Source organism: Chrysemys picta, chromosome 4, assembly GCF_011386835.1.
Source record: "Chrysemys picta bellii isolate R12L10 chromosome 4, ASM1138683v2, whole genome shotgun sequence".
In the NCBI taxonomy this organism is placed as follows: domain Eukaryota; kingdom Metazoa; phylum Chordata; order Testudines; family Emydidae; genus Chrysemys; species Chrysemys picta.
In genome coordinates this window covers 36,784,090-36,906,279 of record NC_088794.1, presented here as the reverse complement: position 1 = coordinate 36,906,279, position 122,190 = coordinate 36,784,090, and the positions used below count along the sequence as shown (strand labels likewise).

Genomic DNA, 122,190 nt, shown 5'->3' with positions numbered 1-122,190 from the left:
TTATGAAGAACAAGTTTAAGCTTTGCTGTAATGTGCGTTGTTTGCCTGGACTGCTCAAGACCTGAATGCTTGTGTAGGAGGAACTCTTTGAGTTGACTTCTTAAATACCTTCCTGCTGTTTCTCATCTGATACTCCTTGATGAAACATAGGAGCCTTGTCTTATAACAGGCTTATTCAAAGTGATACAAGCTACGAAAGTGAGATCTTGGAAGAGTGTTGCTTTTTTCATAATGTAATAAAAATACTGTAATGATAAATAATAATTAATAATAAATAGTGTGTAATAAGCATGTCATAAAAACAAATTGTGTATTTCCAAGATCACTGCTTTTATAATTTATACTCAGATAAAGGAGAAAATCCCTGGAAATATTCATTTTTAGGAGGGGGTTCACGAGACTTGACATTTTCGTGAAAGGTGTTCACAGGTTGTTAAAGTTTGGGAACCACTGCCCTATACCTATTGAACTTCCTCCTTGATAAGATCCATACATCCACAAGGCGGGATTTACACCTTACGCTCCCCTAGGCACAGCATCTTCAGCACCCCGCTGCCTACAGCTGACCATCGTGTTGCACGCAGTTTTAGAGAGGTAAGGCGCCCCTAGAACGCCGTGCCCCTAGGCACGTGCCTACTGTGCCTAATTAGAAATCCGGCCCTGTACATCCACCACACTATCCTCCATCAGCTCCTCCTTGGGACTCACTGCTATGTGCTATGGAATGTTACCAGATGAAAATGATTGGACAGGTAGGGAGGGGAGACCATTCCCCCTGATCTGCTCACAGCTAGTCTAGAAAAAAGCACCCTTGTTCTGCTGTTAACTCATTCTCCCTTCCCTCCCTACCCCCTATGTTTGTCTCTCGCACCTTACACTTTGGCCTCAGCTAACGCTGTCAGCTCTTTGGGAATGACCTTTGCTGCAAATCTGCACCCAGCTTCACGAGGCCCTGATCTCAGCTGGAGCCTCTTAGAACTACAGAGGGATACATAAAATTAGCTATAATAACAATGAGCAATTAACTTTATCTTGGGTGACACGCCCCTGATGTTTGCTGATGCTGCTAGAACAGGATAAGTTACTGTGGCTAGGAACCAGGACTGAACAACATTCCCACACTTATTCAGCAAAGTCCTGCTTCTCCTCAGATCATGTCTATGCTACCTTCCAGGAAAAAGGAGGGGAGCCCACAGCATAAGCTCTTCCTCCTGCTTTGCATGCCTCCCACAGTGGAGAACAGTTCTTGAAGCTTCCATGCATTGCCCCAAAAGGGGTTGAACGCATATTTAAAATATCCTGGGTCATGTCAGGTGTTTTCAGTGTCTAGAGCGTGGATTTGGTAACCTGTTTGCTTAAATCTGATAGCGCTAACGTGTGTGTACGTGAGCTATTGGCTATGTTCCTTCACCCCTTACGCTGCACCTATGGGAGCCAATGGGAATTTTGTCAATGACTTCCATTGGTGCAGTATCAGTTCCTAGGGTCAGATTCAGTGCCCAGTGAAATCAGTAGAAAGACTTTGGATCAGATGCCCTGGATATATCTAGGAGTGTGATGGGGTGTTCACCTCACACTTGCCCTGAGAGGGTTAAGGCAGACTGAGAAGGGGTCTGATTAACCCAACAGGCCACAGCTGAGGGGAATTGGGTGACTAAGCAATCCCCTGATTGAATGAGAAAGCCCAGCTGAGGAGGAATGAGTTGGGCTGGGACTATAAAGGCAAGAAATTGGCAGCAGAAGGGAGCTGCTGGGAAAGTCTGCAGTCGCTCCCTGGGAGAAGGAAGGTGTGTTTGGGTTGGAAAACCCAAAGTAGGGGAAGCCAGGAGGGTAGAACAAGGCTCAGGGAAAGACAGTGAGGTCTAGACGGGAACAGGCCTGAACTGCTGGCTAGAGGGTCCCTGAGTCAGAACCAGGAGTAGAGAGCGGGCCTGGGCTCCCCTGCCAGCCACTGAAGGAGTGCCACAACAAGGCTGTGAATGAGGATACTGCCTAGGAGGACTGCTGAAGGAAGACTTTAGTACCCTGGAAGGGGAAAAGGGAAGTAGTGACCTGGCTGGAGGTCTGAGTCACAAGGAGGAGCAAGAGAGGTAATGCAGACCCAGAGAGAGAGGCAGAGAATGAGGATGGCGTGCAACTGCGGGAAGGGGCATTTAACTCATGGGCTATTCCCCATAGTGACCAGGAGGAGATGCCATCCTACTAGTGAGTTGAGCACCTGTCACAAGGAATCAAAGCACTTGGCTATGGCAGCCACTCCCCAACACTCCTGACCTCTTGGCATAGGAGAAAGTGTATTGATCCCGCATGAAGCTTTAAGCAGTAATCACCCGGATTTAAATGGAAATGTAGTCACTAAAGGGACTCTTCTTTTCCTGGCTATTATAGCAGGTGGCCACATAATAATGCAAGGCCATTACTACAGAGAGATTCTTGTGAGCACTGAGATTTTTGCTGACCATCCTGACCACAATGCACAGGTGACCCTTAGTTTCTACTTGCCAAACGTGATGCTTCCTAAGGTACAGATCACTGCTTTCCTAGAGTTGACAAGATTCAGCATCAGGCTGGAGGGAGAATTGGTCAGTGTCAGAGGGATGTTGTACAGGGCTAAAGGGAGACTTGGACTTTGTCTCCTGCTTATGTCCCCTTTCCTTCAACTCCGGCCTGGCTCTCCTTTCCCTGCTCATGATGTGGAAGAACATTTACGACCCATACCCTCGTCTGCCGCCAGGACTTCACTCCTTAGGCTGATGAATATGGCCCAGTGGCATTAACGAATGGATCTTTAGCAGGCCTCGTGCCATATAGAACTGACGTAAAGCGCTAGTTGCAGGGCTGCGATCACCTCCATCAATGGCCAGGCATTACTCCCTGCCGGCTAGGTTGAGACTGAACTTGAAGGCTGCTCTGATTTGTGCCGGTTGCCACAAGGGGTTGTCCCAGCAGCTGGTGACTGGATACCCCGGCCACTGCCCCTTTTCCATGGCTACACCCCCGGCACAGACTGCAGGGACAGGGGGTGGCATATGAGCTAATACCGTGGCCCTAGGCCACCCAAAGATTCCCCTATACCAAAGGAATCTTCCAACAGTGAGGTCTTCCAGCTTTACACAACCAGGGCAACACAAAGCAGCCCCAATGTACTGGAGGAATGGGGCCTTAATATCTAGCCAATGGTATGGTTTTGGGCATCACCTGTACAGCAGTGTAAGTGATTTACTCCTCAGCAGCATTTCTGTTTATACCTGTTTGTATATATGTTTATATAATTGTGTTGACTTAGTTTCTAGTGGTGGATGGGGTGACACGCTAACAGCAGGGCTTTTGGTACCTGTCCTGTAAATTATGGTGACCTCATACAGCTGGAGGTGAGATGTCCATCTCTCAATTTTAGCTGGTGGTTTGGATGTTGGATTTTCAGATACGAAAAACAGTGACTTGTGAGCTGAATAAGCTATAAATGGCCTCTGACATCCATTGAGAGAGAACTGCCCACTTGTCCAAACTGCTGCTAGAACTTCTGTTTCCGTTGGAGGATGTCATTTGCTGCATGGTGAAGGAGCTCTATGAAGCTTAATTTGAAAATGTTTGAATTTGCCATATTGTATTCCCCACCCTAAGTCATCACAGCCCACTAATAGCTGGTCTATGAAAGAGGCTGAAGTTTCAGTTCTGACGGTCTAGGCAAACCCATTACCTTTAAGAGGCAGCATGGTCCATGAGCAGGGCATGAGATGGGGACTCAGGGACCCTGGATTCTATTTCTGGCTCTGCCACCGGCCTGCTGGGTGACTTGGGCAAGTCACTTCCCTTCCCTGTGCTTCTCTTTCCTGTCCTGCTCTCTGTCTCTGTCCTATTTAGACTGTAAGCTCTTCAGATCACAGCTCTCACTGTGTCTGAGTACAGGGTCTAGCAAGATGGGACTTCTAGGCACTACTTTAATGCAAATAACAATAACACAAAGGACAAGATCCTCTGCTGATATAAAACAGCTGGTCACTTTATAGCCGCTGGCTCAAAATGTTCCTCCCCGTCATTGATCCGGAGTGTGACTGGAGCAGTTCCTGGGAGTGGGTGTGGTTCTTGAGACCCATCTGGAGAGATCACTACAACTTTACTCTGACTTCTGAGCTGGGGAACCAGGTTCAGGCTATGTCTATGCTGTGCACCACTGCAGCTGTGCAGCTGTAAGGTCTCCTGCATAGCCACTCTGTGCCAAGTGGGGAGAGCTCGCCCACCGCATTCTTAAACCACCCGCAATGAGCGGCTGTAGTTATGTCGGTGGGAGATGCTGTCCACACCGGCACTTTTGTCGGTGAAATTTTTGTTGGTCCGGGGGAGGGTGTTTCCACGCCCCTGACTGACAAAAGTTTGGCCGACAAAAGTGCTAGTGTAGACATAGCCTCCGATTATCCTGTGTCTATTGCCTGTGTACCAGCACCCAATCTGCCATAGGATTCATGTCCCTTTTTAGCCAATTTCTCCTTTCAGTGTGGGTAGTTTGGTGCTCTTCTGGTTGGTGTGTGAATGTTCCCAGCATTCCCACACCCATGTAGCACCAGGGCTTGTTTCATCTTGTCCTCCGCATAATTTACTAATGTGTAGGCGATGCTTTGCCCTACCAAGTGGTATTTTATTTTTTCCTTTAGATCTCTATAAAAGGCTGCAAAATCACATGGGCCAGATCCTCAGCTGGTGTAAATCAGCAGTGAAGTGCAGGGAGCCGTGAAATCAATGCAGTTGCACCCCATTCACACTGGCTGACACTCTGACCTAGAGGAATTTTGTTTTGCTGGTTTGATAGAACATTCTGGCCCAAACTCATCCCTGGCTGAAGTAGGTATATTTTCATTGTCGACCCTGGAGTTGTGCCCACTTGTTCCAGCAGGGATCTGGCCCCCTGTCTTGCCCCCTGCATGTGGGTACCCTCTCATAGGTCAGAGCAACTGCACCTGTGTTCCCCCTCCATGGTCCAATAAGGGCACCTGCTCTTAGGCTTCCAGCTCCCAAGCCATCAGCTCTCTTGGGCGAAGAACCATGTCTGTCTCCCTCCTGACCACGATATTTACAGGCTGCACAGTCCCCTGCCTATACTGTGAACTCCCCAGCAAAACAGACTGCTCCAGCAGCCCTAAGTCTCTGCCTTGCTTTCTCTTCAGAGGCTATAAACAGCATAATTGCCCACATGTATAAGTTATCACACAGCTCTTTCTAAGCAAGCACATTTATTCTTTAGGTAAAAGCTTTAAATAAATAAATAAATGGAGATATCCCATCTCCTAGAACTGGAAGGGACCTTGAAAGGTCATCAAGTCCAGCCCCCTGCCTTCACTAGCAGGACCAAGTACTGTTTTTGCCCCAGATCCTTAAGTGGCCCCCTCAAGGATTGAACTCACAACCCTGGGTTTAGCAGGCCAATGCTCAAACCACTGAGCTATCCCTCCCCCCCACATTTACAGAGAACATATTTTAAAAACTCTAACCAAACCTACACACATGCTAATAAGCTGCCCAGAGAGCACCCCCTGACTCCACCAAGGGCTCTGGTCACTGAACAGTCCTTCAAACCCCACCAAGAGATGTTTGTGTGGTTACAATTTCATAATTCCTTTTGCTGCAAACAAGAACACTCATGAATTTGTGAGTCACTCATTTATATCCTTTGGGCCTTTGATCTGGGAATACATAATTTGTAGACAAAGGTCCCCTCCTCAGGGCAAAGCTTCAAAAGGCTGGTGGTTTGCATAACCTGCACCACTAAGTATTTCCTAGGAATCCCACTTTTCTTTGTTTGTCTAGCACAGTGTTTCAAAGAGTCCTTTGAAGCTCATGGCATTTCCCAAGGTTTACATTAGTCATGTCTCCTAGAGAAGTTACATACAATCCCATAATAGCACACAAACATTTGCATTTTAATACAATCTGCTCCTAAAATACTTAAACTTAATTCAATTAGGATTAACTTAATTCAGTAAGGTTTGTGTAGGATATTGCAGAGAATTGCCGTAACAGTCACACACACACATCTCCCTGATTGCTGCACTGTGTGTTGTCTACGTGACTCCTCCACTGAAGGGAGCATTTGTGGTTCCACTCCTTGACAGCTCCTCTGTAATTTATTGAGTGAGCTCATGCTCAGTCCCTGGTGTGGGTGTGGGTGTCCTTTGCCCAAGTCTAGCAGTTTGGCCAGCCAGTTCTGAATCCCCAGTGCTCTGCGCCGTAGCTTGGTGCAAGCACCCACCGTTTGGTGCTATCACTTTTGTTCTCTCTCTGTCCTTATCCCCCATGCTGACACCGGTGAAGTTGCAAGTAACAGCTCACTGTCCTAAACATATGTGATAGGTAGGTACACTCCCCTGGACTTGCTTTGCCTAGCAGAATACGTAAAGGACCAAATCATGCTCCACTGCTCATGGGAATAAGCCCATTGGGATATTCATATGAGTAAGGGGAAGCAACACTTGGCCCAAATTCTGGGTTCAGTAGTTTGCTCACCAGAGAAATAGATAGTCAAGGCATATTGAGTCAGATCCACCTCCTGATTCCAGCTGCTTTGCACCATTCCGGTCGTACAGCACGGCAGGATAGCCAGGCTAACTGGCTCTTTGAGGATCGCCATTGCCCCAGCATGGGAAGAAGTGGTCATGGCTGGAATGTCACTACACCCTGTGATCCTTGGCAGCTAATGTGAGAGCAGCATTGATGCTGCTCCAATTTATGCTGGGAACTGGACTGGGGTCTCAGAGCTATCTTATAGCCTCCTTTATACACACACAGCCTCGCTCAGAGACCCTGGGATATCAGTGGCCATGATCTTTTCATCACTCAGTTGGAATCATGTTTAGTAAAACCCCATTGACCTCTAGTGGCATGGCGCAGTTGGAGAGCTCTTCGATTCCCGGTGCTTAGAGCCAACACTCAGTTCACAGTCTAGCTACCAATTTTTTTTTTTCTGTGTCAGCCCCATCTACTTGGTTGTACTTGTTGTCACAGGCCCTAGCAAGCACCCGTCCCTGGCCACCCTCTAGGATTGCTGTAAAGGGAATCCCAGCCTCTGTGATCTGGATTCCCAGGGGTGTATTCAACTCCTGGAACCTGAATGAAGTCCAGCCACTGCCCCAATCTCAGGGTCCCTAGATGCGCACTCAGGTGCAGACCTTCTATCTGGCACCTCCTTTGAGTATTGGAACCTGCTGTCCAGCCTCCTAGGCCCTCTGGGTGCAGCAGAGATGATGATCCTTCAGACTGCCCACTCCAAAACACCCCTCTCCCAGAACTCCATCTCCAAAGCTGTGAAACTTCTGTGTTACAATGTAACTCCTCGGGGCACGTGGTAGTTGTGAAGCAGTTAGCACACTCACCCTTTATTCAGTCTATCAAATTGATGCTCTTTATATTTAATCAGGTAAAGCACAGAAGAGCACAGATCATACAAAAAAACCTAGCTGCAATGTCCATCAGTAACTCACCCATCCCTTGGCAGACCTTGGAGGGACTCACATGACCAAAAGAAGCAGGTGACCCCAACAGGAGTCTGTAAAGGAACTCACAAAGGGAAGCTGGGGGAAACACCCATCTTGTATCAGATTAAGTTGAGGGACGGGAGGCTGCTGCAGGGGCAGAATAGGTAATGGGGGGGCAGGGGTGTGAATAATCCTGAGCAACATAAAAATTGCACCGACCTAAACGCTGGAGTGGACAGCGCTATGCCAACAGGGAGAGCTTCTCCCACCAACACAGCTACCGCCTCTTCCAGAGGTGGATTTATTATGCCGATGGGAGCGCTCTCTAGTGTAGACTAGCCTCAAGGCTCTGTCTATACTACAGGCACTAGAGACTTAGGGTACGTCTACACTACCCACCAGATCGGCGGGTAGTGATCAAACTATCAGGGATCGATGATGCGATAAATCGATCCCCGATCGCTCTGCCGTCGACCGCGGCGAGAGGCGGAAGCGGAGTTGATGGGGGAGTGGCGGCAGTTGACCCCGCACCGTGAGGACGCGAGGTAAGTCGATCTAAGATACGTAGACTTCAGCTACGCTATTCTCGTAGCTGAAGTTGCGTATGTTAGGTCAATCTTACACCCCCCGCCCCGACCCCCAGTGTAGACTAGGCCATAGCTACGGCACCATAGCTAAACCTCTGCAACCTCATAATGTGGACACAGACTACAGTGATGGAAGGGGTTTTTCCCATTACTGTAGTAACCCCAAGCGATGGTAGCCGGGTCGACAGACACATTCTTCCATTGACCTAGCTGCGTCTATCCCAGCGGGGTAACTTGGCATAGCTCCAGCACTCAGTACAAAGTACAGTAGTTATGTCAACTTAATTTTTAAGTGTAGGCCAGCCTTACTATGTGTTTGTACAGGGCCTCTAGCTGCTAGTGCAATATAAGTAATAATTCCTGTCTTCCAGTTAAAGAGTTAAACTAGATTCAAGACCAGAAGTCATCAAATTTACCAGCTGCTATGAATTATCTATGCTGCAGCATCCAGCATCAGATGTCTATGAAAATTACACCAGAAACACTTCAATGCTCCATAACACGTATAGATTGCTGTAACATGACCATATTATAGCTACCAGCTATTCACTAGAGCGTTGTACTCTAAAATCCCGCCTGGGAATGTGATAAAGTCAATATTTGTGTAGCACTCCCATTTGCACTTATGAAATAAGTCTTTCTGACACTACAGGACACACAGAGAAAGCAGCTCATTTTATAAATCACCGCTCTGGTACAATGGCATTAATTTAGCAATTTTCCATGCAGATGGGCCTATACTTGTGCTTAATGGCAAAAAAAATAAAAGTCCGGGGAATATGAAAGCAATGTACAGCCAGAAGTAGGAATAAAGGTTCGGTATTAGTGTTCCTGGTAGACAGATGCTGATCTATAAACAGGAGAGTTGTTTTAGAACTATAGAAGGCTTCATTTGCTTGAAGTGAAACATTTTCAGGTCATTGGCTTGTCCATGGGTAGCAGTAAAACATTCCAATTACAACTAGAGCTGGGCAACAATTTTTGACCAAAATTTCTTCAGGGAAAAATGCAGATACTGTGACGCTGAGACATTTTGTGAATCCCTGTTGATTTCCCCAAATCGTTTTGCTGGGGGGCGGGGGAATTGAGAAAATCTGACACTTTCAAAATGAAACATTTTTTATTTTTTTTTATTCCAAATGATTTTTTTGTTTAGAAATTTTCCTTATAAAAGGACATTTTTAAAAGTTTTAAAATGCTTGAAATCAAATCTAAATCTTTAGGTTTTGTGCAGTTTTGTTGTAGCTGTGTTGGTCCCAGGATGCAGGATATTAGACAGACAAGATGGGTGAAGTAATATCTTTGATTGGACCAACTTCTTCTGGTGAGAGAAACAAGCTTTTGAGCTCCACAGAGCTCTTCTTCAGGCCTGGGAAAAGTACTCAGGGCATGGCTACACTTGCAGATGTAGAGCATTTTGAGTTAAACCAGCATTTGGAGAGCGCAGTAGGGAAAGCGCTGCAGTCTGTCCACACTGGCAGCTGCAAGCGCACTGGCGTGACCACATTTGCAGCACTTGCAGCGGCATTGGGAGTGGTGCATTATGGGCAGCTATCCCACAGAGCACCTCTTCCCATTCTGGCGCTGTGGCTTGTGGAAAGGGGGCCGGGGATACGGGGCATTCTGAGTCCTGTCCCAACACCCCAGCAATCCCATCTGCTTCCGTCCACATTTGGCGCCATCTTTCAACGTTTTTTGTGCTGCGCGCTCTGTCTTCCCTTTCGGTCTGCGGGAATGGAGCCCGAACTGCTGAGGAATATGCTGACGAGTCTCGCTAGCACGTCACATTTGGCATTCGAGTTACTCCTTAAGATCCAAACTGACAGTGAGGACTCCGATGATGATATCAACTTGAGTAACGCATATGACACGAGATTGCTTGTGGCATTCATGGATATGCTTACCAACGTGGAATGGCGCTTTTGGGCTCGGGAAACAAGCATGGAGTGGTGGGATCACATTGTCATGCAAGTCTGGGATGATGAGCAGTAGCTGCAGAACTTTCGGATGAGAAAAGCCACTTTCATGGGACTGTGTGATGAGCTCACCCCCACCCTGCGGCGCAAGGACACGAGATTGAGAGCTGCCCTGCCGGTTGCAATCTGGAAGCTGGCAACTCCAGACAGCTACCAATTGGTCGCTAACCAGTTTGGAGTGGGAAAGTCGACCGTTGGAATCGTGTTGATGCAAGTTTGAAGGGCCATTAATGGCATCCTGCTCAGAAGAACCGTGACTCTGGGCAACATGCATGACATTGTGGCTGGCTTTGCACAAATGGGTTTCCCTAACTGCAGAGGGGCGATAGATGGGACGCATATTCCAATTCTGGCACCAGCCCACCTAGCATCCGAGTACGTTAATCGGAAGGGGTATTTCTCTATGGTTCTCCAGGCGCTTGTGGATCACCATGGGTGTTTCATTTACATTAATGCAGGCTGGCCCGGAAAGGTGCATGATGCACGCATCTTTCGGAACACAGGCCTGATGAGGAAGCTGCAAGTCGGGACTTTTTCCCCAGACCAGAAGATCACCGTAGGTGAAGTCAAAATGCCTATTGTGATCCTTGGAGACCCCACTTACTCTTTAATGCCGTGGCTCATGAAACCCTACACAGGGAACCTTGACAGCATCAAGGAGTGGTTCAACAACATGCTGAGCCAGTGCAGAATTACTGTGGAGTGTGCTTTTGGCCATTTAAAGGGCTGCTGGCGCTCTCTGTATGGGAAGCTGGACGTGGCCAATGACAGCTTCCCCGCAGTTATATCCGTGTGCTGTACCCTCCATAATATTTGTGAAGGGAAGGGTGAAAGATTCACTCAGGCATGGAACTCAGAGGTTCAACACCTGGAGGCTGAATTTGAACAGCCAGAGAGCAGGGCTATTAGAGGGGCACAGCGCAGGGCTGCAAGGATTAGGGATGCCTTGAGGGAGCAATTTGAGGCTGAAAGCCACCAGTAATGTCTGGTGCCCTGCACAGGAGTGAAGTGCAGTGGTTCCAATGTTAGTAGGAATCTGTGTTGGCTACACTGACTTGCAGTGTCTGTTGCTTTCCTGGGCTAAGGTATCTTTTATTTTATGCAATAATAAATAATGTTTTCAAAGCCAAAAAATCCATTTATTGAAAAGAAAATTCATTTATTGAAAAGAAACACAACTGCTTGGGAAACAGAAAGGGCAAGGTGTGGGGTGGGGAACGGTACAATCACAGATTTGCGTATGTCCTGTTATCATACTTAGTCTTCCTGTCTGGAGTGCTGTGCAATGAGTGCTGCACTTCAGGATGGCTATACTGCATGGTGATGGGGGCTAAGTGCAGGGGGTAAGGTTCGTAGTTTCCAGGGCTGGGTAGTGAAGCTACAGGTGTTGGAGGCAGCTGGTGGCGATAAGAACCCGGATGTTGGGGAAAGTGGGTTGGAGATGACATGGGGGAACAAGGGAAAGAGTTTTGGGACAAGGGCTGGGGGGCGGGGGGGAACGACACAGTAGTGCTCTGCCTGCTTACAAGCGCCTGGATCGAATCCGCTTGGTGCTCCATGATGCTTATCAGCCGATCCGTGCTTTGTTGCCGGAACTCCACGCTTTTGTGCCGGCGCTCCTCATTCTGCTGGTGGATCCTCCTTTCACTTTCCCTCCACGCCTGCGCTTTTAGATTCTCGTTAAGGGACTGCTGCATTACTTCATGCAGCATGTCTTCTTTGCTTCTGTGTGGCCTCTTCCTGAGTCTTTGCAGTGTCTCGGCCGGTGATAACACAGACGGCTGAGATCTCAAGGTTGCATCTGTAAAGGCAAAATGAAACACTTAACAGTGGCAGCATTGTTTGCACCAGACAGTGCAATGATTCTCCCGTACTTAAGGTGGGCAAGCACAATCTACACAATAGCATAATTTGCCCCTCCCAAAGCGAGCGCACATAACCCACGGGAGCCCCAAAATGGTGAGTAAGCACAGGGTCAAGGGGGACTGATGGTTTCATGGTTGTACTGTCCTCTGGGTTTCTGTGCCTTGGGGAGAGCTAACAGCTGCAGGGGCCCCCTATACTGAACACTGTCCCCACATTTTCCACAGGAGTTCGTCCTGGAAGATATCTAGCTGCTGAGGGTGACCTGGGAAGCAAGGGAGGGTCTTCTACTACAATGCGGCTTCCGCCCTGGCCCATATGCAACTTGCCTGTGTGCAGCAATGGTCCCCCAGCCCCTCACAGCACAGTGGCGTGGACATGTTAGCCTTACTGGGACAAGGACCACAATGGCTCTCCCAAGAAACCTGCGCAAGCGCATTGCCCAAGTTCTGGATAAGACCTTTGAAGAGATCACTGAGGCTGATTACTGCGATGTGAGAGAGCACATCAGCGCCCTATTTCGCATCTAGGCATGCATGTCTAACCCTCCTCGCCCCAAGAGCCCACACCGAATAACTTCCTTCCCAAAATAAAAGCCGCTTACCGGGAACATCCTCTGGTGTTTGTCCTTCCCCAAGCACCAGCCGCTGCGACTGGCTACCTTCCTCCTGGCTTGAGAACAGCTCCTGGCTGCATGCATCTAGGGATGCCGGGGTGTCTTCCTCCACCTCAGCACCCTCGCTCCCGCTTTCGTCCTCTCCTCCTCCTGCCTTGTTGAACTGGGCTCTGAAGTGTCCATGGTGGTACTTGTAGTGGAGGTGGGGTCGCCTCCAAGTATCACGTCCAACTCTTTGTAGAAACTGCAGGTCGCGGGGGCAGCACCGGAGCGGCCGTTTGCCTCGTGGGCTTTGAGGTAGGCATTCTGCAGCTCCTTCACTTTAACCCTGCACTGCAGTGTGTCCCGGTCATGGCCCCTTTCCATCATGTCCCTTGATATCTGCCTGAAGGTATCGTAATTCCTACGGCTGGAGCGCAGCTGGGACTGGACAGCTTCCTCCCCCAAAACACTGATGAGGTCCAGCATCTTGTCATTGCTCCATACTGGGGATTGCCTGGCGCGTGGAGGCATGGTCACCTGGAAAGGTTCGCTGAGAGCACTCCACGCCTTGCTGAGGGGAAGGGGATTTTCAAAATTCCCAGAGAATTTAAAGGGCAGGTCTGACGGTTGGTCACCTGAGGGCAGGACAGTAGAGTTCAAACTGATGACCAGAGTGGCTAGAACAGGCATTGTGGGACACTTATGGAGGCCAATCAGAGCACATTAATAGACTAGGGCGTCCACACTGGCGCCCCGGCGCTCCAGCGGGAGCGCATCAAACGTTATTCCACTCGCCAAGGTGGAGTACCAGGAGCGCTCTAGCCGCGGAATCAGAGCGCTCTACGTGCCTTGCCAGTGTGGACACATCGTGAGTTAGAGCACACTGGGCTGCTTTAATGCGCTCTAACTCGCAAGTGTAGCCATGCCCTTAGTGTCACAGCTAAATACAAGGTGGAGCAGATTGCTTAGCATAAGTAGTTAACACATTTCAAGAGACCATTCAAGGTGAAATCACCTGTTGACACCCCTCCAATCATAGGGTGGAAATGGGGAGGAGTGGGAAAGAAGCAACAAGTGGGGACTTAATCAGTCCTCATCCTCAAAGGAAACCTGCACAACACTTTCAAAAGACAAGCCTCTGAGCTTAAATCCAAAACATTGCTAGACACTAAAAATCATGGGCTGAACAGAGACACTGGATTTATGGCTTATTACAACAATCTGTAACCCACTAACAACGCCCGCCCCAGTTCCTCCCCCTCCCCCCAAACAGTAGTCAAGTTTGCCTTTAATGGATGAAAGCACCATTTAGGATTAAACTCTTGTGATGGAGAGTTTTGCAAAACCATTGGCCAGAGTCCAGAGCACAGACAGATTACATCAGTATTGCACCTACAGCTGTGGATAAACAGGGAGGAAGCTTTGGAATTACTCATGACCACCTTATAATAATTGCAGAAACCAGAGCATAAATATAGGAGGGTTTTTTTCTATTATCTCTCTCTGAGGCCTTGGCTACACTTGCAAGTTACAGCGCTGTAAAGCCTCCCCCAGCGCTGTAACTCACTCCCCGTCCACACTGGCAGGGCACTTGCAGCGCTGTATCTCCCAGGGTACACCGCTGCAGGTACTCCACATCTCCGAGAGGAATAACAGCTGCAGCGGAGTGGCTACGACTCATAGGTGTGAGTGTAAACGCTTGCAACGCTGTACTAATCACCTTGTCAAGTGGCCAATCCTCTCCGGCTGCAGGAATGCGGAAGTGCCGGTTTCAAAGCTCGTACCACAGAGAAAAGCAAACAATTTGCAGCTTGCTTTGAGCGAGTAAATGAATGAGCAGGGGTAGGGTTACCATATTTAAAAAATAAAAAAAAGAGGACACTCCATGGGGCCCTGTCCCCGCCCCTTTCCCACCCCGCTCCAACTCCGCCCCTTCCCTGCCCCAACTCCGCCCCTTCCCTAAAGTCCCCGCCCCAACTCCCCCTCCTCCCTCTCAGCCATGCGAAAAGGGCTGCCCGAGCGCTACCGGCTTCACGGTTTGCCAGGCAGCCTCCAGACCCTGTGCCCCGGGCCGGCGCTTCCCCAGCGCAGCTGGAGCCCGGGAGGGGAAGCGCCCAGCCGGGGGTGCAGGGTCTGGAGGCTGCCCGGCAAACCGTGAAGCCGGTAGCGCTCGGGCTTTGGGCAGCCCCCATGCCTCCAGACCCTGTGCCCTCAGCCGGGCACTTCCCCTCCCGGGCTCTGGCTGCTGTGCTCCTCCCGTGACTCTTCGGCTCTGTTTAAGAGCCGAGCTGCCCGAGTGCTTCCGGCTTCGGGCAGCCCCCATGCCTCTGGACCCCGCGCTCCCGGAGCCCTGGAGAGGAAGTGCCCGTCTGGTGGCTCAGGGTCCGGAGGCAAGGGGGCTGCCCGAAGCCGGTAGCGCTTGGGCAGCTTGGCTTTAAACAGAGCCAAAGAGTCAGGGGAGGAGCACAGCAGCCGCGGGAGGGGAAGTGCCCAGCCGGCGGTATTTTTCCCGGACATGTTCGGCTTTTGGCAATTCCCCCCGGACGGGGGTTTGATTACCAAAAAGCCGGACATGTCCAGGAAAAACAGGATGTCTGGTAAGCCTAAGCAGGGGGCCAGGAGTTTTAAACTTGCAAAATAGAGAGCTAACATGCTCCAAAAAGCACTCTCTCTCCCCCCACACTCCCTGTCACAATCCACCCCACCCCACCCCCGTTTTGAAAAGCACGTTGCAGCCACATGAATGCTGGGATAGCTGCCCATAATGCACCGCTCCCAACACAGCTGCAAATGTTACAAGTGTGGCCACGCCACTGCGCTGTCAGCTGTCAGTGTGGACAGACTGCAGCGCTGTTCCCTACTCAGCTGTACGAAGACAGGTTTACCTCGCAGCGCTGTACAGCTGCAAGTGTAGCCAAGGCCTGAGTGAGAGTAATTTGAATCAAATGTAATTAATCAAAGGGTGGTGATAGCTTCTAACTCTTACACAATAAGGCTCTTGAGGGCAGGAATATTCCAGTTTCTAAACCTCTTCTGAAACTTGGCGGGAGGGGGAGGGCAAAAACATGCTAAATGATCAGGTATGATTTAAAACAACCCCAGTTGCAGCTGTCCAAGGCAGAATGAAATTGTGGCAGGGTGCAGGGCTCTGCCTGGGCCATGTGAACAAAGGGTTAACATCGGCTCAGTTCCTTCCTCCACCCCCCCACCCCCCCTTTGCACAGTTGCTCAGGAGAAGGACTATAAACTGAGGAGAGAGGGATAAGATAATACCTATGGAGAAGCTGGGTTCTGCACTGCCTGGTATAAGCCTATGCTGAACCCCAGAGTGGAAGGGAATGTTTTTTGTCCTTTTTCTCTTGGGTTTTGGTTTCTGCTTTTTAGCATCCTTTTAGGAAAATCTTTCCTGACTGCATCTGTGCTTGGGTTCAGCTGATTCCACCTCTCAGAGAAATCTATTAATTTCAGTTATTCGTTGTCCTTGTATTAATATTCATGCCCTGCTAGATGGAACTTTCTGCCACATGCAGATGTGTAATTATCTATGAGTAATGGTATTTGCTAAGGCTTTGGGAAGAAAATCATTTTATGTCTAGGTGTTAATCCAATAATAATATGCCTCTTTCTAGCCCAAGATCTCCAAGCATTTCACCACCATTTATGAATGAAGACACACATCACCCTTTTGGGGCATGTTAGTATTTTTAATCTGAAATTCTCAGAAGGAAAAATTGACACTTCTGAAAATTTTACCCTAAATCTCTTTGTTTCAAAGACCCATTTTCAAAACTTTCCAAGTCACATAGGTGCATTTGGAAAATGGGACCTAGGTACTTCTGAAAATTGTACCCTTAATGACTTACTCAAGGTCACAAAGGAAGCCTATATGGTAGAGTCAGGAGTGAAATGCACATCCTTTGACACCCAGGCATGTGCCAGAATCACAAAACTCTCAATCCTTTCTTATAAGCTCTATATTTGCCTGTGGCCCTGATCCTGCATGCCGCAACATGCATGCAAATCTGTGAAGGATCCCACTGAAGTCAATAGGGCCCTGCATAGATGAGGGGATCTGTCCATGCTGGGCTTTTTGCAGGACTGGAGCCTGTGAAAATGTAACCCACTACTTGGTATGCATTGTGTGTCCCCCTCTGTGCCTAATCAAAAGAGGATGTAAATCTGTTACAGTTCCTACCTACAGCACCTGGTTCCTGAGCTATAGAGATTCATTCCTTCATCCTTCGACAGGGTAACAAGCTTTGTAAATGGGGAGAAGTGATAGATGTGGTAAATCTTGGCCTTAGTAAGGCTTAGTTTTGATACTGTTTCACATGATCTTCTCATAAATAAACTAGGGACATACAACCTAGATGGAGCTACTATAAGGTGGGTGCATAACTGGTTGGAGAACCATTCCAAGAGAGTAGTTATCAGTGGTTCACAGTCAAGCCGGAAGGGCATAGCAAGTGGGGTCCCACAAGGACCAGTTCTGGGCCCGGTTCTGTTCAGTATCTTCATCAGTGATTTAGATCATGATATAGAGAGTACAGTTATAAAGTTTGCAGACAATACCAAGCTGGGAGGGGTTGCAAATGCTTTAGAGAATAGGATGAAAATTCAAAATCATCTGACGTAAATAAGATGAAATTCAATAAGGACAAATGCAAAGTACTCCACTTAGGAAGGAACAATCAGTTGCACACATACAAAATGAGAAATTATTGCCTAGGAAGGAGTACTACGGAAAGGGATCTGGGGGTCATCATTGATCACAAGCTAAATACAAGTCAACAGTGTAACTCTGTTGTAAAAAAGCAAACATCCCAGAATGATGTTTGCTTTTTTGCATCAGCAGGAGTGTTGTAAACAAGACACAAGAAATAATTCTTCCGCTCTACTCCACGCTGATTAGGCCTCAGCTGGACAGGGCCGGCTTTCGCAGGTGCGGGGCCCCACGCCGGGACGCGAATTGTCTGGCACCCCCCCGCCCCAACTCCGCCCCGACTCCGCCCCCTCCCTGCCCCATTGGATCCCTCCCCAAATCCCCGCCCTGGCCCAGCGTCTTCCCCAAGCACGCCGCATTCCTCCTACTCATCCCTCTCTCCCAGGCTTGCACTGATCAGCTGTATGGCAGCGCAAGCACTGGAGGGAGGGGGGAGAAGCAGGACGCGGCTTTTTTTTTTTTTTTCACTCCACCGGCAGCCCCGGATGTTGCGGGGCCCTCTTAGGCGCGGGGCCCCATTCCGGGGAATCGGCTGAATCGGCTTAAAGCCGGCCCTGCAGCTCGAGTATTGTGTCCAGTTCTGGGTCCTACACTTCAGGAAAGATGTGGACAAATTGGAGAAAGTCCAGAGAAGAGCAACAAAAATGGTTAAAGGTCTAGAAAACATGATCTATGAGGGAAGATTGGAAAAATTGAGCTTGTTTAGTCTGGAGAAGAGAAGACTGAGAGGGGACATAACAGTTTTCAAGTACATAAAAGGTTCTCCTTAACCTCTGAGGATAGGAAAAGATACAATTATCTTAAATTGCAGCAAGGGCAGTTTAGGTTGGACATTAGGAAAATCCCCATCATTGGAAATCTTTAAGAGCACGTTAGACAGACACACCTGTCAGGGATGGTCTAGATAATACTTAATCCTCCCATGAGTGCAGGGGACTGGACTAGATGACCTCTTGAGGTGCCTTCCAGTTCTACAACTCTAATTCTCCTTGCTCCAGAGGTTCCCAGTCATGACCAAGATAGTGGTGGTTTCTTATCCCATGCTCATTGCTGTCATAGCTGGGGTCATTGTTACTAGAGATACCACAACTTATTGCAGATCTAATTAATCAAGAATTGTTGCTATTTAAATGGAAAGAGCTGAGTTTCCCCTAATCCGGAATTCACAATGGCTGGTCATGGATTACATTCACTTTGGCCCAGATTCTTAAAGGTATTTAGGTGCCTAACTCCCATTGATTTGTAGGTATAAATACCTTTGAGGATCTGGGCCTTTGTGCCTTCAATAGAAAGAACTTTTAAAAGGCATCTCAGCTAAGACAATGGATCAAAATCAGGGTGAGTGAGTCAAACCTGACTAGAGGGAGTCTAGGGTTGTGTAATTCGCACCTTCTTCCAACCCCCTCAGTGTTCATTTTATATCAAGTTAGACTCTTATCTAAATTCACTTAGGTTTAGGCACACACCCACTTTCCAACCTGTAATTTCCATCCCCACCCCACCCTTACATCGCGCCTGTGGCCAGGAGAGGACATGTAGCAAGGAAAGCAGTGAACTAGAGTGAATAAAAATGTGAGTAGTTAAAGGAGGCCACTCCTTGCAACTCCTTCTGACACCTGTGCATGTATTCCCGTACACTGGGGAGTGGGAGCAAGTAGGTCTGAGAGAATTGGAGTGTCAGGGTGTCTTAGGCTATGGCTACACTTGGAGCTAGAGCTGTGACTCCCTGCTCATATAGTTATACTCCTGCTAGCTCGCATTGTGCTAACACACTAACAGTAGTAGCATAGCCAGGGCAGCAGTGAGCGGCGGCACAGGCTGGCTGTGCCAAGTACATACCCATGCGATCTAGGCAGGTTTGTACTCAGCACAGCTAGCCCGTGCCAGCGCTCTCTGCTGCCCATGCTACCATAGCTACACTACTGTTTTTAGCATGGTAGCTCAATGAGAGCTAGCGCAAATCTATGTGAGTTTCCAAGCGTAACGTACCCTCAGTGGGATAGGGCGTCTTGCTCATACTACCTAGGGTGACTAGATGTCCTATTTTGAAAGGGACAGTCCCGTATTTAAACCCTCCTGCATGTGTCCCGACTTTTTCTTAAAAATGGACAAATTGTCCCATATTTTTTGTCTCTCCCCCCCAACCCCCATCAGTACTGGTGGGTCCTGCTGCTGGTCACGGGCCAGGTCATCCCTTTCCCCGCCATCCACCTCCATGGCTGGAAGCAGCTCCCATCCCTTCCCTCAGGCACAGTGCCGAAAGGCTGCTGCTGGTCACATTCTGGTTTGAACCCTGGCAGAAATCTGGGGAGGGGGGCATGGGATCCTACATGCCCCCCCCCCCCCCCGTTGACTCAGGAAGATGCGGCACCAGGTGCCAGAAGAGGCGGGTCCATCCTGGGGGCCCAGCCAAGCATGGAGGGTGGAGAGTGCCGGACAGGAAGGGAGGGTTGGTCGGTCACTCCCTCCTGTGTGAGAGAGGTGTATGTGAGTGTGCGCATGTGTGTCACCTCTCCCTGTGTGTGTGTGGGGGGGGGGGTAAGAGGTGTGTGTGTCACCCCTCCCCATGTGAACCCTAAAGCCTTAATTATAAGAAGGTAAATAAAGAGAATCCAACTATGCAGTAGTTCTTTTTAACAGGAGCTCAGTCAACCTGATGTTAATTTGAATGTTTGTACTGCATAGTTCTGATTGATAGCTGTTGAACTCACTTGAATATGAATAATTTTACCAGGTGTCCTGTATTCAGCACAGGGCAATATGGTCACCCTAACACTACCTTACACATCACCTCTGAATTTGGCCCAGTGAATATCTTTACAGATCTATAAACCCTGCCTAGTAAACAAGGGGAATATCCAGAAAACTCAAGGCACCAAGAAGTGTTCTGAAAGGAGCCACTTTAACGTTTGAAGATAATATTGTGCAATCTGGAAGGATCTAGTCTGCATAACGACCTGCATCCCACACCCTCCATTTTAAATATACAGCACACATTAAGGTCAGACGTGAGCACTAAGATCGTCTTTGCTGATCTCCCACACATCCCAGAGCCAAACATTTCTGAACTTTGGTGTGTCTGCGTGACCCAAGAACCCCTCAGTGCCACCTGGCAAAGGGGTTACAAGATTATCCTGATACTGGTAGATACATTCTGGGTCAGCAAAGAATATCATGTGAGATCTTAACCAAAAGCCAGGGTCATGCTGGTCATTAATATCATTGCAAAATGTATGTATAGATACTATATGAGGAGGTCTATAAATATACTGAAAATATGTTCTCGATTCTGTGTCATAGCAGAGGTGGAGAAAGAGGTCATCTGTCAGACAAAAGATGTTTATTTGCCTGTCTTTCTGTCAGCATGTAAATTAAATATTGTCTCATTCACAAAGGGTCTCCTATCACCTGTCCAAACTGAATCCAGATGAAGGACTGTAAGAATTTTAGACAGGAGCTAACAGGTATAGAAACACCTAGGGGAAGAGAACCTTATCTTGAGATACACTTCAAAGGCTTCCTGGACTATACTTGGGGAACAAAGAGGATCCCCCTGTCATCCTGCACCTAGGAAGCAAACAAGCAATGCATTTACATTCATGAAAATGGGATCACAACCAGTCGGTTGCAGGATTTGAGTGAGATAAACTTCATTAGACAGAAGATCAACCTAATAGTTAAGCTAGGTCTCTAGAACACGTTATGATTTTGTTTTATATGTAACCTTTTTCTCCTATTATCAAAAAAAAAAATGAGGAGTCCTTGTGGCACCTTAGGGACTAACAAATTTCTTTGGGCATAATGCATAATGCCCAAATAAATTTGTTAGTCTCTAAGGGTACGTCTACACTACACGCTGGATCGGTGGGTAGTGATCGATCTATCGTGGATCGATTTATCGCGTCTAGGTAGACGCGATAAATCGATCCCCAATCGCTCTGCCGTTGACTCCGGAACTCCACCACGGCGAGAGGCGGAAGCGGAGTCGACAGGGGAGCAGCGGCCATCAATCCCGCACCGCGAGGACGCGAAGTAAGTGATTCTAAGTCGATCTAAGATACGTCGACTTCAGCTACACTATTCTAGTAGCTGAAGTTGCATATCTTAGATCGATCCCTTCCCTCCCCGCCTCTCCCCCCCAGTGTAGACCAGGCCTAAGGTGGCACAAGGACTCCTCATTGTTTTTGCTGATACAGACTAACATGGCTACCACTCTGAAACCTGTCTCCTATTATCCTTACTCAATAATCTCTTGAATCTTCGGTAATAAATTTATCCTTGTTTTTAGGATAAATATATGTCAGTGCGGTGATATTAAGCAAGGTGCTGATCCTGAGTTGACTCATACAAGTGTATATGCTGTTCCCCTGGGGACATCAGACCTGTATTTGTGTGTGTTCAGTGGATAAGGGGCTGGGCACTACAGGGGAATTCCTCAAAGTTGGGGATTTGGGTGCAGCTATTATGAACCTGCAAGGCAAAGTAAGGGCTGGTCTAGCCCAGAGGAGAGGACTCAGGTGGTTCACAGGCTGGTGGTGCTAGGGAGCTAACACCCATTTCAGCACAACTATGTCTTCTTCACGCAGGAGATGGGGATAACAAAGTGACGCACAGTCCTGGGTACCCCAAGAACAATCACAGTCTGCATAGCGGAGCTTGGGCTCACTAGCTCAAATAGCTGTCAGCTTTGGGTGTTCATTCAGTCCTTATTCAAGCAAATTCCCATTGATGTCAGTGAGCGTTTATCCTGAGTACATCAGAAATCACAGTGAAGTAAGGACCTAACAGTTTGGCCCACAGAGTCTGCAATTCCTTATTTAACCACCTTCAGTTACAATTCTAGACCTTATTGTTAATGTGTGTTTTTTACAGTGTCTATCCCGGTGCCCAGCCCAGGTGATGGCAGGGGGCCATAATTCAATCCATCCCACATGACAGCTGTCTGACCTTCAGTGACGAGGTTCCTGATATTTGGAAGTGCGTGTCTGATAGTATTAAAATCCCTCTCTCATGTTAATGTTTTAACTGTGTTACACTCTGTAAAGTATTTTGGGATAGTGTTTACATGGAGGACGCTGTACTAGTCACTGCCTTGTCCAGCCACTAGGATCCTCACGTTCTTCATCGGCCTTTGTACTCGTAAATTGAGATGCTGCATTTAGACAAATGATCTGAACTTGAATGCCATTGGGTTGGCTGAGGAGATGAGTTCCAGCAGGCCTGTTCTGTGGTGTGCCATGTTAGTCACGAGATGATGAATTTCTTCACAGGGTCTCTAATATGGTTCTTCAGCTGGCTCCTTTGGCTAGAGGCACCTGCCTTGCGTCTCTGTCATGGGCGCCAAGAGGAAAATTAGCTTAATATGTTCCCATTTTCTCATGAAAGCCCCAAGTAGCTGAGGAGTGCTGAGTATTTCTATGGGGGCAGGGCAAAGGGAATCCTACTTGCTCTCATCACCCCTGCCCTCTACAGAGCAGTAGTAGGTCTGCCTTGTAGCCACCATTTCAGTCTAGGAGATGGAGTAGGCTCTATGGTTGCAGCACGTGGAACCATTCAGAGGTAGGTTCTCTGCCTCACAAACCTGACCCAGACCCTAGTGCACAGTGTCTTGTGAAGATGGGTTCAGCAGAGTGTATGGGGGCATATCTCTTTCAAGTACAGCAGAAGCACATGGACTCAGCTGAGAAAGAGGTAGGTGAGCAGGACTGAATCATCCTGAATTGCATAGTTTTTTCTGGTTACAAGTCCCCTAGCAAATACCAGCTATGGCTAGAGTTATAATGCCACTATTCCCTGAAATATCCCAGCATTTCAACTATAATAACATAAGGCTGACACAACACAAAGTCATTCATGTAGCTTTCCCGATAGAAAACCAAGCAGAGTGCCTCAGGGGTTGGTCCTGGGGTCGGTTTTGTTCAACATCTTTATTAATGATCTGGATGATGGGATGAATTGCACCTTCAGCAAGTTCGCAGAAGACACTAAACTGCAGGGAGAGGTAGATAAGCTGGAGGGTAGGGATAGGGTCCATAGTGACCTAGACAAATGGGAGGATTGGGCCAAAAGAAATCTGATGAGGTTCAACAAGGACAAGTGCAGAGTCCTGCACTTAGGAAGGAAGAATCCCATGCACCGCTATAGGCTGGGGACCGACTGGCTAAGCAGCTGTTCTGCAGAAAAGGACCTGGGGAGTACAGTGGACGAGAAGCTGGATATAAGTCAGCAGTGTGCCCTTGTTGCCAAGAAGGCCAACGGCATATTGGGCTGTATTAATAGGAGAACTGCCAGCAGACTGAGGGTAAGTGATTATTCCCTTCTATTCGGCACTGGTGAGGCCACACCTGGAGTATTGCGTCCAGTTTTGGTCCCCTCACTACAGAAGGGATGTGGACAAATTGGAGACAGTCCAGCAGGAGGGCAACAAAAATTATTAGGGGGCTTGGGCACATGACTTACGAGAGAAGAGGCTGAGGGAACTGGGGTTATTTAGTCTGCAGAAGAGAAGAGTGAGGGGGGGATTTGATAGCAGTCTTCAACTACCTGAAGGGGAGGTTCCAAAGAGGATGGAGCTCAACTGTTCTCAGTGGTGGCAGATGACAGAACAAGGAGCAATGGTCTCAAGTTGCAGTGGGGGAGGTCTAGGTTGGATATTAGGAAACACTATTTCACTAGGAGGTGAAGCACTGGAATGGGTTACCTAGGGACGTGGTGGAATCTCCATCCTTAGAGGTTTTTAAGGCCCCACTTGACAAAGCCCTGGCTGCGATGATTTTGTTGGTGTTGGTCCTGCTTTGAGCAGGGGGTTGGACTAGATGATCTCCTGAGGTGTCTTCCAACCCTAATATTCTATGATTCTTTGATACTGACATTCCTGGGAAATCTAACAAAACTGCCCACAAGCCAGCTCTGAAGCACTGCACTCCTGGATCTTGGGAAAGCCTCCAATTGCTCCTGGGGTCATACAATAGGCATCACACATATTAGTTATTCTTTTTTGACTTAGGCTTTGTCTACACTAGCACTTTTGTCGGTGAAACTTATGTCAGTCTAGGGGGGGCAGTGGCAGGAGACGCTCTCCCGCCAACATAGATACTGCTGTTTGTTGGGAGTGCATCAAGCGGCTACATGGGAGACCTTACAGCGCAGCTGCAGCGGGTCAGTTCTGATGCTGTAAGCTCTGTAGTGTAGGCATAGCCTAAAGCAACTATTTTTTATTGTGCATAAGAGTGACAGCTTTGAGTTCCACAGCTAGCTAGCAGCAGTTGATCCAGGTCCTCCTATACCATCACATTCGCCACCGTCTTTTTCTTTTCCTCTTTCTCCTCCCTTCTTCTTGCTGTGGGTGGTTTGGGTTTTGGGAGGTTATTATTATTTTTGTTTTTCAGAGATTACTCCTTCATCCTGGTATCTTTGTTTTGTATACGAGGGCTACAGCATCACTCCCTTGTCCAAATGTCTCCTGTACTGTGTTTGATTTGTCAGGTTGTTTGCATCTTTATATTTGGTTTGCTTTTCAATACTTTATTTAACAATGCAAAGACCCTATATCAAACAGAGTTCATGGCCCACATTTGGGAAGCCAACTCTATAGTTTCTAGGCACTTTGACAGATTTGCAATAAGCCTGACCTGCAGCACTCTGTTGGTACAGGAACTGCCATGCCAAATCAGAACCATGGTCCCTCTAGTCCAGTATCCTGACTAACAGTGGCCAGTCCCAGATGCTTCCGTAGAAGGTGGGGGGGAAAATAAAACCCCTGTATGATATTTTGGGTACCACCCAGACCAGTAAAGGGTTCTGTCACTGTCTGACCTGTCACCTTGGGGGTCTTTGTGCTGTGCAGCTATGGTTCAGATCCCTGACGCCAGTAGCCAGCCCATAAGCATAAGGTCTCACCCTGGCTCCCACCAGCCCCGTTAATCTTTGCATTGTGATACCAACAGCCCTTCAAGTCCTGAGTCTCCACAAATAGTCCTCCTGAGTTCTTAACCCCAGACACTCGCACCATTCCTCTGCGGTTCGTCACCCCCAAAGGTGACCTCAGCCCCCCCAGTTATCAGCTCCCTCTGGCATACACACTCCACACGGCTTGCACCCCAGAGACCTGCCTGGGATAAAATAATTATTTAATAGAAAAATCAAAGTAATGGAATGCAAATATATGCCAATTACATAGAAAATACAAATGACGACACCACCTCAGGCTTTACACTTTCATATTAGATAACATCCCTTTTCTAATAAGAGTTACTGATTTGCCTATGACAGTTTCCTAGCACACCCCCTAGCTATAGATGGGATCCAGGGTTGACAAACAACCTCCTGACTCGAGACTCTCCTCCATTTAAAAAAAAAACCTCACTTCCAAGCCTGCTTTTAAAAGATTTTTTCCTTTTAGACTCATGGTTAGTCAGAGCAGGATGTTCGAGAGCTGGGATGTTCTTCACAATTTGCAGTTGTCTTAATGTCTTTCGATTAACTCTAAAGGTCCATCATTGTCTTTTCCTAGGCTGGCCAATGGATAGTTACTTGATGCCAGTTTTGTGTTCGGGACGTGCCTTTCCTTTCCCTGCTTGCCTGCTCACCACCCTGCACTCCAGATTGTGAGCACTGTTTTCTATGTACACAAATACATAATTAATAACCAGTGTGTGTACATATTTCATAATGACCAGCCAGTTCAGAACATTACAAGCTTTCATAAAAGACTTTATTCACTATATTTTTATAGTACAATAATACAGTATGCAATCAGTTGGTTTAACTGCTTATTTTTGGCAGTTCTCCCCATGGGGTCTCCCCTTGGGGTGTCTGGAGCCCGACTGTCACGCCCTGTTATGGACCAGTCTGCTGTCACAGTGTGATTGAGCCCGTTAAGGGGAGTCAGGGATCGGTCTACCTGTGACAGACTTCTTTAAAGAGAAGAGGCCCATCTTCACCCACCTGTAAGTAATTAATTGCCTAGGTGGCTGGTTGGCAGCTAATTGGCTAATGAGTACTTGAACCTGATAAAGGACTACCACAGCATAGTTAGAGGGAGGTGCTTCTAGACAGAGGAGTTCCCAAGGAGTAAAGCAAGACAGCTTTCAAGGAGAGGGACCTCCCAGATAGCTGCTGCAGGAGGCCTAGTCTGCAAGGAGCTCCATGCTGCCTGGAGAAGAGCTGCAGTCTGTGGGAAGTCCCTGGCTCCATGGAAGGAATGCCTTGGGGGCCATTTTGGTTAGTGTGTTGTGGGTCAAGGGCCTGGTTGTGAGACTAATTTCAGGTGGAGCCTGCCTAGGTGAAGGTCTATCTTGTATTTCTGTTGAGCTTTCTATTAATAAGTGAGACCCTCTGAAGAGGGGTGCTGTTTAATACATGAAAATCTGGCTGATATTACTGATGACCCAATTGGGGAAGCTAAGACAGGGTGGACCCACAGCAGGTGCGGATAACGTGTGCCTTTTACACTTGCCCACAGAGACGGTTTCCTCCTAACCCCTTAGATGTTGAAGAGTGATGGTTGATATCTGTTCCAATGCTGCCTCCCTGCCCCCACCCCGATCCTGCTGGGTTTTGCTTAGTCAGTAGTGCCCATGGCCTGTTTCCCTGCCTGGATAGAAGGATGCGAAGGTATACCCTTTGGGCAGAGAGTTACGGTGTGAGCTAGATGGGAGGAGGTAAAGTAAGGTACAGTTTAGTACCGTGATGGCTTTGGGTGGGGCCTTGCATAGGTTTACTTTAGAAGTTTTTCTGTTTATAAAGCAGATTCCCGAAAGGATGCCAACTGTTCTTGGAGCAGTCTCTCTAGAGGTTAGGGTGACCAGACAGCAAGTGTGAAAAATCAGGATGGGGGTGGGGGGTAATAGGAGCCTATATAAGAAAAAGACCCAAAAATCGGGACTGTCCCTATAAAATCAGGACATCTGGTCACTCTACTAGAGGTCCTAACTGGTTTCCCTCTATTCATCTCAAATTAGCCCAATCCATTAATTTAATCTAAAATGAGTCAATCAGCCCTTAAACTCCTGGGGTTGCAGTCTTCCTTTGTCTCTGTTTCCTAGGGACAGCCTGGCATGGGGCTCCTCCACTATCCCAGGCCTCCCTGTCTCACTCTGTTACCCTTCCTTTATACCTGGACTTGTTTCCTTAGTGGCCCAGCTGTGAGTGCATGCCTCCCTAATTGGCAGTTCTGGCAGCTGTGCTAGGCTGGGGTCACCCTGGTTGCCTTAAATGGGGAAGACTCTCTGCCCATTACAGAGGGTGACTCTATTTAGACTTAGTGTAGGTTTGTTTGGATGGGGATAAGGATGCTGCCGGCCCGCCTGCTTCTATGCAGCAGACCCATGGGGCTCTGCTGGGACTGTGAGGATGAGTGAGCAGGATTTGCCCTGAATTAGGAGACTTTTTCAGACTGTCTCTGCAAAAGAGAGACAAGGGGGAAATTAAGATGCTAACGGAACAGCAGGGAGGAGAGCAGCAGCAGCAAGCTCAAATGGCAGCTCTTTGGTACCATAGAGACCCTTCTCCAGTCCAGGAAGGAACACCGGAGGCAACAATGTGTGAACGTGGGGCACTGTCCAAGCTGCCTGGAAGTCCCAGCTCACCTGTAGCCAAAATGGGGCAGGAAGATAATCCAGGGGCATATATCTGGTTATGTCTGAATGGGTGGCTACTGCAGCTCAATGGGAGGAGGAGTCCCAACCACTCCAGTTATCTCTGTGCCTAATGAAGAAGAGACAAGCAATGTATAACCTTCTGGGTGAGGAGGTGTGACAAAGTGGGGGATTGTCTTGTTTTTTCCAATGGTTTGCATGCAGAGAGGGTGGGACTCAGTTTCCCTGGGTGGTGTTGGTTTAATGAGATGATGGGAGAGGGAGCTGTTGTTACAGAGGACCAGCAAGGGAACTTGGGACCCCAGCCAATGGCCTGGAGAATGGATACCCCAGTGACTGGTGACCTGGAGGCCCAGCTCAGGAGGCGCAGCCAGTTCTGGCCAGTGGAAGGACAATAATCTAAGTTGCGCAACTTCAGCTACATGAATAACGTAGCTGAAGTCGATGTACTTAGATTGACTTACCGTGGTGTCTTCACCACAGTGAGTCGACTGCTGCCCTGTTGACTCTGCCTGCGCCCCTTGCGGCGCTGGAGTACAGGAGTCGATGGGAGAGCGCTTGGGGATCAATTTATTGCGTCTAGACTAGACACGATAAATTGACACACACACCCCCGCGCTGGATCAATCGCTGCCTGCTGATCCGGTAGTGTAGACATACCCTCAGGGAGGATGGCCGGGGCTTTGCTCAAGCAGGGAGGAATGTAACAGGCTGGCACTGTTTGCCTGAGATGCCCCAAGCTGTTAGCGGGTCTTGAGCCTTCTGGGAATGTGTTAAGTGGGTTTTGCTGACATTGCTACAGCAGACAAGGGAAGTGGGGAATAGAGAGAGCACTAGGGTGTAGGACAGTTACATGCTGAGGGTTTTGCTGAATCACTGGTAGAACAGGCACATAACACACACATTCAGGCATACAAGTGAGGTAGCAGTTGCTCTCTCAGGCAGTGGGTGAGCTGGGGTTTGGCACCCTTCCATCCTGAGGAAAGGAATGCTAAGGGCAGTGAGATGGGGGAGAAGCCTGAGGCTGAGGGACCTCGCCAGCCAGCCAAGATGGGAGTTTCATGTAGGACTAGTTTGGCAGCCACCCTTTGTTAATCAGTCAGACCTCAGAGGGGTGACTCCTGACTATACACCTGTGCAGTTCTGTGCTAGCTGGGCTTAGGAAGCCACTTACTTCCAGGCATCTAAACCAGCAGCAAGACCTTCAGCTCCTGTTAATGTCAGAGAGCAGCAGGAGCTGAATATCTCTTACAATCAGCCAAGCTCTAGTCTGGGGGCTCAGTGTGGGTTGAAGACAGGAGCGCTGCCAGATTTTTTGCCGCCCTAGGCGGCGGAAGGTCCTGCCCCCGAAATACCATCCTCGACAGAGGCGGCGGAAGGTCCCACCCCCAAAATACTGCCAACGACCGGGGTGGCCGAAGATCCGGCCACGGCGATCGCCGCCCCCTAAATGTTAGCACCCTAGGCAACCGCCTAGGTCGCCTAATGGGTTGCGCCGGCCCTGGTTGAAGACCAAGATTTTTTTTTTTCCCCCAAAAGCGACAAATGATTTTTTGGTTGCTCAGCCTGAAACACTTGCCAAGGGCCTACATTTTCAGCCAGTGCTGAGCACTCGTCCAGAGCTGGGCAAAAGTTTTCTGGCAAATAGTTTATTCACTGAAAAATGCAGTTTTAGTTGACCTGAAACTGTTTGCAAATTGGACACAAACTCACTGAATACGTTTGGCCAGAAAGAACTGTGGGGGCTAGATTCACAAAACAGCCAGAGGAAGAGGTGCCTCCCCGATAACTTTTAGCCTAATGGTTCAGGTACTCCCCTGGGATGGGGCAGACTGAGGCTGGAATCCCCACACAAATATTTGAAGCCATGTCTCCCCTAGCCCAGTGTGATGCCCAAACCACTGGGCTGTAGGCTATTCTGGGTTAGGTAGCTTGCAATCTCTCCTGTGCAATCTGTTCCACTTTATATAAAATACTTGAACAGTCGTTGGGGCAGAGAGCAAGAATGACTCCGCACCTAGTGGCTAAGGCACACACCTGCTCCAGGGTGGGGATTCAAACCTGGGTCTCCAGATGCAGGTGGACTTCAACTGTGAATTTGGCTTGATTTTGGCCAATAGTTCTAGTCCAAAAAAAAGGGGAGGGGAAATTAGAAATGCTGAAATTAATGAAAAATTAATTTCTGAAAGTAAATGCTTCCAAAAGATGTTTTATTTTGGAATGTGCTTAAATTTTATTTTTTTAATTAAACTTCTAAAAAACCAACCAAATATTTTATTCAACCCTAATTGCATTTTTATTTATTCATTTTGCTCAGAAATTAAAAAAAAAAAAAATCTTAAATAGCCACTTTCTAATGGGGAAAAAAAATGAATTTGTCCAGTGTTGCAGTTCTGGGCCCCTGCACTTGTATTTCCTCTCAGTGGCCCAGCAAAAGTTTCCAATCTATTCCTTTTCTTAGATGGAGACCAACTTCTCTCTCCCCATCCTGACTGGGTTATTTCCAGGCTGAACAGTTCCCTGTGTTATTCCCAGCAAAAGACCGACTCCCTAAGCAGTCCTGCGTCTCTTCTTTCCTCAGAGACAGTATACCGTGTAATTGCTACAGTTGTAAGTTAGTACACAGCTCTCTCTAAGAAAGCCTGTTTTAGTCTTAAGGCAAAAGCACTACAGAGGAAACATATTAAAAACAATAAAAGAACCTACATGCATGCTAATAAGCTTACCTGAGATCATCCCCTGCTTCCACCAGGGGCTCTGGCAGGAGCAGTCCTTCAAAACTCACCTAGTGATTCTCCTGTGGTTTCAAGTTCATCATACCTTTTGCTCAGCAAGAGAGCAGTCTGATAGGAACTCAGTAGGCCAGAGTCCTTCCAACTCTTCCCTAAGGACCGGGGCCTTCAGTTGACCAGAGGCCCTGTCCATTTGCTGGTTCAGAAAGAAGGCCCTGAGTCTGTTTACCACCAAGTTATTTATCCCAACATCCTTTCTTTGTTTGCTGGTCTCTAAGAGAATCCAGTTCGAATTTTTGATGAGTGTGTGACTAGGTAATGAGCCAGACAATGGGTCCCCTTCCCAGGACAAAGTTTCAAAGGGCTGATAACTGGAGGGATTACAGTAGTATACCCCTACCTCCCAGTGAAGTTGCATATAATCTCAGGGCAGGTCTACCCTTCAACCGCTGCATCAGCACATCAGTGCAGCTACCCCCTTCGTGCTTTAATGAAGACGCTCTACACCGCTAGAAGAGAGCTCTCCCGGTGGCATAATTAATCCACCTCTGTGAGAGGCAGTAACTATGTCGACAGGAGAAGCTCTTCCACCAACTTAGTGCTGTCTACAGCGGAGGTTAGGTGGGTATAACTACCTTGCTCAGGGTGTGGATTTTTCATACCCGAGAGACACAGTTATATCTATGCAAGTGTGTAGAGTAGACCAGATCTCACAATAACACTCAAACAATTGCATTTTTAATACAGTGGTCCCCAACAGTATTAAACCTAATTCAAAAGGGTCTATCCAGAATATTGCATGTCTGTCATGCTTGGCTCTAATCCCAAGGTGAGCGCCCAACATCATTAGTCACTTCTGAAACTCTTGGTTTATTGGTTTTATTAATCTTGATAGAACTGTCCTTCTCCCCCAGCATTTAACAAACATGCAGCAGCCATGTTATCTCCCCTGAAGAGATTACAAGGGACAAGGGGATCCCAGGCAAAAGATGATATAAAAGTTCATACAGGGGAGGGTGTGCTGAGATCATAGAGAGAGCGAGGCAGGACAGATTCTTTGAAGCAGCAGGCCTGAAGGTGGAGGAAGGATGCTTGGCTGACTCTCTGAAACATGGTGGGAGGAGCACAAAGAAGGAAGTGAAGCTGAGAGGGGGAAAAAGGGCAAAGGAAGGAGAGAGAAGTGGGAGGAACACAGGAGTGTAGGAAGAAATGAGAGCAGAGGTGGGGGTGAGATTCTGTAGGGCCTTCCAGGATGAGGTGTTTGAATCTGATGGAGGCTGATAAAGGGTTCAGGGAATGGGGTAACTACAACACCAAGCACACCACCCCAGTTGCTACTAAGGGAGACCCCTGTTGGCAGCCTCAGTAGAGGCCAAAAACTGAATGGGCTTGGAAACTGAGATCCCTTTTCTCCCATAAGTTTGGAGAAGCCCCTGTTCCACCTGTGCTGTAGATAAAAAAGGGCCATGGCCGGCTGTCTGGCACCATTAACCATCCATTAAATTCACAATCTCCTTAGTAGAAGTGTCCTCCCAGCTGTTAGACCCCCCCACCCCTTCCTTACCCTGAAAGCCCTCTTGCGAAGTGGGTGCTGCAAAGCCACATCTCCTGCCAATCCTTTATTCCTTCTGGGAGTCCTGCTTTCCTCACTGACTCCAAAATAACTCTTCAAATGCAAATGCACAGGGGAAAAAAAGAATAATTATAATGGCTTTTCCCCTGCTACTCCAAGAAAGATATAATAATAGCAAGGTGGGGGTATGGGAGAGGAGCCAGGCTTCCAGGGGGTGCTTCAGGCTGTGAAAATCCCAGTCCCTAATTATATTTCATGTTTTTCTTACTCCTCTGTGCTAGTTGTTAAGCAATCAAGAGGATGAAAACGGACCCGAGGATCAGTGTAATGTAGGGGAGCATCCTGGCTACATTCTTTTTCCTCCAGCCCCCCACATTACCTGGCAGAAGTAGGTAAGGGAAGTGGCATAGGAGTTTCTATATGGACAGGGCTGGAGGTCCCCCCCTCCCTGCACTCAGAAGATTCTCTAGTAGTGCTTCGCAGATGGGCTTAGAGCCCAATTCTGTCAGCAGCAGGAGGCCTGCAGCTGGTCATTATAAAGCACATCCCATTCTGATGGATCTCTTTACAATCTATGCAGCTAAGGTTTGTTTTATTGTCTTTAGATTAGAGGGCAGCAGCCACAAACACCCCCACACTAACTTCAGAGTGGGTAAAATTTTGGTCAAAGGCCCCTTGCGTTCTAAAAAGTGCCCCCAGACCTTTAACATCCAGACAAACCAGACTGCACCTGGCTTTTCATGGTATTCTCTAAAAGATCCAGGGAATCTGGTTCATCTGCCTTGAAATGGAGCAGCTGCCCTACAAAAATTCAAACCTACAGGACCAAGGAGTCCAGATACTGCAATTTTGCTAAGGTCCCTAGGTAGGGATCCCAAATTGTGGTCCATACATCACGGGTGGTCCACAAAACCCTTTCTAGTGGTCTGCACTGAGCTGACAGCTCACATGATGCTGTCTCCTCCTTGTTTCTAGCTGCTAAATTGCACTAACAATCTTTAGTTCAAAGTGCAGGGACGCTTAGAACATCAGTCCTTGCCCTCTGCTATTCAGCAGCAGAGTACGTGCTCCTGTCTGGTGTCGCTCGTCTCACGTGAGGCTGCTCGATGTAGAGCTTAACAAAGCTATGCACATTATGGGGACTTTTTGTGCAACTCCATTGCCATGGCTGCCAATACTTAGAAACGTAGCACCACCCCATCTTTGCCGTGAGGGGGCCTCCATCCTGCTCCTGGCCAAGGGCTGTGAGAACAGCAGCTTGCCTCTGTACTCTGACCTCTTCAACTACCCGCCAGTTCGCCAGTCTTCTAGGAGCCCTTTATAGTCACTTGTGCCACCACAAGACATGGTGGAATCTGCTTGGTGTAATGAGAGGTCTGCGATGACAGTCATTAATAATCACTCTCTCGCCATCTGCCCAACAGGTTTTGACCTGCCAAGACACCTGTGGTCATCCCTGAACCGGTTTCGAACAGGACAGGGCCATTATGCAGCCAGTCTCTTCAAATGGGGTTCCTCTAATGACCCACCACCAGGTAGATGCAGTTAACCTCTGGCTATGTGGCATATTCTCTCTGAGTGCCCACTGACTTATTTCCACGGTGGGCTACTGCCTCCTCACCTGGCTGATGACAATGCTATGAAATGGCTGGGCACACTGTGCATACCATGGGAGAGACTAACAGGCAGGTACAAAATATGAAATACTTTCCCGATCTCCTCTTTCCATGCCAGCAGCTGCCCCGATTGCCACAGGGAGGTTATGTGATTGAGTGGGAAGTAGACATGGCACAATCTCTCTACCAGTGTTGCAAATTCTTGCAATCGTAGTGCAAGTCTTGTCACGTTTGGTGTTTTTCGAAAACCGTATGAGTACACCAGCAGCTCACTCGTCCCTTTTTTAAAATTATTATTAGGTTTTGAGCTTTCCTGGCTGCAGAGAAAAGCCTGAAACCTGTGACCAAAGTCCAAATTAAAAGCCAGACAGCAAAGCACTCTAAGGCAGTCTCATGATATTTTGTGGCGGAGGGAGGGGGGCTGACTCATGGTGTTTGCATGCTTGGGTTAGCAATACTGCTGACGGAAAGTCTGGCACCACACGGCCCTAAACTACCTCCTTCCGCCCGAGTGTGGCGTTTACAGGGTTAAATCCCTTCCCCAGCTTCCTCCTCCCCTAGTGGGCGCTGTGATCACGTGACACGGGATTGCAATTTTAGCCCGTCAGCTGATCCCAAAGTCACAGGATTCCATGCTCAGTCATCCCCTGCCCTGGATAACAGAGGGTGTGGGAAGGCAGTGGCGCACGGATAAGGCTTGCAGCAGCCATCACGCCGGGAGCCAGCTCCGCAGCAGCCATGGGGCTCCGCGCCTTTATCCTGCTCCTGGCCCTTGTGGTCCCATGCTCGGCGCTGATCAGGTGAGGGACGTGCTGCAGCTGGGCACGGCTAGACAGCAGGCGCTAGGGGCTCCCGGGGCGAGGTTCTTGTAAACAAAGGTGCTGGCGGGGAGCCCGGTGGCAACAGCAGCTGCTCACCCCTTGCTCCAAAGAGCTGTTGAGGTCTCCTGGGAGACATATTTCTTAAGAATCATCCTGCTTAGGCTTGCCCATTGCCTCACTGCCTCTGGTAACTGCGGAGGGTTCTAGAAAACCAGGCTCTTCGTTGCTTAAGAATAGGTGCGTCTCTCTTGCTCTTGGGAGGTTGCGATTTCTCTCTGCCATCATGAGCTCATGGGGGGAGGGAGGAATTAGTACTTGACGTGAGGAATTAGCTGCAGACTCAGGTAAGCGCCTAACAGACAAAAGAGACAGTCTCCCTGCATCCAGCCCTCGGCAAGGATTGGAAATGGGAGAATTAAGCACAGAAGCAAAAAAAAATCTGACCCATCATGAGCTAATATTTGGTCCTTGGCTAGGCACGGACTTTTTCCATTGACTTCCCTCCCTGGGAGTTGCACCTGCCTCTCCAAGGGCACAGTTTGGCTCATGAAGTTTTTCTCAGAAGAGGCAGTGGGGTGCTTTAAAGTGTCTCGCTACTGCTAAGCAGAAGTTAAAAGTGCGTGTAGTGTGCCACCCTGGATGTGTTGCAGCTGTTTACTAGTCACCTTCCTTCTGGGCCAAATCCAGCAAATGGACTGAGCGCACTCAACTCTCATTGAAACTGGTTAGAGTTGAGGATGACCAGCATCAAGCAGAATGTGGCCCTAAGAAACAAACCTGTCAGGCTCAGGTCACTCACCCAAATTCATTCTTGTATAGTTCCAAGGTAAATGTATATTGGGGGTGGAGCTTGTTTTGAGTTAACTTTCACTTACCTATTGACTGATAGTTTCAAAAACAAGAGGAGAAAATTCCTGACCACTAAGTAAAACCTCAAGTCTTGATGATTTCTCAGAAGTTTCATTGACCTTTACAGGAGCAAAACTTCTCAGGGCCTGATTGTTCAGAAGGGCTGTGCACCTGCAGCTGCTGTTGATTTCAGCTAGAAATGTGGGTGTTCAGCCCTTCTGAAAACCAGGGCTTGGAAAGTTTTACTCCTGTGAAGGCCGATGGAAATTCTGAGAGATCATCAAGACTTGAAGTTTTATTTAGCGGTCAGGAATTTTCTCCTCTTGTTGCTGAAACGGACAGTGAATATGTTAACTTCAAACAAAACCCTCCACAAAATATACATTTACTCTGGAAGTAGGTAGCACTGGATTTGGGGGATTTGACCTGAGGATTTGGGTTGTGGAAACAACATGCCCTCTTGTTAAAGTGTGTTGTCTTTGATCTGTGATACAGAAGTAGGAGTTTCTGGACACATTAGGAGCCTGATCATTGTGGCCCTGCACTTTGCATAGTCCGTTTCAACAGTGCAAAGTGTGTGTAAAATGCTTTGAGATCAGAATACAGCAGACCCTTACTAGAACGCGCGTCTTATAGCGCCAATTCAGTTATAGCGCGGGACCGTGCATGGATCCCAAATTTAATTACCTTCATTGGAATCCATGGTAATGTGGTCCCCACGGTAACGCGGTTCCTGCGTTAACGCGGGACCGCACATGGATCCGAAACCCTACGTTCTAGCGGGGGTCCTGCGTAGTAGTTGTAACACCCACACACACTGGTGAAAATGACTATTTTAGGTGCTGGACAACAGTGAATGAGGCCCTGGGGTCAGAAGTCTGATCTAGGGAGTGCCAAGCTGGGACAGTTGTCCTCTCAAGTGGAACCTCAGTGGAGTGTTTACAAAGATCTAAATCATGATAAGCAAAATAGCTGTAAGTTGTTTTCCTTATTTAATTTTCTGTGAGCTGTGATCAGCTTTCTGTCAATGTTTTAACTTTCTTTATTTGCACTGGACCATAATCGACAAAGGAAGTGGCTTTAGCTAGGTATTGACTTTACCACTCTTCGATCATAGGCAAACAGCCTGATACGGGAGCTCTCATTTGTTGTATAAAGTCCCTCCTGTGCTTCAGTTGTTTCTGGACTCCGAGCAGTTTTCAACAACTGTTTTTAACAAAATTATACTCTTGTTGTGGGCCAGCAGCAACCAGTACAGCCCTGGTACCTGACAGCTTGCAATAACACGGTCAATTTCCCAGCATGGACAAGGCCTGAAACACAGAAATTTCAGGAAGAAGTTGGCCGAGTCCTTACAAACAACAGCGTCCAAATGGATGGCTTCTTGGGGAGACGGGAATGGATGGTTTTGAGCAGGCTGGCTACCACACCTTGAGGAGCAGGCCACTTTCTTGAGCAAAACCATTGGTTCCAGAAGTTGCCAAAGATCATTAGTAGCATAGGGGCCCTGAGCATTAGCGTGCTTTGCCCATTTGCGTGAAATTGCTGAGGGCCATGAGTTCAGTGGTGCTGGGACATCCCTAGCAGTTGGGAACACTGCACTTCTGCAGTTGCTAGTCTGAGTCTAAGGTGTCAAGTATCAGGGGGTAGCCGTATTCGTCTGTATCCACAAAAACAATGAGGAGTCCGGTGCACCTTAAAGACTAACAGATTTATTTGGGCATAAGCTTTTGTGGGTAAAAAACCTCACTTCTTCAGATGCATGGAGTGAAAGTTACAGATGCAGGCATTGTTATACTGACACATGAAGAAAAGGGAGTTGCCTCACAAGTGGAGAGCCAGTGTTGACCGGGCCAATTCGATCAGGGTGGATAGACTCATAGACTTTAAGGCCAGAAGGGACCATTATGATCATCTGGTCTGACCCCCTGCATGCTGCAGGCCATAAAACCGTCCCTACCCCTTCCCTGGACTCCGCTGTTGAAGTCCCCAATCCTGTTTTTAGTGACTTCAATCGGCAGAGACCCTCCTGCTAGAGATCCCTGTAGTCCACTCCCAATAATAGATGAGTCTAAGATGTTGCCTATGGTGGGATCCGGAGGCTGGATCAGTAACTATTGTTAGCAAGGCTTCCCTGTTCATTTGAATTAGGGAACCATTTCCCAAACTAAACCGCGCTATACGCTTCACCTGCTGCCTCACCAAATGTGGTTTTATAAGCCCTTCAGAGCGAGAATGGTCTGTTTTTTCCATGTATCAGAGGGGTAGCCGTGTTAGTCTGAATCTGTAAAAAGCAACAGAGGGTCCTGTGGCACCTTTAAGACCAACAGAATTTTTTTTCCATATTCATCCAGCACCCTGCTAATGGGGGGGCTGGTGCAAAGCCCACTGAAGTCAATGGCAAGATTCCCATTGACATCAATGGGCTTTGGATCAGGCACTTGTTTCAACACACCATTTTCATGACCTAGCAAGAGCTAGCATGGTTCTGCTTCTGGTATGAAGAGGGCCTTAGAACAAGGGAAGTGCCTCAAAGATGGAAGCAGGGGAAGGTAATAATGGCGGTATCCAAACTTCCTGACACTTTTTTTTTTTTTTTCTTTTTTTCTTCTGGTGCTGGTAGCCCCCCTCCCCTCCACACACATATAAACTCATGTGAGTCACTGAAGTTGAGGTGAGCTTCCAACTCTTAGAAGCAGCTCATGCTGGAAATGCTGGATTGTGACATACCCTAAATTTGGCTCATTCAAGGATGTCTACAGTAGGAGCTGGGGGTGCCATTCCGAGCTTGAGGACACACACACTTCCCCAGCTGGAAGTGTAGTAGACATGCCCCAGATGGAAAGCCGTGAGTGCTTGTCTTCATGCACAGGCCTTGGGAATTGAGAGAGACGAACAGCATGGCTCTCTGGAGAGGGCACTGGGCTTCAACTTGGGAGACCTGGGTGCTCTTCCTGCCTTTGCTACCTACCTGCTGTGTGACCAAGTCAGCCTCTGTACCTCAGTTTCCCCATCTGTGGGGATAATCGCAGATACCTCCTTTGTAAAGCACTTTGAGGTCTACACATGAAAAGCACCAAGCGCTAGGTATTCTTATTAAGGCTCCAGAAAGAAGACCCAACAGTAGGCTTCAGAAAAATATAAACTTTGTTGAAGCTTGCCCAGGCTGGGAGCTGCGCTGTAAACCTTGCTGACCTTAGGAGCCAAATTCTATGCTGATGTAAACTGGCCAGTCCGTTAACGTCCATGGAACTATACCATTTTGCACCAGCAGAAGATGTGTTCCTGAGAACCCTACAGGCCCTAGTGTGCATTTATTTGTATGCACAGATCAACAGAAACAGGTGCGGTCTCCCTGGGGAGAAGGAGGAGGAGGGAAATTCTGTCCCTCAGAACATTAAACAGCAGCATGTTCTGGATTTTTTGTAAGACTGCTACTGAACCTCTGAGTACTCCTTGTGTACCAGATGATCACTTGCTTTGCATGAGGTCCAGCCCTGCTTGGAGGGGGGGAGGGATGCTGTCATTTGGCATTGGGGGGTTACTTGCTTTAACTGGCAATGTGCTTTTCTTTGGTTCCCAAACAGAATCCCACTGACTAAGTTCCCCTCAGTGCGCCGCATCCTAAATGAAGCCGGAAGTGAAATCCCTGATCTGAATGCAATGGGCGAATTCCTGAAATACAAGCTGGGCGTGCCTGGCGTAGGGGAGCCCACCCCAGAGACCCTGAAGAACTACATGGATGTAAGTACAGCAGCCAATTCTGCAGGGTCACTACTCTCTTTGGCAGCATGGTATTGCAGGGAGTTCCCTACATCAATGCATAGGGTCTCCCATTAACCTGGAAACTTGTTGTCATCTGCACCCCTTTTGCAACTCGCAAGGACAGGAAAAAGAGGTGGTTGCTTGCCCACAGTGATAGCTGACTCATCCTGCTGCAAATGCTTCTCAAGTGCCTGACTCTTTGCTGTGAATATTGAATTGCACTCAGACCTTGACAGCCCCTGCCCATGGGCAATGTTTGTTTGCAGACACATTATACTCTCATCCAGTGCTGTGGAAATCCACTCCCAAGGAAATCACCCTGCCAAAGTCAGGGCCTCAATTCTGCAGCAAGCACCTTACTCTGCCTCAGTTTACCCATATGTAAAAGGGTGATACCACCTCCTTTACAGAGCTGTTGCAGGGATTAGACCCTTAGGTCCAAATTGCCTAACTCCCTTTGAAGATCTGAGCCTTAAAGTCCAGTCCTGCTTCCACAGACATCAATGGCAATGCCTCATTTGACTTCGGGGGGAGAAGGCCTTTTAAGTGTAGCACTACATAAGTACACAGATGTGGTGTACACTCACCGGGAATGGAGGAGCCATAGTTTGAAGGGTGAGCGCCTCTTATTTACAGCTATTGGCAGTTTTAATAAACCCGCTGCCACACCCAAGAGTGCTTTAAAACAGTCTTCACAGCTTCAGTAGCCTATTTCTTCTCATCTCATTCTTAATTACCCAAACTTTGACTGTCAGTAGAAGCTTTCTCCTTTGTAATCAGACCTCTCAACTTCTCGCCTGATTGGTGGTGCCACAATCCACTGCCTGTGATGCAAGGGCATAACAAATTGTAGTCTTCACTGAATGCATTAAGCAGGAGGGAGAGGTAGCTGTTACTAGTCATTGTGGCCAGGGCACTGAGCTGGAATTTGTAAGAGCCAAGAATAGAACCCAGCTCTATCATTGAGCTGCTGGGGAAATGAGGGTGGGAAGTGATTTGCCCATTCATAAAATGGAGATAACCGTATTGATCTCCTTTGTAAAGTGCCGTGAGATCTATGGATGAAAAGAACTCTTGCTGCTGTTTGTTTGAGGCCCATATCCAGCAAAGCATGTAAGAACGTGCTTTACTTTAAGCTGTTGAGTAGTCCCATTAGAGTTAAGCCCATGCTTAAATGATTTGCTGGATCAGGGCCTAAGCCCATAGGAATCACAATGGGAGCTGCTGAGCTGTTTTGAAAGTCTGGCCCCAGTTGGGGGTGCTGAGCACTTTGGAAAGTCTGGCTTGTCAAGTGCACTTGAGATTGGGCACTCAAGAAAATCACAAGGCAGATGTTACACCCACCTATATATTGGCAGCAGTACTGACGAGGGTCAAGTGAAAAGGGAATCCAGAAACGGAATATATGTGCCATTTTGCTTTTGGTAAAACACTGCATCTATTTTGAGCGTGCAGGATTCCTTTTAATCAAAGCTCACTATCTGGGTTTGCACTGGACACACATGAACTTTGTAGTTCATTAATGGAGCAAATTACATGTTGGATATTCAGGAAGCTGCCTATCTTCCGCCTTGCTAGGGAGTTTATGTAACTTGAATGCTGGAGGGAGGTTCAGAACCCACTTCAAAAGGAAATGTCCCCTCTTGGATTAATGGAGAACCTGCATTAGATCTTAGCAGTATAGGGTCCATGAAACATTGTTATAGTCCTCTTCCATCCAGTAGGGGGCATTGGCACATATACCCATTATAATATTAACCCCTTGATACCAGTGGTGCTGACACTAGCATGAGGAAAACCCCCAAGCATTCAAGGCAGCAATTGTTTACTGAAGTCTCCTTTTGGCACATGACCGGAAACAGATTACAAAAGGTGGATGTGAGCTTGGGCCATCTGATGGGGAATCAGCAACATGATTAGGGCTGGTGTGTGACACTGGTCTAGATCCTGGCTGACAGTGTTTTCCTTTTCCATCTGCAGGGAAATGCCTGGCAAACGTCTGGGAGGCAATGGGTGTCTGGATGGTAGGGGAGGGTAGGAGAGGCCGGGATAGAGGTCATTTCCCACCTCCGCAGCCTGGGTACTGCTGAATCACCCCTGCCAGTATTATCCTGCATAGCATAGACTTCAATGGGCTTTGGATCAGGCCCCCTGACTGGTGTTTTCAAACAGGGCCTCATTGTGAGAGACCCCCATACGAGAGCTTTATCCACCCTCAGTAAATGACTCGGCTCATGCTGCAGGCAAAGGCTTCCAGAAGCAGGTTCTTTCTCCTACCTAGTAGCTGTGCTGCTGTCCTCTGGAAAGTTACCTATTAGTCGCTTCATGTAACTAGAACAGGGCTCAGCACAGCTGCAGTGTTCTGCCCCTCAAGGATCTGCCCAGCTCTGCCCCGCCCAGGTTTCTGCTCTTGATTCATATCACATTGCACCTCTTCCCCCACAGCTGTGCTAGCCTCACCATGGCCTATTTCCTTCTCTCACTCACTCCTTCCTGATCTTCTGTCTGGGGAGCAGTGTATTTAGATTGTTTAGTTATGCCAAACTTTTTCTAACTTGGGTGCTGAAAAATAAACATTGAATATGAGGCCTGATTTATTTTGTTTGTTTTTCTCCCTTCTGAGTTGCTGAGCACCTGCAGCTCCTATTGACTTCGGTTGAATTTGTGGGTGCTCAGCACTTCTGAAAATTAGCCTCAGGTTGGGCACCCAAAAATTGAGGCCTTTAAATTTCAGTGGCCATTTAGCCTTGGTTCCTACGAGACAGGTGGAATTTTAAAGCTCCCAGAACTGAAGGCATCAGACTTAGGAACAACCATACATGCCATGTCCTGCGTATGTGGAGTACTCTCCTGGGAACGGGAATGTCTTGGCAGCTCTTCACTTGCACTCCCAGGCCCCCTGGGCTCTTGTCAGGTTTCCAATTTCTTCCTCCCTCAACTTCCTTGGGATCAGCAAGGAGGGACCGCAATTGGTTAATCAGCAATGTCGAAACAGAGGGAGGTGGGGATTACACAACGGTGGGGCTGCGATTCCGAAACACTTTGGGCTTCTTCTTTTAAAGACCTTTTCCTCATTTTCAGCTCTTGGATGTTGAGAGCTGACACTAAGTCACTTCTCAGGTGCTGTTTTCTCCATCTGCAAATCTTGTTGCTAGAAATGATTTCAACCTCCTTTCGGTTTATTTTCAAGTCACAAGAAAGTCAGAGGAATGTGATTGTGCTCCTCTTGTGACATCAGGCTAGAATACTGGACCCCAGGAGCTGTGGCAGGGCAGATTTATCATTTGTCTTACTATAGCGCCTTGCAGCCCAAGTCATGGACCAGGATCCCAGTGTGCTAGGCGCTGTACAAACGCAGTAAAAACAACAGCGCTTAGAATTGAAGAAAAAGGCCAGAGGCGACAGGTGGAGACAGACTAGCGTGGGGTGGTTAAAGGAAATAATGAGAATACTAGTCAGTGTGATGGGCGGTGATGTAGCTCAGACCTCACTATCCTTTCATGTGAAAGAGTACATAGCATAGGCACAACCACTGGGTGGGAGAGGATTCATAGAAGGGATCACTGTAGTTCTCGTGCATGATACCAGCTGTGTCTTTCTTAGCCCACCCCCACCTCCTACCATTTTTCCTTCCAGGCAATACCCCCTCTCCTTCCCACCCAGCTCTGCATGCCCTATGCCTGAAGAGTTTAAAATAACCAGGTTTCACCCCATCCCCTGAAATACACCCTCCTTCTGCTGCTCATCGCTGCTTGTCTCCCCCCTGCTCCCCCCCCAATCCAGACCAGTGTCTCCTGGTTAGATGGGCAGAAAATCCTGCCCAAGTCTCTCCGAGAGGCCCCTCTCAGAGTCTTGGTCCCCACTGACCAGGATGCCAGTGACTCATTGCGTTTCCGTCCCCCAGAGCTTGTGGCCCACAGGTGGCACAGAATGGTACTTGGTATTGACCCATAGGGGGATACTCTGCATCTGTTCCTGTTAGTGGACACAGCATGGCTTAAAGTTACTTTGTAGTGTTTCCAATGGCTTGTTTTGGTTTTTCCCTTTCTGGTGCAAAAAAGTAGGGAATGAGGGGGGGCAGTTGTGCCTTTGCCTTCAGGTTGGGAGACCCTGACGGCATGCCAGAACCCCACCCAAAGTGCTAGGAGACTGGGGGAGCCTCTAAACCTCCTCAGCAGAAGTAGCCATTTGGGCATGATGCACAATGGAGACTGCACACCCTGCATTGCAATGCCATTGAGATGTAGGTGGTGTCATGAGAATGACATGACAGGTGGCATCTCCATGGCTTTCTTAACTGTATTAACATAGTTCTCCTGCATCCCTACATGCCTATGATGCCCTCCCTGGCCAAGGGAAGCAGTATCTCTCTGCATTCAGGTCTTAAAGCACCTCTTCCGTGAAGCTCATCAGTATTAAAGCATGGTACTTCCTATGGGTTTCTGGTCTATTTGGTTCTGGTCTATCCATTTATCTGTCTAGTTCCTTGAGCAGCGACTGTTGGCCAGATCATGGCTCATATAGAGAATGCCTTGCTTTGCACTGCTAGATTGGTGCAATCTTGTAGCCAGTTTAACCGGCTACCTTAAGAATTTCCCCTTAGGAATCGCCAGATGGCATAGAACTGGCATGGCCAGCTGCGGGCCGCCCATCCCACTTCCAGCATAGGGGTGTGACATACAGAAGGGGTATGTGGCTAGTGGACTGCTGCATTCCTGCAATTCCCAGGTCCCAGAACAGCCCAGTGGGGCTCCATTGGAGCCAGCAGAACTTAAAGTCTAAGTTCTGTGGCCTTGTCATAGGGTGAGCTGGGCCTGTCAAAGAATCAAGCCCCCTATTCTAGCCTGCACTTTGATCAGGTGACAGAGGGTCATGTGACTGAAGGCATAGGTCCATATAGGCCCAGCTCATCCTGTGACGGAGACTGACCCAGCAAAGCATTTAAGTATCTGTTAACTTTTAAGTACTTTGCTGGATTTTCTGCAAATTCAGTACAGAGCCAACCTTGTAGGATTGGCATGTGTTTTTAAAAGTTCAGCTCCGTTCCCAAAATTCAAGCTCCCTTCAGAGGTGAAGGAGTCTGCAAAGCTTTTCTTGTCTGTCTTCTTACTGTTTGCTGTGGTGTTGTAGTCATGTTGGTCCCAGGATATTAGCGAGACAAGGAAGGTGAGGGAATATTTTGTTGGTGAAAGAGACCTGAAGAAGAGCTCTGTGTAGGTCAAAAGCTTCTCTCTCACCAACAGAAGCGGGTCCAATAAAAGATATGACCTCATCCACCTTGTTGACTTGCTAACAGATTACCAGCCAGAGCACTGTAAAAGCCTAATGTGCAAGAGTTTAAATAGCCTGTTACATGGAGGGGATTTGACCGTGACTGTCAGTGACAAGGTGGAAATCTGTCACTCTTAGTGGAGGGATATTTGTAAGTTACAGAAGGATGCTTCAAAAGATCAAATGGAGGAGAAAGAACCAAGAGCTTTTTCTCTCAAGATTGTGACCACTTCTATGTTTTAAACCAGTCAGGTAACCGTTACAACACTTGGATCACCTGACCCAATTATTACATGGTTACGTGTTGGTTACACCAACTAGTATCTGTGTTTGTAATCTGGTCACGGGACAAATGTGTTGTAACTGGGTCCCCTGACTTGGTTCTGATTAAGGTGTAGATGAGGTCTTCGCATCGACCCAGGGTCATTCTCATCTAGTACTAAGGAGGTGCCTTAAAGTACGCTGATCTTTGGCTCGCTGTCTAATGGCTCCTTTTCCCCACGGGAAGAATGCCGAGAAGTGAAAATCTTCAGCACAGCTGTTGGGTGACCTTTGAGGGGTGCTGGGTTTGGACAGACGTTGGTGACAGTGCAAAACAAAACTTTTTTTTTTTTTTTTTTAAACAAACAAAGTGCTGAATCACTGGCCCATCTACACTGCCTTCCCTTGTGACTGCAAGTCAGCGTATTGCTGGCAAGCCTGTGGAAAGCTGGTCCAGGGCTATTCTGATCAGATGAGTTCTTATGTGTGAAACCTCTTCAGTTAAGGCAATTTAAAAAAAAAAGCCAACATAGCTCCATGTGCATTTCATTTTATTCAGCCTGCCCTGCTGTGCTCTGGCTACACTTCCATTCAGCCCCCTGCCATGCTGCTAGTAATTGGCTTTCCTGATCAGTCTCCCAGAACTGCTGTTGAGGGGAAGACTGATCCTGTACTACCTTGCTCCTTGTGTGGCCGTTTACACCCATACCCAGTGCATGTACAAACCCTGCTCCACTGTAAGCTAATGCGGTGTTTATTGGCTAGCACTTGGGGGCGGTATAAATGACCACAGCAGGGGCAAGACAGTAGACAATCATGCTCAGGATTCCATAAACTGATGCCGTCAGGCACGTGTCCTGTGCTAATCCCTCGTTGCCTGCGCACAAAGGGTTAATTTTTTTTGAGTTCTAGCAATAATCAGAGCACCACTGTCTTCCCATTAGTTTATTATAATGGATCACTAACTACTTAGTGATCCGAGCTGCCCTACAAAACTGCTAAATATTTAGAACACTGCCTCACTGCAGCTGGCTATACAATGCAATGTCCTTTTTAATCAGGAGCCTGAAGGGCTTGGCATTTTGTTTTGTTTTTTTAGGGCAGAAATTTACCTCCTTTCCTCATAGCTTTCGCTCTAAGGTCTTGATCCTGCAAACTGCTCTGAGCAGATCGTCAGTGGATCAGGGCCTGAGATTTTTATTTAAGGTTGCCCAGCCTTCCCTTATTACTATTAATCATGTTTATTACAGTAGTGCCTAAGGACCCATCAAGACTGGGGCCCCCACTCTGCTAGGCAGTGTAAAAACAAAGAATAGCAGATGGTCCTTGCCCCAACAAGTTTACAATCTAAATGGACAAGACAGGCGCAGCGTAGGAGAAGGGGCAGAACACACAAGCAAGGTGAACGTAGAATCATAGAAGACTAGGGTTGGAAGAGACCTCAGGAGGTCTAGTCCAATCCCCTGCTCAAATCAGGACCAACCCCAACTAAATCAAAACACTGTGGTGGCAGCAAACATCCTGCTCGTTCCATGACCTTTATGGGCTTAGTTGGGTGAGGATAAATTCAGGGGGGCGGGGGGGAAGTGAGGGGAAGAGGAGAGAGGGGGCAGGACAGGGAAGAAAGGGCTAAGAGGGGCAGGTGTAGTGAACCAGCGTGAAGAGATTGGAAGGTGAGATAGGGTCGGAGCAATCAGCACAGGGCAGAGGAAGTTCTTGGTATGTCTGGTCCCTGCTTTGGCTACATCAGTGCCTCTTCCTACCAGCTGGACTTGAGTCTCTGGCTGATTTCTCACTGCAGTTTTCCCCCAAGACCATAGCAGAAAGGAATGGCCAGGTGACTCACCATCTGCGTCCTATTGCCCCCAGTGTGTGTTGTGGGGGGGGGGAGCTCCTCTGCACAGTTCTGGGTCCAGGAAGGGGCTAAGAGGAAGAGCAGCTCTGGCTGGACCCCATTTTACCCCCTGCCCCCAGTGCAGCAGTCCCCGCTTTGGTGGCTTCCATGGCATGTGGCTTTCCTTTGCCTCCCCAATCCGGATGGTTCCCAACACCAGAAATAAACTTTAGGAAGGTGGGGAGATGTCCTCTGTCATGTGACAGTCAGAGTAAGCAAACCCAGAGCATCTGTGTGCCTCACGCCTAGAAGCTGCCCCAGCTCTCAACTTTCTTCTGCCCTAAACCAACTGGCAGGGGATTGCCCTTCCCTCCCCGCAGTCACTCCCATAATAAGCAAAATTTTGCTGCTGCCAAGGGATGCTATCTACGCTGCCTGAACAGGAGCGCCAGCCCGGCCTAACTGGGTGTACTTTGTACCGTCCTCTCTGTGTTCAGCATTCTGTAGTCCAGGGCGTCCAGCTACCCACACACTTAGCTGGCTGATAAACGAGACTCCAAGGTTGCTTCTAAACTGCTGTTCCAGCTCTTCCCCCACAACACTGACAACACCTCTCCCGCATCCCTCTTAAACAACTCAAGGCACAACTAGTGCAATCTCTTCCTTTCCCCTGGCTCAGCAGGACAGTCTTCTCCTACACCTGCCATTTGAAAAGTTTCTGATCTCTGCTAGCCTGAGGACTAAACCTGCCAGCCAGGGTGCAAAATACTTGTGCTGTCACTCCTTCCCCCTTGCAATTTGTGGGAATAGGACTCTTGTGCACTGTAATTGTCACAATGCCAGTTGGCTTGCTAATTAATAATTGTTCACCTTAATCCCTCTCTCTTCGTTTTGTAATAGCTTTGTTTCCTTCCTGGTTTCACGCCACCTTTTTGTTTGTTTCCTATAGTAGATTGAGGTGCATCTTCAGCATTTGCCTAGAATCTTCCTTTTCTCTCCCTCTGCCACTTCTCTGCCTTCTCCCCGCTATTTTTTGTCTTTGCTTTCTTTCTCCCTCCCCTTCCCCTCTCTGCAATAAACAAATAAATCCTCCTGTCTCTCTCTGAGTTTCCTAACTTATCTTTTCCCTCTCACTCCCTCACAAATCTTTCCAGACTTCTGTGCGCCATTGGAATAAAACCAGTAGCCAACAGAAGTTGGTCCAATAAAAGATATTACCTCACCCGTCTTGTCTAGGGAAGGCATTACCCATGTGAGAAGTCAGCCCCCTGTCTAGCTCCTGGGAGTCCTACTTGGAATCTCTATCTCTGATCCCTGCTCAAGGACTTTTCATACCAATCCCTGGCTTGCAGGTCTAGTAGATGATCATTGTGTATTCCCTACTACACCTATCCCCTCCCTACTGGAAGGGAAACTGAGTATTTCTCTCACTCACACACCTACCTTTTTTTAGCTGCAAGGGTGCTTGGAAAGTTCCCTGCTATTCTACCTCTATCCCAGCCTGTTTGAGCCCTGACTCCTCTCCACTGCCTAGTGAATAGCTCCATATATTCTTCTACTGCTACTTACAGCTCTCCCCAGTATCAGCAGGGCTGAAACTGACCTCATTATTGGAATGGCAACAATGCAAATTGGCAAAACTGTGGTCCAGTTTCACTCTGCTGCAGCTTGGCAGAGTGAAGAGCAGCAGCAGAGGCACCAGAGCTGGCTATCTACGGACTCAGACTGCACTGCATCAGTACACACTTTGGTTCACATCTGCAAGGTTCTCTTCACTGTCATAAGGATTAGAAACTTCTTATTGTAATGAAAACTTCACATGAGCAGAAGCTAATGGCCCTAACCTGGGAAATCTAAAATCTACCTACCCAGCACATAGGAGCAAGCAAGTGTAATCTAGCCCTACTTACTTGCATATTGGGGTTAGAACAAAAGCTCAGGGAGATGGATGCCCAAGGTACTGTCTGCGGGCAGCCAATTTTTTGTGGCTGTTGCTTTGTTTTACATTTTAAATAATTTAAATGTGTTTTTTAAAAAATGAGGGCGTGAGCTGGTAAGAAACTAGAGGGATGTCAGGCTTGTCTGGGCAGGATTAAAACCTCCACAGAGGTGCACATCCGTCTGCCAAAGGAACTGATCTATGCTGTATGGTTTTGCTATGCTTGGGAGTAGCTGGGAGGCGACAGCCCCATCTACATTCTGAGGCACCTGGAAGAGCAGAGAAGGCAGGGGTTTAACATACTGATTTAGAAGGACCTGTTCTGTTTCACACATGACTTTCCTGACATTGTTAGTTACTACCTGCTAAAAACTGACAACAGGTGGGGTACTTGGGAGATGACAGAATCACTTTAATAAAGAAAAAATACAACTGGAAGTAGCCTTCCTTAGTGTCTGTGTGATAACTTCCAGGTATTCTCTGAGGAATTTCCCTCTGTTTGTGTTATGGTAGCACCTAGAGGGTTAAGAGGCCTTGATCTCATAATGCTAGGTGCTGTACAAAGATGTAGTGAGAAATAGACTTTTACATTCTAAATGAACAAGACAGGCAAAGGGAATATTATTACCACCATTTTTTCAGAAGGAGAACCGAGGCACCAAGAGATTAAGTGATTTGGCCAAGGTCACACAGGAAGTCTGTAGCAGAGCTGGGAACAGAGCCTAGACCTTATGACTTGTACTGCAGGGCTTTCATCACAAGCCCATCCCTCCTTTCAGCACTTTGTAACTGTGCGGAGAAGAGAGAGGGAGACTCCTACCCAACCTGTAACCTATTCGGATGCTGCTGTATCTATTGGATTCTCTACTATTCCTTTCAGTGATTCTTGCTGTGTGAGGCTGACTGCCATAGGACTGAAATCAGTGTGGGGTTAGGCTCTTAGTTATCTTTGAGGATCTGGGCTTGTGAACTTACCGCAGCCCGTGTTCCTACACTAATTCCTCCTGGGAGAGGCTGGGATTGGAGCAGCTGTGAGCTCACCACAGCCAACATTACTATGCCCTTCCCTACAAATGATTCCTGCTGGAAGAGGCTGTACTGGAGTGATTATGAGCTTGCTACCGCTAGCACTTGTCTACACCATTCCCTACTCCTGCTGGGGGAAGTAGGGATTGCAATTGCAGACTTACACCACTAAGTTATTTATGCATCAACCCCAGAGGATTATCCGGTTCAATTCAATTTTGAACGAGAGCGCCTAGAAAGTTTGTGGCAACAAGGAGAGTATTCCATCTGTATTAACACTCCTCTCTGTGCTCCTCTTCTCTCTCAGGCTCAGTACTACGGAGAGATTAGCATTGGGACGCCACCGCAAAAGTTCACCGTGGTCTTTGACACTGGATCGTCCAATCTCTGGGTGCCCTCTGTCCATTGCAACCTCCTGGACATCGCCTGCTGTAAGTAGCTCTTGCGCTGTGTAGCTGCCTGGCCTCATGACTTTTAACAGCCTCCTATTCCTTGCGTTTCCTTGCGTATCCAGTACAGGCACCAAAGAGCCGCCCTGTGAACCAGGGACTGAAGGCCAGAGGGAGAAACCCCTGGCCTGCAGAGGACAACCGGCATCCTCCAAACCAGTCTGTCCTGCAGACTTCTTGGCCCATGAGTGGGCCAGCTGGAGCAGTCAGGGAGAATAACCCAAGTGAAGCACTGAATGCTTTAGGGCTCTCTTGTGTTCTCATTTGCATGCCAGTTCCCAGGATGGCTTCCCCAGCTTAGGCAGCTGCAGCATGGCTAAGCTAGACACAGCTCTGGGAATACAGAGACAGCCCTTGTCTTTGGCACCTGCAGCCACTAGGTCTTCAAAATAAGAACCTCCTTTCTCTTTCCCCTTAAGTTTGTCCAGCCCCAGGGGTTTGGAGGATGCAGTGTTTTATATTTTGCACTTTTCAGGCTCACCAGAGTAAGCCCTTTTCTTGCCCTGTGATGACAGTTGCATTAGTGGAGCACGGTGCTGATATCTGGGCATTAACACCCTTGTTCCCCTTGACTGAAGGAGAAAGGGACAAGGAAAGGTCAGGGGGAGGGATAGCTCAATAGTTTGAGCATTGGCCTGCTAAACTCAGGGTTGTGAGTTCAATCCTTGAGGGGACCGCATAGGGATCTGGGGCAAAATCAGTACTTGGTCCTGCTAGTGAAGGCAGGGGGCTGGACTCTATGACCTTTTGGAGTCCCTTTCAGTTCTATGAGATATGTATATCTCCATATATTATTATTTTATTAAAGTCTATGCTGATGTTTTTCAACGACCCACCTAAAATGGGGGAGTGACATTGGCGGTGGGGGGTGAGGGAAATAGAAAACAACAATAATATCCAACTCTTACAGCAGTTTTCCTCTGTAGCGCTCGAACCCTTTACAAAGGAGATGTCAATATTGTTATCCCCATTTTACAGATGGGACACAAAAGGCGAAGCAACTTGCCCAAGGTCACCAGCACAGCCAGGAATAGTACCCATGTGTCCTGAGTCCCAGTCCAGTGTGCTGTCAAGTTAATGGCCCTTCCTTCTCCTGTCTCTTCTCCCTCCCCTTCCTCCCGTCTCCCACACACACTCACATTAATTCTTTTTGGAATGACCTTGATTGGGTAATCAGTCATTCCATGTGTCGCTCTGCTTCTCCCCAAATTATAGCTATGTTGTCCTGTTGCTCAATGCAGTCAAAAAAGCCTATCTTGATAGATCTGATACCAACTGTCCTAGTTTCTAGTTTATTACTGCCCAGAATGTGCATGCACATGTTTATGGATCTATAATAATAACCGTGTTTAAAAAAAATGTTGTGGCTAAAACCAAAGGCTTATAAATTACAAGGTTTTCACCCTGTGATGTTACAGTATAATAAATCTCCAAAGAAGATGATGTCAAACCCAACTGTGGTAAAATGCCTTTTAAAAGCCACCAAATGTGCTACTTAAGCAGAATGGAGAAAGTGGAGCCAACAAATATACAAACATGAAAGGTGACCTGCAAAGCCGAGGGGGGGGGGGGGGGGGGGGGGGAATATTGGACTTGTGCCCTTTATGATTGATAGTGGTTTGTCAGGTGGATGGAGATATATATTTAATGGGTTTGTTTCCCACTTGTTTTTATATATTAGAGATTTTGGGCCCTGTCTAGGTTGGAGACTCTGATTCAGGACTGGTCTATCTTGGAGATTCTGTACCTCTAGAGAACTAGGGAAATGTTGACAACCCAAGAGCCAGGAGTAAGCTAGCTGAGATTTTAGCTGGTCTGTTTACAGCTCTGTGGTCCTGATTCTCTACTTGCACCTTGTATAGCTCATTTGACTCTAGTGCAAAACAAATGTAAAATGCTCCCAAACTGGAATTGAGTTTGCACAGATGTTGTTATATCCAAGGTGCCAGGCAGTGATGTATCGGGTCCCCTCTTTTTAGCTTGTTTGTCTTTTGACCTATTTTAATTCCAGGGATGAATAAACATTTGGGAGCAAGGATGTCGTTGCTAATGACTTGTTGTCTTCAGCCTTATAATTAAAAACAATCCATGTCTGCTGAGACATCCATTTACACCCTTGAGCAAAACTGGGGAAGAAATAAATAAAATTCCTCAACTTTGTAAGGTATAAAACAAATAGGTGTGGGGAAGACATCCTTTTTTCCCCCTCTCCTCCCCCCCCCCTTTTTCTTTTTTTTAACTAAAACCTTCCAGGTCATCTTTATAAATAAGGGCAGAAAATGTATATTTAAAAAAAATCTTTTCCAGATCACCTTTAAGAAAGAAACACTCTGTGATATGAATGAATACAAAAATTAATGTTTGTGTTTAATACCTGTATATACTTAAATTCACCCAAACTCTCCATAGCACAAATCATCTTCCTCTTGGGGCAGTTATGGTGACTTGAGCCTCACTCTTGCAGTTTCTAATGTCCACTGACATAACAGCCATGTGTAGTCTAGTCTCTAAATATGGGAGCCAAATCCTATTCAACTGCTAAATTGGATCTCATAATTGAATTCCTTGCATGTTAGAAATGCTTTATAAGGCATTCCGGAATTGGTATATGTAAGAATCAGGGCTCTGCTTACCCTCTCCTTGAACACACATTTACTTTTAAGAGCAGGGGAAGCAGCATGATCTGGAGTTATGAGTATGGGGTTAGGAGTCTGGAAGTCCTGAGTTTCTTGATCTAGGTTCCACCACTGACTTTAGTGTGACCTTTACATCTCTGCTTCTTCCCCCCCAGGTGTAAAAGGGGGGATAATAATCCCCTATCCCACCTCTCAGGAGGGTTGACATTTGATTTCTAGGACTTTCTGACAGCTTCTTCTTTTTTTAATTTCAATTTATCGTTGAAATTTTGACAGAAAAATTGGGAAAGTTTTCCCAATTTTTTTTATTTATTTATTTTTTTATTTTATTTTTTTTTTTTTGGGACCAGCTCATTTAATTAGCTAATGCCCGACCAGTGCTTCAAACATGCAACGCACTGCATAAATTGCTGAGCAGCATTAATATTGTGTGTATTTCCTGTATTCCTATTCCTCGCTGCAGTGATCCATCACAAATACGACTCCTCCAAATCCAGTACCTACCAGAAGAACGGCACAGCTTTCGCCATCCATTATGGAACCGGGAGCCTGTCTGGATACCTCAGCCAGGATGCTGTGGGGGTTAGTAATGACTGTACTTCACTTCTGCAACCCATTTAGGCCCTCGTTGAGCCAGGAATTCAGGCATGTCGCTTTGATTTCAATGGGACTTAGCAATACCCAGCACTTCTCATCAGATCTCAAAGCATTTTACGCAGGTCAGTATCATAAGGTGGGGAAACTGAGGCACAGAGAGGGGAATTAACTTGCCGACAGTCACCCAGCAGGCCAGTGGTAGTTAGGAATAGAACCTAGGTCTCCCGACTCCCAGACCAGTTCGCTAGTCACTAGGAAAGACGGCATCCCATTATTCCTTAAAGGTAAACACCTGCTTAAGGGCTTTGCTGAGTCAGGGCCTTAGTTGGGGATCTCAGTCCACCTCCCCCAGGGACACATGTCCACGTTGCAATTGGCAGATCTCATTAGCGAGGCTAAACATTGAGTGAGAATGGAGATTAAACTATCCTACCGCCACTAGAGGTAGTTCCATCGTATCAGACTTGAGGCAATCCGGGGTACACCTGCCCTGCTATTGCCTATATTGCACTGATTCTACTTCTGTGTAGAAACTTGGGGCCTACATTTTCAAGGGACCTGTGATTTTGGGGGAGGGTGTGTCCTTTTTTCCAGCACTCAACTTGAGACAACTTAAAGGGACCTGATTACCAGGAAGTGCAGAGCATCCACCCTCTGAAAATCAGCCTACTTCAGTGTGTCTCAAGTTAGGCACTCAGAAAATGAGATGCCCGAAATCACTCTTGAAAATGTGGGCTCAGCTTTCAAAAGCACAGCTGTGACTTAGCGCTCAAGTCCTGTTGAAAGTCACTGGGACTTGGGCTTCCAAATTACGTAGGGCCAGGTCCTCAGAGGTGTTGAAATCACTGCAAGTGAGGAGCCTATATACCTCTGAGGATCTGGGCCTTAGTCTTCAGTGTTGGCTTGAGAGCCCTAAACTTGCTTAGCAAAATAGATACATCTATAAACCTATTTTAGGTAGGCCCAGAAATCCATTGGCGTTTTCTCTGTCTGTCCCAGTTGAAAAGTGTTGGCTAACGAAGTCTGCTGGTGTCAAAAGAAAGGGATCCCCCCCGCCCCCTCTCTCTCTCTCTCCACCTCACTGCGCAGAAGAACAGCCTGAAATGAATTTCCCATCTGGCTTGGATTATACTCTGGCTCCCCTCTGCCAGAATCTTTTCTAGACTAATGCAGAAATACTTGACTTACAGCCAGAACATCCCCTTGTAGGTGTTATCCCCATAAGCGACAGGAGACTCTGGGACCGATGCAAAATGAATCGGTCAATGGGCAGACTCGCACTGAGTTCAGATGATGCCATTAGTGAGTTTCGTCTTGCTAAGATTGACTGTCAGTATTCCCTGGACGGGTGAGAGGATTTGCCACCCCACAATGAGCAAGGATTGACCTCCAAAACCAGTAGATCTTTCCTCCCACCCCCAAGTCCTGCACTGGTCTTGGAGGATCTGCAGAGCCCAATGCTATCCATGTACCTCCATTCTAGCTCTCTGTCCCTGCCTCCCATGCCTAGTTCCCTGGCATCAAAACATTCAGCTCTAGATGTTCTAGACTGGGGTGGCCAGCCTATGGCTCCGGAGCCGCATGCAGCTCTTCCGAGGTTAATATGTGACTCCTTGCATCGGAGCTGGAGCTACAGACACTAACTTTCCAATGCACCAGGGAATGCTCACTGCTCAACCCCCCTGCTCGGCCCCCACTCCACCCCTTCCCCCGAGCCTGCTTGTGGTGGGCGCGGGGAGTGAGGGGGAGGCGCTGATTGGTGGGGTTGCTGGTGGGCAGGAGGCACTGGGGGCTGGAGGGGGAGGGAGCTTATGGGGGGCTGCTGACATATTACTGTGTCTCTTTGGCAATGTACATTGGTAAATTCTGGCTTCGGCTCAGGTTGGCCACCCCCAATCTAGACCCTAGTCATTTCCATTCAGGAAGCTTCTAGGATTCACTAAAACCCCTTCCAAGGATTTTATTGCTGTTGCTGAATGAAGTCATGTTGCATTTAGCAATAAATGTTCCACTTCTGTTAGGTTTAAAAAAAAAAAAAAAGTCTAGCACCAATAGAGCTGTCTGCTTTTGCCCTGTGCTGTCAGTTGCTGCTAGTGGGATTGGAGGATTGCAGGGAGAGAGCAGCGGGGGGGAGCTGGGCGCAGGTGACTGGAGAGATGAAGAGGCCGTTTGAAAGGAGCTGCTCCAATGATGGAGTGGGGCGGCGATCTAAAGCAGCTGGCTTTATGGGATTGTGTTAGTAGGTTTCAGTGCTCTCCAGTTTAATGGAGGGAGCGAAATGAGTCGGAAGGAAAATTGCAGCTTTTTTTAATTATCACTGTAATGCCTTCTTTTTAATTAGTTTGTTCCTGAGCCTGCCTGTGTGGGGGGATAAGGGCTCTCTGCAGCCACTGCAACTGGCAATGTTCAGCTTCCCTGTGTGCGGAAGTGATTGAAGTCTATCCCATGATGAGCCGAGTTTACAATCCAAGGGAGCACTGAGTGGGTTCTTGGCACTCGCAAAAGTGGGGTGCTAAATGCTGGGAACCCAAGTGGCTTCCCGTACTGGGCCGGATCCTGCATTCATTGCACACCCCAAATTCCCACTGCCGTCAGAGAGAGGCTTGGGGTGCACGAGAGATGTCAAATGGGAGCCATTGTCAATGTCTGAGCCCAGACCTAAAATGCAACCATCGGCTTGGGCCAGATGCTCAGCAGGTTGATATCAGCAAAGCTCCATCAAAATCACAATTTGCCAGCTGTGGGTCTGGCTTGGCGGGTGTTTGGCAAGGACAGCTGACTAGCTGAGAGGGAATGAAGGACTGTGTCTTTCCCTTCTCTGCCTTCCCCCTAAACCCCAGCCCCTAAACAGTCATTCTGGGCATCCTGAACCTTTATTGAACATCCCAGGGAAAAACACCCCATGAGAGGTAATAGAAACACAGAAATGTAGGGCTGGAGGGGACTTCAAGAGGTCCTCTAGTCCATCCCCACACACTGAGGCGGGACCTACCAAGATCATCCTTGACAGGTGTTTGGCCAATCTGGTCTTAAAAACCTCCAGTGAGCAGGATTCCACAACCTTCCTTGGAAGCCTATTCCCATGCTTCACTAGCCTCGTAGAAAACTTCCTGATGGAGGTGGGTATCGCACTCCAAGTAACAAACAATGAATGCAGCTGTAGCAGGGGAACCTCTGCCTCCCAGAGTGCTAGTGATCCTGAGTTCTGCCAAGGGGTTCTAGCTTCAGTGAGCTTAGGGGGTGCGTTACAAGTACAGGACAGAAAGCACAGACAGGTGAGTGCTGGGCTGATGGCGCTGCACAGTGAAGTCCTCATTTAGCCACAGAGCGGGAAGGGAGAGTTCAAGGCCAGATTCCTGGCTGGGGTAAATTGCCCCCACTCCACTGAAGTCATTGGAGCCAACCCTGCTCTACACCAGCTGAGGATTTGGCCTTCAGCCTTTATGCCCTTCTCCGTTTTTGGTCTTTCTGCTGAGGCTGCTAACTAGGGTGCCAATTGCAGGATGTGATGCGTGACACCTCTCTGCAAGGAACTGGAGTGAGGCCACCAAACAGCCATCAGCTAGTAATGATTTTTGATCATTATGTACCTGGATGGGAGCCAAACCAGTGACTTAGAGAGGGAAAGTTCTGTAACCCAACGCCTTTGCTCTGTTAAAGACCCTCTCAAGCTTCAAGCCTGAAAAAGCTTGCACGCCTGGCTATCTTTGTGCATGTAAAAATGTTAGCGATTTTTGGTCAGCTCCCTGGTTGGCGTAAATCAGCGTTGCTCCAGCTAGGGATCGGGCCCGTCAAATATTTTATTGCTATTGTTTAAAAACTGAAGTTGTGCTGCGGTGGTGCCTTTATCACTTCTGAAAATGCCTCCCTCTTCTCAGTGCGTTACCGGACGTGTCGCTCAGATCCTTTCTGCCCCACATCCTGCTTCTGTGGCTTTTGTCTCTTGTGAAGCAAATTACACTTTGAAACAAAAAGTGTTCTTAGTCCAGTTAAAATAAGAACTCTCTGTACACATACTAGGCCTGCACACACCCCTTTACACACTGACACAGAGCGAGGCACTATTTAACCCTGGGGGGATTTTAGTCATTTACAAGGGATCGTTTTCTGATGTCAGGTCAGAGAGGCTGAGCTTTTCATTTCAGTACAGTACATCTCACTGTAATGCTGCCAATGGGAGTTTCAGACCCAACCAGGGTGGACTGAGGAAAGATGGTTAGGACTCTGAAAGCAACCTGGTCCAATTGGTAAAATTGCCTGTGATCATTTTAAGCTATGAGATCTTGCGAACTGCTAGAGATAGAAACCAAAGGCCAGATCCCCATCTGGTGTAAATCATCATAGCTCCATTGACTTCTGTGGGGCCACACTGATCTCCTAGTGCTTTACACCATGTCAGTCCTTCTAGCCATGAGTCTGGCAAGAGAGCTGACCTTAAATTCATATCAGTCAGATTACCACTTTGCCCCTCCCACTACCCCAACACAACCCTTCAGTGCTCACCTCAATTTCATGACCTGCTTTCCTGAGAACTGTGGGAGCCAGCATCTATGGTGTCTGCTTTCTGAATGTTTGGGGTCTCCTGATTCAAAGGGCATAAGTAGGGCCATAAATGTAGATGGGGAAACTTCCCCTACACTGAGGGACGTGCAGTCCAAATCCCACTAGACAGACAAACATGTGGCACAGACCAACAGTTCATGAGGGGAGGCTGCAGATTCTAGCTAGGAAAATAAGCTAGATGGGGGTGGGGTTTGAAGGAGGAAAGAGAGCGGTGCAGGAAGGGAGGTTGTTTCGGGAGTAGGGGGGAGCCTGATGGTCGCTGAGAGCGGAAGGAAGGGAAAGGTGAGTAGGCGCGTTGGGAATGAAAGGGGGAGTTGTAGGTGGGGACAGGACTCTGTAGGGCCTTGAGGGTAAGGAACAGGAACTTGAATACAATGCAGTAAGTGACCAGAAACCAGTGGAGGGACTGAGAGAGCAGAAGTGATGTGGTCATAATGGGAGCTCCCATTAGCAGAGGTTGCTTCAGGCATGCCTTTGATGGGGGAGAGCAGTGAGGCAGTCAAGCCAGACAGGAGATGATTGTTGGTGGGGGGTGGGGGGGTTGCAGGGGATGACCTCAATAAGGGGATAGCAGGGAAAGGGCAGGTAGAAGCAACAGGACTCAGCAACTGGCCAGATGTGTGTGGGGACAGAGCGCGGAGGTGGGAAGGATAACTGCGCTGCCGGTGGTGATGGGGGATCTGAGAGACATTTTGAACTGGAGTTGGACACACAACTGCAGAGGTTAGGGAGGAGGGCAGTAGGGGTGGTGGTCGCTGTGGTAGGTGAGGGAATGGGTGGGAGATGGCGTCCCCTAAAGAGAGGGAGTACAAAGTGGGGACAGAATACAGAATCGTGTGGGGCAGAGAGGAGGCCAAGAAGTCACTGAAAAACATGCTGAGGGCATGAGGAGAAATCAGGAAAGCGCAGGGCCAGGAAAGCCATGAGGTGAAAGCCAAGGAACGAATGGGATTTATTACTGTTACGTGTCTTAGCACTAGCAGCCCCAGTTATGGACCAGAACCCCATTGTGCTGGGCACTGTACAAGCACTGAACAAAGACACTCCCTGCCCCAAGGAGCTAAGCTATCGGTGACCTGTAGGAGGGCTGTTTCAGTTCAGTGGAGGGGGCACAGATCGAGCCGAGGGGCTCAAAGAGAGGGAGCCAAGAGAAATAAGAGAGCAGATAGAGGAGTAAGTCTGATCCAAGGAAGGGCGCATAAGCATTTCCTGTCATGCCATTCACAAGGAGCTATGAGGGCCCAATGTCGTCTGCCTGCACTAGGTGGAAGCTGTATCTCCAATGGCCTGTATTTGTAGCAAAGCGTTCTGACCTGAGACCCATCTGTGGTTTCTCTGTGAGGCATGCATTGAGGGGCAGGATCTCTCTAGCCAATGCTAGACCAGAGCACAGCTCTCGCGTGTTGACTCCATCCTGTTTCCAGGAAAGTGCTTTCTCCCACCCCGGTACTCTGAGACTGTCTCTTTTTAACCATCTTGGATTTTTTTTCCCCCCCCTCCCTGCAGATTGGTGACTTAGTTGTCAAGGACCAGATCTTTGGTGAAGCAACCAAGCAACCTGGCATAACCTTCATCGCTGCCAAGTTCGACGGCATTATGGGCATGGCCTTCCCGAAGATCTCTGTGGATAAAGTCACACCCTTCTTCGATAACGTCATTCAGCAGAAGCTGGTGGACAAGAACATCTTTTCCTTCTACCTCAACAGGTGATGTTGCGGGGGCACGGAGCTCATTCTTGAGACATCGCGTCCGGCTGTCTCCAACCTGTGGGCTACCTCCTGTCCTCCCAGCTCATTCTAAGGGCCAGATCCTCAGTTGGTGTAAAGGGGCACAGCTGTATTGAAATCAGTGGAGCTGCATCCCTTTACACCAGAGGAGGGCCTGGCCATCCCATTCCTGCAATAGGGTGTGTTTTCTGACACCCTTACTCCTGCAGGGAGAGTGGGCATTCATCTCTCACTGTAGCTACTTCCCACGGGTTGCTTGGCATCAGGCAACTGACTGAAGAGCTCCGGACAAAGCTGCCTTTTTTTTTTTTTTTTTTTTTTTTTACAACGAACTGATTATTTCAGTTCTCTGGAGCTCTGCGGATTTAAATCAGCTGCAGAACATTCTCTTTCCTGAATGCCTACAGCGTGTTTGTCACTGGGCAAGTCCGTGCACGTCCTGCCCCGAGGAGCTTACAATCGAATGGCCCGAACCTTTGAGGAGATGGAGCGTCCCCAAAAAGACTTGAGGATGCTCAGCTGCTCCCTCTGTCCAACCCTAAGTTTCTTCTCTGTCTGGCCCCTTAGACAGTCACTTCCACCTGCGCAAAGCGGGTGTGTTCATGCCACCTGATCAAAATGGTAGCCTTTCACATCCCCTCTGCACAGGTGGCATTAATAGTGTCATAGCAAAGTAGGGCTGGAAGGGACCTCCAGAGGTCATCTAGTCCACACCCCTGCACTGAGGCAGGATCAAGTATACCCGGATGCCTGCCCAAGGGGTAGAGCAATGGGGAATGGGGTCTCAGTGCAGAACTCTACCCTCTGCGTATATGTCGTCTGAAAGTCAAACTCTGGACTGGGAAGGAGTCATGAATTCCTTCTGGGTTGGTTCACATCAGGCCTGTGCACATAGCACGTAGTGATGGGAATCACTGGTGGGACTTGCTGAAGGAGTTCAGGCCTGATTCCTCCTCCCCCTTGCACCAGTGACAGTTGGGAGTACCACCACAGAGCTACATTGGTATGAAACCGGTGTGAGGGAGGGGAGATTCAGGGGCTTTGTTTCTAAGAGGAGGGGTTGAATGTGGTGCTGTGGTGGGCCAGGAGAGGCTGTGCGTTCCAAGGGGAGCAGGAGATGAGTGGGAAAAGACAATACGGAGGGAGGACTGGGATCATGGCAGCAGGAGGCCTGTCATACCCTCGCTGGCTCTGTCATACCCATCACCACCCCTACAGACCTGAGCATGGTTTTCCATTTTCCCGGGAGAGACGAGACTCCTTGGGCTGAAAAATGTCTTCGGGGGGGGGGGGGGGGTTCTGGTTCAGTTACGGCTAAAAATCCCCCATAGCGATGCTTCCTCACACCTAGTCAGCTGCAATCTATGGGTTGAAATAACCTGGAGAATTCAGTTCTCTGGGCCGTGAGTCAGGCAATAACAATGTATCATTTGATCAGCTGCATCCCTCCCCACATAAACGCATGTTGTTGGCTGGATGAAGGGTATTGTACTAGTGCTCGGGGTGACAGAGCTTATTCTGCCCCTGCCCTACCCCAAATGCAAGGGAGATAAAGAAATAGGCTATGGCGGTCTCTCTAGTCGTGGAGCTAGTGGTAAAAGAATTTGGCCAGTCTTGGGCTGTCAGTGAGCAATGATCTTTCTTCCATTGCTCTTTCCTTGCGTGCAGTGAGTTTCTCCAGGTCTCAACACAACGTGCGTGGCTGTTACAGGATGGCTCAGCCCTCAGCTAGCCTAAGACCTGCTGGAGTTCCCTTATATCCCCTCACAACCTAAGCCACAATGTTGGTGGTTTAATATTTTTATATCTTTCATATGTGGGTGCCCTGCTTGCTCTCTCCCCTGGCATGAGTGCATGGGGATCCATTGTGGATGAGCATGCTTGGAGAAGCAGTGTCTGTCTGCCTCCCTCCCACTTCAGCTGAATTGATGTTCTGTGTCTTTTCTTTCAGGGACCCATCAGCTCAGCCTGGAGGGGAGCTGCTGCTGGGAGGGACTGACCCCAAGTATTATACCGGAGACTTCAACTGGGTGAATGTCACACGCAAGGCATACTGGCAGGTCAAAATGGATGAGTGAGTTCCACCTTCCTTTCCGTGTGCCCTCTCTCTCTCTCTCTCTCACGCACCCATGTATTCGAGGGCAGAATTCATCCCATTGTCTTCCGCCTCTCCCCACTTCCCAGGGACTAACTGGCTAGGTGTGAAGGGTCCTGTCCAGACGTGTGTATGTCCCATTGTTTTCATTCAGGCCTGCTCTGTGCTGGGCACAAGCCACCAGTGCAAACGCTTATAAGCTGCAGCTTATGCCAGCTTCAAGCAGGAGTAAACCCACCAAATCATGGCTTCTGGCAGCTTTGCCTATCTCCCCTCAGGGCCTCGCTACACCAATTGCTATCGTTCCCAGTAGGGATGAAACCCCAGAGTTGCTTGTACGTAAGGGCTGAATGGGGCTCAGAGAATTCAGCCCTTGATGGAAGGGGCCCTCTTCTTATAGGCACACAGTAGTAAGCACTCTGCATTGCTCGGGGAAGTGAGGGGGAGGGACTGAGCCTGGTTGCGTGGTCCGAGCAGAGGGCTGTTAGCCAGGAAGCCTGGACCTCTATTCCAAGCTCTAGACTAGGTCTACACTACACAGGTTTGTTGGTGGAGTTTTGTCAGTCAGGGGTGTGGAAAGAACCACAGCTGACATAGCCGTGCCTCCAACCCCCCCCCCCCCCCCCCCGCCATTTCCTCCCCCCCAGCGTAGATGCAGTGATAGTGACAGAAGAGGGCATCTCTCAGCATAGCTAATGTCATATGGGGAAGTGCTGTTACTATGCCAACAGAAAAACTCATGTTGGCATATGCTGTGTCTACACGAAGGGCCTCTGCTGGTATAGCTACATAGGCAAAGCTTCTGTAGTAAAGGCACTCTACATGGTCCTGTCTACATCTAAGGATCTCCAAGTGCCTCCCACCCTTCCCTGGCACATGGGCCAAGTATCATTATCCCCAAGTTATTTAATGTTTGCAAAGTGCATTGAGACCCTTGACTGGAAGGTTTTATAACAGTGCAGAGTATTGTGATACTTTATCAGCAAAGGCCAAACCAGACCCTAATAGATTTCCTTTGAAGTGGGAAATGTTACACAACCCTTTTAACCCTTTGCCATCCATGGTGGTACATACTGCTGCATAAACCACTGTGGAAACAGATTCAGATATCTGCAGGGGAAGTGCCAAAGTACATACAGGTTTGTGTGTCATCATCCTGGGTAACGCATCATAACCGGTTTAGCATGTCAGCTAGCTGTGGGATACCAGGCAGAAATGAAAGAAATTTGCTGGCCCTGCTGCAGCAAAGTATGTATAACCTCAATCACATGAGTGCTCTCATTGAAGTTGATGGGACTATTCACTTAAAGTGAGGTATTTGCTCAAGTGCTTTGCTGGATCAAGACCTAGGTATTTCCATACTTCAGCATATTCTGGGAGTTTTAACTATTAATTCCCTACTCCAGTTTGCCAGTATTTTTATACTGTTCTGTTAAGGTTTTTTTTCCCCCCTGTTTAAGTAACTGATTCATATTTGCAACCTGAACTGCAACTCACAAAGGGCTTTTATTATCTCGGAATCTTCTTTTTCACATAGACTGGATGTTGCCAATGGCCTGACCCTGTGCAAAGGGGGCTGTGAAGCTATTGTGGACACAGGAACCTCGCTCATTACAGGGCCAACGAAGGAGGTGAAGGCGCTGCAGGCTGCCATCGGGGCTAAGCCGCTCATCAAAGGACAGGTAAACCCCGGCAGAGAAACTGGGTGGTGAACTGGAAACTTGGGGGGGAGGGGGGATTCCAAAAGACTGGTACCCCCACCCCTTGGAATCTCTACACTGGCTTCCCCTCTTCAGACAGCTTAACATCAAGCTTCTCCTTACTTTGCAGATTTCTTATTCTGTCCCTCCTTGCATCTCTGCCCGTCTTTCCTCCTACAGCCCCTTCCCACTCTGAGCTCTGCCCAAGCCTCTCTTGGGGGGGGGGGGGAATTCCTTTTCTCCTTCTCCTGATTAATATGACCCAAATCCCCTCCCTCTCCTCGCCCATGGCTCCTGAAACCCAATGGTAGTGTTCCATCAGCACTTAAGTCTTTGTCTGTCCTGCATCACGCCCGCTTGTGCCTCTAGACTGCGAGCTCCTTGGGGCAGGGACCTGCTGTTTCTTTGGCACGGTGAGCCGGGTGCTGTACGCTTTACAGCCCCATACAGAGACTTAAGGGCAGCAGCCTGGGAGAGGGAGGGACACACGCTGCCCTTCCCTATCCTGAATTGCAGCTAGTGAGCTTGGATTCTCTCTCCTGTTTTGGAAACTGACCTGCTTCTGTGGGAGGAGCAAGTTGTCATGGAGAAATCCCAGCCCCCTGAACCGTGATTGTGCCAGTTCTGGATAAACTAAGAGCGAAGGAGCCAGTGAGGAAATGGACTGGAGTTTAATAGTCTCCCATGCTGTTTCTTCGCCAGCTGGGACAAGAATTAAGGCCTGATCCCATTGACTTTGGCTCAGACCCTGTATCTCCTCCTTGTAGCAGTGGGGGAAGGGGCGGGGGGTAAATTCACATTTGAAAGCACTTGCACAAAAGTCCTATAGGATTTAATAGACAATGAGAATCTTCCCATGGGTGTTTTCACCATCCTATAGAACCTAATAGAGAATCAAGTCCCCAGTCTAGGATTCTGTTAATAAATGTCCTATGAGGGATCTCCTCTAAGAAGTTCTGTAGGATTTTAGAATAATGTATATAGAGCACTATTTGATTTAGCCTTATTAACTTCTGCAGGGATAAGGGTGCCTGTAATGTAGTGACATTCGTTCTGGACCTGGCTCTCTCCAGGCCCCATGAACACCACTGAGAGGATTTATTTATAATTAGATGGATTGCACCTATCCAGAGTCTCTAGGATTTTTTGTTCAACACCATCTATTTCTATTGCAGTAGCAGCTAGAAGGCCCTATCCCTACTGTGTTAGAGGCTGTACAAATGCCTAATGAAGAGACATTCCCTGCCCCAAAGCATTTACAATCTCAGTAATATGACTTGCCAAACAGCGGTTGAAAGCATCTTCCCCGGTGCTAGAACAGAACCAGCCCCCATAAACCCAGCTGTCCTAGGCAGGATGTAAGAATATAGTGTTACAAGCCCTTGTATGTCTGGGGAGATTTCTCAATGCAACAAACACTTGCCCATTACATACCCCAGCATAGCCTGTAACAAGCCCCACTGACAAAACTGGGTCTGTGGAGAGCAACTTGGGGCCTGGCTGGCCAAGGGATTGAAGGACTTGAAGCCCTGTATTTGTGCCCCTGCTCCTGCTTTGCATCCAGTATTTTGTGCTTTTATTCATTAGTTCAGCAGCTCCTAGGGGCCCCATTGTGCATAGGCGCTACATGTGCACTTAGTAAAATAGTCTGTGCCCCAAAGAGCTCTGAGTGTGGGGGTTTCAAAGGAGCCCAATGGCATTATATTCCCATTTCCAATTTCATTGGAATTCGAGACGCCACAGACAAAGGTTGGGAGGAGAGCCCGGCAGGGTGATGCAGTGACTTGCCACAAGTATCTCACCGCAGATCCGTGGCAGAGCTGGGAGTAGAACTGAGGTCTTCTGACTCAGTCCAGCGTGCTACCCACAGGACCACACTGCCTCTTGAGCTAGTCCTCCCACTGGCTGTCTGAAACTCTGTGCACTGAATTGCGCTGAGCCCTTCTGATCGTAAGGGGCCCATGCCTCAGCAAAGAACCCATTAGGATTCGATTTAAGGCTAGAGGGTACTAATTACCATAGGCTGCCTCCTTTCCTTTCCTTTCCTTTTTTTTTTTTTTTTTTTTTTTTTTTCCTTAACCCGCAGAAGGCTGTTGTCTGAGCGGCGTAGCCATCTCCCATAGCGACCCCCTTTTCCTTAAGCCTGCCAACCAGCAGCTTTTCTGTGCCCATGGGGTCTCATGCTTCAGTGTGCTGCTGCTTTCTTTTCAGTACGTGATCCCCTGCGATAAAGTGTCGTCCCTTCCCGTCGTCACTCTCATGCTAGGAGGAAAGCCCTATGAGCTCACCGGAGAACAGTACATCTTCAAGGTGAGTCCAGAGCAGCTTCTACCCAGCTCCCTTTCCTACGCTAGCTCTTCTCACCTAGACGTAGGAGGCAGGGCTGTCGTGGTGAAATCCTGGCCCCTCGGAAGTCAGTGGTAGTCTTACCACCTCAGTAGAGTGGGGGTTTCACCCCAATCCCCATGTGAGTCCTGCCAGGATAGTGCCTGTTCACTGCTGCAAGGTTAGCTGCTTGCCAGTCCTATCTGAGTCCGCGTCATAACCTCTTCTAGTCAAGAGAGCAGGCAAGTCTCCAAAGCAGGATATGTGGAGCAGGATCAGCCCAGAGCTTCAATCACCGGGTCTGACTGTCACCTCACTCACTCTGGTCTAAATCAGAAGTAACTCTGCAGAGAGTTAGACCTGTGTGTGTAAGGTCAGAAATGGTTCCATGCACTACGGTTCCAGATGGTACCCCTGCGTGCCAGACTCAGGGAGAAACATGAGTCTGAAGAATCAGGATGTTGTCATGCAGATTTCAGCTGCTGGGTCTGTAGAGAGCAGTGGAGACCTCCACTGGTTTGTTGCAGTAGTAGGAGACGGCTAAGGCCTTGTCTACACTTGCAAGTTAGAGCACATTAAATCAGCCCTGGGCACCCTAACTCCTGAGATGTCCACACTGGCAAGGCACTTAGAGAGCCTGGACTCCACAGCTGGAGCGCTCCTGGTAATCCACCTCCACAAGAAGCATAGAGCTTTCTGCACCCGGACTGAAGTGCTGGGGTGTCAGTGTGAATGACTGTTGCATTACTGTGCTGTGATTGGCCTCTGGAAACATCCCATAATCCCTTGAAGTCAAGTGGCCACTCTCGTCATTGTTTTGAACTCAGCTGCAGGCATGCGGCTATCCCCTTTCAAAGCTCCGTTTCTTACAGCCGGCATGCTTATCTGCTCCAGGATAAAGCAACCATTACTGTGGATTGCTCCTGCTGCAGAGGCAGGCATTTGTGCATGTGTGAGAGAGAGGTGGGGGATGGGGGCTGATGTTGGGGTTTCCCCTTCCCCCTGCCGCTGTCTGAACTTACAAGACAGCATGCTGACACACACTCTGCCCCCCAAAACACACAGTCTCTCCCCCTACATACACACAACACACTCCCTGTCACACTCCACCCCTATCCCCCCATTTGAAAAGCAGCTGGCAATCTATTAGGATGCCCTGGAACAAAGGGATTGGGAGACCTGCATCATGTGACACTGTGCCTGCCCCATTAGGCATTGCAAACCCTTTCCAAAGAACGCTGCAACCACTTGCACACTGGGATAGCTACCACAATGCACTGCTTTCTGTGGCGTTGCAAGAGCTGCTAATGTGGACATGCTCCACAGTCACAAGGAGCACAGTGTGAACACACGGCAGTGCTTTCGCTGCTGCTGTCTCTGAGGGCTGGTTTAACTCCTGGTGCTCTACATCTGCAAGTGTAGATGTAGCCTGAGTAAAGCCATCAGCTCCTGCAGTGGATGAAACTAGGGAGGCAGGGTGAGCAATAATGGACAGGACATCATGTGACTCTTTCAGTACCTCTTCTACTATTGTAGTCCATCTGCCACTGGGTTTGGAGCGCTCAGGGCCAGACCCTGTCATGATAGATGATGATGATCACAGTTAATACCTCATACCACGTAGAGTCAGTTCCACCAATTGGTGCCCTAGAGCCGAGCTTGTGGGAGGGCGGGGGAAGGGATGAAAGACTCGTCCTTCTACTGACCTTCTCACTCTTTCCTGTAGATTTCTGTACAGGGAGAGACCATCTGCCTGAGTGGATTTTCAGCCCTGGACATCCCACCTCCCGGGGGCCCACTGTGGATCCTGGGAGACGTGTTCATTGGCCCCTACTACACAGTGTTTGACCGTGATAATGACTCTGTTGGCTTTGCCAAGTGTGTCTGAGCGCCTGCCCCACCACCCCTGCCACACACGCACTGTAGAGAGTGAGTCCCAGGATTAAGAAGCAAATGAGGAAATAAAAGAAATGGAAATAGATTTAAAATTAAAAAGGAAGCAATATTAGTGCCCTCTTAATGACCCTTTGCCATCTCTTGAATAAGTGATAATCAGAGAGCTCTAGCGGATCATTCAATCTAGAGCAGCCCCCGCCTTGTTAGATCTTCCAGCTCCATTTTAAATATTAGCAAATGAAGTCATGACTCCAAGCACCCGCCTCGCAAATAGGAGAGCTAGCTCATGAGATCCATGTGATGATTCCACTCCTCCTGCAGAGAACCTACATTGGTAATGGTCATTAGATTCACTGTTATACTGGGAGGGGATGAGGGGGTTATATATGTACATGCAGAAAACTTTCTCCTTACTCCTCTTCTCTAACCAATGACAGGGTGGGGAAGCTTAGTCTGGCGGCTCTCAATGTGCTTCCTTGTGAGACTGATTTCTCTTGTGGAGCTGAGGAGGGTGATCGAGAGATTGCCGCATGAGCCATCCCTTAAAATACACAAGGGAAGGCTTAGGATCAAAACACATTAGCCGAGTTTCTTGTGTCGTGGCAGCACAATGGGAGCACTTGGTGTGGTGTGACCATCTCTATTGACGTGTCTCACTGGGCAGGGATGACAAGAGGGGCTCCAGCCAGTAGAACCCTCAGGGAGCAGAAACAGGAAGGGGACCGTGGTAGGATTTGATAATGGTCTTTGAGTTCATGTCCACTTAAGGCTGAGCAAACCAGTTCAGATAAAATAAGAGATGACCCAAACTTCTTACGTTTGAAATAGTTTTGTTGGTTGGGGTTTTTTTTCTTAAAGTTCTACAGTTTGGGAAAATTTGTCAAGAGCTATTGAGCTGAGAGCTAATTTTTTTTTTTTTAAAGCATTTAAGTTACCTAGAAGCCCTAGGTCCTACTGACAGTCAATGGGGTTTAGGTGCTTTCAAGTCACTTAGCTGCTTTTGAAGATTTTACTCGTGGTATTTTTGATCTGATCAAACCAGAGACTATTGGCAGTCAATCAAGAGACTTGCAAGACTTCCAGAGGTTTGGGGAAGCATCTCAAGTTCCAGGTGCTTCTCTTTACCAAACCTCTGAGCCTTTGGAAGCCAATTCATCTCTACTCTACACTCCCTATTCCGAACCCTAGCTTACTTTTCTCATTCAAAACCAGGTAAATGCACACCGTGCTATACAAATATAGAGTGAGGCGCATTGCCTGCTCTGGAGAGCTTACAGTCAATGGTCATGCGCGCAGACCCACACACTCCCAGGCAAGAGCCAGCAACTACGTATGCAAAACTGTTCACCCTGTCGGGCCCTTACACAAGACAAACATGGGGCAGCAGTCCAGGGGAGGGACTGCAAGTCGTGATTGGTGGACAGATGGGGGATAAAGTGGGTTTTAAGTAGGGTGTTGAGGAAGTGGGAGAGAGTGAGCTTGGTAGAGTTATCAAGGCTTTGAGCCAAAGCCCACTGAAGTAAACAGAGACACTCCCGTGGGCTTTGGCTTGGGCCCCCAAGTGTATAATGCAGCACGAGCGATGGCACAACACGGAGGGTGAAAAAGAAAAGTCAAAGATGCAGATCGTGCCCTGGTGTGAGCCAGCATAACACCAACAGTAGCAGTAAGGTGAGAGGAGTGGGAGTAATGTATGCATGAAATAGGAGCCCACTGAAGTCAATTGGAATTTTGCCACTGACTTTAGTGGAGCCAGGATTTTGCCAGGTAGTGAGAGCAGTAATGTGCCTGGGGGCATATAGGAGGCCAGTCACACTAGGGAGCATACACACTTTTCCCCAGGCCCAAGCCAACATTGAGCGTGCCGTCGGGGGAGAGAAAAGGACTGCCAGTTAATCCGGATGTTCAGGGAGAATGGGAAGGAGAGGAGCTAAAACGAGTCACATCACAGCAGCCTGCTGAGCGCCACCCTTTTCCAGTCCATTGCACCTGTGAGGAGTTTGCTAACGTTGACTCGGGCTTTAATAACAACCTCTGCTGCTCAGACTGGGCCGGATTTCGTTTGGCGTACTTAATGCTTACAATCATTACTCTTACTCAGGCCCCTGGAAGGGGCTGCCTGAGGCAGCTGTGACTGGTGTGAATGTAGGCGCTCTAATAGACGCGTCGGTCTGCACAGCCCCAGGAATGATAAATACGCTGTTCCCACCGTAGCCTGCTGTCTGTGCCCACTCTTCAGCTGCTGCCTCGGATTGGAAGCTGAAGGCATCTGTTACAGCCTAAAGACCTGGCTGGAGAACAATGGTGTATTCCCAAAACCCATCAAACACAGATACTCAGCTGCCCTCCAGAGAGTCCCATTTGCAAATTGATCAAGTGCCCAGAGCTCTTTAAAGTTTTGCTAAATTCTTTCTCAGCTGAAGAATTTATCCCATACAGTGATTTAAACGTAGAACTTTTCTTAGATGCCCATTACTTAGATTTGGTGGAAGGTAAAACTCTAGCAGGGAATTGACTGTAAGCTTAGATTTTATTAAGGATCTATTTTTAACCCCTTCCAAAACAGGCACAGGATATTCTATGAAGGAGCTATTGTACAGTAATTGCTGTTAAACATATAATGCCCTATATTGTACATTCTGTAGCATCTCACTGGTAACACGGGGCCAATTTCTGTCGTCAGACATGCAGGACGTTTATATCTGAGGGAAGAATTTGGTCCATAGTGATGCCCTAAAAGACACATCTCATGACAGGCTGGGGGAGCAGTTTATTTGACATAACACATTTGCAATGCAAAGATTGTGCTGCTTCTGAAATCAGACTCTTCCCCTTGTTGTTTTACTTGTGTTTTTCAAACAGAGCTTGAAATACTGTTTGACTTTCTTTTCTGGGCAATATGATTTGCTGTCAGAATTACTGTCTCTCATTTTATTATAGAAAATTGAAATGAAAACATCTTTTCTCCCCTTTACCTTGTGGCTGTTTTCTTTTGAGTAGTTTGGAATTGCCAAGGTGTAGTGAGCACTTCACTTAGGTCAGGCATTACATTAAGAGGTGGGGGGGAAAGCAGGAAGGGTGGAGGACCTGGTGAACTTAAAATCACTTCAGGGTTGAAATGGGGGGGGGGGGGGGGAGAGGATAGATATTCTCCCAAGCTCCACCCACAAGCCAACCTCTGCCTCCTTGAGATGTGAAAAGGAAACACTGCTCACAGTACATTGTACATATGTTCAAAATATGCTCAGATGGGCTTCTTCGAGTAGCCTCTCCACGCTGGGGTTTGAATGTCCCACTGGGCTCTTCAGGAGTGGCTCCCCGTGAATGGTGCTCGGAGGCCCGCCTGGGCTTTGCTCTTCCCCTCTTGCCTTCTAGTTCCACAGGTCAGATTTGGAGTGAGGAGTGGGGCAGAGGAAGCTGTGATAGCTCCACTTGTGGCATTGCTATGAAATGTCAGTCAGAGCAGATCGGGCAGAGCATAGCAATGGGCTCCTTACTCGCCTTTCTTACAGAGGTTCAAGCTGTAGTGAAATATTTAACACTGTTGACATTTACATTATCTTCACTGGTAATCTGAGGTAACGTGCCTTTGAGATACATGGGCCAGTTCACATCTCTCAGACCTATTGGTTCAGGCTCTCTGCAAACAGAGGCAGGCAGAACTGTGTCAGTTACAGAAGGTTTACCTCTCAGCCATTAGGGATAGAAGCATACTGGCCTGTATTTTTACATTATTAAAATGTTAGGTTGAGATTCTGTAAAACAATATGCCAACCCCCTATCACTGACCCAGTGCAACCTAGCCTAATTGGAGCTCTGAAACCACCCCAGCAAGCACCGTTCTGCTCTATGTAATGCCTGCTCTAATTTACATAATCTCCTAATGACCATTATAACACTAACTCCTAGCTTTTATCAGCAGTAGATCTCTCAGTGCTTTGCAAAGGAAGGCAGTGTGGTTATTTCCATTTTACAGATGGGGAAACTGAGGCACAGAGTGGCAATGGGCCTTGCTCAAGGTCACCCACCAGGCCAGTAGTAGAGCTGGGAACAGAACTGCCATCATCCAGTTCTTGAGCCTCTCGTCCACATAACAGTCAAGAGGAAGGGAATGCCCAGCCACTCCCACTGTGTGGTCCTCAGGAAGGGGGCAGTGCAGCAAATATTACACAAGCACTACGCATTGAAGGAGCCACCTACCATAAGATAATCCTCTCATGACCAGCTGTACCAGCGCTAGTACCTCTTTGTGTTGGAGATATGGCATAAAGCAGACCCACACAGACACACACACACACACCCAATGGCCTGTGAAAAATCAGGACAGGGGGTAGGGAGTAATAGGAGCCTATATAAGAAAAAGACCCCAAAATCGGGACTGTCCCTATAAAATCGGGACATCTGGTCACCCTAGTGGCTACTGGGTTTTTTCAGCTGTCCTCTGATCACGCTGTTTATTCCAGTATCAGAGGGGGTAGCCGTGTTAGTCTGTATCCACAAAAACAACGCAGAGTCCGGTTGCACCTTATAAATCTGTTAGTCTTTAAGGTGCCACTGCCTCCTTGTTGCTGTTTATTCCAGGCAGCTGGGCCTGAAAACACAGGTTTTCCCCACACGCAGTTTGCTCATATTGCCACTAGGAGATGCTGTTTTCACTGCTGTGGCCACCAGAGGCTAGCAGTCATTACTGCTCCCTTGCTGGCTTTACTGCTCTCTGCTCTGAGTGCTTTCTGCATCCCCAGTAGCCAGAGGGGTTTCAGCTCCCTTCAGGGAAGTGAGAAAGGGCAGAGAAGGAAGGGGAAGAGTGACCCAAGACAGGAAAGGAAGAGGGGGGCACAGCTGGCTGAGGGAGAGGGAAAGGGGAGTCACAACAATGGTCTGATTTTCAAAGGTGCTGAGCTCCCACTGACATCCCATTTTCAGCCCTTCTGAAAATAGGGTGACCAGATGTCCCGATTTTATAGGGACAGTCCCGATTTTGGGGTCTTTTTCTTTTATTGGCTCCTATTACCCCTCACTCCCTGTCCCGATTTTTCACACTTGCTGTCTGGTCACCCTATTTGAAAATTGGGCCATTAAAGTGACAGGAAGGGGAGAGCAGAGGGGAGGGTTCACAAAGCTGTAGGGGAGAAGAACAGGCCTGGCCTTGGATCACCTTGGAAGGGGCCAGAGGGCCGCTGTCTGTCCCATGCTTGCACTCCAGCCTACCTTCCGGAGACAAGAGGTAAGAGGGAGATGGGGTCCATTGCGGGAAGGGAAGGGAAAGTTGTGCAACCTGGTGCCTCCAGCAGAGGTTTTGGATGTTTCCTCACCCCATTGGGATGCTCCCAGGTGTAGTGTTGTGCCGAGCTCATGCTTTAAAACGTGTGCAACTTGCCTTGTGACTAAACACAAAGGCATATTGCATTGGGCCACAGTGGCAAGGCAGCGGAGGAGGGCGGGATTAGTGCAGTTTTGGTCTTGTAGAGGAGCCAACCTATAACAAAAGCTGCAGACCATCACTGGGAGGCCTTGATCATTCCCATACTCCTATCGAAACACCCTGAAACTCACCAGAATGCGCACACACTGATTCTCCAGTACTCTGCACCTCATTTACATTTGGGACAAGGTTCTCTACCCCTGCTGGCCAGGTGGCTCAGTGTCCACCACCACTCTCAACTTTTGTCCTGCACTGCAACATTATTTCATTAATTTTTGCAATGCAATTTTTAACATTAACAATCTGATTCATTTGCCCTTCCTCTGCCATCTCCCTCCACTTACTGCATTCTCTCCACAACTAAATTCATTTGACTTAGTTGATAACTTCATCTGTATTAAAATTTTCCACCAACACAGAGAAGATCAACAGTACGCACCACATGTACAGAACAGTAAATATGATACCCTCGCTCCAAGAGTCCAATTCTCCTCTTGCTGACCCTGCTGCAAAGCAGTGAATTACTAAATACTAAGCAACGAATCAGCTGAAGTCAATGCAATTACACCAGTGTAGAGCTCATATAAATGAATGGAAGATCTGACCCCATGTTCTTGGAGGCAACACTCTCAGACACTCAGGGCAGTATCTAGAAGACAATCTCTTGCTTTTGAAAACTCTTTTTACTAAAAACAAATGATGAAGCACTTTTGTCTTGGGGTTGGTTGTTTTCTTTTTCCTCTGATTTTTTTATTTTATTTTTTGGTTCCTTTGGGAGGGGAAGAGAGGTGGAATGCAGCTTAAAAGCTAGAGGACAGGAGAGAGAAAGCATGGGGGAGGAGGCCTTGCCCTTCCAAATGTCAAACAATATTATTGTTCAGCTTGCTTAGAATTCAGTAGCGAGAATTTCAAAGAGTGGGGCTAGGAAAGGGGCGCCATAGGGTTGCTGCTGTGTTTCCTCCCCTGAAAAGTTGAGCAGTTCAGTCCTACATAACTCTATTGGGCAGGGCAAGGATGGTGTCCCTAGCCCTCTGTTTGCCAGAAGCTGGGAATGGGTGACAGGGGATGGATCACTGGATGATTACCTGTTCTGTTCATTCTCTCTGGGGCACCTGGCATTGGCTGCTGTCGGAAGACAGAATACTGGGCTAGATGGACCTTTGGTCTGACCCAGTATGGCCATTCTTATGTTCTCCCAGTGTTGCTATTCTGGTTCTAGTAGGGAGAGTTCAGTTAGTGTTGCCAACTCTCCTGATTCTGTCATGAGTCTCACAGTATTTGAGGTTTTTTAAAGCCTTCCCCCATATCAAGTGATAACAAGAGAATCTCTTTGGGCAGGGATTGTCTTTTTGTTTTGTGTTTGTACAGCACCTAGCGCACTGGGGTCCTGGTCCTAGGCGAGGGCTCCTAGGCACTACGAATACAAATAATAATCTCAGCTTTCATTTGTAAAAAAGGAGATGTTGAGCCTTTATGGTTGTAGAGAAAAGCTTGAAAATATGACCCCTAAAGGCTCAGAAACCAGGAGGCAAGTAAAAGAATGAAAAATGTAAATGAAAGTAAACCCTCATGATTTTTTAAGCCAATTTCATAATTTTTTCAGGCTTGACTCATGATTTTTTAATGCTTAGAAATACTGAGTATGTAACATTCTGTTCAACAGTACGGTGACCATGATAATATACTGTGTGATAGATTATACAGCACTTGCCATCTTGAAAGATTATGAATTAATTATAATTAAGAAGAGATCCCAAAGTGGTTTGCAAGCTATGGGGCTGTCTGGCACCCACTGAAATCAATGGAAAGAGTCTCATTGGCTTCAGTGGGCTTTGGCTCAGGCCTTGTTTACAGGACATACAGCATCATTGAAATGCTCCCGCCTCTGAAGTGGGATGGTGGCAGCCAGCTGGTGCGGGTGATTTTTTGGCCATGGAATCTAGGGCCAAAGCGCACGCGTATGGGGTGCTGTGGTACCTAGGCAGAGCAGACAGGACCTTGGTTTTTAAAGTCTCATCTAAAAGAGCCACATGTATGTAGTAAACTCCATTGGACCCCATTCTCAGGTGCATACTGGCAGCATAAAGGGACCTTACAGGGGATGGGAAGAGTCCTCTGAGAATACCCACTGTGCAGGGGGCTTCTCCAGCTGAGGCAGGCCAGGCATTAGAGTTTTGCTGCTGCCCCATGCCCAGCCCTTAGTGTGGAGGGCAGGGAAGGGGAATGGCCAAGGTGCACCACCCTTTCTGGCTATTCCCTGCTTCTCAAAGACCATAGAAGGCCCTGGGAAGTAGAGGTGTAAGTCAAGCAGCCCTGAGGCTGCTCTGACTTACACTGGTGGCCAGATAAGCCCCAGAATAACACTAGAGGACAGAGAGTGTGAATACAGTGTAAAGACACCCATGCCCCTTCTCTTCCGGCCCTGCCCTAAGCACAGGGACAGGGTAACTGAGAATCAGGCCTATGGAGGCTATAAGAGGGATGAAGGCATGAGTCAACGCTGCTGGCAATTGAACCTGTGGTTCCAGAAAGCCTATGGAGTTTTAAGCATCTTCTGACACGATGGCACATTAGGGACTCTTGTAAAATGTAAACCTTTAGTTCCATAGCGATAGCAATAGATTGTTAAAGGAAACCTAACTCTGAGGGAAACACGCTGGCCTTTATATTAGTAAAAGGAGGAAATAAGAGCTGCAGCAGTGACAGAAGAGGAGATTGCAGCTCAGGGTCTCCCGTGACTCAGGCTCTGCTCCCATAATTTGTGATGGCATCCGCACCTGCTTTTGAATGGAAATATGGCCTGATAGTCCATGGCTGCCGCTTGCTGCTTTCTCCTTGTGTGGCTTTCCACATAAATCTCAGAGCACAGATCAGCTGTCACCTTTACACAAAAGACAATCAGGGAGGTGGATAGCAAAGGAATGGAGTCAGATCTGAACAGGCAGTGTCACCCCACTCCTCCGCACACCTTCCCAGCCACACCCAGGTAAACATTCTCTCTTGCTGGTGTCGTAAACAGCCGCGCCATGTAGCCTGCCATAACGATCCCCTAAGGCAGGCTTTCCCAGGCCATGGGGCTGAGTCCCACGGGTGGGGCCTGAATTTCTTGCCTTACTCTTTTGTTAGAATCTGGAAAATAAGAAAATGCAAATGGCTACCTGGGGATTTTTTTGTCAGCTACCCCGTGTGTGTGTTCCGGCTGCAGCTGGTTTCTCATGCACCCAGTTAGGGCTGCAGGGACTGAGCAGGGATTAGGGATTCCCCGGCAGTCACTCCTCCCTGCTGGTGGAGGCTGGCACTGAGAGCAGGGAGACTCTCTCCTCATCTGCCCTCAGTGCTTCTCCTACAGGTGCCCACCCAGCCAGCAGGTGCAGGAGAAAGCAGTAGTCTCCAAGCCTTGCCAGCAGGCAGCACTGTGGTGAGGAGCTCAAGGGGGAATGGAGGCTTTCCTTGAGCCTCTTCCTCCCCCTCCCCTGCCACAGCCTATACCCATTTGAGCCCTGGGGAGATTGACAAGTCACTGTCCAGTCTGGATAATGTCTGCAACCAGGAACAAGCTCCAGCATCCCTCTGGAGCGAGCCAGGGTATCTCTGGGCTGGTATAGCTGCATGCACTTCAGAATTCTCCTTCCTCATCAACAGCTGCTCTGTAGAAACATTGTCTCCAGTGCACAGGAAGGCGGGGCCTGAGCTCCTTTGCTGTGATAACACCTGATAGTGCCCCTCCAGGCACAGCTTCTCAGGTGTTGCACTAACTCATTGCCTGCCAGGCAGCCTGAGGGTTCAGGCTGTCTGATGAAGGCTTGGTGGCAGCTATGGGTGGCTGTGGAGCCTGGGCGGCTCAAAGTTTCCCACCCCTATCTTGCAGAGCTCAGCCCTTTCTCTGTCTAGGCTTCTCACAGAAATAAACCGGTTCCCCTGAATTACCTTCAGCATCACTTCAGACTCGCTTCGTTGGGGGGAACCAGCCTCGGCTTCTAACAGTATCCAGCTACTGGGCCAGAATATTGGATAAAGCAAACAGACCATGATATTTAGAAAGGAGACGCTGTCGTGTCTCCCTAGCTGTGCTCTTTCCTCTCTTTCCTTTTATTCTTCCTATTGGTTAGGTTTTCTTCTTCATGTCTGGTTTTAATTCAGTATTTCTCAGTGCCCGTATTTCCCTTAGTTGATTATTTTTGATTAAAGACCCATCTTTCTCTCCCTCGCTTTCTAACACGTTTGGATCTGGCCTCTTTTCCCCAGTCCATTTTTCACCTTCTGTGGGGGTTTTTCTCCACTATTTTTTCTCCTATTCTCCCTTCTCAGTGCCAGCTTCTCCCCTCTCCTTCAGCCCCCATGCCTTCGATTCTCTCCCCTCGACTTCTAAAGCAGTCTTGTTGGTCCTGTCTCTCCACCAGTCCTCCCCTCCACACCACTATTATTTCTCTCCAGTTTTCTTGCCTCACTTCCTTACTTGTTCCTCAGAACAAGTTCCAGGTTTCACAGGGTGAGTGGGTGATGGAGTAATTTTTGGTGTGTTGCACTCCAAATGCAGGTGAGCTGATGGCCCTGTCCATATAGAAACATAAGAACTACATCACCAGATCAGAGCAGTGGTTCATCTAGTCTAGTATCCTGCCTCCAACAGTTGCAAGTATCAGCTGCTTCATAGTAAGGTGTAAATAATGCTGTAAAGGACAATTATGAAACGGGAAGTTTCTTTGTCACCCTCACCAATTTATATCCCTTATAATTTTTCTCTAATGTGTCTGTAGATGTTCTCATTAGCCATATAAATGTCTAATCCTTTTAGGAATCCTGCCTCAATAAAATCTTGTGACAGTGAGTTCCACAGTTTAATTGTACATAGTATGAAAAAGTATTTCCTTTGATCAATTTATTCTGTATATTTCTAAACTATCCCAGTCTTTCCAATATTTTCTCCTACTGAAGTCTTCCCATATGTCAAATCATTTTCCTTGCCTGTATTTCGTTCCCTTCTATTTATCCTTTTTGAGATGGATTGACCAGAACTGAGCATGGTATTCAAAATGAGGACATCCCACTTATGTATATAATGGCACTATAATATTGTTGCCCTTTGGCCCAAGCAGTTAGCCAGTATTTGGGACTTGGCAGGGTTTTGTCTGTTAGGGGGAGAATTTGATGATAGGACTCAGGTATCGATGGAGCAATCCTGTTTATTTACAAAGAGTGTGCACAAAAGTCCTGTTCCCCTGAATACAATAGGAGCAAACCTCTGTCCACATGGCTTAGCTCTGACTTGCCTTGGGTGATTCCACCCCAATAGTCTGCAGTTGTTTTTAGTACATAAAGTGGCTTGATTGATCATTCTGTTGAGAGTACTTGGCACACCCATTGGCTTTAATGAGGTCTGTTATTGCCTTTGGATCTAAGGCTATGGCTATACTAGAGAGATTACTGAGATGCAGCTGTTCCTCTGCAGTTCTGCCGCTATAAGGTCTCCTGTGTAGCCACTCTATGCCGATGGGAGAGAGCTCTCCTGCCGGCATAATTTAAACCACCCCCAACAAGCAGCAGTAGCTATGTTGGCGGGAGAACATCTCCTGCTGACATAGCACTGTCCACACCGGTGCTTTTGTCGGTGAAGCTTATGTTGGGCAGGGGTGTGTGGTTTTTTTCAGCCCCCTGACCGACAAAAGTTTTGCCGACAAAAGTGCTAGAGTAGACAAAGCCTGAGACTCGCATGGCGGCAGCCATTAGCACCTTTCAACGTAATAATATTTTCAATATTATTTTCCACTCCTTTCCTTATACATCACAACGTTTTGTTTCCACTCTATGTTGAGCAGAGGTTTTGATTCAACTGTCCAGTTACCCGCAGGTATTTTTCCAGATGTAAAGTTGATTTAGAATCCAGCAATGTGTATGAGTACTTCAGAGTATCCCTTTCTATGTACAGAGAATCCCTTTCTATATACATTACATTGCATTGAGAGACAAAGTGGGTGAGGGAATATTGGACCAACTTCTGTCGGTGAAAGACAAGCTTTTGAGCTTACACGGAGCTCTTCTTCAGACCTGAAGAATCATGGGACCAACATAGTTACAACACTGCAAATTACATTACATTGATCAATAGTGATAATCATCTGCCCATTCACCTCGCTTTCTAGGTCCTACACACCGTCTCTCGTCTTGACTTACCTAAATAATTGCGTGTCACTGCAATACTTTGCCACCTTATGGTTCATTCCCGTTTCCAGATCGTAAATGATGATATTAAAGGCACGAATCCTTACATGGAACATTGTGGCTCCCTACTGTTAATTTTTCACCATCTTGAAAATAGACTATTCCTTCTCTTTGTTTTCTCTCTGTAAGCCATTATGTTATCCTAAGGAGAACTTTACCTCAGAAGCCGCACTGGTGAACCACTCTCATAACGTGGCCATTCATGTGTCTTACAGTTCTGTTTTTAATTATCATTTCAACACGAGCATCCCTCGTTTTTACTGCTTTCCCTGCCCCACCCAGTGCCACAAATCGCAGCCACCAGCCTTCCAGCCAAAGAGGACTGGATGCAATTCCATGCCTGTCTTCACCATGACTAGTCCACTACTGCAGAGCACCTTTAGTGGCTTTCGGGCACCACCTTTATGCTTGTACCCTCTGGGACAATCTGAAAGTTGTGACCTTGCTGCATTGGCCACCCCACAAAGTGAGGTCGTTAGGTTGTGAAGTTGGGTGAGCTGGGTTGTTTCAATGTAGCTTTTGGGATAGGTAGAAAGCAGAGAGGGGAACCATTTAATTCAACCCCTGCCAACAATAGGGACGCGCAGAAAACCGGACCCAGATCCCAACCCTTCCTGGCTTTTCCCATCCTTAATGACATGCATCCATCTCCTCCTCTCTGTAGCTGAGTGCACTGCTTCCTGTGTGCTTCCAGCCGCTGTTGGCCTGGGGATGCTTCTCTCTTGTTTTGATTGCATGTGCATGTGTCTCTCTCCCTGCATGCAGAATCTATCCAATTTCTATCCATTCCCCATGACCGGAGCGCAAACGCCGCTGAACACCCTCCCCGCATTAGACTTGTGCTCCCAGCGTTTGGTTGACCAGACAGCCCTGTACGGCGTGTGTATGTTTGGTCTAGGTTACCAAGGCCTCGGCAGCGACTCCATAGTTAAGGCTGCATCGAAATCTCTCCTTAAATATCTCGATGGAGGTGGTGGATGGTATCTGTCTGAGGTGATCTTCCCAGCGAGCGCGTGCACCGATGCCCACACCCTCGAGCCATGCGCCTGGGAGATGTGCCTTCCTGGCAGGTAGGTGCAAGGAAACATGAACCAGAAGGTCATGCTCGTGGGCTGGGAGGGCATGAGAAAAGAGCATCAGTGACTGAGATTAAGTGGAGCTCTCCTGCCCAAAGGCAGTAATGAGCATGTGCGCCTTGAACTGTTTGTTTCAGGGGGATGCTAGTTGACCTCTTCCTCCCCCACTGTCCACCCCCCGCTTCCTCTCCTTCACCAACTCCAGTTATTAAGAAAGCAGAGCCGGAGGCAGTGCTGAGCCGGAGATGCAGCAACTCCCTGCATTCCTCCTTGTGAGTATCCCTCGCTCTCTCCTCTTGCGCCTTTCCCGAGGAGACGGATGGATGGACAGCCGGGTGGCTAGAGGCAGATGGTTCCTGCTAATTACACAGCTAATGGGGTGGGGAGCAGGAGACCGCCTCTTCCCAGCTCCCCCTCACCCTCCTCTGTCCTCGCCCCTTCTTCCGCCTCTCGCCTCGGGGTTGGCCATGCAGAAAAAACTGATGACAGGTGAAAGGAAATGGGAAATTCAGTTACATCAGGAATTCCAGGGAGATGAGGACTCAGCAAAAAAAAAAGAAAGAAAAAAACAGAGGGCGAGAGAGAGAAGCCAGTGCTGCGCTGCCGCAGCTGCACAGCCAGCTGGATTGACAATCATTTAACCTCCCCCCAGCAACCAGCTTCGATCCTGGAATGGGACAGAGAGCAGCAGGGCCCTGATGGATGGACAGGGCGGGGGGAGGGTAACGCTGGAACGGCGCCTGTTTGGAAACTCTCTTTGGAACCTCCCCTCCCCCTTCTTCGGACGTGTTGTTCTTTCTTTCTTTCTTTCTTTCTTTCTTTCTTTCTTTCTTTCTTTTTCTTTTAAAGAAACAAAAGCAGCCGCTGTCTCCCATTCCAGCTTATGTGGGGGGCCAAGTGAGGAAATAGCCACATGCTTTATTGCTGGGGCGCTCCCGCTGCAAAGGCTTTTGGCAGCGATAATGTGGGACGGTGGGAGTAGAGGAAGAGGGTGACAGATGTCAGAAGCTCCTCGAACTCTCCGGCTATTCTGCGAAGTGGGGCGGGGGGAGACAGAGCATGCTGCGGGAGCTGGGACAGCCAGCTGCATGGAGAGCAGGAACTGTTCCACTGCTGCATACATTACAGACTGCTCAGTGTGCAGGAGAATGCTCCTTTGTGGTACATGAGTGTAAATACTATTCTCTGTCTCCTCCCCCTCCTCTACCCTGCTCTCCTCCCTCCCCTCTACCTACTCCCTCTCTCTTCTCCCCAATCTCTCCTCTATCCCTCTGCCTCTCCTTTCTCTCTTCTTCCTCTCCTCCGTTTCGCCCCCTTGATCCCCCCTGCTTTATTTCATCCCCGTCATTCTCCGTTTCCCCTCCCCACCCCCAATCTTTCACAGGGGATTTCACTTTGCCAGGATACAGTCTGGTAAATTTGCAGCAGCCACCACGGAGAGAACACAGGAACCCCCCTTGGGCCCGCCGTGTCCCTTTGACGGAGCATTCTGGATTCAGAGACCCCCCCAGCAGGGGTGCTTTGCTGGCATTCCAAAGCCTCCTGCCATCCCACAAGCTTCGCCTGCCCTATCTCCCTCTTCGGCTGTTTGCTACATGGAGAACAAGAGCTGCAAAGGGGACAGCCTGCGGCCAGCTGTCCAGTGCAAACACTCTGTCGAGAAGAAGACAATGACCAACCCCACGACGGTGATTGAAATCTACCCAGACACCACCGAGGTGAATGATTACTATCTCTGGTCCATCTTCAACTTCGTATACCTCAACTTCTGCTGTCTCGGCTTCATCGCCTTGGCCTATTCTTTGAAAGTAAGTACTGATTGCAAGCCACCCTGTGGGGAACACACTGAGCCAGAGCCATAGCTGGGGTAAATCGGTGCCGTGGCTGTTGAAGTCAACAGAGCAATGCCAGTTTACCCCTGTGGAGGATCGGGCCCTGTCATGTTAATACACATTGTCAGGGGAGATCTTGGGAATGGAAATGTTGTTTTGTGAGTGGTGTGGGTATCCATGGCATTCAGATACCAAGGTAAGGGGCATCACAGAAGAATCTAGATAGAGAGATAAGAGGAATCAGTGACGATGGCTCTGAATTGGCTTTTGTTGTGACTGGAGATTTATAATTCTCACTCGTCTGCGGGCTTGGTTATAGCGTAATTCTGAGAATTAGAACAGTTGAATTTACTACCAGGAGGACAAACAATTTCCTCCCTAGGTAGCCAGAATCCCTCAGCATCTGGAGACCTGCGTGGGGCAACCCCCATCGCCATAGGAGAGGGCTTCAACTGGTGGTGGGGAATCCTGAATGCTAATAGGCTATTGGGGGCTCCCAGGTGTATGATGATGATAAGAAGCTCTTTACATCCTCCCAGTACTTTGCAAATCAAACTTAATTCAGCCTGGCAACGTTTCTGCGGGGTGGGGGGGGAGGGAGGAGGCTGCGGGGGGGATAAGTATTATCCCCATCTTGCAGACAGGAACACTGAGGCACAGAGCACTGAGGTGACTTGGTGATGGTCCCAGTAGAAGTCCATCTGAGAGCTGGGAATAGAATCTTGGAAATCCTGCCTGGCAGTCCTGTGTTCCACGCACCAAAGCCTCTCACATCAGTCTGGTACCAGCATGCTGAGGCTCTACATAAGGTAGTTTAGCTAGAGGCACTGGGCCAGATCCTCAAATCGTGTAAATCAGTGACTCCACTGACTGCAGGGGAGCTCTGGTGATTTATGCAAAGTCAAAGATCTGGCCCAGTACTGGAAAAGGAAGTCAGTCTTTTAAGAACTCCTTAGGGGGCTGATTAAATCTGGACTCAGCTGAGAGTCCTTCCATTGATTTCAGCAGGCTTTGGATCAGGTCCTTAGTGAGTGTTTCCTGGAGTATGGGGCTAGCGAGGGCTCCAAAGAGAAGGAAGGAAAAGAGCAACTGTGCAAACTGGAGGACCCGGGAGATCGGTGGGATTGGCTTTAAGCACAAACGCACCAAACGGCCACTTGTGCCCCAGCTCTTTTGTCCCCCCATCCCATCCTCTACAAGTTCTGCCACTCCGAGCCCAGCCCTTCCTCTTCTAGCAGTGGGACCAGAAAGGCATGAAGCAACTTGTTTCCTTCCCTGGCTCTGGCTAAAGCAGCAGTGAGAAAAGCAGCTCATGGCCTGATTCTCCCCAGGGTCCCCTAAACCATAAGGCCAGCCTTGGAGACCTGCCAGGATTGTGAAAACGAGGTCTGCTAACTAAGGTGATGGAAGACCATGGAGGGCTTCATAAGGGAGGAATGGAAATAGATGCATGAATGAACTGGGAGCCAGCGTGCAGAGTGCAGCCCAGGGAGAATGGGACCTGAGTAGTTCGGGGTGGCCAGCCTGTATCCTGCAGCCTGTGTCCTGCTCTCTGTTTGCTGGATCACCCTCGAAATGGAGTCAGAGTCTGATTCTAAGAGGCCAGTTGCCCCAGTCTGCTACTCTTCTCTGAGGGCTCCAGACCTCTGCGTGTCTGTAAGATAACACTATCCTAAGGTAACGCTATCCTTTGAGTCCATGAAATCTTCCAGAATTATTCCCTGTAAGTGCCAGATGAGTACAGACCAGCTGGGCTGCAGGATTTCATTGCTGGTGAACTCAGCCAGCAAGCAGTTGCTAATCATCTGTCAAGGAAGAGAGGGTCTGAGGGTTTGGAGGGGTTTTGTTGTTGGGTTTTGTTTTGTTTTTTCATAAAAGCAATTAGATAATTATATATGTAAATGAGACCAGGCTCCTGGGTGGCCCTGAATGTGTCATGGTTTGGGTGGCCTCGGGGACAGGAATCTAGTGGATGTGTTTTGGCAGGCAGCATTTACAGGAAGGCCAGTGTACAGAGGGATTCATCACAGAAACAGATCAATTAACCCCATCTAACTCCAGTGACTGTGACTTCCACAAGAATACAAGGAGGCTGTTTCCGAACCAGCCAGGCCCTGGGGTTCTGTTATAGCAAAGGCAGTGTGGCCTAGACCACTGAGCACAGGGACTCTGATTGCCACTTGCTGGGTGACCTTGGGAAGTCCCTTACCTTCTCTGTGCCTCAGTTTCCCCATCCACGAAATGGGGGTGAGAATGCTCACTCACCTTCCTTGCAGGGGTGTCAGGAGGCTTAACTCACTGCTGTTTGTAAAGTGCATTGAATATAAAGGACTATACAAGTGCTGAGCATTACCATTGCCAGGGCTGTCCCAAGGACATTTAGGGCCACTGCCAACATCAAACAAGGATGGTATGGAAGTCTCGCTTACCACGTAACACTCCGTGGGATGGGCGCACCAGTATAGGACAAGAAATAGGCTTTTCCCCTCTCCCCTGCCCCCCCCCCCATGTGTTTATTAGCTTAAATTTGCTTTAATAACATGGACGCTTCTCCCCCACAAGGGAACCATTGATGCGGGGAGGGGGGAGGAATGACTAGGAGAGTTAGGCTGAACTCAGGAAAAGGAAAATATAAGCTGAAGATCAGGAGACAGCACTGTCTATCAGTCTGTGGAACAGTCTCCTGTTGGAAGTGGGGTAGTTCCCATCACTTGAGAAATATACAACTAAACTGAACCAGACAGGGTGAATTAGCTGTAGGGTACAGTCCTGCTCTGGCAGGGGATGGACTAGACCATGATTTCTCAACCTTTTCGATACCAAGGATCAGCTTGCTGCCTTCCTAAACTGTGTCAGGGAGATATTGGGGACTGGCACAAGTCCACGGACCAGTCACTGAGAAACACTGGACTAGATGGCCCAACAGGTCTTTCCCATCTTGACTAGCTTCAGTTCTTTGACAGAATAAAAACGGCAAACATAACGTTCCTCAGAGATCCATGACAGAGTCAGGGAATGGCAAGGAGATAATGACCACGATATTTCAGGCCATGATGGGGAGAGCCGCATAAGAGAGAAAATGGGGGAATATCTGGATGTAGCAAAAGAACTCCCCTGGGAAAGGCCTATAGAATGGAAGAGAAAATGTGGTCATTTCTATAGTCTTAACCATCCTATAGAGTTTTATAGAGAATGATATGCCTGCTGGGGGGGGAAAGAGAGAGAGAGAGAGAGAGAGAGAGAGAGAGAGAGAGAGAGAGAGAGAGTGTGTGTGTGTGTGTGTGTGTGTGTGTGTGTGTGTGTGTGTGTGTGTGTGTGTGTGTGTGTGTGTAAAAAAAGCAACAAAGAGTCCTGTGGTACCTTATAGACTAACAGACATATTGGAGCAGAAGCTTTCGTGGTGAGTGTATGTGTGTGTCTGTGTACACACAAGTGCATAAAAGATCTCCACTCTTTATTAGTTGCTATAGGACGTTAGAGTCATTTCTACAGAGCCCTATTGGTTTCATCTCTATCTCTGTTACATTTTGTAGGGCTTTCCCATAAGGTAAGAAAAGACTGGAATGAGGAAAATAACTGGGAAAAATGTCCTGTTAGTTAGACCTTCTTCTTGTCCCCTGAAGCAAAGTTTAGACGTGCAGATTTAGGCCCCACTCCTTCAAGAAGCACCATGCTGAGTAGAGACCCAGTGGAGTCCATGAGGCTGCAGGACCGGGGCTGCTATTATGAATAAAACCAAGGTGTTTCTTCATTGGGAACCACAGCTTGTGATTTCCTGCCTAGGGTGCAGCTTTAGGGTCCCCGGATTTTGTTCTTTAAACTTACTTCACATGAATGTAAACATTTTAAAAACCCTAAAAAACATTGTTTTAAATAACAAAAACACAGAGTCCCATCGGCTTCATTAGGACCACTTGTGCTGAAAGCTAAGCACGTGTTTAAGTACCTTGCTGAATCAGGGCCTTTAGTGTGCTTTAATATTGCCTTTAAAAATGTTTCAGAAATAATACACTTACTTCTGTTCTTTCTTTGTCTTCATGCCTCCCAGGGTGCGTGTGGCTAGAGAGCTCTATAGATCTCTCGCTGTGTGTAGATTGTTAGACTGCAATAGCACCGAAATGTGCTAGATGCTCTAGGCACACATTGGCCCCTGCACCAAAGAGCTTACAGTCTCAGTCAGAGAAACATACCAAGTGGAGACTGGGCACAGGCTACAACATACAAGCCAAGTATTTGATATAAGCTTTGTATCTGCACATCTGGTCTTTACTTATACTCCCTCTTTCTAACCCATAGTGGGCCAGATCCTCAGCTGGTGTACATTGGAATAGCTTTGTTGACTGCAACGAAGCTGCATCAGTTTACACCAGCTGAGGGTTTGGCCCCAGCACTCCTTGGTCTGTAGGATCAGCGAGATGGAAAGGAAAAACTGTGCCTAGTTGTGAATGGATGTGTGTATTTGGAGGAGGGTGGAGGGAATGATTAGACGTGGGTGCAGAGAGATTTGAAAGCCCATGTCAGCACTAGCATTAGTACAGCACAGATGCCAACACCACCTGATAAACTTGGCTAGGAAGATGATTTTTTGTTTTGTTTTTGTTTTTGTTTTGCCAGAAGCAAATTTTGTGGCCTTGACTTTTGCACAGGCTATTCAGCTTGCTTCCCCCCTCTCTCCTATTTCCCAGCTCTAAGCACTAATAAATGATGCATCAGCACTTACTGTTAAGAGATCAATCACCAGCAGTTTTATCACAAGAGACCTTTGGGGAAAGCCAAATCCTTCAATGTACCAATTACACAAAAAGGCAGTAGATCAGAGAGGCTGGGATCACAGTCAGTTTTTATTCTGGAAGTCTAATGTCAGGATGCATATATGGACATCAGGAAAATGAGGAACCTAGACTCCTTTTTGTGTCCACCCATAGTTCCAGGGTTTTACTGATTTTAAAAAAATCTTCCCGTGTGTGCCATCAGGTGATCCTATGCTACCGCCAAAAGATGCATCACACCAAGCGTGTGGGAGCTACAGGGCATCTGAGATCCTTGCATTTATATAGCCTGTTTTCCATTTTAAATGAACATAAGTTCTGCATATGAATAATGTATGTGCTGGAGCCATATTGATTGTACCTTTTACTGCTCCAACTCTACCAATGGCAGTTTAAAGTGGAAAGGAAAATGAATAGAATAACAGTGGTGCAGCTACACCTGTGTCAGATAAAGAGCTTACTTTATGGATCCTTTCCTTTCCAGTGGAGATCAGGTTTTAGTGCACATCTAACCATAGAGAGGCAGTGAGGTGTAGTGGATAGGTACAAGGCTGAGAATCAGAAAACCTAGGTCTTATTCCTGGCTGTGCCCTAGGTGGGTGATTTTGGGCACTTCCTTTCTCTGTGTCCCCTCCCACCTTTTGTCAGTCTTGTCTATTTAGAGTGTAAGCAGATGAGGGTGTCAATGTTGCATCTTTGCATTTGAGGGAAAGGGATTAGAATGGCCAAAGAGGTCTAGCTCCCGTGATTCTGTGGACTGAGGGAGGTTGCATCTCCTGAGTTCTCAGGCAGGCGTATGGTACCAATGACTCCATGAGAAAAGACATCAGCCTCTCAGGCTGTTCTCTTAGTGTTTCTCAACCTTTTTGATACCAGGGACCGGCTTGCTGCCTTCTTAAACTGTGTCGGGGAGATCTCAGGGACCAGCGCCAGCCCCGAAGATCTCAGGGATTGGTAGTTGAGAAACACTGTCTTAGAAGACCAACAACTTTCAGGAATTAAAATAAATCCAGCTGCTTCCCAAGCAGTCCAGTGACAGAGCGAGCCAATGAGACAAGATCCTAGTGCTAGTCCGTGAGGAGAGACTGTACCAGAGGTGCTCACAAGCTGGAGGGCTACAACCAATTTGTAGAGCAATCCGAGACTCTCCACCCTCTTCCAACATGGGAAGTTATTTGTGTGCAGTGAAGCAGAAATTGGTGTACTATTTGGAGCAGATGGGTTTACAGGCCCCCCAGCCAATGCACACAGCCTACATGCAACCAGCAGCAGGTTGGATAGCAAAGCCCAAGCAGCATTAGATACAGTCATATCAGAATTATTATTATCAAAATGCATGTGTCTGCATGGTACACTAACACAATATGTGACAGCCGTACAATGTGACCTGTCCCCTGCTCCTGAGGATCTGAGGGGGACAAGGCCTGGCCTAAAAGCAGGGAAAGGAGTTTGTGGAGAGAGCGTTGCTGAGGAAACCAAGGCAGGAGAGATCCCTGGAAGAAAGGGAGGGTTGAAAGGAGAAGATAGTGGACACTGAGCAAACAAGCAGACAAGAGACTTCCAAGTCCACATGAAGGTGCAAGAAAGAGACAAAGGGGAGAGATGAGGAGGGAGGATTGGGAGGCACATAGGAGAAAGTTGGGCAGTAGGAGAAAATGAGATCAGAGATACTGGAGCTTGGAGCTGATGAACTATGAGACAGGAAGCCTAACAGGAGTGGAAAGGGACAGACGGTGGTGGGGACAGAACAGCAGGAGAGGAAGATGACTCTAGTGCTGGCATTCTGGATATGCTGAAGGGAGAGAGGTGAGCAACTGCCTGGAAAGGCAGTGACAGTTGGCCGGGGGAAAGTTGGCCAAGGCAGGTACAAGTTCCATTAGTGGGGTTGGAGAGGAGAACCTGGATCTGGTGAAGTTAAAGTGCAAGACTGGATTTAAAGGCTGTCTATGGAGGTGTGGGGAGGAAGGCGAGAGAAACGTAGGAATTGCCATACTGGATCAGATCTAAGGCCCATCTAGTGCAGTATCCCGTCTCTAACCATGCTAGCCACCAGATGCTTCAAAGGAAGGAATAGGGACCTCGCAGCAGGCAGATGTGGGATAATTTCCTCTGAATCTCCAATGATTAGAGGTTGGTTTAAGGCCTGTGGTCTAATCCCTTCTAGAATTGCTGTTATCACTCGCAAAGTGACATGGATAAGGGATGGACTTGTGATTAAGAACATAAGAATGGCCCTACTGGATCAGACCAAGGGTCCATCTAACCCAGTATCCTGTCTTCCGAAAGTGGCCAATTCCAGGTGCCCCAGAGGTAATGAATAGAACAGGTAATCATCAAGTGATCCATCCCCTGTCGCTCATTCCCAGCTTCTGGCAAACAGAGGCTAGGGACACCATCCCTGTCCGTCCTGGCTAATACCCATTGATGGACCTATCCTCCATGAATTTATCTAGTTCTTTTTTGAACCCTAGGAACTGGACTGGGACAAACGAGCTCTGAGTTTAATTCCTGTCTCTACCACCTAGCCTTCCTGTGTGGCCTTGGGCAAGTCACTTAGCATCTCTGTGCCTCCTGTCTGAAAGGGAGATGCTGTTCTTCTGCCTTCCAGAGGGGTTGTGAGGACACATGCTTTAATGTTTGTGGGGTACTGAAGTATCATAGTAATGGTCATGTGAGTATCGAGATAGACGGTGGTGAGGCCGGGATACAGGGAGGATGGGCAACTCCTTACTGGTGACAGAGAAGGGAAGGAGAGGAAATGTTCATCTACTCTTAGAGAGATTGAGTTTGTGCTACCAGGGATGATGGCCGAGTGGGCATTGGAGATGGGAGCCCAGACAGAAGAGGAGAAGCCAGGACAGAAAGCTGTAGGAAGCTTACTCAGACTGTAAACAATTTGGGGCAGAGATTGTCTTTTTATTATATGTGAATACAATGCCCATCCCAGTGGGGCCCTGACAGTTGATTGGAGCCTCTAGGCTTTACCACAATATAAATGTTAATGAATAACAATGAATCATTTGAATAGAGGTGCTAGCTGATGCCACAGGAGCATATGGGAAAAGAGGAGGGGACCAAGGACAGAACCCTGAAGGAGTCCAACAGACAGAGGGGGTGGGGAGGATGAAGTGCCAACAAAGGGGAGGCCAAAGCAGCCATCAAAGAAGTCAGAAGAGAACTTGGGGAGAAAGCAGAGGGCAAAAGAAAGCTCAGATATTTTGAAGGCGGTAGTGAGCTCAAGTAAAGTATGGCTAGAGAAGACTCCCTGTGAATTTGCTAGGAGGAGATAGGTCATATTATGCCACCTGTCAGGACATTTTTGGTGGAGCAGAGAGGGCACAAGCCAGAGTGGAGGGAATCAAGGAGAGGGGAAGAGCATGGGGCACGCTGGAGGAGTTTTCAGGAGAAGGTGGACATTAGAGAAGCAGCTGAGACTGTAGAATCAATAGTATGCCGGGGGAAGGAGGCAGAGGGCAGAGTGATAAGGGAGGGAATCGGAGACGGAACCATGGTGGAGAGGACTAGATGGGGACAGGAGGACAGGCTGAGTGAGCAGAGGCATGCTGAGGGTTAGACATCAGTCAGAAGCAAGGGTGAAGGAGGAGAGTGTGGGGTGGGTGGTGGAAGGGTTGGGGAAGGTGGCAGAAGAGAGTCCTTGATGGATATTCTCACTTGGAACACATGTGCAAGCTGGTAAGATCCGGGGCTGAGGATGAAATGGAGGAGGGTAGGTGCTGGGAAGAGGGGTCCAGGAGGGCGTTCCTGGTACAGAGGGGCTGGGAGCACAGAAATTGACAAGGGAGAAGAAGCAGATCTTGTGAGCTGGGAGGAGGGCAGAGGAGGAAGGAGAGCAGCAATCTGTGCAGTCATGGGACACTCTGTGAAAATGCTCAGCGGTGCAAGAACTGGAGCGGAAGGAGTGAAGGCAGGGAAGAACCAAGGGTGGGGAAGAGAGGAAAGGGCGGCTCCAGACGAGGGGGGAGATGGGAGCTGAGTGAAGGAGAGAAGTTAGAAGCTGGGGGGGGGGGGAGAGACAGAGGGCAGGAAGAAAAGGAGGAATGAAAAAATGGGAAAAGGGAGGGGAGGGAGAGGAGACCAGTGGGAAGCATCTGAATGGGGAAAGGGGGGTGAGGTGGAAGGGGAAGGAGAGAGAGGCCTGGAGAGAAATAGAGAAGAATGGTGAGAGGAGGCCAGTAGGAGGGAGGTGGAGGAGTAGAAGTGTCCCTGGAGGAGTTTGTCTCACGCAATGAATACTTGTCCCCTCTCTCCCTCGGCCTCTCAGGAGTGTAGCTCTGCCTAGGACCTTCCTTGAATGATTTCCATTCTGGTGAGCGGGGCTGACCCCGTGGGATACAGAGCATGCGTCTGCCCAGCTCCCTTTCGTAATGGGAGATCCCCGCTGGCAGCTTTGCCAACAGATTAGGATTGTATCCATGGTGAGCTCTGGTGCTCACTACATGGTGTTTTGGGGCTTGATTCCCAAACCTACTCCCTTCCGCCCAAGATAATGAAACCTGTACTCTTAACCTCCGAACTCCTCCATCCCCAGACCTCAGCTGTGCAGCGGCTTGGGCTTGTCTGCCTGAAGCCCCCCTCCCCCTGCTGAGTTTGCATAGGGGCCTGCACAGAAAAGGAAGAGCTTTCTTGTGCTTACTCTGCTCTGCAGGGAGAGCAACAGGCCCCATGAGAGAGTGGCTCACTTCTCCATCTGACTGCTGCTGTTCTCAGTAGCTGCTGCTGGGTGCGTGTGACAGTCTGGTCGTGTCACTAGACGCTCTCCAGGTCTAGATGCACCATGGCGGGTGGGGGAGCGAGGTACAGATACTTAACATACATGTGCTATGTGTTTGACTGACCGCCGCAGTAGGGTCTCGCATGCAGCCTTATGTCAGCGAAAGACTCCTTCCCAGAGGCCGGTGTGAAGCATTATAAAAACAGGGAGTGTGTTTGCAAAGGACCCTCCCCTCCAGGGCAACAGAGTGGAAGAAGCCACATATTAGAATGCGTGGGACGTTACTCCAAGGTCTGGAATGAGCTTCAGGCCTCTGTGAGCTGGAATCACACAGCAATTTTCTGAGACTGAGGCGGCCGTTACCGCCCTGTGTCCAGTGAGTCATGTCAAGCTCCCAGGCCAGCGTCGGCTTGTAAGTGCTGCCAGAGTTACAGAGCAAATCACTGAAAAGTGACTGAAATCAATCCTGGTGTATTTTTGGAAAACTCTTGGTCGATAAAAGCATTCGATTCTTTCTAGGTAGGACTGTGGTGCAGGCTCAGTGGTTTACGCGGCTTGCCAGCGACATCTAGTGTTCAGACAGGAGCACCATAAACGTGTTCACATTTCTGAGAGCAAATTTAGGGTCTGAGGGAAGCAGCAGCCACTGGAGGCTGAAATCCTCCATCCCCGGAATAGGTACAACAAGGACAGCATTCCCCTGCTGCTCCACTCTGACCACCTCTGGGAGTGAAGAGGTAAATCTCCAGGCCCATTCTGTCCCTATCCTGTTTGCTGAGACTGTTGGCCAGGGTCTAATCAGTGTCAGTTCTGATGGTGATTTTGTGGTGTGGACGTGCATCTGCTACGAACTGGACTGAGAACACCGGCATATTTGATATATTGTAAACTACTGACCAGCTGCTGAGTGATAACACCATTCGGTCACTATCAGCATGGACTGTTGTCAAACTCATGAGTGTACAAGGTCATTACCAATCTTCAGAGCCATCCTGTCCTCCCCCAACATGGACACGTTTAAAGTCACGGCCTCTGAAATAGCATGCATATAAGACCATGACATTACTGCTGAAAATTGTCAGTTGCAGCATTGGTAGGCATAAACTGCATAGGACCTGCCAAAAGAGTGTGTTAACCTAGCCATATTAATATGCTGTAAGATTGTGCATAGCCTCTAACTGCTGTAGGAGCTAATGCCAGATTTCACAATCCCAGTCTCTGAATGCAGTAGAAAGCACATTCTCAATGGAACAAGTGCCAGCGTTCTCACTCTAAAGGCAGTGGGACCCAAACCCCAGCACATTAGTGTTGGGATTCACACTCCCACCTTCGGAATACAATAGGAAGCATTCACTAATGTTGGGATTCACATTCCCGCCTTCGGAATACAATAGGAAGCATTCACTAGTGTTGGGATTCACACTCCCGCCTTCGGAATACAATAGGAAGCATGCACTAGTGCTAGAATTCACCCTATAGTGCACCCAGCATCCATACCTGAATGCACGATAGTGCCAGGAATTACACCCAACTTTGGAATGCAGTAGAAACAGGTACAAAGTGTCCAAACGCACTAACCCCTGCTTATATCACTTTAAGCTGGTTAGTTTGCTTGTCCTTTTTTTTTTTTTTTTTTTTTTATGTCTCTCCAAATTCTTTTTGTCTCAGGTCCGGGATAAGAAACTCCTCAATGACCTGAACGGAGCTGTCGAAGATGCCAAGACAGCCCGGCTTTTTAACATCACCAGCTCGGCACTCGCCACTTTCTGCATCATCCTCGTCTTCATCTTCCTGCGCTACCCGCTCACTGACTATTAGAGCAAGGCCAGCAGCCGCTGCCGAAATGCCTCAGTGCCAGAAGTGTCCATCGAATTCCCTCCAGCAAGGACATGAAACAACAATCCATCTTGATTGCAAAAAATAAATACAAAGTAAAACCCACCAAGCCACGCCCCTCCTCCCCCAACTCCCAATCCTGACTGGTATTTGCACTTCTGTAGAAAAAGAAATTACTTTTACATTTTTTACAGAAAAATATTTATTTTCATGATAAACAAAAGTGGGTGATGACAATATGCAAAGCTTAGAACTAACCACAACATGAGCCAATAGCTGTGTAGCTAGATGCTGCAACCATAGTGGCGGCCGAGGAGTCAGAGAGAACATTGTGTCATCGAAGATCCGCTGATTAAAGTTACATAAGCAGCCCAAGCGCTGAGCTGTGTTTTAGATGGAAAACAGCAAATAGCCCTATTGGGAGAGCTGAACTCCAGATCTACCGGGAAGTATGTGCACTGATTTAGAGCTCAAGAGAGGGAGGAAAAATGCCTGCTACTGCAAGATAAAACTGAGAAGTAAAGCAGGGCAGATTCAGGACATATCAGATGTGTTCAGGCTGCTACCACGTCCTCTCTCTCTCTCTCTTCCCCTCACTCCCTTGTATATTTTGTTCTTTTCCTCTTTTTATACATTTATTCATTGAATTTCATTTGAAGGCCAGACTAGTTTACCATTCCCCGTCCCCAGAGAGCTTTATCCTTGAGAGTTCATAGTGGAGAATCCTGAAGCCGCCCGATAAACCCCAAAGAATTAAAACAAAACAAAACTCCTCCATGGAATTTCCTGCAAATGCCGAGAACGTAGGCAACCTTTGGAGAACTTGCATATATCCTGTATACCGACTCCTACTGTATTTCTGTAAACTTTCAATAAAGATAATACCTCTGCCCATCCGATGCCATTCTGGTTAATTTCACAGATTAGGGCTTTTTCCCCCTTTGGTCCCATATTAAGCCAATGAGGGGCAGAGAAGAGAATTAAAACTCCTATTGGACACTATAACCTGCCTCTACAGCCATAATCCCCTACCTTTGCGGTCTACAGGGATAGGCCTGGAGTAATGGGCCACCTCCCTTAATGACGTGAAAGGAAGTTAAATAACAGGCAGGGAGCAGCTCCACAAGCAGTGCAATAGGGGACTGATACACAAGCAGCAACCACAGTGGCAGGCATGGAAGGGGATGGTGCCAGTTAGAACCCAGCTGATGTAAGAATTTCCACCTTGTGTATTAACAAAATGTAGGGACTGGAGTTGGGGGAGAGGAGGAAAGAGGTAACAGGAACTAGGGGAAATCTGGGGGCTTCTAAAGCCCCTGACCAGGCACATGTGAAGTTCATCACCATCCCAGTGAGGACACGCTGCTCTGGAGTACATGGACTGGAACGTGTTGTCATACCAGTGATGGTGATATGCTGTTGAGAGTTTAACAAAGGAACTCCCTTAAGATCATTCCACTTCGCTCAGCTGGAAATGTTACATTCCCTGGGTAAAATGTGCTTTCCACTGAAAATCATCCACCTCTCCGAACCCTTCAATCCTTCCACCGCCCATCCCTTTTGACCCCTGCCCTCCCAGCGTGTCATAGGAACACGAACCCCACTGAGTGGCATCTCTGTCTAGCAGCTGTTCCACACAGCAGCAGCAGAGGTAGGCAGGTGTCTTGCTGCCCCTGCCTATAGTGGAGCTGGCAGGTGAATTATCCTGTGGGCATGCAGTGATTGGCTGGATGGACAGTGGGTTCCCTGGATGGGAATGGATCCTCTATGTTGAGAACTATTAGATCCCTGAATTGAGAAAGCGTGTGTGTGTCGTGGGGGGGGGGGGGATTTTCTCAGATCTGCCTACTGCAGGGCTCTTACACCTTCCTCCAAAGTATCTGGTACTGACCACTGTCTGAGACAGGCTACTGGACTAGATGGACTTTGGGTCTGATCCAATATAGAAATTCCTGTGTTCCAATGTCTCCCTTGTTTGTTTCCAGTCTCCCCTAGCCAGTGTGGAATTGGAGTGAGTTTCCCCAGGGGGGCTCAGGATGGGGTTCCCAGTTCCAGGCTGCCCCCCAGTACCAGCTCTTCAAACTTCAGACTGGGACATGCGCTGCTGGGGAGAGGCAGCCTGCAAGGATCCCACTCAATGCAGCCGTGGCTCAGTCCTGTCTCCTCTGCCTCATGCAGTGGCCGGTGGAGGGGACCCATGTGATACACCCCCATGGACTGATGGTAGGATGCAGGAGGGGTGTTCCTTTACCAGGAGCTGCCACGGCAATTGTGTATATGCCCATGGCACAGCCCCAGCCTTGGAGAGAGCTGATCATTTTAACAAGCAGAGCCAGCTTTAACATTCTAACTACTGTACATTCTACCAGTGCAAAAATCCCTAATGGAGACAAGATGCTGATTCAAGCTGGGAACTAAAGGACCCACGAGCATCTGGGTCAGACTCATCATCCCCAGGAGCAGGAAATCAAGGTACAACACGAATTCACGCCTGCATGATAGGTGCCCAAGCCACTAATGGGATGGGTCTTTCTTCACTAATTGTTCAATCACGTCACCACAATGCCGGCACTGTGCTATTAAGACCTAAATGGCCAAACCAATAGACCATGAAAGGGTACCTCTCTGAAAACTTAATTAGACTTCACTTTCATTAGCCTTCCTCAGCAAGAGTGCTCTGTTATGCTCATAACAATGCCGTGTGCAATTGCTATAAAATGCATTCTGGTAGAATCCAGTAAGATTACCCATAGCCTTTGCATGAATGATCACACCAGAGCGCCTTCCACGCAGCTTCTTCTCAGACAATTCAGGGTTCTTGTCTAAAGTGACTGTATCACTCTTAAAGGCACCAGATTGACCAAACTGGAAAATAAAGTCTAGTTACAGCTCAGCTTTTCCAACTTCTCGCTAATGCCCTGCCAATATGCCCCAACTTTAGCCTGGGCAGCATTTGAATGGGTGACCTAGAGATGGAAGTCCATTAGTAACCTGAGCCATCTACCTTCCTGCTTGACAAGAAGAAATTGATAATTCTGGATTAGACCACAGGTCCAGCGACACCGTTATCCTGTCTCTGATAGAACTTGGTGAACTTTTTCAACCCAAAACCTTTTTGGACCAAAAAAATGCAGATTGAGGTGAACCAAAACATTTCACTGATTCCTGTCAAATCTGCCAAATTGTTTCACACACCAAAAAGAAATCTGAAAACGACAGCATGTTTCATTTCAACATTTTCTAAACAAACCGTTTGATTTTTTTCTATTTGAAATGGCTTTTTGTGTCCAAATTTACTTCAGGTGTTTTTTTTATTTTATTTTAAACCCTTTTAAAAAAGCTCAAAAACAAAACAAGACATTTCACTTTGGGTCGAACAAAATGTTGCATTGGGCCCAATATGATTTTTTTTTCTTTTTGGTTTGCCAAAAAATTGTCTTGTCTCCAGCCAACCCAAAATGCTTTTTTAAAACAATATTCAAAACAGACCGCAAAACTGAAAAATGTGTTAGGCTCGGTTTACACTAGAACAGGGGTTCTCCAACTTCATTGTACTGCTATCCCCTTCTGACAACAACAGTTACTACATGGCCCCAGGAGGGGGGATTGAAGCCTGAGCTCAGCTGCCTCACCATCGCAGGCAGGGGGTGGGGGCAAAGCTGAAGCCCAAGGGCTTCAGCCCCAGGCAGGGGGCCTGTAACCTGAGCCCCTGAAACCCTTGGGCTTTGGTTTCAGTCCCAGGCGGTGGGGCTCAGGCTTTAGCTTTGGGCCCTGGCCCCAACAAGTCTGAGCCAGCCCTGGTGACCCCAGGGGTCCCGACCCACCGTTTGAGAACTGCTGCACTAGAAAATGAAGTCGGCTTAACTACATCTCTCAGGGGTGTGAAAAATTCACTCTCCTGAGCAGTGTAGTTAAGCCCACCTAACCCTGGGTGTAGAGAGTGCTAGCTACCTCCTCTCAGGGAGGGGGATTACCTACACCAATGGGAGTATTCCTCCTGTCGGCATAGGTAACATCTACACTGAAATACGACACCAGTACAGCGTTGCCACGGTCACATTTCACATGTAGACAAGTCCTTATTCACACAGCTCTAGTCTCTACCAGCACAAGGTCCCTCAGAGGAAGCTGTAAGAATCCCTGTAGTGAAGAGTTATGGAACAAGCTGCCCAGAGCTGATGTTGCTTCCTGACCTCTGCCATTTCCTAGTTGGCTCATTCCCTGAAGCAAAGCCTGAGGGTTTATAGCCTTCATCCTTTTTATCCTGTCTAATGTAGTCACCTGTTTCTGGTGTCCTTGAAGTAGGGAGCATTCTGAGGGCATGACAGGAATCAGCTGGGAGTGTGGCGAGAGTGACTTGCACTCTAGCTATCCTGGGCTGCAATCTAGTGGGCTGTTACCAGCCAGTGTAAATGAAAGCAGCCCTGAAGCTGTTCCAGCTTAAGCCAGGATATGAACTGGGTCCCCTCATCTGTGCCTAGGGTCAGGGGAGCAGAGAGGTGGAGGAACATCACCTTTACTCTCCTCCTGGAGTCCTGCAGCTCAGCTCAGCTGGACCCAAGGTTCTAACCCAACATTCTTTATCCAGTCAGGGCAGAACTATACCCCCACAAGTCATACCCCTCTGCCTGCCAAGGCCCAAACATAGGATGCAGTGTGTGACAAAGATCCAAAATGAGGGGCATAAATAAATCATTCATGCAGGACACTGACGGCTGTGTCCTGCATGAATCCCTTCCTTTAATATAAATGACTATAACCTCAGAGCTTTGCATTCTGATGTAATCCATTTGCCACAACAAAAGTGAGGAGACACCAAGTTGGTCCGGAATGTAGGTAACTGTGGGATTGAATGGAAGGAGGAACACTGCTAGTAGTTATGTGCTGTTATGATTTGGGATTTGTAGTGCCACAGATTGTACTGCAGGATGCTTTCCATTCAGAAATCACATTGCATTACAGTCTATGAACTCTTGCAGGCATAGTGCTACCTCCACAGCTGTCTTCATCTTTAGGTCTGGGCTTTCAACACCGGGTGGCAGGCATACTTTGTATAGGGAATGAATGAAACAGTTCAGATAAAATAAGAGCTGACACAACATTGGAACTATCCCAACCAAGCTTTTCCTTCCATTTAACAAGTGCAGCAAATGAGTTATGATCATCTCTTTCTGTGATAGATCGTCTCATCTGAAAGACAATGGATGGTGTTTACGGAACAACAGGGAATATTGAACTGGCTTCACGTCTTTTCTCTATGCATAAACTGTTGGGGACTGAGAGGGTGGATTAGGAGTAGTAGTAATAATAGTCATTAGATTTGTTATTTGTTTCCAGTAACATCCACACTGCATTTGGTGTTTTCCATACAAAGGATTTGCCAGCCTGGTTCAGACCTGAGGTCCAGGCTCCAGACACGCCAGTATCCTCACTCCGACAGATGCTACAGAGGAAAGTGTAAGAATCACAAAGTAGGCAGATCTAGAATAACCTTCTGTCCAGTTTAGGTCTTACCCTAGCGATCAGGTGAGATAATCACAATGGTCCCTTCTGGCCTTGAAACCTGTGACTCCTGATCTCTAATAGTTCTGGATTACCTTTAGCCCAGAAAAATTAGGTTTAATTACTATCCCTTCCAACATTTTTGTTAGCATTAATTATAACTCTGGTGTAACAGGGTGGTCGGCCCTTTAATGGCCAGGCAAGGGGCCTGCCAACCCTGGTCAATTATCGACCTAGATGAGAAGGGATGGAATGATTACAAAAGCCAGCACCTTAGCAAGTAGCTCAGTTGAAGAGAAGTTTCAGAAAGCAGGTGGGCTGGGCTGGGCTAAAGTTGGTGCCTTCCTTACAGCACTGAGAGAAGTCAGGGGGGAAATTGTCTGGGAGCTATAGCACATGGTAAGCAGAGGGACTGGTCTGTGTTTGAGTAAATGACTTGTGCCTAGGGTGATCAGATGTCCTGATTTTATAGGGACAGTCCTAATTTTTGGGTTTTTTTCTTATATAGGCTCCTTTTCTTATATAGTGCCCCCCCCCCTTCTGATTTTTCACACTTGCTGTCTGGTCACCCTATTTGTGCCCTGAGGGAAGTGCCTGAAAAGTGAGCACCTCTCCCAGACCTGAGGAAGAGCTCTGAGTGGCTTGAAATCTTGTCTCTCATCCACAGAAATTGGTCCAATCAAAGACATTACCTCACCTGCCTGGCCTATCTTATATACAGGCTTGCCAGGGGCAGGCAAGGCCCTGTTACTTCAGTCACAATGTGCTCTTGCCACACTGATTGCCCAAAGTGGTGTTCTAATTTCCCAGTTAGGCCTTTTGTGATGTTCCAGCCCTGCACCAAACTCCCAAGAACACACAGCTGAGACCCACTACTAATAGACTGGGCAGAATTCACTGACACATCCTAACAACCAGCAGGACAGCTGCCCCTACTGCCTCTTCCTGCAGCTACCTTTGGTAGGGTCGCTTGACTCACTTCACACTACAAAGAAGAACTAAGGGACCACCTGCTATCCACCAAGTTATTCAATGTTTTCTTTCACCATTTGATGCTACCTATTCTGTTGCACATGACTTCTTCCCGCAAATTCTAGTTTGTTTGATTGTTTCAGGAACAATCCTTGTCTGGTGTAATTGCTCATGGGAGTGCTATTTGGGGGAAGGGGATGAGGTTTACTGGGGTGCATGTGGGATTCATAGTGAACTACTGACGATAGCAATGCTGCAGCCATATTTTTTTTTTCATTGTATTCTGTTCTAAAGGCACAATAAGCCACACTAAGGTGTGGGTTACTAGGCCTAATATAGACTGAGGCCTGGTCTACACTAGGCGTTTATGTCGAAGTTAGCGCCGTTAAATCGAATTAACCCTGCACCCGTCCACACTGCGATGCTATTTAGTTCGACATAGAGGTCTCTTTAATTCGACTTCTGTACTCCTCCCCGACGAGGGGAGTAGCGCTAAATTCGACATGGCCATGTCGAATTAGGCTAGGTGTGGATGGAAATCGACGCTAATAGCTCCGGGAGCTATCCCACAGTGCACCACTCTGTTGACGCTCTGGACAGCAGTGCGAGCTCGGATGCTCTGACCAGCCACACAGGAAAAGCCCCGGGAAAATTTGAATTTGAATTCCTTTTCCTGTCTGGCCAGTTTGAATCTCATTTCCTGTCTGGACATCGTGGCGAGCACAGCAGCACTGGCAACGATGCAGAGCTCTCCAGCAGTGATGGCCGTGCAGTCTGGGAATAGAAAGAGAGCCCCAGCATGGACTGATCGTGAAGTCTTGGATCTCATCGCTGTGTGGGGCGATGAGTCCGTGCTTTCCGAGCTGCGATCCAAAAGAAGGAATGCAAAGATCTACGAGAAGATCTCTAAAGACATGGCAGAGAGAGGATACAGCCGGGATGCAACGCAGTGCCGCGTGAAAATCAAGGAGCTGAGACAAGGCTACCAGAAGACCAAAGAGGCAAACGGACGCTCCGGATCCCATCCCCAGACATCCCGTTTCTACGAGGCACTGCATTCCATCCTCGGTGCTGCCGCCACCACTACCCCACCAGTGACCGTGGACTCTGAGGATGGGATACTGTCCACGGCCGGTTCCTCAGACATGTTAGGGGACGGGGAAGATGAGGAAGGAGATGAGGAGGGCGAGGCAGTTGGCAGCTCTCACAACGCTGATTTCCCCGACAGCCAGGATCTCTTCATCACCCTTACAGAGATCCCCTACGAAGCGTCCCCAGCCATTACCCCGGACACAGAATCTGGTGAAGGATCAGCCAGTAAGTGTTGTAAACATCTAAACATTTATTTTTAACAAAACAGGAATATTAACAATTAAAAGAATGGGTTGTTCATGATTAGTGTGCCCTAGGCGCTTAACGGTTTAGTAAGGGGCAGTGCAAGTTTTGAAAAGAAATCTAGCAATGTCCGGTTTTCAGTGATTGTCCTGCACAAGCCGCTCTACTGTGTATTCCCTGCTACTGCAGCTACAGTAAAATGCGGTCTATATGTGCGGGGATAGAGCAGTAATCCTCCTGGGACATCTCGATGAAGCTCTCCTGGAGGTAACTTGAAAGCCGTTGCATGAGGTTCTTGGGGAGAGCGGCCTTATTGGGTCCTCCGAAGTACGACACGTTGCCGCGCCACGAGATTATCAGGTACTCGGGGATCATTGCTCTGCACAGCAGGGCGGCATACGGCCCTGGTCTTTGGAGGCTTTCCCGGAGCATTCTCTCTTTGTCGCTCTCGGAGATCCTCATCAGGGTGATGTCGGCCATGGTGACCTGCTTTTAATTAGGTAGGGGAATGTTAGTGTTGGGACTGCTTTCCCGTTCCTTTACAGAACTGTCACCGCTGGTTTGCAGCCACGCGGTGGAGGCGGGAGAGGGGCAGCCGAAAGGGATCATTCCCGGGGACAGCCGCGAGGGGGTGGGACAGGGGCAGAGTTCCCGCTTGCCGGATTGCTGGCAGCAGGGACTGACATTGATTTAAATGTGAAATGAGGCCAGTGGTAATATAAAAGTTTTAAACTGCCACAAGTGTACGGCTTACCATGTCTGCCTGCAACAGAAATTCCGTTGTGCTGCCTCGCTTCTCAAATGTGCTGTTCAAGACCCCAGGCACAGAATGCGAAGGCCGAGAATTCGACCTTGTGCTGAGTGCGCATGTGAAAGGTGCTGTGCATGGTCTTGTTCACAGAGAAAGACTATGTTCTTTGTTCACAACTACATTTATCTTTCAGAGGAATTCACTCCCTTTTTCCCATTTCCACAGCCCCGTCTGCGACTGTCTCACAACCTAGCCTGGAATCACACTCCCAGAGGCTAGCGCGGATTAGGCGTAGGAAGAAGAGGACACGGGAGGACATGTTCTCTGAGCTTATGGCCTCTTCCCAAGCCCAGGCAGCACAGCAGACCCAGTGGCGGGAGAACTTGACCCGAATGCACCAAGCCAACATGGATCGGGAGGAGAGGTGGCGGCAGGAAGACCAGCAGGCGACTCAAACGCTGCTTGGACTACTGAGGGAGCAAACGGACACGCTCCGGCGCCTTGTGGATGTTCTGCAGGAACGGAGGCAGGAGGACAGAGCCCCGCTGCAGTCCATCTCTAACCGCCCTCCCCCGCCACCAAGTCCCATACCCACCTCACCCAAAGTGCAAAGAAGGAGAGGCGGCAGAGTCCCTGCTAACTCTCACTCCACCCCTGCAGAGAGCTCTAGTAGCAGAAGGCTCTCATTTCCCAAAATTTGAAAAGTTCTTTCCTTCCCGCCTGACACAAGCCCACGTCCAAGTTTCACCTCCCAATGCCATGTGTAGTTGATAATAAAAAATTCGTTTCTGTTAACTACTGTTTCAATCATGTTCTTTTGGAGGAGGAGGGGAAAGGGGGTTGGAAATTGGACAGGACAGTCTCCTTTGGCAGGGTACATAGTCGGGGGCAGGCACAGCAGCAGGGCACATACACAGTGCAGTGATGCAGTGACTAGTTGCCCCGGTTAGTCTGGGAGGTTGTTTTGATGTAATGTTGGGGGGGGTGGGTTGCTCTGTGACTTTGTGGCGGGGGAGGGCAGTTACAGATCTTAAGCGCCGGTCCTTAGACAGGATCACAGAGCCACACAGCATGGGATCTGTAACCGTCCTCCCCCTGCCACAAAGTCAAATAGACCTCCCATACACACAGTCCCGATCAGGAGGGGTGACAGGCTCCGTTGAAACAAGCATCCCACCGCAGCGGAGCCTGTCAATCCTTGAGTTTAGAAGCTGCATTCGCATCACAACACTAGACCCGCCCCGCACCACAGTCTGCGTCCCAGTTTTAAAAAATTCCCGCTAAAACAGTATTAAAGAAAACGGTGTGCTTTAACAAAGTAGAACTATTTTTATTTCGACACGTGTGTTGGAGGGGGGGTGAAGGGGGTATGTAACTGGATAGGATAGTCAACATTACCTGGGTAAAGAAACGGGGGCAGGTTTAGCTTCTCAGTACACAAACTATAAAATCACAGGTTACCCTGCTCACTCAGGAACTTTGCTTTCAAAGCCTCCCGGATGCACAGCGCTTCCCGCTGGTCTCTTCTAATCGCCCGGCTGTCTGGCTGTGAGTAATCACCAGCCAGGCTATTTTCCTCAACCTCCCACCCCGCCATAAAGGTCTCCCCCTTGCTCTCACAGAGATTGTGGAGCACACAGCAAGCTGCTATAACAATGGGGATATTGGTTTCGCTGAGATCACAGCGAGTCAGTAAGCTTCTCCATCTCCCCTTGAGACGGCCAAAAGCACACTCCACCACCATTCTGCACTTGCTCAGCCGGTAGTTGAAGAGTTCTTTTTCAGTGTCCAGGGCGCCAGTATAGGGCTTCATGAGCCAGGGCATTAGCGGGTAGGCTGGGTCCCCGAGGATGACTATAGGCATCTCCACATCCCCAACAGTTATTTTGTGGTCCGGGAAGTAAATACCTTGTTGCAGCCGTCTAAACAGACCAGAGTTCCTGAAAACACGAGCGTCATGAACCTTGCCCGGCCATCCCACGTAGATGTTGGTAAAACGTCCCCTGTGGTCCACCAGTGCTTGCAGCACCATGGAAAAGTATCCCTTTCGGTTAATGTACTGGGTGGCCTGGTGGTCCGGTGCCAGGATAGGGATGTGAGTTCCATCTATGGCCCCACCGCAGTTTGGGAATCCCATCGCTGCGAAGCCATCTATGATCGCCTCCACGTTTCCCAGGGTCACTACCTTTGGCAGCAGTACATCAACGATTGCCTTCGCTACTTGCATCACAACAACCCCCACGGTAGATTTGCCCACCCCAAACTGGTTCGCGACTGACCGGTAGCTGTCTGGCGTTGCAAGCTTCCACAGGGCTATGGCCACTCGCTTCTGTACACTCAGTGCAGCTCGCAACCGGGTGTCACTGCGCTTCAGGGCAGGGGACAGCAACTCACAAAGTTCCAGGAAAGTTCCCTTCCGCATGCGAAAGTTTCGCAGCCACTGGGATTCATCCCAGACCTGCAGCACTATGCGGTCCCACCACTCAGTGCTTGTCTCCCGTGCCCAGAATCGCCGTTCCACGGCATCAACATGACCCATTGCCACTGTGATGTCCTCGGCGCTGGGTCGCCTGCTTTCTGACAGGTCTGTGCTACTCTCAGACTTCAGGACATCACCGCGGTGCCGTAGCCTCCTTGCCTGACTTTTCTGCATCTGCCTCAGGGAAACCTTTATGATAAGCTGCGAGACGTTGAGAGCGGCCACAACTGCAGCGATGGTCGCAGCGGGCTCCATGCTCGGAGTACAGTGGCGTCCGCGCTGTCAATGACTGGAAAAGCGCGCGAACTGTTTTCCCGCCGGCGCTTTCAGGGAGGGAGGGCGGGAGTGATGGACGGATGACGACAGTTTCCCAAAAGCACCCTCGACTCATTTTGTTACCCAGAAGGCATTGCCGGCTACACCCAGAATTCCAATGGGCAGAGGGGACTGCGGGAACTGTGGGATAGCTGACCACAGTGCACCGCTTCGAATGTCGACGCTATCACCGTTAGTGTGGACGCACAAAGTCGAATTACTGTCCTTAGTGTGGACACACACGTTCGACTTTGCAATATCGATTACAAAAATTCGATGCAAGTAAAATCGAACTACTCTCGTAGTGTAGACAAGGCCTGAGAGTAAGATTCACCAGTGAAAATCACAGTTTTCCTTGTCTACTCCATGCATCTGCATGGGTGTGATGTTGTCCATCAGTTGCTGGAATCTGGACAAATCCCCAGTATAGACATAGTCCTAGGGCCACTTCCTGATGGGTTGAAAGGCTTCAGACTTTGCCCTTGTGCCTCATATGGTACCTGAGCCTAGTTATGCTCTCCTCCAACAGTGCCTCAAATCTCTGTTTACCAAAAAAAAAAAACTAAAATGAATGAGAAACCTAACCCCCTAGTGCCCAGGTAGACAGGAGCTGCTTCTCACATACTTTTATTACTGATAACTGCAGCAATTGCACTGGTTTGCAATTGTTGAGCACAGTGAGGGCAAAGGACCATTTTGAATTGTTTTGGACTTCTGTAGAAGGAGGGAAGTTTTGCTTTATCCAGAGAGCCAAAGTCTAAAAGACCCAAACTGCCCCTGCCTCGAGAGGAAGAATGCGGATCAGAGGGGAAAGTGAGGCCAAGACACACCTGATGACAGAAAAGTAGAACCCATTATAACTCTGTAGGTGATTTATGGCTGATGGAACAGACTGTGGCTCTTAAAGCCGGAGTGGTCTGAGGACATCTCATTTGTAATAGTAACTTGAGTCATTCTATCCAGGGTACTTATGTGCTCCCCATTAGCATAGTATCTGAGCACTTCATAATTCTTACTGTAGTTATCCTCACAACATGCCTGTGCTGTAGGCAAGTGCTTTTGATCCCCATTTTACAGATGGGGAACTGAGGCACAGAGAGCATATGCCCAAATCCTCAAAAGTATTTAGGCACCTAAATTCCTTTGAAGATCTGGGCCTAAGTGACTTTCCCAAGAGCACAGAACTGAGCCCAGGTTTCTCAGGCCAGGACAGTAAGAGCTGAACCATCACTTCTTCTGGTTGTAGAGTACTGGCTCAGGCAAAATGCCTCTGTAGGAGCAATTCTGTCACCTTCATTTTGGATGTGCAGCATGCCCTGCTCCATCCTCAGCTTTGGATCTCCAGCTGGTGTGTTGAGAGGCATGAGGCTCTGGCCATACCACAGCCTAACCGGGTACCTTTGCTGTGTGACCAACTTATGTTCAAGGGATGACATTGGCACAGAGGGCCAGAACAAGACCTATGTTCCCTTCAGCCTTCATAATGGGGTTTAAGTGGGAGGGCAGTAGTGCATAGGCCTCTAGGGTCCTGGCTGCCCTATACACAGATGTGTGAGGATTGGAAAGGACTTGCTACACATAGATCTCTGGTGGAAAGTGTGCCATTAGGGAGATCTGGAGCTCAGATTATCTGCCCTGGAACAGCTACATGACATAGGCATACATGTGTCCGTTGTGGATTCCAGCATCTCTGCTCACAGGGCCATATCTTAAGTGATGTGGTGTTAATGCAAAGGACCCCTCAGCATAGAATTTGTTTTTTGCATTAGCCCTATGTCCCTGTCTGGGCGGGCCCTAAATGAAGGTCATGCCCCTTAAACTGGCAGCACTACACTGCCTGAGTGTGCTGTTAAGAGAAGTAAAGAAGGGAGGTTGCTCTCCAGAGCTGTTGATGGGGTTTCATCAGTGGTCTTAGTGTGAGGTAGAGGTGGCTAAGCCCCCACCTCTCAGTGGAGGTGCTCAAGCTGGTTCCCTTCAATTTAAATGAGAGGTCTGCTAACAGGGCCTTCTCAATGAAGCCATCTTGCCTTTGGAACGTGCTTCTAACCCTTGGTCTGCCGGAGCCTAGATTGGCTAACCTTCCCAGATTTGCTCGCTCTCTCTTACCAGGCCTGCTCCAGGAGATTCCCATTATGACTGGAGTGGAACTGTGTGGCTATTATATCTTAAACTGTATCAACATGCCCAGAACTAAGGCAGAGGGGGAGGGAAAGTCTATGCATTGAAAGAAATAATAATTCAAGTCCTTGTGCTTAAAAGGCAGTGTGGTAGTAGACAGGGCCTTAGACCAAGGGTCCTGGGTTCTCTTCCAGGTTCTGTCATTAACCTGCTATGTTAATGGGCAAGTTACTTCACCCCTCTGTGCTTCTTTCCCCCTTTGTCAGCTTAGATAGTAACTTTGGGGCAGGGACTCTCTTTTACAATGTGTTTACACAATGCCTACCATAGTGGGGTCTGATGTCTGCTGAGGCCTCTAGGTGCTGCCCTTATAAATAATATGAATAAACCTTATCATTTGTTTTGTACAGATGAAAATTGCTACCCAGTTATTAGAACTGGTTGGAAATTCCTTTTTTCGCAACAAAAAAAGTCAACCAAACATCTTTTCAACCTCTGTTTGCACAAAATGTTTTTAAATTACAGAATTGTTTCCCCTTTTTTTGCCATTGAATGCAACAGAATGAATGATTCCAAGGGTTGAGTCTCTGGGGTTTTTATCTTTCCCTTTTCCCTTTTGCCACTCAAAACTTTTCAATGCTTTCTGTAAAAACTCTCCAAAAGTGGGGCAGGAAACAAACAGCCAACCCTTGGAATCATTCATTGGCTGTGTCTTCACTAGGAAATCAAGGTGTGGTCTTAATTCAAGTTAGCTAACTGGAGTTAAACACCTAGCAAAAACAAGGTTGGTGAGGTAATAAGTTTTATTGCACCAACTTCTGTTGGTGAAAGAGACAAGCTTTTGAGCTCCACAGACCTGAAAAAGAGCTCTGTGTGTCTTGAAAGCTTGTCTCTCTCAGGCCTGGTCTACACTAGGAGTTTAGGTCGAATTTAGCAGTGTTAAATCAAATTAAGCCTGGACACGTCCACACGACGAAGCCCTTTTTTTTTTTTTTTTTGACTTAAAAGGCCCTTTAAACCGGTTTCTTTACTCCACCTCCAACGAGGGGATTAGCGCTGAAATCGACCTTTGCGGGTCGGATTTGGGGTAGTGTGGACGGAATTCAACGTTATTGGCCTCCGGGAGCTATCCCACAGTGCTTCATTGTGACCACTCTGGACAGCACTCTCAACTCAGATGCACTGACCAGGTAGACCAGAAAAGCCCCGCGAACTTTTGAATTTCATTTCCTGTTTCCTCAGCGTGGAGAGCACAGGTGACCATGCAGAGCTCATCAGCACAGGTAACCATGATGGAGTCCCAGGATCGCAAAAGAGCTCCAGCATGGACAGAATGGGAGGTACAGGATCTGCTCACCATATGGGGAGACAAATCAGTGCTAGCTGAACTCTGTAGCAGTAAATGAAATGGCAAAATATTAGAAAAAGCCTCAAAGGCCATGAAGGACAGAGGCCATAACAGGGACGCACAGCAGTGCCGTGTGAAAATTAAGGAGCTAAGGCATCCCTACCACAAAGCCAGAGAGGCAAATGGAAGATCTGGGGCAGAGCCGCAAACATGCCGCTTCTACGTAGAGCTGCATGCCATGCTAGGGGGTGCAGCCACCATTACCCCAACCGTGTGCTTTGACTCCATCAATGGAGAATCACGCAACAGGGAAGCGGGTTCGGGGTATGAGGAAGATAGCTCACAGCAAGGAAGCAGAGAAACCAGTTTCCCCAACAGCCAGGATATGTTTATCACCCTGGACCTGGAACCAGTAACCCCCGAACTCACCCAAGGCGTGCTCCCAGACACTGAGGGCACACAAGGGACCTCTGGTGAGTGTACCTTTGTAAATATTACACATGGTTTAAAAGCAAGCGTGTTTAATGATTAATTTGCCCTGGCAATCGCGGCCAGTACAGCTACCGGAAAAGTTTGTTAATGTGTATGGGGATGGAGCGGAAATCCTCCAGGGACATCTCCAGAAAGCTCTCCTTCATGTACTCCCAAAGCCTTTGCAAAAGGTTTCTGGGGAGGGCTGCCTTATCCCGTCCGCCATGGTAGGACACTTTGCCGCGCCAGGCCAGTAGCACGTAGTCTGGAATCATTGCATAACAAAGCATGGCAGCATATGGTCTCAGTGTTTGCTGGCATGCAGACAACATCCATTTCTTATCTCTTTGTTATCCTGAGGAGAGTGATATCATTCACATTCACCTGGTTGAAATGGGGTGATTTTATTAAGGGGACATTCAGAGGTGCCCGTTCCTGCTCGCCTGAACAGAAATGTTGCCCGCTGTTAGCCACGCGGTGGGGGGGAGGGGTGAAGTGATCATCCCAGAGAATTGTGTGTGTGTGTGGGGGGGGGGGGGTAGTTGGGTTTGTGCTGCATGTTAACCCGGAAACCGCAGCCCCTCCTTTTACGTTGCAAATCCATTTTAAATGGCCAACCCAACGGGTGCTTAGTATGGGAAATGAGGGCGCTGCTGTTTGAAACCATTCCCACATGTTATGAAGGTTAAAAATGCCAAAAGACTGTGGCTTACCATGGCTGCCTGCAAGTCGAATTCTGTTGCCTGGCACTGCGTGAGTGATCTCTCACACCAAACCAGCAGGCCCTCAATATAAGAGAAAAAATGCGACCTTGTAACGAAAGCACATGTGCTGTGTAATGTGAACAGCAAAATTTAAGGTGAAAGTGTACCCATTGTTCTCTAAAATGTCTGGTTTTTTTTTAAACCACCTCTCCCTTCTCCTCCACCAGCTGCAAATGTTTCTCCTTCGCAGAGGCTAGTGAAGACTAGAAGGAGAAAACGGCAGACTTGGGATGATATGTTCTCGGAGCTCCAGATGTCCTCCCACGCTGACAGAGCACAGCAGAATGCGTGGAGGCAGTCAATGTCAGAGTGCAAAAAAGCACAATATGAACGAGAGGAGAGGTGGCGGGCTGAATCGCGGGCTGAAGAGAGCAAGTGGCGGGCTGAAGAGGATAGGTGGCGTCAGCTTGCTGACAGAAGGCAAGAGTCAATGCTCCGGCTGCTGGAGCATCAAACTGAAATGCTCCAGCGTATGGTTGAGCTGCAGGAAAGGCAGCAGGAGCAGAGACCGCCGCTACAGCCCCTGTGTAACCAACAGCCCTCCTCCCCAGGTTCCATAGCCTCCTCACCCAGACGCCCAAGAACACGGTGCGGGGGCCTCTGGCCACCCAGCCACTCCACCGCAGATGATTGCCCAAGCACCAGAAGGCTGGCCTTCAATAAATTTTAAAGTTTTAAACTTCAGTGTGTCCTTTTCCCTCCTCCCCCACCCCTCCCAGGCTACCTTGGCAGTTATCCCCCTAGTTGTGTGATGAATTAATAAAGAATGCATTAATGTGAAGTAACAATGACTTTATTGCCTCTGCAAGCAGTGCTCGAAGGGGGGAGGGGAGGGTGGTTAGTTTACAGGGAAGTAGAGTAAACCGGGGGGGGGGGAAAGGGTTCATCAAGGAGAAACAAACAGAAGTTTCACACTGTGGCCTGGCCAATCACAAAACTGGTTTTCAAAGCTTCTCTGATGCGTACCTCGCCCTGCTGTACTCTTCTAACCGCCCTGGTGTCTGCCTGCGCCTAATCAGCGGCCAGGCGATTTGCCTCAACCTCCCACCCCACCATAAATGTCTCCCCCTTACTCTCACAGATATTGTGGAGCGCACAGCAAGCAGCAATAGCAATTGGAATATTGACTTTGCTGAGGTCTATCCAAGTCAGTAAACTGCGCCAGTGCGCTTTTACACATCCAAATGCACATTCTACCACCATTCGGCACTTGCTCAGCCTGTAGTTGAACAGGTCCTGACTACTGTCCAGGCTGCCTTTGTATGGCTTCATGAGCCATGGCATTAAGGGGTAGGCTGGGTCCCCAAGGATAATGATAGGTATTTCAACATCCCCAACAGTTATTTTCTGGTCCAGGAAGCAAGTCCCTTCCTCCAGCTTTTGAAACAGACCAGAGTTCCTGAAGACGCGAGCATCATGTACCTTTCCCGGCCATCCCACGTTGATGTTAGTGAAACATCCCTTGTGATCCACCAGGGCTTGCAGCAGCATTGAAAAGTACCCCTTGCAGTTTATGTACTCGGTGGCTTGGTGCTCCGGTGACAAGATAGGGAGATGGGTTCCGTCCATCGCCCCACCACAGTTTGGGAATCCCATTGCAGCAAAGCCATCCACTATGACCTGCACGTTTCCCAGTGTCACTACTGTTGATATCAGCAGGTCTTTGATTGCGTTGGTTACTTGGATCACAGCAGCCCCCACAGTAGATTTGCCCACTCCAAATTGATTCCCGACTGACCGGTAGCTGTCTGGCGTTGCAAGCTTCCACAGGGCTATCGCCACTCGCTTCTCAACTGTAAGGGCTGCTCTCATCCGGGTATTCTGGCGCTTCAGGGCAGGGGAAAGCAAGTCACAAAGTTCCATGAAAGTGCCCTTATGTACGTGAAAGTTTCGCAGCCACTGGGAATCGTCCCACACCTGCAACATGATGCGGTCCCACCGATCTGTGCTTGTTTCCCGGGCCCAGAATCGACATTCCACACCATGAACCTTCCCCCAGTAACACCATGATTTGCACATTGCTGGGGCCTGTACTTTGTGAGAGGTCTATGTCCATGTCAATTTCCTCATCGCTCTCGTTGCCGCGCTGCAATCACCTCCATGCCTAGTTTTGCTTTGCCATGTTCTGGCTCTGCATATACTCCAGGACAATGCGCGTGGTGTTCATAGTGCTCATAATTGCTGCGGTGATCTGAGTGGGCTCCATGATCTCAGTGCTATGGCATCTGGGCTGAAAAAAGGCACGAAACTATTGTCTGATGGAGGGAGGGAGGGAGGGGCGAGTGATGACATGGCTTACAGGGAATTAAAATCAACAAAGGTGGCTGTGCATCAGGGAGAAACACAAACAATTGTCACACAGAATGCCCCCCCCCCCCCAAGATTGAACTCAAAACCCTGGGTTTAGCAGGCCATTGATTTCACAGAGGGAGGGGGAAGCAAATGAATACAGAACAAATCTGGTCCATCTATCTTTTACATCTTAGGCTGGCAGTAGACGGTGCAGCATGACTGATAGCCATTGGCATCTTCTGGGTGCTTGGCAGAAGATGCTGTATTACGACTGCTAGCCATCATCGTCAAGACGGTTCAATAGGACTGCAGGCAGGACTGAGTCTCCAGGAGACAAAACATGCCTGCCCAGGTGCCTCTGACCGAACTCACTGAGGAATACAACGACGATGGATACGAGTCGTAATACACCATCTACTGCCAAAAGGCAAGGAGCTGCTGCTGTGTAGCAATGCAGTACCACGTCTGCTGGCACCCAGATGACATATGGTGACGGTGAGCTGAGCTCAGCGGGCTCCATGCTTGCCGTGGTATGTTGTCTGCACAGGTAATCCAGGTAAAAAGGCGTAATCGATTGTCTGCCATTGCTCTGATGGAGGGTGAGGGGCCTGACGACATGTACCCAGAACCCCCTGCGACAGTGTTTTTGCATCATCAGGCATTGGGATCTCAGAATTCCAATCGGTGGTGGAGACTGCGGGAACTGTGGGATAGCTACCCACAGTGCAACACTCCGGAAGTCGACGCTAGCCTCGGTACTGTGGACGCGGTCCGCTGACTTAATGCACTTAGAGCATTTTATGTGGGGACACACACAATCGACTGTATAAAACCGATTTCTATAAAACCGGCTTCTATAAATTTGACCTAATTTTGTAGTGTAGACATACCCTCACCAACAGAAGTTGGTCCAATAAAAGATATTACCTCACCCACCTTGTCTCTAATATCCTAGGACCGACACGCGCTACAACACTGCTAAAAAACAAAGCATTTTTAGTTTATCTTAACCTGCTAACTCTTGTGAGAGCTACAGAATTTTCGCCTTGTCCTTGCTAGGATTTTAACATGAGTTAAACATACTTTTTTTCCTAGTGAAGACAAGCCCACTCTGGCTACATCTTCACTGCCAAAAAAGGCGTGTGTTTTACAGCAAGATAGATAATGCAAGTTGACTATTTTGCTGAAAAATCCTAGAGGAGACAAGACACAGGTAGTTCTTACCTTGATGTAGCTAGTCAAGTATGCTCCCTCCACCTGGGGTTTATCTCAACTACCTGCATCGAGGTAAGAGCTGACTCAAGTTAGTGATCTCTCTGTAAAAACTTGCCTTATTTGGCAGTGAAGACATGGCCTCTATTGCATTCAGTGGCACAGATAATAGGGAGAGACCCAGAATTTCAAACCTTTGAAAGGCTTTGGGGTTTTTTCTACACATTGTTTTGAAATTACCTGGAAGGGGGAGCAGACGGAGGCACCTTTGAGAAACTTTGGCCAGTTCCACCAGTTAAAAATGATGTTCCGTTCCTGTTTTCAGTGGAGTGTTTTCTACTGTCAGTTGATTTCCACTGAGTTCCTACCCCACTCTCACTGGCTGTATGGTGCCATAGAATGACCTGCACGTTTCTCTGCAGAGACTGTCTTGGGGGGAGGATGAGGTTAGAACTCCAGTGTGGGCTTGTCACTGGTGGAGACACACCAACCAGACAGCTGTTCTCTGTCAAACAGACAGAGGGCCCCCTCAGCCTGTTCAATGTGCACACAAGGAACAGAACCTGCTGTGTGCGTGTGTTTCTGCGCACACCTTGAAAGGCCACCAGTCTTGAGGAGCTCAGGGAAGAACAGGAGTACTTGTGGCACCTTAGAGACTAACAAATTTATTAGAGCATAAGCTTTCGTGGACTACAGCCCACTTCTTCGGATGCATATAGAATGGAACATATATTGAGGAGATATATATACGTGACATTGATTTTTGCTTACCTGGCACAGACTCAGAGTATAGCCCCAGCCTCCAGCATTTAACATCCTTTGCATGGTTGTTTACATTACTCTGAGAAGCCCACACCCCCTTGTGCTGTTCACGTGTGATTCCTTCTCTTGTTCCGGGACTTCTGTGTGCAGGGAAAGCACATGCCGTGAGCCAGAGAACAGGGAAAGCTTGTTGGCTGAGTGAAAGGCTTGTGTAACTGGCAGCTATTGGAATGGGGCGGTTCTCGTGTTGTGCAAACATCCAGGAGTTGGCTAATATGTGACAACTGCAGCCCCTTCCAAAGACACTGACTTCACATGTTTGTACTGAACACATACATGTATGTATTGATGTCGTCATGCACCCACTAGGACAGTTTGTGGAGTTACAGATTAACCCCTTCCGTGCTGGGGTCTCCAAGGCCAACTAGAGCACGGGGTATGTCAGGCATGTGCACAAATACACATACCGCTGTTATGCAACGCTTGGCTTGGCCATTTTCCTGCTGGCTCTCTGCCTTCCTCCTCCCCCAAATGCTCAGTGCTTGATGATGCCACTGTTGCTGCAAATGGTGTCAAGCCAGCTTCAGACCCTGGGCCAAATTCTCTCAGCTAATATAAACTGGTTGAGTGTGGTTGGAGTCAACTGACACAGTCTGTGAATCTGGCCCATCGGCCTGTCACATCTAGGTCCCGTAGGAGGAGGGCAGTGCCTACCCTGGAGCTGGTCAGAGGTGGCATGTGTGCTGTAGTGCCAGGGCAAAGCTTGGTGAGTCAAGGGGGGGGGGGGGGGCAGCAGCTGACTTAACCCTCAATGTCCTGAACTCTGCACAAGTTGAGGCTGGCCTGCCACGGTAACATAACTTGTGCATCCAATTCCTGTTTTCTGGGTAGTAAATAAACAACGTGACCATCCCCCGGCATCGTAACCCTACTGCCTCTCACTAAAACACAACATTCCTCAGCTCCGCCATTGCTCAGTGAAGGATGTTCTGTGAGACCCTTAGGCGGCAGCACTTAGAGGCCGTGTGGTTGGATAGGCAGGGCTGGGGCCTGGGATACAGGAGCCCTGGATTCTATTCCTGGCTCTGCCACTGACCTGGTGTGTGACCTTGGGTAAGTCACTCACCTCAGTTTCTCCTCCCCCACTTTGTCTTGTCAGATGAGACCATAGGTTTCCTGGGGCAGGGGCTCTTTCTTCAGAGGTCTGTACAACTTCTAGCACTGGGCCCTTATCTTAGTTGGGGCCTCTCAGTGCAACTGTAAAACTAATCCTTGGAAATCAGTGCAAGCGTTGCAGCCAGCAACATTAAAATTATTGGCAGAAGCTGCTTCTGCCTATGCCTGGGCAATGTGGGGTGAGATTTCATATCCATTTTAGTGGCATTTTGCAAATCCAGCAGTATGTGCTGCGGGCCAAGGCACCGTGCTGCATTTCCGTGGCTGTCTTGGAGAACGCAGAGCAGAGACGGGACAGGCTGGAGGGCAGCAGACGCTTTCAGCATTGAAAATGACAAACCTGGGATTCGAGGGGAAAAAAGGCCAATAACTTGGCTATTGAGGTTCACCCAGGGGTGCAAATGGGCGGGGAGATTTAAAGCCATTCTCAGACATGCATATGGTTAAACTGATTGCTCTTTGGGGGCGGTCAGAGAGAAGCTTCCCCACCCCCAACTTGTACATGGGCAGAGACCCTGGGTGAGTGGAGGGAGGAAGGATTTGCTTTGCTCTGCAACAGTGAGGAGGGAGAATCCTATATTATGACTTGGGCATGGGGATCCTAAGGTTTCAGGATCTTTTCCCCTTCCCCAACTTATTTAACAGGTAAAAATGTTCTCAGGTGGCCTTTATTTACAGGGGAAACAAATCACTCCTCTGATCCCCAACTTTCTCAGGCAAAGCTACCAAACTGACAACTGGCCATTAAGCTAGGGCTAGGTACCCTTGAAAGATGAGCTAGCATGGACACTCTAGCAAGCTAATTACTGCCATTGGGTTAGAGTGGCGCTTCTGTGTTGAATACAAAGGTTTTGGACCGGCATTCTGCAGATCAGCTGTGTGGCACATTCTCTTTCAGCGTGACAGTTGCTTTGCAATAGGGTGGGTGGCTTGCCACTTGATTCCGGCATGGTGAAGCTCTTATGTAGCCTTGTGATTCCATTCCAAGGCCTGCTGCTAGGCTGGAAAAGAGTGAGCCCCATGTATCTGTAGCCTGAAGTACACTGAAAACCACCAGGTAAACAGGGGGTCAGTTAGCTAGGAGAGTTGGCTCTTTTAGGGCCTGAGTCAAAGTCCATTGTAGTCAAGGAAGGTCTTTCCCCTGACTTCAATGAACTTTGATGTGGGCCATTAATGGTTGCCAGGCAGCCCTAAAGGGAACTGCACTCCAGTGGGGCCATTCCTGGCTGATCTGCCATGTGAGCTAGCATTCACTGAGCTACAGTAATAGGGAACCCATGCTGACCCCTCCCCATGCTGGACTGGCCTGCTCTTCTAGGACTCTATATTACATCCATTCAAGTCAACACTCCCTATTCACTGAAGTGGTGCAAGGCCGGAGACTTCAGAGCACAGTGAAGACTAAAGAACAACTTCATGGGAACCGATGGAACTTTCTTTAACTTTGTTTCCCTGCTTTCAGCCCTAGTATAGCTGCAGTGGCACAAACTAGTGTAGCTAAAGTACAGTGCAATAAGCCCCAAATAGTGCTGGTTTCAAGCTGATGTAGACAACAGTTCTGCCTGACAATTCTAAGCCCTTGCACTGGTGCAGCTACACCGCTGGCTGCAACTGGGGCCACTCCTCCGTAGTTCAGGGTAACCACGGTTCAGGTTGAGAAGTAATTCCTTTAAATGGATGAGGAATTCCTGGCAAACCAGCTTTCTCTCCCTAGCTTTCCAAATGATCAGGTTGAGGTTTTTACTAAATGTACAAATAATAGGTGACCCAGATTTCAAGTTGTACATTTGAACTGAGATTAAGTTGATAAAATGTATGGAATCATTGGAAGAAAAGGATCACACAAAGAAGTGCGTAACCTGTATTCCAGACATACAGTTCACATGTAGTCAATATTCAGACATGCCTGAAATTCGGGCAAGAGGAAAAATGGGGGGGAAATGGAAAAGTAAGGTGGGGTGCTGTTTGTTTTTTGGGGGGGAGTTGTGTGTTTGTGTCTGTCTGAAACAAAACCCTGCCCCTGCTCTCAAATAACAAACAATCCAGCTAGTGAACTGTTTTGAACAATCTCCATATGAGTATGCTGGGGGAAATGGAGTGAGGTTGGCATTGTGATTAAGATAATAGACAAGGATTTGAGAGTTCTGGGATCAACTCATGACACTGCTCCCTCATTCTTGTGGGTACTAGGCAATGTCACTTATTCTCTCTCTACTTCCATTCCCCATACTAAAACTTGGCTATTTAGATAGCAAGAGACAAGAGGGGTCTAAAGTGTGTATGCACAGTGTCGAGTGCAACAGGGCCCTGCTGCAGTTAGGACCTTAGGTACTAATGTAATACAAATAGTAACTATTACAGAGTCACTCTCCTGTAACATGCCCAAGTCAGAGCCATAGGTCCAGGGCCAGCCTTAGGGATGGGCCACCTGGGCGACTGCCCAGGGTGCCATGGTCGAGGGGGCACCGTGCGGCAGTGCAGAGGTGCACGCTGCTGGTGTAGAGTCAAAAACTGCTCCCAGGTGGTGGGGTAGTGCCGTGTAGAGAGGCACCCAGACATAGGCGCCGACTCCGTGGGTGCTCTGGGGCTGGAGCACCCACGGGGAAAAATTGGTGGGTGCCCTGCATCCACCGGCAGCTCCCCGCCCAGCTCACCTCCATCTCCACCTCCTCCTCCTCCCCTGAGCGCGCCGCGTGCCTGCTTTTCCCCCTAGCTCCCAGCACTTGTGCTGCAAAACAGCTGTTTCGCACGGCTGGGGGAAAGGGGGGGAATGTGGCGTGCTGGGGGAAGAGGCGGAGGGCAGGGCAGGGATTTGGGGAAGGGGTTAGAATGGGGGCGGGGCCAGGGGGGCACGAGCACCCACTGGCGCTGGGGAAAGTTAACGCCTATGCATCCAGATTTCTCTCTGCTTCCTCCAGGAGCAGGAACATGCGGGGGGAGGTGCGAGTGGTGACATACAGATACTGCTCACCCTCCCAACATTCCTCTGTGCCCCCTTAGGAGCTGTAAGGGGTGGGGAGCAAGGATCAACAACAAGTGCTCGGAACATCCAAGTCATTTCCCCCACATCGGCTGCTGCTCTCCTGTCCTCCCCTTACACAGCCCAGGTAGGGTTGCCAACTGTCTAATCACACAAATCCAAACACCCTTGCCCAGCCCCTTCTCCAAGGCCCTGCCCCCCTCCCTCCATCGCTCACTCTCCCTCACTCTCAGTCACTTTTACCAGGCTGGGGCAGGGGGTTGAGGTGCGGGAGTGGGTGAGGGCTCTGGGCTGAGCCTGGGCAGGGGGGTGGGGTGCAGGAGTGGCTGCAGGGTGCAAGCTCTGGGAGGGAGTTTGTGTGCAGGAGGGGGCTCAGGGCTGGGGTAGGGGGTTGGGGTGTGGGAGGGGGTGAGGGCTCTGGCCGGGAGGCACTTACCTCAGGCGGCTCCCAGTCAGCAGCACAGCGGGGCTAAGGCAGGCTCCCTGCCTCCCTGCGCCACTCCCAGAAGCAGCTGGCATGTCCCTGCGGCCCCTGTGGGCCTCTTTAGTTGTTTTGGTTTGGGGTTTTTTTTTGCTGCGATGAAGTGGATGGGATCGTGGACCTCATTCTCCACTGCCTTGTGTGACAGCTGTATTGCCACTAATGAGCTAATCCCCGCCATTGCTCTGGCACTGGTAGAGCAGTGGCTAGGCATGCTAGTGCAGAGCATTGGAATGAAGATTTGGTAAAAGTATCTGTGATTGGTCTATTCTACTCCACCCCCGGCTAGCACCAACTGAGCCCCAGCACTAGGCTTATCTCGTCTCCCAAGGGTTTGTCCTCGCTAGCGATTTAGTATGAGCTGAAGCATGAGTGTCCCTGTTACTCTGACCCCCCTCCAAACATGCTCACCAGTCATTTATTTGCAGGGGTTGCATCACCTGAGTGAGCTAACACATCTGGAGGCAGAGGGAAGACAATGAGTTACTCCCTCTCACTATGTCCAGTGCAGATGCAGCAACCCAGTACCACAACAGAGGGCCACTAGGCCTGCAATGCCTTCTCACAATCCCCTAGAACCCCTTGCCCCATTGGACTTTTATTACCATCTCCCTAGTCCTTGTTTTCTGACCAGAAGTCACCTGCCACTGCAAATAGGATGTTCAGCATCCTCATCCCCAGCTCACTCAACTCTGGCTCAGAACACAGTGCCTGCCATGATGTCCTCATCTCAGCCAGCTGTATGGAGAATTCTGATCTGGATAGCGTCTTGCTAGAACTGATTGGAAATCAAGTTGAATTTTTTTTCTATAACATTTTTGAAATCATCTTCATCCAATTTCAAAAGTCAATGACTTTTCAGCTATTTGAATTTTTCACACTTTTAAAATCTAAAATCTTTGATTTCAAACATTTTCAGATTGTTCTTCCTTCCTCTGCGCCCCCCCCCCCCTTCCTTTTTTTGTTTTGTTTTGTTTTGAATTTACCACTGGAAAAAGGTGTGGAAGAAGGAAAAAAGGGGGGGGGGGCGGGGGATGAAACCTGATCCATTTTATGACAAATTCATTTGGTTTAAATTTTCTGAGAACAACCTAAAAAACCTTCATGAATTTTCATTGACGAGAGAAAGCCATTGTTGGTTTGAAACGTTCGAGCTGCAGTGTGCTCTGTGCACTTTGACCAGGTATAAAGGGCTGCCTTCATAATTGCAAGGCAGTACAGAATTAAACCCCATCACTTTGCTGCTGGAATGTGCTACAAGACTGAGACTAGGCCGAAGGGGAGAGAGAATATTATATAAATTCCATTTGAAATGAGGGCGCTGGCTATACTGGGGATTTTAGCTACCAGTACAACTACGCCAGCCCAACCCCCTCGAGTAGACAGTTAGGACTGTTGTAAGCTATGATTTGCACCTTAATAGCAGCTCTATCTATTGGTGCTAGAGGTTCATACCAGAAGTGTGACTACAATGGTCTGGCCTGTGATGGTTGTAATCCAGGCCAATCCCTGGTGTAACCAAAGCTGTAATTAGCACAGTTCTGCATTTTAGGTGCATATAAAATGCACTTTCCTCAATAACTTTGCCCCTGCTACTCCCAGTGATGGTTTCTCTGCCCAAGTGCCCTGGATGTATCTCCCATGATCAATTTCCTGTGGCTGTAAAGGGGAACTTAGGGGGACCTAAGTCCTTCCCAGCTGCTGGTGGTGGTTGTTTGCATCATGGAAGCACCTAAAGGCCAGGCCTGCTAGGTACTGTACAAATGTATAAACAAAAGACTATCCCCTGCAATCTAAGTAACTGTAATAGCTTGAAATCCTGATTTGGCCAGCTGATCTGTACATGTTTGGAGAGGAGAAAGTTAAAAAAAAAAATCCTTCTCTGTCCTCGTAAGGAGGCAGGGAAGGGGAGGGAGTCTTTCCTTGCTTTCATAAGTATTAGAAAAACCTCCGCTTTTAAAATGTAATCCCTCTTTAAGCTGGAGGCTGTCAGGCCACATCCAACGGCACAAAGGAAATGACTGCTCTTTTTGCAGATCTCTTGGCTGGCTGGTGGTTCTGTGCCCACTAGGGTGGCATGGGGGTGGGGCCTTCCATCACAGCATGACTCCCCCCCGCAACATCATATGATGATGTTAGCTCTCCAAGGGGCCCAAATGTGTGCTGACTCTGAGGGCTGGCTTTTGGGTTTGGTGGGCCCTCACAGAGGGCCTTGGGAACGGATATCTTGAATCTCATCTCTCTCCCAGCCTTGCCTTCATTTTCTCTTTCCCCCTCCCTTCTAAATCGATGCAGTCAAATGACAACAGGCCCAAGAGTCTGTTCCCCTCAGATGCTGGTTTCATGGCTCCTGTGTGGTGCATTCACTATTTACTATTTTTATGCCATGACTTACTTTCTGTATGTAATTTGCCCCTGAATCACACAGGGCCCAATCCTGCCCTCGCTTGAATGGGGCTGATGGACTTCCATGGAAGTTGCACCAGTGTAACTGAAGGCAGAATTTGGGCCACAGGGTCAGATCCTGCCCTGAGCTCCCTCTTATTCACACAAACAAGGCAGCTGGGGATTGTATCTCTGCCCCTGCACCTCTCCTGCCTATTCCTGAGTTGGTCAGAAGCATGGTTGATGGTCGCAGAGGTCATGACCAGCGCATGCTGCACTTTAGTAATTCATATGGGACTTTTTCTAAGTGATATAATTTAGAGCAGCCAGGGGGCTGCTCTAAATTAATCTAGGTGGTGGTTCAGATCCAAGATCAGCAAAGCAGAAAGATAACAAGAGTAGAATTGATCAAAAAATTGAATTTCTGTCCCGTGGGAAAATCTGAGATTTTGAATTTTGGTTTTGTCCCAAATTTGTCAATCTCAGAAATATTTACAAAACAAAACACTGCAAAACATGTCAACCTTATCAAAACATTTATTTCAACTTTATTTATTTAACTCTTCTTATGTTATAAATTATAAAATGGAAAAGTCAAAGCAATCAAGTTGAAACAAAATGTTTCAATTTTATCAAATTGGTCTTTTTGGAGAGACTGTTCTGTTGGAAAATTCTCAAATAGCTGTAATTGAGAGCCACCTTCCCTTCTCAACACTAATTCCGACAACAAGCACAGCTTGGCCAGGCCTGGGAAGTTGGTCTAGAGTCTTCAGTGCTTGTAATTAGAGGTTTGTATGGGCATATCTCCAGATTTTGGGGGAGTTCAGATCCAAACCTGAACTTTGCAGCTTGGACTAATCTCTCTGATGAATTTTCATTCTATATGGTAGTACCTAGAGGTCCCAATTAGGGAGGGTTACCATACGTCCGGATTTTCCCGGACATGTCCGGCTTTTGGGGGCTCAAATCCCCGTCCGGGGGGAAATCCCCAAAAGCTGGGCATGTCCGGGAAAATCGGGAGGGAGGAAGGGCTTGGCCGGGGCCTCTTTGGCCGGGGCCGGTGCGGGGCCTGGCCGGGGTCGCGGGGCCGGGGGCATGGTGCCGAGCCGGGAGCCGGGCTGGGCGCGTGGTGCCGGGCCGGGGTCCAGGGGCGCAGTGCCGGGCCGGGGTCGCAGTGCCGGGCCGGGCTGGGCGCGGTGCCGGGCGGGGAGCCGGGGGCGCAGGGCCGGGAGCCGGTCCGGGGGGTGCAGGGGGCCGGGAGCCGGGGGGCCGGGCCGGGAGCCGGTCCGGGGGGTGCAGGGGGCCGGGAGCCGGGGGGCCGGGCCGGGAGCCAATCCGGGGTCGCGGGGCGCGCTGGGCCGCGGGGCCGGGAGCCGGGGGGGTGCGCTGGGTCGCGGGGCCGGGGGGGTGCGCTGGGCCGTGGGGCCGGGAGCCGGGGGGGTGCGCTGGGCCGCGGGGCCGGGAGCCGGGGGGGC

General features: G+C 48.6%; 4 protein-coding genes and 1 long non-coding RNA gene across 10 annotated transcripts; 4 read left to right on the top strand and 1 right to left on the bottom strand.

Moving 5' to 3' along the window:
• Nucleotides 1-26,294: 26,294 nt before the first annotated feature.
• Nucleotides 26,295-33,659, top strand: LOC135982986 (uncharacterized). Its single transcript, XR_010600478.1, has 3 exons — nucleotides 26,295-26,435; nucleotides 32,398-32,508; nucleotides 33,541-33,659. It is a non-coding gene; the product is annotated as an uncharacterized LOC135982986 (long non-coding RNA).
• A 595-nt stretch (nucleotides 33,660-34,254) lies between these two features.
• Nucleotides 34,255-70,460, top strand: CTSD (cathepsin D). Of its 2 annotated transcripts, XM_065592038.1 has the most exons (10): nucleotides 34,350-34,434; nucleotides 34,466-34,532; nucleotides 38,990-39,146; nucleotides 49,806-49,929; nucleotides 53,047-53,165; nucleotides 59,250-59,449; nucleotides 61,422-61,544; nucleotides 63,103-63,247; nucleotides 65,477-65,575; nucleotides 67,317-70,460. In XM_065592038.1, the coding sequence occupies exons 1-10, from the start codon at nucleotides 34,365-34,367 to the stop codon at nucleotides 67,476-67,478; spliced, it is 1,266 nt and encodes a 421-aa protein (XP_065448110.1). In that variant the 5' UTR covers nucleotides 34,350-34,364; the 3' UTR covers nucleotides 67,479-70,460. The 2 variants fall into 2 exon arrangements, with proteins under 2 accessions (XP_005307824.1, XP_065448110.1); XM_005307767.5 differs by having other exon boundaries at nucleotides 34,255-34,532.
• A 9,175-nt stretch (nucleotides 70,461-79,635) lies between these two features.
• Nucleotides 79,636-94,264, top strand: IFITM10 (interferon induced transmembrane protein 10). 4 transcript variants are annotated; one of them, XM_005307768.4, is made up of 4 exons: nucleotides 79,636-80,197; nucleotides 80,341-80,475; nucleotides 81,588-82,011; nucleotides 93,205-94,264. In XM_005307768.4, exons 1-4 carry the CDS (start codon nucleotides 79,761-79,763, stop codon nucleotides 93,352-93,354), a joined length of 1,146 nt encoding a protein of 381 aa, XP_005307825.4. In that variant the 5' UTR covers nucleotides 79,636-79,760; the 3' UTR covers nucleotides 93,355-94,264. The 4 variants fall into 4 exon arrangements, with proteins under 4 accessions (XP_005307825.4, XP_005307826.4, XP_065448111.1 ...); XM_005307769.4 differs by lacking the exon at nucleotides 80,341-80,475 and having other exon boundaries at nucleotides 79,640-80,197; XM_065592039.1 differs by lacking the exon at nucleotides 79,636-80,197 and having other exon boundaries at nucleotides 80,248-80,475.
• A 5,920-nt stretch (nucleotides 94,265-100,184) lies between these two features.
• On the top strand, nucleotides 100,185-102,727 carry LOC135982984 (myb/SANT-like DNA-binding domain-containing protein 2). 2 transcript variants are annotated; one of them, XM_065592035.1, is made up of 2 exons: nucleotides 100,185-101,163; nucleotides 102,158-102,727. In XM_065592035.1, exons 1-2 carry the CDS (start codon nucleotides 100,587-100,589, stop codon nucleotides 102,631-102,633), a joined length of 1,053 nt encoding a protein of 350 aa, XP_065448107.1. In that variant the 5' UTR covers nucleotides 100,185-100,586; the 3' UTR covers nucleotides 102,634-102,727. The 2 variants fall into 2 exon arrangements, with proteins under 2 accessions (XP_065448107.1, XP_065448108.1); XM_065592036.1 differs by having other exon boundaries at nucleotides 100,587-101,163; nucleotides 101,371-102,727.
• A 7,450-nt stretch (nucleotides 102,728-110,177) lies between these two features.
• On the bottom strand, nucleotides 110,178-116,089 carry LOC135982985 (uncharacterized). Its single transcript, XM_065592037.1, has 2 exons — nucleotides 113,703-116,089; nucleotides 110,178-111,657 (listed from the first exon to the last, which is right to left on the bottom strand). The coding sequence occupies exon 2, from the start codon at nucleotides 111,444-111,446 to the stop codon at nucleotides 110,439-110,441; it is 1,008 nt and encodes a 335-aa protein (XP_065448109.1). The 5' UTR covers nucleotides 111,447-111,657; nucleotides 113,703-116,089; the 3' UTR covers nucleotides 110,178-110,438.
• Nucleotides 116,090-122,190: the final 6,101 nt, after the last annotated feature.

Coding starts and splice junctions, on each gene's coding strand:
- CTSD (XM_065592038.1), top strand. CDS start 34,365: ATGCTCAGTCATCCCCTGCCCTGGATAACAGAGGGTGTGGGAAGGCAG. Junction 34,533..38,989: donor CCATGCTCGGCGCTGATCAG/GTGAGGGACGTG, acceptor GTTCCCAAACAG/AATCCCACTGACTAAGTTCC. Junction 59,450..61,421: donor TTTTCCTTCTACCTCAACAG/GTGATGTTGCGG, acceptor CTTTTCTTTCAG/GGACCCATCAGCTCAGCCTG.
- IFITM10 (XM_005307768.4), top strand. CDS start 79,761: ATGACATGCATCCATCTCCTCCTCTCTGTAGCTGAGTGCACTGCTTCC. Junction 80,198..80,340: donor GAGATGTGCCTTCCTGGCAG/GTAGGTGCAAGG, acceptor TGTTTGTTTCAG/GGGGATGCTAGTTGACCTCT. Junction 80,476..81,587: donor AACTCCCTGCATTCCTCCTT/GTGAGTATCCCT, acceptor AATCTTTCACAG/GGGATTTCACTTTGCCAGGA.
- LOC135982984 (XM_065592035.1), top strand. CDS start 100,587: ATGCAGAGCTCTCCAGCAGTGATGGCCGTGCAGTCTGGGAATAGAAAG. Junction 101,164..102,157: donor ATCTGGTGAAGGATCAGCCA/GTAAGTGTTGTA, acceptor CCATTTCCACAG/CCCCGTCTGCGACTGTCTCA.
- LOC135982985 (XM_065592037.1), bottom strand. CDS start 111,446: ATGTGCAAATCATGGTGTTACTGGGGGAAGGTTCATGGTGTGGAATGT.